Source organism: Salarias fasciatus, chromosome 12 (assembly GCF_902148845.1).
Source record: "Salarias fasciatus chromosome 12, fSalaFa1.1, whole genome shotgun sequence".
NCBI lineage: Eukaryota > Metazoa > Chordata > Actinopteri > Blenniiformes > Blenniidae > Salarias > Salarias fasciatus.
The window spans coordinates 3,508,677-3,650,670 of NC_043756.1; the positions used below are offsets into that span (position 1 = coordinate 3,508,677).

General features: G+C 46.9%; 6 protein-coding genes across 15 annotated transcripts in view; all 6 read right to left on the reverse strand.

Moving 5' to 3' along the window:
• Positions 1-10,614: 10,614 nt before the first annotated feature.
• tet3 (tet methylcytosine dioxygenase 3) lies at positions 10,615-45,947 on the reverse strand. Its single transcript, XM_030103880.1, is given in 12 exon segments — positions 10,615-17,409; positions 17,552-17,906; positions 18,034-18,171; positions 18,436-18,525; positions 18,824-18,974; positions 19,572-19,780; positions 21,368-21,461; positions 24,012-24,102; positions 26,234-29,174; positions 44,793-44,852; positions 45,675-45,812; positions 45,814-45,947. Coding segments are annotated over 12 exon segments (6,093 nt in total). The 5' UTR covers positions 45,865-45,947; the 3' UTR covers positions 10,615-15,634.
• Positions 45,948-55,266: 9,319 nt separating this feature from the next.
• Positions 55,267-57,142, reverse strand: LOC115397694 (myb-related transcription factor, partner of profilin-like). Its single transcript, XM_030104136.1, has 4 exons — positions 57,023-57,142; positions 55,993-56,217; positions 55,696-55,906; positions 55,267-55,553 (listed from the first exon to the last, which is right to left on the reverse strand). Exons 2-4 carry the CDS (start codon positions 56,191-56,193, stop codon positions 55,267-55,269), a joined length of 699 nt encoding a protein of 232 aa, XP_029959996.1. The 5' UTR covers positions 56,194-56,217; positions 57,023-57,142.
• Positions 57,143-58,496: 1,354 nt separating this feature from the next.
• On the reverse strand, positions 58,497-63,765 carry ap3m2 (adaptor related protein complex 3 subunit mu 2). The gene is made up of 9 exons (XM_030103889.1): positions 63,669-63,765; positions 62,105-62,389; positions 61,848-62,019; positions 61,438-61,575; positions 61,224-61,309; positions 60,906-61,039; positions 60,569-60,776; positions 60,336-60,480; positions 58,497-59,672 (listed from the first exon to the last, which is right to left on the reverse strand). Exons 2-9 carry the CDS (start codon positions 62,375-62,377, stop codon positions 59,572-59,574), a joined length of 1,257 nt encoding a protein of 418 aa, XP_029959749.1. The 5' UTR covers positions 62,378-62,389; positions 63,669-63,765; the 3' UTR covers positions 58,497-59,571.
• Positions 63,766-66,365: 2,600 nt separating this feature from the next.
• kat6a (K(lysine) acetyltransferase 6A) lies at positions 66,366-98,763 on the reverse strand. 3 transcript variants are annotated; one of them, XM_030103888.1, is made up of 17 exons: positions 98,600-98,763; positions 95,770-97,265; positions 82,473-82,581; positions 81,058-81,173; positions 80,456-80,537; positions 80,005-80,119; positions 79,378-79,694; positions 78,266-78,378; positions 76,168-76,283; positions 75,874-76,015; positions 74,867-75,028; positions 74,369-74,462; positions 74,002-74,233; positions 73,172-73,373; positions 72,367-73,089; positions 72,017-72,278; positions 66,366-71,935 (listed from the first exon to the last, which is right to left on the reverse strand). In XM_030103888.1, exons 2-17 carry the CDS (start codon positions 96,445-96,447, stop codon positions 68,565-68,567), a joined length of 6,834 nt encoding a protein of 2,277 aa, XP_029959748.1. In that variant the 5' UTR covers positions 96,448-97,265; positions 98,600-98,763; the 3' UTR covers positions 66,366-68,564. The 3 variants fall into 3 exon arrangements, with proteins under 3 accessions (XP_029959748.1, XP_029959747.1, XP_029959745.1); XM_030103887.1 differs by having other exon boundaries at positions 72,017-72,275; positions 79,372-79,694; XM_030103885.1 differs by having other exon boundaries at positions 79,372-79,694.
• Positions 98,764-114,400: 15,637 nt separating this feature from the next.
• cdca2 (cell division cycle associated 2) lies at positions 114,401-129,740 on the reverse strand. 6 transcript variants are annotated; one of them, XM_030103963.1, is made up of 16 exons: positions 129,537-129,740; positions 129,434-129,473; positions 128,955-129,150; positions 127,230-127,366; positions 124,014-124,185; positions 123,462-123,613; positions 122,925-123,071; positions 120,814-120,943; positions 119,306-119,589; positions 119,080-119,131; positions 118,897-118,971; positions 118,515-118,582; positions 118,083-118,175; positions 117,759-117,833; positions 115,802-115,946; positions 114,401-115,689 (listed from the first exon to the last, which is right to left on the reverse strand). In XM_030103963.1, the coding sequence occupies exons 3-16, from the start codon at positions 129,148-129,150 to the stop codon at positions 114,998-115,000; spliced, it is 2,418 nt and encodes an 805-aa protein (XP_029959823.1). In that variant the 5' UTR covers positions 129,434-129,473; positions 129,537-129,740; the 3' UTR covers positions 114,401-114,997. The 6 variants fall into 6 exon arrangements, with proteins under 6 accessions (XP_029959823.1, XP_029959825.1, XP_029959824.1 ...); XM_030103965.1 differs by lacking the exon at positions 129,434-129,473 and having other exon boundaries at positions 118,083-118,145; XM_030103964.1 differs by lacking the exon at positions 129,434-129,473 and having other exon boundaries at positions 117,759-117,830.
• A 4,707-nt stretch (positions 129,741-134,447) lies between these two features.
• The window catches only part of sema4c (sema domain, immunoglobulin domain (Ig), transmembrane domain (TM) and short cytoplasmic domain, (semaphorin) 4C), a 94,286-nt gene continuing 86,739 nt past the window's right edge, over positions 134,448-141,994 (reverse strand). For 2 of the 3 annotated variants that reach the window (XM_030103961.1, XM_030103960.1), the window contains exons 13-16: positions 141,946-141,994; positions 140,182-140,339; positions 139,421-139,512; positions 134,448-139,190 (exon numbers count right to left, since the gene is read on the reverse strand). The exon at positions 141,946-141,994 is cut by the window's right edge and continues 67 nt beyond it. In XM_030103961.1, coding sequence (XP_029959821.1) covers positions 138,289-139,190; positions 139,421-139,512; positions 140,182-140,339; positions 141,946-141,994 — 1,201 coding nt within the window. In that variant the 3' untranslated portion in view covers positions 134,448-138,288. The remainder of the gene's footprint in view (positions 139,191-139,420; positions 139,513-140,181; positions 140,340-141,945) is intronic. The other variant, XR_003932519.1, reaches the window with a different exon arrangement.

Here is a 141,994-nt window from a genome sequence, read left to right on the forward strand (position 1 = left end):
CAGTCGTGTCCTTATTCTGACTTTGGGAAGCTGCTATCAAGTTTAAATTGTCCTTCAACACACCTGATGCAAACAAATATATATATGGATATTTTTATCCAATCTATTCAGAGTGTTTAAATTTGCATTATGGTTTTGTGGTATTGTATATTGTCCATCAAATGTCCACAGTGGATTCTCAGAACAGAGAGCAAATGTTTGCTTTTAGTGAAATTTAATTCACTTTCTGAGGTGAGTTGAGGGTCAAATTGCCTTTGACTGATTGTTTGATATATATTTTTATTACCACTATTGCCAGAATGAAGTAAAAGGAACAACTATATTAATTGCACATCAGGCCGTTGTGACATTTGTCCCTGGGACAAGTGCACTAGAACATACCAACATGTTCCGGAGATACCTGCACTCACACACTGGTGTCTCGTACATCCTTGGTATTGATATCAGCTCTAAGCTGCTTCATCAGAAAGAAGGGAGAGAAAGGAAGGTCTTAACGCACAATTCAGTACTGTTGAATGGTTTGGAATAAAGAACATCTCTATGCACTCGGCTGCCCGCTAAAATTGCTAAAATTGTGGATATAAAGGGATATTGGCATTCCCAGAATAGAAGGGAGCCATTATAAATGCAGTTGTAAATAAGTGTGAAATCTGTGCTGGATGGAATCAAGGAGTAACACAAAGGTGTGCTCCAGTAACATCAACAATGGACTTGGTTGACAGCATCGCCCAGAGTGCTACTTAACATCAGATCTGCAGTCTGCAGATAACACCTGGGGGAGCGACGGACGGGATGAGCAGAGATGAGAACCTGGGACTGACTGACCCACGAGCCTGGGAGTGAGGATGGCATGACTGGGCGAACTATGGAACACTACCGAGAGCCACAGCTTGAGAACCCTGCCTGCGAGCGAGGGATCATAAATACACACATACAGATTAGACATCGTCTTTTGCCTGCTGGACGCTGCAATCGGGTAGATCAGGGACTCAAGGACCAGAATTCGGTGTCAGGGAAACAACATCTTGCTGTAATAAATTCTCACACTAAAAGCCAGAAGCCATGAGGTCCTTATCGTACACCTTGATTTTGGGATCCAAAAAGGCTCTGTGGGATCGAGGCGTGATTGGAGGGGAAGCCACGGGTAGAGCGGCGCCGTGGAGACGGACTGAAGGTCTTCACCTCCACATCCTCCTACACTGAAGCATCACCTGTTCATTGAAAACTATGAAACAAAACATTTTTTGCACGAAGAAGCCAATAATTACATTTTAATGGTTCTGTCCTGTCAGCACCATGGACAGCGCTCTTTCATTTGTGCGTGCATGCCTGCTTGTGTGTGTGTGTGTGTGTGTGTGCGTTCTTGTATTTCTATCCTTGTCGGGGCCAAATGTCCCCACAAGGATAGCAAAACGTGGAACGACGTGCCTTGTGGGGACCTTTTTCCGGTCCTAAGTAGGAGAAACAGTGTTTTCTTGACCATGTTGTTGTTACTGAAAAAAGTAAAAGTGCAAAAACATTTCTTTAGGGTTAGGCTTTGTTGTGGTGTGGGTTAGGGTTAGGGTAAGGGTCAGGGTTAGGGGCTAGACATGAATGGGAGTCAATGGACGGTCCCCACAAGGATAGAAATACAAGACTGAGCGTGTGTGTGTGTGTGTGTGTGTGTGTGTGTGTGTGTGTGTGTACCACTATCAATGAAATTTGAATAATTTCTTTGTGCCAAGTTGTTAACACGCTCTTTCAGATTGGCATATAACATTAAAAAAAACATTTTGGGAACTGATCTTTTAAGTTAAGCTACAGCTAAGCTCTGTTGGTCTTTGGAAATCTTGCACTATCAGTTTTGTAATGTTCATTGTTTTTGTGTCCGTCAAATCAAAAACCCTTGTGTGGGGAACAGTCAGCAGTCAGAGATCAGAATTTATTGGAGAATATTGATTTTTTTTTTCTTCCTTTTTTTAATGTTTGTGCAACTTTTTTGGGAGAAAGCATTTTCCACTGACCCTTCAGCTTCACTGTGCTTTGGAAAGTGAAGTGAAACTGAAAATTAATTCAACTCATCAACGTCCCACTGCACAGCTCTCAGCTTCAACTTGCAATTTATTCTTAAATCCTGCCAAATATTCAACTTAACTCTCAGCTCTTCATTTGGTTTAAGTAGGGCCCTGCATACTGATAATGATAATGACAGCATTTTGTTATGTCCTGTGTTAAAAGACCATAACAAATGAAAACAGACTAATGAATGACTTGAAAGGGAGTTTTTATGAAGTATACAAGCAAAGAAATTATACCAGGAAACAGAGACCCCGCTGGTCTTGAACGGATAGATTCAGGTCATGTTTAAATCACAACGGTGCTCAGGTCGGTCAACAGACAATGAAATGCTGTGGCGTAAAAGCAAAACTTTTGTGAAACAAAAATGCAAAATCGATGCATTTTCCCTTGAAACATAGCGTAAACGTAGCCTGTTAGAGGATATACGTGTTGACCAGCTGCCTCCAGTTGCCTGATAAGCTCATTTTTTACTGTCAATGATGCAGTAACCACCATGATAGTGTGAAAAGAGGCTTTTTATTCCCTGAGGGAACATCCAACAAACTGTATGAAATCAAAGCTGGGATCTTCGGTACTGACATAGTACCTATAATTATATCAAAGCTTGATGTGTGAGTGTGACTTGAAGCTGATGTGAGGAGAGAAAGTAATTCAAGTATTTAATTTCAAGTTATAGTTTTCAAAAGAACACCAGCGCAGTCAGTTTCGTTCTTGTAATCAAACATTTTGTTCTCTGAACTCTGTCGGAAATAATAGACATGCCAGTGAAATACATATTCAAACACTGCAGTGAAGTGCGTGGAAGGCATACACGGCTACACTCCAATTAAAAGATTAAACTCATGAAAAAAACAACTATTTCAGCAAACATGACTGGGTTCTCACAGGCCTTGACAGAGGCTTTTTTTTTCGACATCGCTTCATTTTGGATTTTAATGGATCAATAGCAACAATATATCAGTAGTTGTTGAAAGCTAACCTGTCTCATGATGATCTGATCCCAACTCATGTTCGCTATTATTGAGTGAATGCTCCAACGCTTGGTGAGAAGACGACACTAATTAAATTCTTCTTAATTTGATTCGCGGGTGTATTTGTTTTGTTGAGTTTGAATAAGTTTATGTCCAGATTTTCATCTTTTTCTTTGAAGTCACACAAGTGAATAGCGAGCTAGCGTACATGAATTGTTTCAGCCTTGAGCTCTGAATGGAGCATCAAGACGTTCTAATTGATTCACACAATTCCACATCCAGTGCGGTGGATTTCGGTTCAAGGAGAAATCATCCATGATGGGACTGATGATTCCACCTCTCAGCATCAAAGGACTCACTCCTCCCTGCTCCCAAACCTCTGATGTTCTGCTCGGTGATTTGTAACCATCCACTGTCTCTGCTGCTTCCTGAGCTGGAGGCGCTGTGTCTGCGCTCACACATTATCTTAACACTCCTTAGTTTGTCACAGGAAGACACTGCAACATCGTAGATTACATCTGAGAGACATTAGTCATCAACGTTTTTGGCAGGCAAGAGGAAACAGCTTCCAGTGAGGAAAATTGACTCCGTCCATCTTTTCCATCACCTCTGAGCCTGTCCCGATTGAAGAAAAGCATCCCCGCAGCATGATGCTGCCTCCGCCGTGTTTCACAGTCTCCTCTGACCACAGAGCCTTCCTCCAGTGTTGGCTGAGTCTTCAGCATGGCTTTCTTCTTGGTGCTCTTCCATGAAGGCTCGGTTTGTGTCTAGTGCAGACTGATTGTTGTCTAGTGGACAGCTTGTCCCACCTGAGCTGTGGATTTCTGCAGCTCCTCCTGAGTTCCCATGATCCTCTGGGCTGCTTCTCTCATCATTGCTCTCTTTGTCCGGTTTTCAGTTTAGGTGCACGGCCATGTCTCGGTAGGTTAGTAGTTGTTTCCATTATCAGATGATGGATTGCCCAGCACTCTGTGAGATGATTTGATAAGTTAACCCTGCATTTAACTTCTCCGCAGCCCCGTCCCTGACCTGTCTGCTCGGCTCTTCTGTCTCCGTGACGTTTATTCACAAACGTTCTCTAATGAGCGTTTCAGGCCTTCAGTGAAAAGCTGTAATTTGCACAGTGTTGGATGAATGAATGTCTCCACTGAATTTTAAAGGTTACTGTGAGCTCCAGACACACAGGCAGAAGCATTTTTAGACGGAGATTCGTGAAAATGTAATTCATCGTCGGATTTTTTAAAAGCATGGGAGAGAAAATGGGAGGAAGTAAAGGATTCAGAGTTCACACTGAACCTACCTATTGAACTTACAATTGATCAGAAAAGCTATTTGATGCCAGACTTGAGTCCTTTATTCAAAAATATAATATATTAGCCGACGGCCAATACGGTTTTAGGAAAAACTGGTCAACATCCATGGCAATAATTGATACAACTGAAGAAATAACAAACGCTATTGACAATAAAAAATACACGGCTGGAATATTCATTGACTTCAAAAAAGCTTTTGATACCATTGACCACAATATTTTAACAATCAAACTGGAAAGATATGGTATTAGAGGAGTTACTTTGAATTGGGTCAAAAGTTACCTCAGCAACAGACAGCAGTTTGTGAAGATGGGCAACTTCAAATCTTCATGCTTGAACATTTCTCACGGAGTCCCCCAGGGGTCAGTATTGGGCCCGAAATTGTTTAACCTTTATATTAATGATCTGTGCAAAGTTTCAAGGCTTTTAAAAATAGTATTTTTTGCTGATGACACAAATATGTTTTGCTCAGGGGAAAACCTGGAGGACTTGTTACATTTAATGAATACGGAAATGAAAAAAATTAAATTCTGGTTTGACTCTAATAAATTGACACTTAATCTGAGTAAAACCAAACTTATGATTTTTGGTAAGCATAAGAAACAAACTAATGTCCAAGTACAAATAGACGGAATTTTAATTGAAAGAATACACAAAACAAAATTTCTGGGTGTAATTATTGATCAGCAGATAAGTTGGAAAGAGCGTATTAAATATATTGAAAATAAACTTGCAAAAAATATCTCAATTATGTATAAAGTAAAGTATCTTCTCGACCACAAATCGTTCCATATATTGTATTGTTCCTTGGTGTTACCATATCTGAGCTATTGCGCTGAGATATGGGGAAGCAACTATAAAAGCTCAACATTGCAAATCTCGCTTTTGCAAAAGAAGGCCATCAGAATAATTCATAAAGCTGGTTATTTTGACCATACAAATATATTGTTTTTTGAATCCAAAACACTAAAGTTCAAGGACATTGTAGAATCTCAAATAGCTCAACTCATGTATAGAGCACAGCAAAACTCCTTGCCAGAAAACATTCAAAAGCACTTTCATCATCCATATAATGTTTATCATCTCAGAGACATTGGTTGCAAATTTCTTATTCCCAAACACAGATCAACAATGAAAAGCTTTTGTGTCTCCGTTTCAGGTGTAAAACTTTGGAACAACTTAAGTCCAGATCTGAAAAAACGTTCAAGCATGAGGATATTTAAGAAAAAAATAAAAGAATCGATACTAAAGAATTACGATCTTAATGAAATCAACTAATTTGAAGATGTTTTCTTTGTCTTTGGAATTTATGATATGTTACTGATCTGACACAGGAAACTGATAATGATAAGTTTCAATTGGGAGAGGGGGTGGGATTAAATAAGCTCTGCTTCTTCCCACTCCTTTTCAGACATGTAGGATGGCATCTGTGTTCTCTATGTTTGGTATATTTTGTTTGGATTGATGTCTGTTTTGATTGATGTCTGCTTTACAAAGTCGCTATTGAGATGACTTTTCAATTTTGAATTATGGTTTGCATGTTTGAAACAAATAAATTCATTCATTCATTCATTCATCATAAAAGCAACGAAGATAACCATCTTTCAAACGTTCTGAAAATTGACATTTATGCTAAAAGTTTTGACGTGCACGGCACCTTTTGACTTCCATTCATCTTCTATACTGTTTTCTTCAGCTCTTGGCAAACATGCTCCGAAGCTAGTAAAAAAAAAAAAAGTGTTAATAAGAAAGCTGCTGTCCCTTGGTAATGATTCAAAATTGCAAAACTTCATCAATATCTCATTATTGAACAAAGCGTTTGAGCTTTGAGCTTCGATCTCGATCGTCACAAGAGAAGAAGTGAATAGAACTGAAAAATGCAGTTTTCCCTTCACTACCCAGCCGGGCCTCTGCAAGCGGCGCTGATTTGATGATCCCGGGAAGTCGCTGCCTCCAGGCTGCCATGAATGTAGAGAGAATCTAAAGTGAGATGGATGAGTCTGTGATAGATATGCGGCTGACGGCTGCAAATGATGTGACTGATGTGGCGTCATTACACACGTTAAATGATTCGATTGTGATGCATTTAAATGCAGTCCATGCTGTTCTGTCTCCATGTTCACGATGAAGGCGATAGGTTTAAACAACACAAGCGTGGGTTGAGTTTCACGTCTTTGCCTTTGCAGGAGTCTGCAGAACTGTGTTATGGAGTATGCTGTTGAAGATTATACTTTCACTGATATAAACCTTCTCAGCTATTGTTTGAATGTCTCAATTTAATCTAAAAATGTTTCATAGAAGCTGCACAGTATTGTCCTGGTTAGAGAAGGCTCCGTTTCTGAGATTAATCTCTGCTCTGTGGATTTTCTTTTTGCAGTTTAACACAGCAGTGGTGGAGATTTCTCGACAGGAATACAACCACATTCTGTGGTCGTCGTTTAAGTTTTTTCCCAAAAGAAGTTGCATAACCAGCCAAATATTATATTGGTTTATCTATTTTCAAGTGTGACGCACCGTCCAGAGAGTACAGTATGAGTGTTTTTATCACTGTTCATGTCGTGAGTCCGGCTGCAAGTTTTATGTGGCGTTCTTGAAGTTCAGTTTTCCTTTACTTCCTGTTGCATCATTGTACCATATCACTTCTATTATCATGAAATTACACCACATCTCCCCTTTCTAGAATCAGCTGGGCAGACTACCAAGCATTTCATCAGATTTTAGAGGATTATTCCTCCCCTTTGACTGGAAGGTTCAAACAGTAATGTTTCTATTAAATAAACTTCAAAATGACATTCAAAGTAATCAGAGAATAAACAAAAATCTGGTCAACAGTGGTTTTCTTCTTCATTCAACAGTGTCCACCATTCAGTGTGTGCATTTCAAATCCAGATTCTTTGGCTTCACCACGACTCTCCTTAGACCGTGTTCTCAGAGGCGATGGCGTCTGTCTGTCTGGCAGAGCAGGATCTGAGGATCTGTCGGTTTTAACCATACCTCCTGCTTCACCGTTGCTTAATGGACACATTGGACATTGGCCTGTGGTGAAAGCCTTATAAATCTGTAAAGGCTGGAGCAGCGATCCCTGAGAATTGTCACCGGGCTCTTGGGATTCCCACGGCGAGCAAGTAAAGGCGTCAAATGAATAATAGCATCGGCCCCTCTCGAAGGGTGAGCTGTGCAATCTCCACATCCCTGGTTGCATAATCCACCACAAGCAGGTGGGTCTTATTCCCCAGCATGAAAAGATCAGCTCCTAACTTTTGCCATGGTCCCTCTGGGTACTCTGGGATATCTGCCTCTCTTTGCTGCATGTTGCACAGTTCAGAACCATCTCAGGGAGCTGCTGGCTCCTGGAATGTCAAGCGTCCTCCTTTTCAGCTGCAGTCTCTTCCCCACTAGAGAGAACACACGTTGAGTTCGATGTGCCTTCAGTTGAGGTTCTCTGACTGATACATCTGCTTCACACACACACACACACACACACACACACACACACACACACACACACAGTCTTGTATTTCTATCCTTGTGGGGACCGTCCATTGACTCCCATTCATGTCTAGCCCCTAACCCTGACCCTTACCCTAACCCTAACCCACACCACAACAAAGCCTAACCCTAAAGAAATGTTTTTGAACTTTTACTTTTTTCAGTAACAACAACATGGTCAAGAAAACACTGTTTCTCCTACTTAGGACCGGAAAAAGGTCCCCACAAGGCACGTCGTTCCACGTTTTGCTATCCTTGTGGGGACATTTGGCCCCAACAAGGATAGAAATACAAGAACACACACACACACACACACACACACTGCTCAGCTATGTGTGTGAGATTCTTTCTCACGTTGCGCTTGACGGGAGCTCTCTGGTTCAGTCCCACGGGAATATCGCATCCGCCGCATGTGGAACAGGACCCTGAGGGATTCAGCAGTGGCTCCAGATCAGTTTCAAGCCAACACCAAGGGCATGCCAAGAAGGAGATTTCCAAACCTCACAGGTCCCAGGTCAATCCCAGCACCCCCCGCGCTTATCAGTTGGTTGACCATATCCAGAAAACTCATCACCGTGCTCACATTCCCATCACCAACTCCGTTTTCACTGAATCTGGCCTGATGCTTCTGCTGGAAATTACACCGCCAGTAAAAGTCGCCTCTTGCCTTGACGGATCGCCGCTGTCAACATCTAAAGGGGTCTCTGCCTTTGGGTCCTCTCACAGCATGCGGTCGGCTGTCGTGTTGCCATCATGACTGCACACGAGGACGTCGTCCATGAAGACCACGGATGACCTCTGCAGCCCTGCTGGACGTGCTCCAGGACTGATGCTACACCAAAAGCCCAGAAGGTGTTACAAACATGCTGTACTTTGCAGACTTTCCAGTAATATTTATCTTTTTCCTCTTGTTGAATCGGCAGGGTGAAAATCAGAATCTCCATCTTGTAAATGGACTTCATATTTGATGTGTTGAAGCAGCTTCAGGGCGGGTGGATCCTGCTGCAGCCAACATTTGGTTATTGCTTTTTGAGAAGTCCCAGTGCGATACGCAGCGCAGGCTGTGTGAGATTAATGTCTGCACCTCCTTGCAGAAAGTTTTCATACTTGGGCAGGATCAAAACACATGTGAGAAGTCTACAGAATCTGCTCCACACTCCCTCCAGTAAGGCTCCTGTGAACCGCTCCGTCTTGATTTCTGGGTCAATAAAGAAAATCTAATCAGACTCTTCCAGGAAAAAGATCACAGTAGTGACACATTTTGTGGATATGGATTTCACTGTAGCCATACCTCTTCAGAAATGACTATATTGGCTTTTTTTTCCATGTTGAAGTGTCTCGGGGAGGTTCTTAATCCCAGATTATCATTATTATTATTATTATTATTATTATTATTATTCTCATTATTATTATTATTATTATTATTAGATGGATCCAGCTGGTATAGGAGTGTGTGTATGAAAGACTGAAAGCGTGTTGCCTGTGTGGAGTGTTTTGGGGACGACTAAAACAGCGCAAAAGGACTATATATGCTGTAAGTGACATTCATTTACCATTTCCGAGGGAAATAATTATTTCCACTGTGTAGAGGTCAGGCCAATGCTCTAAAGCCCTGAGATGATCGTAATCGATGTGCTGCGCTTTGTGGTCCTTATTTTCACTGAATCCACTTTTTCCTTTGTTAACATTCAAACTTTCAGTTTCCATTTAAATTCAGGCTCATATTTCCAATACATCCAGACATGTACCTGCTCCAGCACTCCAGCACATGCACTTTCATCCAATATGTCACCTACCCGCTGTCTCCAATCACCAATGTCAGTATTTTCATGAAATGAAAAGAAAATAGTAAAAAAAAAACCAAAAAGAATAAATAAATGAAAAAATACAGGCCTTCACTGGCTGGTGTGTGTCTGTGTCTGTGTGTGTGTGTGTGTGTGTGTGTGTGTGTGTGTGTGTGTGTGTGTGTGTGTGTGTGTGTGTCTTTTCATTAGTGTGATAAATAGATGGCTATAAAATGCTTTCTGTCTATTATCAGCTGGGACACCTTTCAAATCAATGCAGCATTAACATGGTTGAAGTAGTTCATAGAAAATGGATGCACAGAACTCATACACTCAAATGCAAATGAGGAAAGGTCCTTGATCTCCCTTTTCATCACACTTTTCAAAACCTCCATCGGGACACTAGATGGACTTCACTCAGCAGCGAGCCTTCATGTTCGCCTGACATGCGTAGGTGCAATTTGAGAGCACTTAAGAAAATATTCACCTGGCCATAAAACTCAGAGAAGAGAAGGGTTTTCGCAGATCAGCCGACCTCGGTTCTGGATGAAAGGAAGGCTATTAGATCACAGAGGAGGTTTATCAGAGAACAGAAATAAGCAAATGGATTGAACTTTCTGTCTCTGCCTCGTTCTCTCTGTTGCGTTCGTACAGTTTCTTCAGACGAGTGCCACAGAAGTGGGTGGAAATGTAATGTACACTCAGCACTTACAGTAATTGGGCAGCACCTCCGCTGGGTGTTCTTGGCCTGCCTCTAATTAGATCCGCCTGATGAATTCAACCGGAGGTTACTCGTCAAAGTGGTGACTTCAATCATTCGAATTGAGCTTCCAGCGCTCCGAAGCGTTTGCCTTTCCACCATCACACCTCTCTAATTAAAATCAAAATCAATTACAGCATGACAGGAAAAATTAAAACACTTGACCAAGTAAGTTGCACTTCAATGTTTTTATTTATCGCTCAACATAAAACAATATTGTGGGTTTTTTTTTTTTTTATCCACATACACTATGTATTCACATAATACACCATACAGCTACAAAGAGAGAGAGAGACTGAACAAAAACACTTTTTTTTTTTGTTTTTACATACTGCATCCTTGACATGAAAAATAAAGAACCAAGAACAATCCTAAAAATTAAAAAGGAATGTAGCTGCCAGTTGTGTGGGTTCATTTTCTGTCTTTTTATTTCTTTTTTTCACCGTTTTTGTTGTTTTTCTTTTTTTTTTTTTTTTCTTTTTCTTTTTCCTGTTTGTTTGTACGGGCCAGGATCCAAGTCTCTATCACAAATTTGGAGGATTTTAATTAAATTAGATATTTATATATTTTTTAAAAGAGGGCCAGACAGAGTGAGATGCATATGTATATCTATATTTTTGTGTTAAAAAAAGTCAAAATATACAAGGAAAGCGTGGTGGTGGTGTTTGGGGGGGGTAAAGGAAGTGCATGACTCACGTGAGGAAGAGGTGGGGGTGGGGGGGGGGGGGGGGTACACAAATCTGATATTGTTCAAATATCTTAGCATTCAATTAACATGAACATGTACAACAAATGAAATCTTTAATAGCCTCCGGTACTGTCGCTGTACCCAGTGTGAAAACCCAGATAACAGTCTTCATTTAATATGATTCTATGTCTCATCCTAAATGAATTGGAGCACAATGTGGAATGAACTGTTGTCGGAGAATGTGGCGGGATGTTTCCGTAAGTGCCCTCCTGACATCGAGCAGAGATGCAAATTTGTAGCGTTTTTGTAACAAAAGACTTTCAGTAAAGTCAGCACCAGGGCAGCTTCCCATCCCGCGAAGCCGCTTTCGTCAAAAGTTTACGTCTCCTGACATTCGAAGAGCTCAGAAAAATATTTGTGGTAATCATTTATCCCTCACATTTTTTTTTCTTAGTTTTTTTTTTTGTTTGTTTACACAGTGAACTATAATGTGTAGCGCCATAGCACCAGCTGACTCGCACACGCGCCACACGCTCGGGGGGGCGGAGCCTCGTCTGAGGAACATCCACCAAACTCGTGAGAATTTTACAAAGGTAATAAGATATCATGTACATAGTATATTCAGCACCTTTTCTTAGGCAAGTGTGTGTGTGTACTGTAGGTCATATGCAATCTACTGAGAAGAGTAAAGCGGGCCCTGTTGTGGCTGCATTCCTCACAGCTCCCATCATAGAATTATCTGTCATTATAAACTAAACATCTTCGGGTCGTTCATCGGGGCAACGTGTATTTTTCTGCATATGTAACTATTATAAAAGCTAGAGCGGATAATAATGATACATCTAAACAAGCAGGGAGGCAGTATCTTACCTGATAGTCTAACACAACTGACAAAGATTGCTGGGCTATCACTCACTAGAACATCACCCACTGATTCACCTCGGACCAGCTCTGCAGCTACGAATCGTTTCCTAGACATCCCCTCTCAGGTACCGTTTCACACAACATCTGTGGTAAACTTCTCAAGAGTAACCTGTTTAATACATAAAATATTTCAATGCGTGGGTAATACACCTGTCTGCCTTCTTCCCAGACCTTGAAGAGAAGATTCGCACCACTTAAGATTGCGAGCGCAAAAAAAAAGAAAAAGAAAAAAGATATTTTGGAGCACTTCGTGTGGTGGAGAATTTGTTCTTGTAATCTTTACTGTTTACTTGGAGGAATAAACATCAGCCGTGAACCTCTATAATGAGCTGAAAAAGATTAAATAAGCAGGAGATTTTGCACCCGTTTGCATGATCTTCTCATCTAGCTCTGGGAAAGTAGGCGAGAAGCAGATTACCAACATTTAAAACAACACACTTTACATATTGCCTTCTCAGCTACTAAGTTAGAATTTTGGTATTTTTCAGGCTTGAATATAAATTTGATAACTGTAATATTTGGGATGAGAGTCAAAGGGGGAGTGTTGAAAATGATCTACTTGACCATGAAATTCAATTGTTCTACTTTTTGGACATTTCTGAACCGAGAACTGCCGTCAGTGAGCGAGCTGAGTGTGGTTTCATGTTACATAACTGGACACGTGATTTCCTCCTCAGAGAGTGACGGGGGTACAGTACTTAAGAAAGCAAGAACAGCAGTGTTACCGAGCACACGTTGACGTGCAGCACAGTGGGACCGAGTGTTGTTTTCACTGTTGTTATTAAGGGCTGTCAGGGAATTCAAAATACCCCCATGTCATCCATGGTTTAGTTACTTTCCTCACCAGTTAAATAATCTTACCTAAATAGTTTAATATTTACATTTTTATCTCTCTCTTGAGAAAATTGAAAAATAACCCCCCCCCAAAAAAAAAAAAAAAATCAAAAAACAAAACTAAGCTTCAAGTTGTCAATAATCGGCTCTTTCTTTTTGTCATTAAAATCAAGATTAAAAGTGCTTTTATAAATCTTTTCTTCTCTATGTACAATTTGTATTAGCTATATAAAAAAAAATGAAAGAAACCATAACATCAAAGACAATCATCATCATCATCATCATCATCATCATGTAGTAATAAATAAGAGTAAAAAAAGAAGAAAAACAATAATAATAAAAGCCGGTTAAAATGAGTGTGGAGATCTAGAGCACACAAAAGGACATGCATGATTCTCTGCCCTCAGTAGCAAGTTGTGATTGTGACCAGTGTCTCTACAGCATGAGGTAGAGCGCTGGAGACCCTCCCCGGAGGTAAAAGGGTCTTTCACAGATGACCCGGGGCTTTGACCCAAACAACCACTTGTAGCAGCTGGGAGTCGGCGCGCATCCACTTCTGTCAATCACTCCTTTTCCTCTCGGACGCATGTTTCCAGTAAACATATGAACGGGGAGAAGAAAGGGAAACGCCGGGTGACACTTCGGGCAGGCCATCAAGTAGCCTCTCTCTTTGGTTCTTCTCGTTCATACGGCCATGCATCGGTGCTGTTTACAGACACTCGCGCACGCATACAAAGCGAGAGATTCGTCGATTTGATGCCCGTGCGCCGACTCCTGGAAGCTACAGCGTATCTCTCTAAGGTTCCCCCTTCATCTCTCAGTGCTGCTTCCTCTGGGAAAAGCACGGGTTACCGAGACATGTGGGACGGCTGTGCTCTCTCCTGCCCCGTACAGTGCACTTTGTTTGAGACAAAACCACTTTATGCCACCGTTAACTCTGAAAACGACTCGTGACGAACCGGCCGTGACTTGGCTGCGATCGCAGCCGGCGCTGTGGTGCCTGCAGAAGGACGCCCCGCGCTCTGCTGCGAGATGACAGCACCATGCAGAGGAAGGACTGGGCCCCTCACAGTACAATCAAGTGTAATAGGAGAGCACCAGAGTGTGTGTATGTGTGTGTTTGTGGGTGTGTGTGTTTGTGTGTGGGAGCACCAAAAGCACTTCTGTCTCAAAACTTTCAGTCTGCTCCGACCCAAGATTCACATTTTGTGCCAATTTGGGACAAACTTCACTTCGAGCTGCTTCAGGGAGTCCAAACAGGGTGTGAGAGCGCTCTCTGCTGGCCCTGTTTGGCTAAAGCAGCAAAGCTAAGCTTCCCCCGGCTTCTCAATGGATCTCAAGCGCCTGTAGGTTTGTTTGAAAGAGCAGTCAACTGCTGCCCTCTGCAGTTTACACTGGGAAGTGCTCACCCCCACTTGAATGTGATAGGAAGATACAGCGTGGTCGAGCACATGTGGGTTAAAAAATGGCATTTGCAAACAGTATCACTTGCCTTAGTGACAGTGGAGTTCCAGATAGCAAAACCTCAGAAGAAAGGGGAAAAAATCAAACATGCTGAGCAAAGGAAAGTCTCTGTAAGATGACTCCTTTTGCACGACATGTTTTCTATGTCCCAGAATAATCAAAAGGACAAATTGCTCGGGTCCCCCACCTTAGACAAAGCAAAAAATATTGATTTGCAAATACTATGTGAGCCAAATTTGAGTTAGAGCACCTAAATACAGCACCGAATGCCATGAAGAGTTGTGGAATGAAAATCGATCAGAGCCGGAAGCTGAGCACCAGTCAAAAGCTAGAGGGGTACAGAAGAGGAGCGCATCGTCCGATGGAAAGGCCAGCAAGCTATTGCAGTTATATCTTGTCGTTCATTTGTTTAACTTTTTGCATTATGTTAAAACTGGCTATTTGCTGAGAGCTGGGTCGTTGCTCCCGCATACTCTGTCATCATCCAGGTTTTAATTTGAAAGCATTTTTCACTTAGAAACATTAAAAAAAAAGTTAGGGTCGATTGTTTTAGTGCAATACAACTGTCAATTTTCACATACGACTACAAGGATAGCTGGTTTTGATGGCTTTTACACAAATCATCCTCATTTCTCAGTGAATCTCCAGAGATTAGCTAAAAGTTACAATTTTTGCTGATTGCCACTAATAAAGTTGATTTTTTTTTTCTTGTCATTTGATTCCTGATAGCAATCATATTGATTTGCTGTCCTTTCAAACAGATGATGGCTCCTCCTCAGAGTACAGCTTTAAGATTGAGAAGAACTAAAAGAAATTAAAAAACAAAAAAAACAAAAAGAAAAAAGAAGGGCACACAATTTCCAAACATGGAAAAAGCAACTGTCTGAGGCAGTCAGACTGATTGATTTAAAAAAATATATAACCCAAAACAATCACCTCATTAATAATAACATTAATGAAAACAGCAATAATAAAAAAAAACTTGTCTTCATTATAATAATACCTGTAATAACAACATTGACAGTAACCATAGCAATCATAATAATATTGATAATAATAGCAATAATTAGAATCATTAAAATTCTATAAACAAGAAAAAGCAATGGAGTTCCTCTCCAGGGAAGAGAGAGGAAGAGCACCACAGGCAGTGTGTCTGAAGCCCAAACCACTGCCTGACATGAGGTAAAAAACAATAAAAATGTCCCCTCCTCCAGATGGACTGTGGAGGGAGCAGGATGGAGAGATGCCATACTGCGGGACGGCTGAGTGACATTCATCCTGCTCTTTGCCCTCTCCAGCCCTCTGCCACGTCACTCTGTAGTAATCAGTCTGCTTGTGTCCGTCTGGCCTCAGACAAAGTGGCTGTAGGGCCCAGTGAGGCGGGTGAAGGCATAGGGAGACACAGTAACCATAGAGGTGGTGTAGAACGAGGGGGAAAACCGCGTCACTGGCCCCTCCTTCTTGTCTTTAGATTGTCCAGGTCCTGGACTAGCACCTGCCACCGTAGCCCCCCACTTGCGTTTCTTCCCGAGTGTCTTGATGTCTTCCTGGGAGAGGCCGAGGAGAGCTGCTTCCTGCTGCCTCTGCAGCGCCCGCTCTGCCAGCAGCTTCATCTTGGCCTCCCATAGAGCCAGGCCATGCATGGGCTGGTTGAGGTTCTTGTGCTGGTAGAAGACCAGGGAGATGCGTGTGGGATGGGAGCGATCCGGCTTTTTCAGTGGAGTAGTAGCATGCAGCTCCCGACGGGCACATTCGATCAGAATGGAGCCGTGGGCCGGTGCTACCGCCACGCCACCGATGTGGGGATCCAAAAAGTTGTGCTCGCTGTCGGACCACACCTCGTCCTCGTCATGTGTGGTGCTCTCAATGTCACTCTCAGCTCGGCTGGGGTCATAGCACGCCTGGCCTGACTGCTGCAGGGCATCGGGGAAGAGGCGGCCCTCAGGGGCCGGGGAAGGGGTGCTGCCCGCCACTGATCCTCCACAAGACTTCCAAGCTTTTTCTTGGAGTCCGAGTGGGGTTGAACACCGACTCTCCCCTGTCTTGGACCACATCTTGTCTGGGTAGGCTCCTGCAGGATTGCTGTGCTTCAAACCAGGGCTATACGCTGCAGGGCCCATGGCCCATGGATTTGGTTGCGGGCTAGGAGCAGGACTGACCCAGTGCCTTGGGGTGCCTGGACCAAGGGTGCCTGGCTGCGGAGTCACTGAGCGTGAGTGAGGGGTACTTGGCCGTGGGGTGGGAGGACGCGGTGAACCCTGGTGCATGTTAGCCTGAAGTGCTGTGCCTAGGTGAGGGGACGGAGACGGAGAAAGAGGTACCTGGACCGATGGCGACGGGGCAGGGGAAGCCAGTGGGGTGTTTGAACCGGGGTGGGACGTCCATTGCTGGGGGTAAGGAGAGGGCTGCTGCCGCTGCTGAGGGTGCTGGTGAAACTGCTGCTTGTCAGGTGTCACTGAGGGGGCTTCATTACTTTGTTTACGGTTTAGATGCGCATCCCAGGAGGTGGGGGTAATGCTTCCGTTTGGCCTGTGCCCAGGCCAGGCTGCAGGCTGGGGTAGGGTTCTCACTGTAGTAGCACCAGGCTGGTTCGGCAAAGCACCTTCATAGACTGGCACATCCATTGGTTCCTGCTTGATCAGAGGTGTTCCTCTGTTGGAGGACTCAGAGGAGACAGATGAAGGACGGGACTGGCTGTAATCCGCCGGCTGGCTGTAAGCGCTGTGGTTTGGTTGGTGGGTTTGCTCTGGATGGCTGGGACATGACTGAGCCAGTTTGGCCTGAAGACTCTGAATGTCAGGCTTTGTATCGACCTGGACAGCTCTGCCTCCTGGTTTGGCCAAAGAGGCATTTCGACCTTCATAGGTCCTCAGTTTTGGGGGGAAAAGTGCATTGGGTGGGTAGTTGTAGTAGCCATAGGGCATTGCAGGCAGACTGGGATGGTAACCATTGACCGCGTCGGGTGCAGAGGGCTGGCCAGTTGGGGGGAGGCCTCCCCTTGCATAGTAGGCAGGTTGTGGGTACATGTTATTCAGCGGGTCTGCTGCCTGCACGGGGTATCCATCCAGCGATCCATTGAAGGGCTCTTTCTTGATGTTGGGCTTCACTTCTTGTTTTACAATTGCTGGTAGTTTGAAAAAAAGAAAAGGTGATTACAAACAGAACTTAAGCACATATCTTTTTCAACACAATAGATTTTTCAAATCTTTTCTGTTTTTTTCCAACATCAGGACCGAGCGACACAAAAACACCAAACATTAACTGACCTTTATTGCCTTGGAGTTGAGGGGAATTGGTGACGCAGACCTCCATCTTGACCTCCGTTTTCTCTGGCGTCTCCCCTGACTGCTGCATGAGTTTATTTTTCTTCTTCTCGGAGGCGGCCTTCTTGGCCTCCAGTCGGCGCTGTCGGCAGGACTTGGCCGGTTCGGGCAGCTTGCGTACCTCACGGCGGAAAGCCTGAAGCACTTGAATGGCTCCTGTCTTTATCTTCTGCCGCTGAGCCTCCTCATTGCCAAACTCATCGGACAGGGATACGGTGTAAAGTGGCAACACATGGAGCTGCTCATCCTCAGGGATCTCACCCACCGTGCGGTTGTCCTCTTTAGTTAAAGTACACACCTAACAGAGGGGGAGGGAGGAGGAGGTTGAATGGAAATTACTCTACTTATCTAAAGCATCAACATATCTTGTATTTCTCTGACCAAAAAAAAAAAAATGCACTGAACATAAAAAGAAGTGTTCTTACCACTGTGCAACCATTGTAGAGGTTGTGCTGGTCCTTATGAGCATGAGCACAGAAGTCCATGCATGCGGTGACTCCAGAAAATGGACGGCCTTCCTTCAAGCCCAGTCTGCACTCAGGAGCTTTGAACTCCGACTGACACTGAAGTAGAGGACAGAGAAAACTGTAAGAACCTTGATTTGCTCTTCATGCATGTCATATATAACACTGTTGAAGCGCTGAGTTCAGTGGATCCATGTGAGTCCACTATTATCCGTTTCAATGTGTGCTACCAAACAATTCCTCATGGTGAGATGACATCTGTGGTCTTAGCTGTAAGACGTTTAATGCTACTCCCTGTGTGTGATTTAAGGAAGGCAAATAAAACCAGTGGGATAAAGTTACTACTGTGTACACATAACAAACCTGGTTGCTGTAGGCCTGTGGAGCCAGTCGCTTGTACAACGGAGCAACCTCAGTTGCCAGATTCTGGAAGTTATCCCTGAGTTTATCCTCCTGGAAAGCAAAAAAATATGAATCGCAAATTAGAAACAAGAGCTAGTTTATTTTTTAATGGACTGGCAAATGAACTTTCAGTCATGTTGGACATTTTAAAGCTTCTGGAGTCACATTCACGGACAAAAATGGATGTACCATGGGGTTCAGTTTCCAAAGGATGCTTTAATGTAATGGAGGATTTAACCCTAATATTGGGATTGGAAGGCAGCCTGCTCTACTAACTGAGTCACCACTACCACAAACTGGCGTGTTTCACATCGTGCAGCATCAGGCATATCCAGCACATGATCAGTACCTCTTCAGGGTGATCTCCTTGCAGTCTGAACTTGCGCGGCATTTTGCTTCGGGCGTACTTGCAGCCGTTGAAGTACATACTCCAGGAGCAGCCAAAGGAGAAGGAAGCACCACAACTTTCAGGGTCCTTGCCTTGACAGGCACAAGTACGACTGCAGGGGGAGACAGTGAGCAAACCCAGAGTCATTCCAAAGTGGACGGCTTGTGCACAGAAAAGTCTTAGCTATTCAATTCAAAGCTTATCATCTTAAAATGTGCTTTATACATCTTAATATTTGAAATATATCAATGTGTAATTCATGTAAACTAGGTCAGTGAGCTCTACTTTTGTACAGTGAGCGTTCAGAGGGTCTTTTTCCAGGTTCTTTTTTATCCAAACCACCACCAAAAGCACAGTTTTAATATTCATCCGAGGGTAATTACGTGAGTGGTTTCCATGTGAAAAGTGTGCACACATCTGGAATGTGAATGTAGCACTTTTTTCCTTCTCGAGTGGAAAACTGGCCGTCGGAAAGTTGAGCTTTACATCTCCTCCTGTGTGTCCGTCACTCACATATAGAAAGGCATGTGACCCTGTCTTGCTCAGCCATTTTTAGCCCACTTGTAGCCTTCTTCAGACGGACGGCTTGAGATAAGTGCTTCAAATATATCTCGTCTCTTGACTAAAACAGCAGGCGTCCATGCGGTGCAGTGTACCGTTCGCATATCCACAGAAAATCTGTGTCAGAAACTCCCCGTCAGCTACTCACTCATCATTGAGGCCACAGCGCCGGCTGGTGGGGTTGCCATATTTGGGGAGGGTGTTACTGAGCTCGCGATACAGCTTGTCAGCCAGGGGCCTGGGGACACCTTCCCAGGCCATAATGAGGATGATGATGACGGCGTTGGCACAGTGGTGGCCTGCGCGGTGACGCACCAGACACAGCAGCTTCTCTTTTTCGCTGCCTCGACGGATCACCTGATGGGAAAAAAGATCCAGGTGACCTTAGCTTTTATTTGCAATTCAAATTGAGTTCACCACAGAGTGACCTACTACTAAAGACTGCATGCTGCAGAGTTCTGCAGTTACCACCTTTGTCCAGCAGATGTCTGACACAGAGAGGCATTTTGTGTGCATGCTTAGTAGTTACACTGTATTATGCAATCATGTAGGATTTAATAGTAGCATGATCCGCATTATTGAACAAAGGCAAATCGATTCTCATGATGTAGTTAATTGATCAAGAATGGGGATCTTAAACATAAGGCCCGTGATCCAAAACCGGCCTGCAAGAGGCTCCAAATTGGCCGAACAATCCACCAAGCAAATTAGAAAAATAATTCAAATAAAGCACTGATTTAAAAATAGAAACATTTCCTACCACGCTGAGATATCGCCATGACAGCTAGTTACCTGCTAAAAGCCACGCCAACGGGGTGAGTTTGTAAAAACATCCATAATGCAACAGCTGCAGGTGAAGTTTTTTTAACTGTAGTTTCAAATAGAAGGTTTTGTTAAAATTGGCTTCATGTTGAGATTGTAGTCATTTTCCATAGTAGTTGTTTGTTTTTAGTGAAAATAAAGGCATTTTCATCACTTATACTATACTCTGCGCCTCAACAAAGAAAAACATTGCAGGCTATTATGGCAGTTTTACGCCGGTTAGGCCACACAAGATGAAACTGGGCTATATGCGGCCGCTGAACTAAGATGTGTTTGACACTCCTGATCAAGACAATCTGGGTGAGTTGTAAATAAAGTTCCACAGACAAACAGTGTGCATGTAATAGTTTCCTGACAATAAGCACAGCATAGGCGGGATACTGTATTCTATGTATATATTTTAGCGGATTATGCCAGTCTGCTGTCTACACTGCCCCCTGTCCCTGTCCCTGTCCCTGTCTGCACTGGGAACCCCCGTCCACAGACCCCTCCCTCAGCAGGACGGTTGTTTTGAATCCATAAAGTCATTAGCAGGATGTGTCAGGACTGTCACAGGACAGGAGGTCTGGCAGTTGTTACAGAGTGAGACCTCCTACTGATCTGCTCAGTGTGGATGACAAACTCCCCTGTGTGGCTCCCCAGGACTCCTCATTACACACACACACACACACACACACACACACACACACACTGGCAACCCTTGAAATGCCATCTCCAGCCTTTTACTTTAACCTTGTACTTGATCATTTAAAGCCAGAGCTAATTACAACCTCAGCCCCGAAACCACATTGGTTAAACAAAAATACATTCTTGCCAACAAAAGCAGCGACTGCACAAGTCTGAGACCCCACAGATGGAGTAAAAACAAGGACACAAACACACACATGACGTAAATCTGCCTGTGACAGTTGTCAGGTGGGCAAAGACACACAAACAACAACTCTTCCACATTTTGTCACGCTTTCACTTTCAGACAGACACTGACTGAGGAGGGTTTCAATTAAGTTTCAATTAACTCGCAGCCAAAAAAAAAAAGAGAAACGTACCACATCTGCAAGCTCATCCATATGCAGTTGGTTTGAAAGCCTCTAAAACATTAGCCATGCGGTGAACACCACTTACCCACTTAGCAATCGGACATCCATGTGAGCTCTTTCCCTCCTTGCCTGTGTACACGACCTTCTCAATCCGGATGGCGTCGCCTTTCTCTCCGTACCTACACAGAGGAAGAGGTTGTTCATTCAATGTGTATACAGAAAGAGAAAGTAATAAAATACTTCATGATCACACATAAGTAAGCATGATATTCAAACTCTATTACGTTCAGTTTGAAATGCAGCATTGCATGTTTTTACTAGAAAAATCAAGACTTTCTCTGTTTTTAGAGTTTTTACTGCAACTTATACCACTGACCATATATACTGGGTGCACTTTCTTCATGCATACAACATTGTATTCTTTCGTATGTTAATCACTGTATTTCATTTAAGACTCTGATGTAGCTAGATGGTGCAGACTAAAAACCTTTACCAAAGAGAAAAGATGCTGTCAGATGTAATATTTATGAACCTGTAGCCTCATGGCTGACAGTGAACCAGACAGCACTGATAAAAACAGCAGATCCACTCCAGCAACACATTCACGAAAAAATATTTCCACTTTTAACCTTTTCCTTCCACCTCAGGCAGGGAGAGCGCAATTATGTTCTTTCATGGGGCCACATGAAGGTCGAGCTTTAAGCTGCTTTCAGCTCTTTCTCACACTGTTAACATTAACAACGGAGAACACAGACATTCGCACGGACAGGCGATCAAGCTGGATTGTTATTTTGGAGGCTGTCATGTGCTACCGAGTCCAGGAGAATATGGACCAGGACCAGGACCAGGACCAGGGGGATACAGACTGGGAGTCAAGGAAGGCATTGTTCATCTACTGCACATGTGCAAACATGGTGTGCATGCAAAGTAGCAGCATTTCAGAAAAGTTACGTTTTCCCCCGTTTACATGGGAACGAGCTCTGTATCCAGCAAAGCATTTGTTTTGCAAGCATCATGTACAGAAATGTAAATGCAGGCTGTGCAGCACTCAGGTCTGTCCTGAGTGAATTTCGCATGTACTTCTTCCACCTCTGCCTCTGCTCCTTGATGTTTTTTGCTTGAGTGATTTCCAGTTCTGCTGTCTGACTTTAACACTTTCAAGCTGACAGTCGAACGTCCTGCATTCAAACAAGCCGCAGTGTTTTTCAGCGTGTCAGCACCCGAAGGGGGGGGGGGGGGGGGGGGGGGGGGGGGGGCACAGCTAACCTCAAAAATACAAACTGGGGCAGACAAAAGCTGACAGCAGTTCTTCACGGTCTCACATGTTCTCTTAAAAGTTGTACTTGAACTGGGGACAAAGACGACAGCTGCGTGTTGACCGGCAGCGTGTCAGCTGAACTGCACGCTGTTTATCCACCCAGACTGCCTCAAAACAAAGGGGAAAAGCCCAAATGTTAATTTCCTTTGAACAAATCTGGCGGCGGTGATTAAACACATGCTTCCAGACTTAAATACCACATCATCGATTCATTTTGTCACGACTGAACCCACTGGGTTTCATGCCTGCTCTTTTGTTCCGACGGCGGTCAGAGAAAGGAGGCAGAATGTCAAAAATTAACTTTAGAGCAGTTTATATTTTTACACGGCGCTGCTGAGATTCACACGAGCATGGCAGATTGAACCAGAGCCCGCCAGACTGTGCAGATTGAGAGCCACGGGGCTTTCTCGTGGAGGCATTTCCACGCTGGTGTTCGTGACATTTGAACGCATTAGCTTTCTCGCACACACAATTCTATTTGTTTTTGTGCATTTGTGTTTGTCCCCGTCCTAATGGTGTGTGCTGCTAGGTGCAGGAGAAGGAGGGAGGGGGTCAGAGGTTGAGCTGGGGCATGGGCAGGTCATCGGGACTTGTCAGATGTCTGCTCACGGCTCATATCTGATCCCACCGCTCGCTAGATACCTGCCATTGTGCAAACTTCAGCCCTGAGTAGATTTGGCGTGACAGTGAACGCGAGGAGCTCCCGCTGAATGGGAATCACCCTGAGGTGGATGAGAAAGTGGGAGTGGGGGATGGGCTCAGGCACCACAGGGGTGGCCTGCTTAGGTCGGAGGTGGGTCAAAGGTCAGGCTGGGACTATAGGGTCTTAACATCTTGCGTCATCTCTCAAACAACAAAAAGTGGCCAAACATCCCCCCTCGCTCGCTCACCCTCTGCTCTCCAATAACTAATGACTCACCGGGCCCACTGAAGCGCAGACTTCACACTTTCAGGTAGAGTTAACAGGACAAATCTCCTTACAGGAAAACAGTGTGTTTACATGCTTATGCAACAAACTTAGCGTTGTTTAGTGAGATAACCCAAAAGCTGATGCACTGCAGGCAAAGCAACAAGACTGATTCATCACTTGAGTTCTTCACAACAATGTGATTGAAATCTGTAAGGACGTTATTTTCAGGCAATTCATCTTCATCTGTTATCCTCCTTTTATTGCCCCTCTGTAATTTGATATCTGTCTTCCTTCCTTATTCCTTTCTGCCTCAGCTGTCATCTGCTGCTCGCTCTGCCTCTGATATGCTGATGATGCTTATATTTCCTGTTCCTCCTAGTGGATTCTGGGTCATAGATTCCCTGAGGACACAACGTGAGGAGGAGCAGAGAAGGTGGAGAGACAGGAGGAGGAGGAGGGAACTGCAAAGAAAGTAAAAGAAGAAGGGGAGAAATGTCACACCTCGTCTCCATCAGGCTTCGGATGGAGGCCACAGTCGGTCCGGCGCCCAGGTGATTGTAGTACGGCCCTTCATCTTTCTCCAGGATTTGTTCTTGGAAAAAAGACAACAGAGAGTGAGAATACTGCTCAACTCACACAAAAAGCATAAAAACTGAAACATCAGCACACACAGGAAAACAAAAGCAGCTAGAAATACCATTTCTATTCATTTAACCTCTCCTAAATTCTCCTAAAACCTATTTTCCACTGTTTAAAGCTGTACTTAATGTGGGTTCAAGGTGCGGTGGGAAGTAATCCGGACTCTGAACTGAGTGGCTGAAGTTCAAATCTTGATTGAAGCCGGTTTTGTGAAGAGAACGACTGACCGCGCAAAACAGGAGTCTGAGTGCTGAAAACAGCTCACTTTGACTTACTGATATTTCACCAGAGGAACAGGTTTTAAGATGAATAAATGGAGGGAGATCTCTTGTGGTACAGAGGTCATCTTTAATCAATAGTTATATTATCACATTATTCCAAACATCTTATACCCTTTGCTCCTCAAACTATCGAGTGTTTCACTGAAAGGAGAGATGTATCTGTTTACTAGCTCCACTTTGCAAATGATGCCATCCCACTGTTTCAGAATTTTCTGAAAACATTAAAAAAAACAAGAATTTTCCTCACTGAAACTGAGTCGTCTATAAAAGTGAACTGCTTCCAACATGCAGTTCACACACGTGAACACACATATCCCTCCTGAACAGACTGTGGCTGCAGGGTGTGGCCTGCTGGCAGACACTGTGAAGCCCGGGCTATCTCAGGTCTTCATGAATGGTTCGGTATGTGGAGCAGTTGAGAGCGAGTAAAGGGTGTGTCTGTGTTTATGTTGTTGTGTGAGAGTGCTTCTGACCACTCGCTGACACATGCCTATGGCTGTAAACCGCATTCTCTGACTCCGGTGCTAATGTTTGCATGGCATTATTGTGAAGCTGGATGAAAGCTGCATTAAACTGATTGAGCCCTAATGGACTTTGATTTCCTCTGACATGTGCCTGGACTGGTATTATCCATGCTTCAGCACAAACTCCGGATTACATCAAGCGCTGAATGCTATCAAAGGTAAATGATCAACGCTATCAGCTGACTGGAAAGATTTATGTGACTTTGCTTGAGAGGTGATATGAGGTGACAATCTGCTAGATTCCAGGAGGTGACGAGGCGTGGCTCTTTGCAGGAAGTGTACTAAATTCTTCTGTGCATATTATGCCTGAGTACTGTATTAGTTTGCATTGGGAGAAGTTTCTTTCCAGTGTTATCAACAGTGCTGTGTTGATAATCTATGTAATCAGGTTTTACTCTGAAAGCTTGATGTCTGGCAGGTTTAGAAAGCGTTTCTCTCAAGTTGCTGACCCTCTTAGATACACTACTCTCTCACAGTGTTTCGGGTCAGTACAGACAGTCTTAATTCCTCACAAATCTACCATTAAAAACCATTAACTGCAAGGAAATTAATGCAATTTCCCAAAAGCTTCTATGAAAATCAATCTTTTATTATTCAGTTACTGCACAAAATCAATGGACAGCAGCTCTCGTAGCACTATCCTAATTTACTGACTCTTTAATTAATGGCTTGATATATACTCCAACAGTGTTACAACAAAGGCCACTTTATCTAGTTGTTGAGAGAAATTTATTATAATCTCATCTATTATTTTATACTTTTTCAGAGTAGGGCCACCCACTGTGTTGCAACAAAATAATCTGAGCATGGTGGTGCCCAAACTGTGGGACTGACCCTTTTCTGTTTGACAAAGATTGTGTTCTGCTTGCCTGCCAGACCCAAACCCACACAAAAGGCTCCTTCTGCCACCAGCGCTATTGTCCATGCCTGCTGCCTTCACCGCCTCACACTGTCACAGTCGGGATGGCCGTAGCTGCACATCCTGGCAACAAACACATTTTCAGACGCACTCCGCCAGCAACTAGACAGGAGCCGGGAGCAGGAGGGAACTGGAAAATAAACCGTGGATCTGTGTGGCTCAATCGGTGGAGTGAAGCAGTGTTTAATTCACAAAACTACATCGCTTTATGATTTTGGAAAGTCTGTTCTGTGTTTTTTGTATTTCTCCATTCAGAAATTAAAGTGTAATGTTGAAGTGGTGCGCTTTTTTTCCCTGTGGTGTCTGAATGGACAAGCTGCAAGCACACAAACATAGGCTGACACTGATGCCCACACTTACCTACACAGGTACAGGTAGGGAACTCTGCCTGTAGATCTTTAGAGGGAGTGTCCAGCAAGCTCTTAGTGGGTGTGTCCAGGTAGCGTAAAGGAGACTCCAGAAACCCTCTGAGAGATGGCGAGGAAGGCAGACTGTCCTTAGTTGGTGTGTCCTCTTCTGAATAGCATGTAGTGGATAGTACTGCTATGTCACCCGAGGCTTCAATCTTCATGCGTTTAGGCAGAGGAGAGCAGGGCATGCTGAATGTGTCCTCCAGTGCTCTAGGCTGGAGCTGCTGCTTGTCCTGAACTACCTCGGGATTCAGAGGGGCATTAAATGGCCCCTCCTGATGTCTTTCAAGGGGACTTTCTGTAGATTCCTGTTGCATGGTGTTTTGACTTTGGGTCCCTGACTCATCCTTATTCACTTCCATCTCATGATCATCTGAGTGAGGCGTGGAATTAGCAACTAAGGGAACCGACTGGGATGCAGATGATGTGGGACTGGGGCCTTGAGGACTGCTCAAGGGCTGACTACCTGGCTTAAGGCCAGGAGCAGTTTCCTCCATGGGCTGATTGGCAGATGCGTCTGGGATCGAGTCTCCAAATTCAGCCTCGAATTGGCGAATCAGCTCTTCGTATTTGGGGTCAATATTAATCAGACTCTGTAATTTTGAGGTGCTGGATGGAGATGTGGAGGTCACGGGTGTGCTGGTGCTGGTGTCACTTGAGGCCAGGCTGACCACTGCTTCTGGCCTTACGTGGGCTGCAGGAGTCAAAGACTGGGGAAGAGGACCAATGACAGCTGGAGTGTTTTCTGAGGAAACTGAAGCAGTGGAACAGGAAGTCATTGAGGAGTTGGGAATGAATACCTGAGTTTGGGCTGGGGCTGGGAGGCCTGCAGCAGCAGCAGCCTGAGTGGAGTTACTATGGAGGGGCAACGAAGGGAAAGAACCTGTGTGTAGACTGCTTAGGGTGGAGGCTCTGTCTATCACGTGGACTGGTGGTTTCTGAATGGAGATCTGAGTTTGAGGCAGGAAGGTTGGCAAGGAGGCTTTCTGCTTGGTCTTTTTGATGATTATCTGTTTGGGTTTGGGGAGGGGGGGGACTCCAAGCATCCCACTCATCGCTTTGATGACAGGAGATCCCTGGCTGCTTTTTTTCTTCTTGGGTTCCTTGGGTTCCTGTTTGATGGCCAGATGTGGCAAGCCCTCTGCCTCCATCTGTGGCCACCATTTTTTCAAGTTTTGACAAGAAAGAGGTGCACGTGGGCCTGGAGCTCCGAAGCCAGAGGAGTGGTTAGAGAAGAGGTTCCTCTTGTAGTGAAGGTGCTGTTGCAGAGCTGCCTGAGTGGAGTGGCTGATGGCTGCTTGGCCAGGAGAGAGGGGAGTGCCGGGGTAGTGCTGCCCCTGCTGTTGACCATTAGCCATGCCATAATGTCCCATGGAGGCAGTTTGATGGTAGTGCTCACCCGCGTCTGACTCTTGCTTTATCCTGGCCAAAGCTGGGCTGTCCTGGCTCTGGACACCCCCATTCTGGTTTGAGCTATGCTGCTGTGCGACTGGAAGCTTGAAAGGAGCATTGCTGAACTTGCCACTGGTGTTGCCAAGCAACTGCTTGAGCTCTGACATGGGATCTGAACTACTGTGAGGGGCAGTGGCAAATTTAGACTGGGGCTCAGACTTTATACACATCCATGGATTCCTTGGATCAGAGCTTCTGCCTGAGCCTTGTTGCCACTGCTGGGGATTAGGACTAAAGCCTGGAGGTTTTCCCTGACCTGGGAAGGGAGAGGTAGAGGATGGGAGAGGGGTAGCATTGGGTGGATGGCCCTGGGACTGAGGCCTGTGGTGGTCGCATAATGCTGCCGGGTGCTGCTGGCTGTTATGTAGTCCTGGGGGGACGGACTGAGAGCGTGAGGAGGATAAGTGCATGCCAGGAGAGGACGGGATCAAGCCAGTGCCATTCAGAGGCTGAGATGTGGTGTTCTGGACATGGTGGTGATGAAGGTTGCTTTTGTGAAGCGTCTGACCCGGTGGACCGGCAGTTTGTGGACTGGTACTAGATAACTGGGTCAGGGCATCGATGGCGATGGCCGTCTGAAGACTGATGTTCTTTTCCTTGGCTATGGAGAGCACCTGGGGAGAGCAAGGAATTGGGGGTTTGGGGCAGGGAGCATGGTCTGGGCGAGGACCTTGAGCAACCTGTTGCTGATGAGAGCATGAAGTGGGAAGATTGTGACCACCATTCGCCTGTTGGTAGGACTGAGGATGCAAATGAGGTTGCTGGAGGTGAGGCTGTGTGTTTGGGGATACATCGGTCGTTTTGCGTGAGCCTTGCTCCTCATTAGTTGCTAACTTAATTTTCTTTTCCAGCCACTCAAGGTAGTCTGGACAGTCAGGCCCATCACAGTTGCAGTTCGGGGGCTTATGTCCATGTTTGGCTTGGCTCAGTGCTGTCTTCAGGGTGTTAAGGTCTTCTGCAGGTTGGCAGCTTCCCTCAAGAGCCCCTGCAGAGAGTCTGGCATGAGATCCGCCAGCACCCGTCTCCTGGGTAAACTTCTCGTATAGCTGAGCTGTGTTAGGCTGCACGAGAAGGCAGGAGGAGGAGGAGGAAGGGGGCAAGGAGCCAGCTATAGCAGAAAAAGCCACCAAATTATGGGCATCCTCCACGTTTGCATGGTGAACAGGTTCGCTTGGGGTTGCTCCATTGCCGCTCCAACTCGGTGGCTGTTGTTGGGTGCCACTGACCTTGCCGTGCCCCGACACCCAGTTTTGCCTCGGGGGCAGCCTTCCTGCTCTCTGCTGATCTGTTTCCATTGAGGCCTCATCTTCAGTAGGGTAGCGATTCACCCCATTGGCCAGTTCCAGGCTCAGCGCGCCTTCCTGGAGGCGGTCATGTGACCCAATTTCCATCTGGCCTCCACTTCTGGGGCCATCCACTGAAGTGACTTTGTGAACAGTCTGAAAGACAAACGTAGATGAAAGTTAGTGGGATTGTTAAAAAAGCCAATGAACACCAAGATGCAGCTCAATCCTGGAAATGATCACACAGTTACGGTCTGAAGTTGCCCCATGTGTGTTTTATCATTATTTGAGATAAAATAGATTAATATAATTCTCTTTTATTCAGACATTCAATGAAGAATCTCATAATATTTTCTTTCCCAGAATCTCAATCCCAATGTTCACACCCATCGTCCTGCGAAGTCAGATAAACAAGGCTGGAAAAAAAAAATCATATTAACAATTCCAATTTTTGGTTATTTCAGCGCATGCAAGTGTTCTATCAGGCAAGCCACAGGTCAAATGACACGCTTTCACTGGGCTACGCAAAACCGGCAGATGTAGTTAAAGCGTATCAGTCCGTGGCATGAAATTAGCACGGACGAATGAAGGCAACAAGATGTTCTATTTTCATGAACTCTTGAATTTTTTTAATACTTTGATAAAAATATATGCTACTGCATCAGTGAGCTGAATGTGGGAGTAAAGTCAAGAGGATGAAACAATTTCAAGAACTGAGAATAGTCAGTGAAACTAAGTAAATGTTTGAGAATGTAGTGTTCCCTGAGCAGAATCAAAATATGTGCAACATCTTCACAAAAGTCAGATTCAATTGAAAAGCTGGACATTTTTGTCAAACGTCTCATTGACCTGTCTTTTTCTTTTTTTATGGGGGGGTTCATTAAGTTCATTATAGTTAAGTAAAGTTAAGTTCATTACAACAATCTATCAGGGTAAGGAGGAGACTTGGTCTTCCATTTCACTGTTTTCTGTATTTTCTGTGCATGCAGATAAAAATCTCAACAAACTGAGTCTGTCAAATGTGTTAATTTAGAAATCCTATCAGCATAGATAGCTTCAACATAACAGGATCACAATTTCCATAATCTTAGTCTGGATATAACAAAAGCTTACCAAAGCCTATCGGACTCACAGTGTGGGAAGGACTCACAGTTTTTAATTTGAGCTCTATTGTCGTTGTCTTTGAATGATTTTGATTCAGAAAATGATTTTGACAATAGAAGACTGTGAATGTCTGCTGTGCAACTTTCCTCTGCTGCCATAAATAGAAACCCAACAAAACTGTTGCTTGAACTCTTAACTTCAGGTTTAAACATTGCAGTTATGCAGTGGCAGATGAATGAATGAGTATTCATTATTTGGCACTTTGAGTCTTGATGTTCAGATTCGATCAGGGCAGTCTGGGCAGATCAGGTGTTAACTTGACCTGCATGACCTCAACTACGTAATAAAAACTCCTCAACCTGACAGGACTTCTTTGAGAGAGTTTGAAGAGCAAGAACCATCCGGGGCCAACTTCTGAGGTAGACGTTATTGTAGGATTATAGAATTATTGTTTCATACTGTGATGTATTATTCATAATGTGTCATAAATCACACTCTTTATAGCATTAGAGTTTGTCGTTTGGCAGCAGAAACCTTTCACGAGGACAGCAAGTATGGAGAGGGATGAACTTGAAGACGTGAGGTGATTACAAACAGCTTGAAAGACGCCAACCCGGCCAGATGAAACAGAAAAAAGTCAGTACTTCAGTTACACAGACGTATTTTGAAAACTATGCAACTGACTGCTCTCTGTCATAAAGACAAATACCATGAGCTTCTTTCCCATCGATTATCAGGCCAAACAAGATGAGGAAAGTCTGTGTGCAAAAAAATTCCAGAGGAAGCAAAAGCCCACACCAGAAAATAGAAGAAGAAAGCCTCCACTGTCGTAACTTTGCACAGAAACTCCAATAAAAGGAGGAAAGTAATCAAAAGTGACAAAATATAACATGTTGACCATATAATACATCTTAAGAAACAAACAAACTGCACAGTCTGTGTAGAAAATGCTCTGCATTGTAACCTGCACATAAACTGACCTATATAGATAAGTAGATATGAAATCTTGCTCATACTGCTCAGACCTACTCTGAGATGTCTTCAGTGTTGGACTCTTTGCACAGTTTTGTAAAACTGTTGGTAGAAAGCAGGCTGTTAATGAACGTGGGCTGGAGTGCATTGATTCTCATGAAATATTGATTCTTTAAACCCAACTATTGACAGAACGGGACTCCAGCAGAGACCATGGGCTGCTTTCTCTGCACAGATGTGCTATTATGAGTACAGTAATCCCAACAATCTAAAGCTAAGGGATTTTTTCCTCCTCTTATTGGTGTTGAGCCAGAAGAGTTTACTGAGAAACTTTTATTCTTTCCATTTCATGAATCGCACTATGCAGCAAAGCAGATGTAATGTTATTGCTTGTTTATTTAGTAGGAGTAAACCAGTGAAAGAGAGAGGGGTTTTTTTTTGGTGCTGTTTTGTCATTTCAGCAGGTTTTAAAAGCCTTTTCAGGAACTCGTGCTGATCAGAAGCTGATCGGTTCAGCTGCGTATCTCACTTCCTCTCTTGGTCAGAATTGGGACAGGTACACACAATGTTACTTCAACTGAAACCTGCAAACACATCACATGGTCCTGTCTCCAGCAACACTCTGAAAGACTTCATTTCCATCTACCTGAAGCAACAGGAGAGGAGGTTTTGAACAGAAATGCCTGAATAACAAATCCAAACGTAAAAAAAAAAAAAAAAAAAACGTTCAAATGTAATATGGTGTTCTTTTTCTTGCCCACTAAAAGATTACTTTAAGGCAATATTCAACCAAGGGCTGACTCCTCTGGGGTTATAATTAAACGAGGCTAGAGAGCAAACAAAAATAATTCAAGGGCAGGTTCAGAAATCATTGACAGAGTTCTTGTTGTGACTAGCAGTGTGTAGTAACACACTCAGTGACTCCTTGAAAGAAAAAACTATGAGAGACCATGGATATTTTCTGTGTTATCTCAAGACGCAGCATTAATCTCACACTCCTCAGTTTATTTACTAAAGTCAGTGATAAATAAGTATATAATAATATGTATATATATATATATATATATATATATATATATATATATATATATATATATATATAGATATATAGATATAGATATATATAGATATAGATATAGATAGATATATATATATATAGATATAGATAGATAGATAGATAGATAGATATAATTTTTTTTTTTTTTTTAATTTCAGAATTAAACTTCAATGCATGAAAACGCTGCTGAGGAGTGAAAAAAGCTCTCAGAGGATGAAACCAAAAGGACAAAGTAACCCCCAAAACAGGATAATGTCTCACACACCAACATCAATTTGAAGAATTTTTGAATTCGGAGAGATGAGAGCCTCCCAGTTCTCTATCATCTCCATCCAGGTTGAAAGAAAGAAGATGCCGTCTGTTTGGAGACCCGTCACTGCACCACAGCAGAGGCGGACCTGACGTCCAGCTTCCCCATCATTTGAATATTATTGAAATGAGCCTTTGAAGTCGCTAATTACTGGACAGGCAGTATGCTGGGGTCTTTTGAATTCACCTTCTGTGCTGTGTGTCTGGTGGGGGTCCCGGGGGGGCCGGCACTATTGCTGAGGGGTGGCGGTATTGGGGTTGGAGGTAGGGTGGGGGTGGCGGCGGCAGTGAACAGCCGGCATGCAATACGTGAGAGGTCCCATGTCTGTGCTATCATCAGTGGCATCAGACGGGAAAGAGGAAGGCGGGGAGGGGGGGGGGGGGGGAGTAGCTGTTTGCGGCAGTTATGAGAACTGCAGTGTGTTGAAACAAGAGCAACTGCAACGCAGCTCGACCAAACATCCCACAATCACATACTGTCAGTCACAGCAACACTCGCTCGCTATTCCTCTTTTCTCACGGTTGCAGTCTGACGCAGAAGGAAGTCACGTGTTTAAAGCGCCGAGAGCTTTAAACGCTCGAACCAACCGGACTCGGTTCGGCTTTGGAGGCGCAGAAAACAAACCGTCCACCTCCACGAAATAAAAACGTCTGTTTGAATCCCTCATTAATCGTTGCTCTCATCCACCATTTGTGAGTTCACACAGCGGTCCAGGGTGGAAATGGTGCGCTGACACCTGCAGCGCCACACACACTCTTTCCTGACCATGTGGTTTACAGAAATATTTACACCATGACGGAGCCGCGGATCTTTTCCTTCTCACAATCTGTGGAGCTCTTATTTCACGCACACGAGCACAGACACCTTTGTCCAAGCTTGACACACACACACACACACGAGTGCGTGCGCACGCACACACACACACACACACACACACACACATACAGTAAATCTATAAACATGAACACGCCTAACCGGATGGCATCCTGCAGAACCTGGCAGACCAGACACAGAGCCCTTTAAACGAGATAAGCCGAAACCAAGTGCCTTTAACACTGACACTGCACTAAAACCAAAAACAAAAAAAAGAAGAAGAAGAAGAAGCTGGAGGGAGGAGACAAAGCATGTGAGGGTAGTAGTGGCGGCGGTGGCGAGGGGGTTAAGTGCAGCTTGTGAGTAGACAGCTGAACCTAAATCCCAGATACACAACACCCCCCCCCATCCTCCCTCCGGCCCTCCCCCTCCGTCCCCCCACCCCTTCTCCCCTCGCTGCCGTGCCGAGCAGCAACATGAAGCAGAGACCCTGACAATATGACGCCGGCTCCGGGCGCCGGCGACCGCGGCGAGTACTCACACCGTCCTAGACGTCCAGACAGAGCTGCCGGTCGGAGAGCAGAGAGCAGAAGAGGCGGCAGAGAGGAGCATGAGCCTCGCTGGCCGGCACAGCGGTCCTCCAGCAAGCCCGGCCTGTTGGGGTCGTATTCCTTTTTTATGTCTCCCAGCCTGTGCCGTGCACAGACAGAGCGAGCGGCGAAATGCACATGCATGCAGTCACACAGGCGTACGCAGCCAGCCGCACGCACACCGCACACCTCCCCCCGGCGCAGAGCACACGTTTCTCATTCTCTCGCCTCTTCTTACGGCTGACGCTTTCTGTTCTCTCCTTTTTCCTCTCTCATTATCTCTGTCTGCTCCTCCCTTCCCTTTTTCAATATCCTCTTTCTTTCTCTTGACTACACATGCAGTCGGCTTCTCTTCGCAGCCCCCACCTTCCCCTCTGCCTCTCTCCCTCCCTCCCTCCATTCCCCTCCCTCTCGTGCAGCCTCTCCCTCCATCTCCTCTGCCTCTCTCTCTCTCTCTCTCTCTCTCTCTCTCTCTCTCTCTCTCCCTCCAGTGTGTGCAGAGCGAGAGGCCATTATCTGAGCCACAGCGGGCACGTACGATGGAATGGAGTGTGCAGTGAGCAGAAACAGAGAGAGCAGTGGGGGATAGTCGCTAGCAGCAGAAGCCTAGGAAACAGCGCAGCAGAGCTCTTACCAATGAGAAAACCTCTCTCTGTCTTACTCCACGCCCTTCAGCACCGCCTCGGTGACAGTACATATTAGGCTATGTATCTGTGTTTGATTTGTTTATCCACAAAATCCCCATATTGGCAATTCTGTGACCAAGAAAAACAGCGGCTGCGACGCGAACGCAACTCGAAATGGCACCATTAGGAATAACGAGCAGCGAAAGGCGGCGTTACATCGCTTGTTTATGCCTTCTGCAGACGGAATCCGTTTATTCCTTTGCGACGACTTTGCTGCATTTTGAAGCAAACAGACTGAACTCAGCAGCCGTTGCCCAAAGGAGAAGCCACCGATAATGGTTCTTCAGCGTCCGTTCTCCCTCTCGACCGCGTCGATATCGGTTTCCTATTCTCACTCGACACAAACAGACACGGGTTTTACACCTGCGGCTGATAAGAGAATCTCCTGCACGGCTGCAGAGGACAGTGAAATGAAGAGGTAGCCGGCTCGCTGGAAGTCTCTCTGGAGCTTCTTTCAACATTCAGCGTCTGACAGAGAGAGGACGAGGGTCACCTGATATCAACTCATTCAACAAAAATACAGCTAAGAAGAAGAAAGGTTAATGGAGGAGAAACGGCGGCGAACGACACGTCGGCGTCAACAAGCCGGCGGAACAGGATGAGAGCGAGAGATCGGATGAAGACGCTCGAGAAGAGGGAGCGCAACCAGAGGGAAATCCTGGAGAGGAAACTGCTAGGAGGGAGAAAGAGTTACTCGCTTCATGTGACTGACTGCGATGGGAGGGAAGGCGATGACGAAGAGGAATGAAGAAGAAAGAGGGTCGTTCAACTGTTGTCAAACAGCATCCAGCGCAATCAACCTACTGCACCTCACAAGGACGCGAGGTTTCCGCGCTGCCGTCGCCACCAGCCTACAGTCCTGCTCCCTCCTCACCATCGCTCTGCCTTGGTGCCACGGCCATTGCGGCCATCAGCGGCGTCATCGCTGCTGGATGCCTCCTCTCGCCCAGAGCCGGCTGACCGGCCTTGTGGTCGTCTCGTCTCTGCTACGTAGCTGGAGTTTTGGAGCAGATTTAACTGAGAGGAGAAGGAGAAGGAGGGGGGAAGAAAACATGGCGTTCTCCCCCCATGCAGATCGCTAGCAGCTCCTGCGTAGTATTACTCTCTTACATTACTAAGCATGAGTCGGCGATACGGCGCACGACGGCCGGATTAACTTCCGAAGCCTCTCCCTGCATCACTTAATTTGTCTCTCCCTATCCCTCTTTCTTGATCTCTCGTTTTCTTTTTTTTTTTTCAATCCACCCCTGCGTCCTCCCTCGATTTGCCTCTCTGTTTTGTTTTTCTGAGTCTTTCCTCCGTCCAGCATAGCCTATTGCTCTACGGTTCCAACGCTTTCTGCCGCGCTCGCTCTCTGGCCCTGTAAATTGTGCGCTGTCTCGCTCGCCGTTGCCGCACATATTCGAATATACACACACACAGATGAGCGTCAATCCCAAAGAGAAACAGCGCAGCCGACGCTGTCTAAGGGAAGGAGAGAAGAAGTAGAGCATTAGGTCACATGACCAGGGAGTGCCAATGAGCGAGAGAGAGCGCGCAGCGAGCGAGAGAGGTAGGAAACACATGTGGCGATGACGTAGCTGCACCGTCACCGTCGTCATCGCCAGTGTCTCCCACCAGGACGCGCGCCTCCGCCGCTGCGTGGAGGCGAGCGTGGGCACATGTGTCACCTCGCTGGCGTGCCCACTCTCCACTATCACCACCACCGCACACACCAACGGACACTGAAAAGCGCACCCTTTCATTCGCCCCGGCGGCTCGGGCCACGCTCGCTCCCCCGGCTGCAGTGACGCAGCATTTCTCGCTCGGGACTTGGCTTAACCCCTGAATCACATGCTCTCTCCACACAGATCCTCATTTGAAAAGGCTGACCAATCGCAACGGGATTTTCCTCCGCTCTCCCTCAGGGCGCTCTCTCTGAAGTTCACCTCTGGAGATGGTATCGACTTTATGACACTTGAACCACAAAAACATTCACAGCTAAGGTCGTCAGCTGGATAAGGAAAAAACCAAAAGGCAGCAGCAGATCTCGCATAATTTTCTATAAATAAAACAGGGTTTAAAACTCTCAAGGTTTTAGGAGGACATGGAGGGAACGAGGGAGACGAGGAGACTCTCTCACGTGGTTGAAAGGAAAACTCTGAGTCCGTCATGTACACGTCTGAATGAAGCACTGAGGGAGAAGCCTCAACCGCAACTCCAGAAACGCTCACGTAAGAAATACACCGAGTAATTTTATCTCACAAAGGTGAGTAAAACTTACTGAAATCAAGGCTTGATTCAAACAAATGTGCTCTTTGATGACTCATAACCTTTATCATGAGGCAGACGTCACTTCACAGAAGTGCTGCTGACACTTTATTTCTGACCAAAGCTTTAGAAACTATAAAATAAAATAAAAAAATCAAACTGACAGAATCACATAGCCTTGGTTTAAGACGGTCCAGTGTAATAAAAATCACTCACAGAAGTAAAACAATGCAGCCATTCAGGATGTCTCCACGGGGTTGTCCTAAAATCACCTCCTGAAGCACAACAAGTCCTTTCAACTCGACGATCTGACCACAGTTTGGCTGCCGGGAAAAGCTTTTTCCTCCAGCTGCCATCGCCTCACATGACACCAAGAGCTAAAATCACAACAGCGATCTGAGTATGAAAATGAAATCACACTTACGGAAAACCTGCTGTAACCCGGCATCGTGACAGAGAGAGTATAACGGTTCACCAGATACTCCGAATGTCTAATCGATCACTTCATCTCACACGGTAGTCAAATTATCATCCCGACAAGATGCCTCACGCCCTCGCCGCTCTCTTTCTCTCTCCATTTCTCTGTCATCCTCCATCTCTCTCTCTCTCTCTCTCTCTCTCTCTCTCTCTCTTGCTCAGTGGTTCTCAGCAGCGTGCTGGAAAGGTCTTGGTTGTAGGAGGGATGACTGACAACAAAACTCTGTCCTCAGCAGTGTGTGTTGGATCGGCTTGCATATGACTAAGCCTGACTCATCTTTCTCTTTTCTTCTCAACAAAGTCCTGACATACACACTGAAACAAGCTTTTCTTTTTTTTTTCTTTTCTTTTTTTTTTTTTTTTTAATTCCACCAGCACATCGATCGTGGGAGGTCTGTGTGTATGAAACAAATAAAAACCTTCAAAAGTTTAGGAGGGAAACGTGTTTCTGCTTTCATTATTGCTCACGAATGGGTTCCTGCTAGCTGTCACCAACCAGCACATGAGCGTAACGGTCATGACATGAGGGTCGTTTTCCCCTCCTCCCATCTCCGTCTGTCAGCTGACTCCACCTCCCACCACCGCTGCCCCCATTCACCTCCACACACACACACACACACACACACACACCCATCCCCGGCCCACATTGTCCTACAGTCTAATGGCATCAAGGTCATCTGATGTGACACGCTGTGCTCTCTCTCCCCCCGCTCTTCGAGCGCCACGCCGCTCCAGCTCCCACTTTGCCTCTTCCTGTTCCACATGCACACAGAGGTGGAAAAGCTCCAGCAGATCCACACAGCAGCAACAAATGCAGAGGCGCTCTGCAACAACGCCCCCTACACACATACAGTGCACGCCAGTGTGCACATAGGAATGGATTGTTCACTGAGGGTCACTGGGTTTATTAGTGGGAGGGACGTACCAGGCTGCAGGGCACGTTGTGTTTAACATGGCAGAAGCAACACAAACTGTTTCAACCTGGCTGAACAAATAAGAAAAACCCTTTCCGGTAAATGTGCATTTCTTCTATCTCTTTTTATTTATAAATATTTTTGCAAGTTCAATATAATTCATTGGAATATTTGCAGAACGAGTTTGGTTTACGTGTCTGTAGAGACCTAATATGTCTCCACACATGCCTGTCTATAGTGAGCAACATATTGTTGATATTTTCGGCGCCGTGCTGTAATTTCATCCTTGCACCTGTCTGTTTGGCTCTGCCTTTGTCCCGGCCTCCTCCCAGCTTCGCCCCCCCGGCCGCGGCCCGGTCCCACGCAGGCGGCACGGTGTTGGGTTCAGGGCGTGTTTGGGTGTGGATCATACTACCGAGTGTAGAGTATCCAGTCTGAGTCATACCTCCTGACATTCGGCACGTGCAAGTCAGCACGAATCACCCAGCTGGGGAAGGCCTACCCCCTCCTCTTCCTCTCCCAACCCCCTCACCAGTCCTCACAAAGAGAAAGGGAGGAGGAGGAGGAGGAGTGGTTTAGGAGAGGAGAGGAGAGGGAAAAATGGAAAGGTGGTGATGGGTGTTGGAGACGGTGCAAGGGGGGGCTGTTTTAGGCAGGGTGGAGCCACCAAATATAATGAGGAGGAAAAGGAAGGGGGGGCGCGCTATTTTTAAGAGGCAGCTCTTTGTGCAGAAGGTTTGAGACATGAAAAGGAGGCACAGATTGTAATCGGAACAGAGGACGGTCTGCGTTAGAAAACGCTGGATGTGAGACAAAGAGCAGCAGAACAGAAAGAAGCGAAGAGATACAAGTCAGTTTAAAATGTCTGAAAACCATGAAGGTACACCGAGTACCTGCCAGGATAGTGTCTGCCAAGTCACGCAAAAGAGCGGAGCGGTGAGATCTGATTGGACAATGAAGCAATCATTGACAGGACACAGTCAAGAACTGTTTGGCATGTTTTCTTTTCACAGGTTAAGCACATCAGCACGAGATACAGCAGGATGATAGTATCCTAGAAGTAGATCAGGAATTTCACAGACTTGAATGAGGAAAAACCCAGAGAACGCGAGAGAAAGCTTCCTCAGCTCTGCTCAGTGGCTGGCTGCCAGCCTTGTCTCTCTCTCAGGACGTGGGCTAAGATTAGCTTCCCATATGTTCAAGTCAGGCGTAGCCGGACTTAAAGGGCCAGCACACTACCCCGGCAAAACACGGAAACCCTCACCTGTGCCTCGCAACACTTTAAACATTCATGTACATGTAGGGGTGGAAGCAAAATGTGTGAATACAGTCTAAAAAAAGCGAGAGAGAAAGGTAAAGATTGAAAGCAGATGCAGCTGAACACATGCAGAGCATTCCTGATCCAATGTAAATATACAGACATACCAGCCTCCACTGAAGCCACTTAATTATACTAAAGAAACCAGCTCTTTCCTGAGCGTGCTTTAATGGTACGTGATGAGAACTCCAACAGCTGTTGCGCCGTGTTACATAAAACCTGGCGCTGCCTGGCAGCGGCGGGATTCGGGACTGTGTGAAGTGCGCGCCCGATGGGAGCAGCAGCGGAGCCGCCAGGAGAGGTGAGAGTTAAAGCGCTCCGGCAACAGCTGAGGGCTCCTCCCCCTTCTCTTTCCATTCATTTTTTATTAACTGCGGCACCAGGCGGCTGACAGCCTCCCTCCAACATCAAACACGGATACCACCAACGACGCCAACCGGCCGCCGACCGCAGACCCGCCGCGCCGCGCCGCGCAGGACGTCGATCCAGCCAAGGACCCGGCGAATGGTCACTCGTGCACAACAGAGCTGAGGGGCAGACCGTGCACGGATGAGTGTCTGCTAAGTGTCATGAATTAGATATGAAACAGAGCTCAGTAAGTTCTCAGATATTAATGATCGCATGCGAGTGAGGCAATTATTGGCGACTGCACTCTCTCACGAATTCCCGTGAGGACAAATAGGAGGAGCTGTTTGGGAATCCTCGGGGTGTGCTTGATGAAACAGTCTCTTTACAACCGTAAAAGGAAACTTGGATGAAAAACCGTTCGCACTCCGACAAGATTCACTGTACGTTCAGAAGGATTCTGAGGCCAGCAGCTGCTGAGTCTTCCCACACGCAGGGTTGAAGTCAAGGTTAAACTCAATGCACACAGTCAATACATTCCTTGAAAGCAGACTTTAGTAAGAATGATTTCATTGTGTGATCTATGTTGAATCTGGAGAACAGAGATCTTCCATATGCAATACATTCCATTTCTATCTCTCAAGGTACAATTAAACAAACATACCCTTCCTCAGGGTAAAGGGCATGCTGTGTAGAGTGTATCTGCAGTGTCTGAAGGACTAATGTGTAAAAGAAAATTGGAATTGTTTTCATTTTTATCTTTATATTTAACCATTTATATGACCTTCTTTATAATGGCACCCAAGAGTAATATCGAGAGAAATGTACATTCTATTAAATCAGTGTGAAACACCCTTTATGTGCCAGGGACCACAAGCAGCAAAATTTCACCCGGAGCAGCCCGGACTGGTGAAATAATACCATAAAACCTTCAGATTTAAACTTTAAAGTTTTTCCTTATTTTGATGCAGACTATGTCTGATGAAAATGTCTATTTTTTTGGTTTGGTGGGCCAGATTGGACCCTCTTGTTGGCCGGTTTCAGCCCGCGGGCCTTATGTTTGACACCCCTGCATGTCAGGGTCCTGGACCCGTGATGATTCACTGCAGCCTCAAGACGTCACTGTTTGGGAGGGAAAACTATTACTTAATTTTATTTATACACAACCACAATTACAACGTCAACCTGTTCTAAGAAGTCTTGTGAGACTGAAGATAACCGCTGACTCGCTGGCGGTAAAGTCCACTGTGCGTGCTGCGCCACGTGGGTAGAAAAGAAAATGAAAAAAAAAAAGCTCCGAAGCGGCTGAGTAGAACATTTACCGAGCAGTAAACACATGAGAAAGTGGCTCTGAATGGAAGAGGTGATGTCAAACCCTCCACTTCCTGAGTCTGTACTATATAACCACACACACACACACACACACACGCACACACACGTGGGGCGCCGGCTCGCAGATCACATGACCAACCTTGGATGCCGGACTCCAGAGCTAAAATTAAAGCAATGATGTCATCAGACATTCAGTGTTGCCACGGAAACTAGGTCAGCGTTAACCCTTTGTGGACGAGGCCGGGGATTCCACGACGCAAGGCTACGACGTAACGATTAAGAAAAACTTCCATCTGCCGGCGGGCGGGCGGAGGGGGTTTCTGCTCTGAATCGTCCCCACTCGCGCGGCGAGCGCGGCGCGCTGAGTTCAGCTCGCGTGCGAGCGCGCTAACACAATTACCCCAGCGCAGCCTGTCAGCGGCGGCTTGTTGTGGTAACCTCAGATCAGTCTTCCTTCCTGAGCTGCGAAGAAAACTGCAGCTCTCTCTCAGAAAAAGCGAGATTCAGAGACTCTCTGGGTTCACGGCGATCGGATGTGTTCGCGCTGAAGACGGCGCGCTGCGGGGTGAACGTGTTTCTGAGCTCAGTGATCGACGCTCTGACAACAGAACCATTCAGGCCTCTCAGCACGCACCGATTTCATGTCTTTATTCTGTAGACACACGACGGCTCCTGCTTGTCTAAAAGTTCCCTTCACACCATGTGGCTAAATACAACACTTTAATATCCAAACTTTTTGTAGCCACTAAGTTTCAAATACATTTCTTTTTAGCAGACAGGCTGCCATGATGTCTGTCTGAAAAAATATTCTTTGAAAATCTATGTTTTCATGATTTACTAAGATCATTTAAATCGTGTTAAATTGCATTAAGTGAATAGTTAAAGAATAGGTTTCCAGGCAGTCCCCATGACTGACCTTATCTTCCACAAGCGTCATTCAAACCAGGGTTTCAGATGCATTGCACCCTGTTCACCTGAGAGTTATTTGCTGGAACCAGTCATCACTCTGCTTGTTTGCTTGCATGAAATGACTGGGTTTTTTTTTTCTCTGAGGCCCCAGAAGCAACTGAGATTCCATAGAGTTCGACGGTGGAGGAAGTCATCAAACATGTCAAGGAGAGACAAAACACAATATGGGAAATGATCTGGGACAAAAATAAAGCTAAAGAAGCAATGGAGGGCACTCAGAAAAGGTAGTGAGACGGAGGAAGAGCGGTAAATGAAAGTTTTGAGGAGCCAGCTGAGGAATTGTCATTCACCACGATAACAGCAGCATCTCTGAGGAGGACAGTCTCTCCCTGCTCGGACACAAACAACACAGAGTATCAGATGTAGGTCTGTTCACGCGACAGTTTTCCAGTGAAAACAGAAAACCTGTTTTGTGTTTTGAGTGTCTGTTTGCACAACAGTGGTGCTCGGGGCCGCGGAAAACACAACTTTTTGAAAACGCCGCGACTCTGTGGGAAAACGCCACTTTTCTGGAATGCGGCTGCTGCTCGTGCAAATCTACAACCATGGAGAACAGTTCTCCTACACATGTTCAGGAGACGGACAAGAACAACATTTTCCTCCAGAGGGTCACGACTCCCAGTCCAGATTCTCCTGGATTTGGCACTTTTAGAGTTCCAACTCAGTAAGTCCGTGTTCTCCCATTGTTATTGCTCTGTTCATATAAATGGGCCTCATTTTTTAAAATGTTTCTGTGTAAATGTGGAACATTTCTGATATAAAAACACAAAAACAAGGTGTTCTCACTTATAAATGGGACCGTAGTAAATCACACTGTGCAATAACCAATCAGCATGAAGTCCTCCATGTCCTGCGGGATCCGGAGCGTTCATCTGCACCTCAGAAATTCCCTGCAACTTGCACCGAAGACTTGATCGGTTTTCTCAGCAGATGCTCCTCCTGCTACACTCGTGATCCGAACCCCAGTTGTCCTGACCTCAAGGTCAAAACTCATCTTGATGCAACACCGATGCAATAATCTTGACGAGGCACCAATATTTTCAACAGAGTAACTGAATAAGAAAGCTGTCAGAAAAACAACAATCACTTTTATTCATATTGTGGTTGAGTACAAATGTTCTCTTTGCATTTATTTTTTGTGTACATACTTTATATGTGTTCCTGTTCTCGTCCTTAATAAGTCAATAAGTAACGGACCGCCAGAGGTGATTGCATTGCTGTAAAAGAATAAACGGGGACTCAAAGTGCTGCTTGACTCACTTGTATTCTGCAACATAATTTTTGTCGTCGTGGGCGTGAAAAGAATTAGTTCATGATACTGTGGAGCCTCCCATTGAAGCTGTCAGAAATAGCACCGTCAGCTGTTGCGTGAAGGCCGCCTTTGTGCGACCGGGGAAATGTTTGACAGGGAAACAGATCTTGACGAGATAAACACTCCACCCAGGACTTGCACGGCAACGGCGACCCTCTGCAAACAGGATCGCCAAAGGCAAAGAGCACAAACTAGTTAAACACAGGAAAGGACTTTTCAGTGTTTTTTTTTTTCTTCTTCTTCCCTCAAACCAGATGGTCGAGTTCACCTTTTAGATAAAGAGACTGTCCACATATGGACGGGGATTAGAGCAGGCTTAGAGGTAAGCTGGAGTAGGTTGTAGAACGGAGCTAAACCCGTTTAAACCAACCAACGCTTCAAACTGGATGAATGAATTTACCACCGAGTGTCGTCTTGTGACTGAGACGTGTCCGTAAGCATGTGACGGAACGCCGCGCCTTCCTTCTCCCAGCTACGGGGACCGGACATCACCGGATTGGTCTGATCCGAGAGGAAAAGCTGGTTTGACGTCCAGCAAATCCCTCCTCCCCGACGCCTCGCCTCCTCTTTCCTCGCTCGCTCCCACATAAACACAGGAGCGTGCCTCGACTCGGCGGGCCGCGGAGCGGCAGACGCCACAGGTTACTACGCCCGACAGTCCCGCGCGTGCGCATGCGTGACCCACTAACTTTTACTCCCTTTACCTCATTTGACTCCAGAACCGAGAGGAAGCGGGACGGCCCCCTGGCTCCAGAGCCGGCGTGCGCCGTCCCTCCTCCTCCTCCGCCCCCTCCCTCCCTCCCTCCCTCCCTCCCTCTTTCCCCGGCCTCTCGTATCTACACATGCCTGGCTCTGGCGCCAATCAGCGGGCAGCGTGGGACGCTTTAAACCGAGGACGCCGCCGCTCCGTCAGCGCGGCGCTCGGCTTGGAGACGAAGCCGAGGGAACTTGATTTAATGCCGTCAGCTGCCGAGCGGTGAGACCTGGGCGTGAGCGCTGACGCCTGGAGGGATGTAAGGCACCTGTACTCCATTCCTGAGATGACTTCGCCGAGAAAGCAGTCGAAGAGTCAAGCGGTGTCACGGTATTACGGGACGAACGGTCAGGGATTTCGCCGTGTGCGAGTCTTCAGGCGTTAACCTCATTCACACAAATTACACTCCCGGAGGTAGCGGCTAACATGGTGGAGTCACCTTTTCAAATATGCAGCTCTGAAATGGCACACTTAGAGAGCCGACTGATCATTCATGACATTTACAGACAATCTCAAGGCTTAATGGAAGACAAACCCAAAAACCCCAAACAAACCCGGCGCCCTCTCTTACCTCGGCCGCCAGTTCAGGGTTTCCCACCGGGCTTCGAGCGTTGTCCTCAAAATATTCCACCTTTACAGCCATTCACAGGAACAACAGAGAGGGAGAGAGGGAGAGGGAGAGAGAGGGCGGGAGGGGGTGAGAATAACAATCAATAGAATAATGCGACAAGGGCCTGTTCACAGAAACACTCGTCATTAAGGACAGCGGAGAAACGCTGCGGCTTCAGAGCCGCACAACATGTCTGTCGAGCCGCCCGTCGTCCCTGTCCTCCTCTGGAAGCGCTCTGAAGCAGCGGCCGTGCTCGGAAATGTCTTTTTCTTTGATTTGAGCTCAGAGAGCGAGCCGGCACTTCCCTCTGCTGCCGGGACGGAGGAGGAACGAGAGACGGCAAAAACCCAGATTCAATTTCAGTTATGGAATTATGTAATGTCTGTATCCTGACCTGGTGCAGCCTTCCTGAAGCGTGCACACACACACACACACACACACATACACACACACACACACACACACACATCTACAGTCTGCATCGTTTTAAAGGGGGAACCGGTGAAACGAGTGTCAGCTGACTGGTGAGCTGGTGTGGGGATGGATGGATGGACGGGAATCGGTGATGGTTGGAAAACAATAGCATCTTCTTATTTAGTACAGCATGTCCCCCCCCCCCCCCCCCGCCCCCCCTGTCTACATGGCCCAGGCTGTCTCGATGTTAAGTGATGTGTTTTGTCTCGAGCTGCGCACCCCCGCCACCCCCCCCCCAAATGAATCCCCGGTCCCGCCAACCTCCGATCCCCTCTCCTCTAAGCTCCCTCCACCCCCCCCCCCCCCCCCCCCCCCCCTCCGACGCACCACCGATCAGTCCTGAAACAGTGTGCTGTGATGAATATTTACCCTGCGAGCCTCTGAGCTGCCTCGGTTTGTACTCCTCCGTCTGCCGGCCGAATCCCCATCAGAAGACTCCGGCTCCCTCTCGTCCTCCACCCCCTCGCCCCTCCGTCCCTTTCTTCTTCCTTCTGCCTCTCTGTCTCGTCCACGCTTCTTCTTTCTCAGTCTCTCTCTCGTCTGTGATCCAGCAGCCCATTCAGGAAGCCATCTTGTGTTTTTAATCTGGTTTTACATGAGCTCTCGTACGCACGTTCTCTCTCTCTCCCCTCTCTCTCTCTCTCTCTCTCTCTCTCAACACACTCCCCCCTCCCCTGCTCGTATGCCAATAGGTCTACCGCACACACTCACTCACACACATACACACACATGCACGCATAAGGGCTTTTTTTCTATGCGATTGCTATCACTTCTTCCTCCCACTCCTTCATTTTTTTCTCTCCTCCTTCTGCATGCATGATGTAAATGTCCCCTCGAACCACCCCTTCCCCCTCTCTCAACCATATACACTCATGAGCAAATGTACACACATGCTCAAATACACACACTCACACACACACACACACACACGCACGCACACACACACAAGCAAAGCTCGCCGGAGAGACGTCACGCTAGAGGTAGCACACAAAGGCGGTGTGTCCACCAATCAGAGGCCGGCCTGGGCTCTGCTGCTAGGGTGAAACCGAAGGAGAGCGAGAGAGGGTGGCGAGAAAGAGAGAAGGAAAAGAGAGACGCAGAGAGAGAAATAGGAGCTAGTAAAAAGAGGAGGTTAAAAAAAAAGGGTCTGCAAGTGTGTGTGTGTGTGTGTGTGTGTGTGTGTGTGTGTGTGTGTGTGAGTGTGAGTGTGTGTGTGTGAGAGAGTGTGCGGCAGCAAAAGAAAAAGGGCTGACATAAAGAGACAAAGTGAAGGTGGGTGGGAGGTTTTGTGTGTGTGTGTGTGTGTGTGTGTGTGTGTGTGTGTGTGTGTGTGTGTGTGTGTGTGTGTGTGTGTGTGTGTGTGTGTGCGGTGGGGGTTATGGGTCTTCTCTATGCCTGTCAATTATCTCCTCCAACTCGCCTTCCCTAAACAATGCCTCTGGTATGTGGTATCACTGAGCACCATCTGTGTCAAGGCTGCCTGCAATAACTGGACTGGACTGGACTGCACACACACACACGCACGCACGCACGCACGCACGCACGCACACACACACACATGCACAGAGCTGCACAGACCCTCTCAAACAGACACACACGCCCCCACTCTGACGGGCAAGAAATGCACAGTTACACAGCAGAGCAGCGTGCTGACTCAAAGCGAGCGCAGACACGTGAAATGAGCAGAGTGACACAACGCCGCCGGGTTAAAGCTCCCTCTGCAAACTTCTCAGAACGTCACCAAACACCGGGAACGGACGTGCAACGCTGGCCTGGACGTTCGGACGGCAGCTGCCAGCGATTCACCGATCCCGCTGTTTACAGTCTGAGTTCATGTTTTGGTGTTTGTGCTGTTGACTCGGAGGGATTTGAAAGCAGCCGTCACGAACCCACGTCACCACACACGTTGGTCCGAATATGCAGTTAACCTCGACGCATTGCTTGTTTTTTTGTTTTCTTCTGAAGAACCCGACGAGGGTTTAAAATGAGAAGCGATGTGGAAAAACGGCGTCGACGCGCCACAGAGACGCGGGGAACGGCGCGGAGGGACGCCGTAAAGTCAGCGAAAGTTCAGGCGGGCTGGCGAAGACGCGGCGGGTCGAGGCGAGAGGGGCAGGCAGCGAGCGGCAGGATGGAGCGCGGGAGCCGGCGAGCGGCGCGCTGAGGCGAGGCGAGGCGAGGCGAGGCAGCCTCACAGTGACACAGCGTTTGTGGTGTGAGTCTGACTCTCGTATGGCACGGGAAATCCCCTCCGCTGACGTCACGCGGGGCCACGTGTGTGTGTGTGAGTGTGTGTGTGTGTGTGTGTGTGTGTGTGTTTACGTCTGAGCAGAGGCGTGTTTGCGGTAAGCTGGACAGCGAGAGCGGCCGCTCGGATTCAGGTGAGCTGCGTCGGCCGCGGCGGCGGCGAAGGATCGCGCGCTGCAGGCGGATTCGTAAAAGCGGCGGTGACGAGGAGAGGAACTGTCGTCACGTCTGCGCTCTACTGGACCGGACCGAGCAAATGGACCACAATTTTTAAAAAAAAAAAGCAAAAAACAAGCTCATCTGAAGCACAACTTCTCCCGTCTTCAGACACCTGGCAAACGGTGAATGAGCGTGATCGCCGTCCCGCACGGCGCCGTAATCCAGACAGACACGTGGTTCCATTCAGCCGCGCTTCATTCACACACATCCCGACTCTTCCTGCTACCTACTCACACCTCACCGCAGATTAGAGGCTCCTCGGCCCAGCAGAAGCCCCCACAAAAATAAACCTTCTGCTCAGCCCCCCAGCAGAGGGAGGGGGCAGATAAGAGCCCTGGATTAGAGGCAGAACTAACCGCATGACGACACTCATCTGCAATGAAGCAAAGTCCAATTATTAATATTTATTGGCCCGACTATCACAATCTTTCTCTCTTTTTGCTGTTTACAAGGTTGAAGACCTGTGTTTGTATCTGTAGCTCCTGTTACACATTAGTTATTAGCTATTATATCACAGATTAATTAAAAATTAATCTACAGATTACAAGCCAGATACTGGAGTCCAAAGTTCAAACACAACATCCCGAAGAAACATTTATGATTGTAACATACTGTTCTCCATGTCCGTGTGGTTTTATTACAAAAACAATCAGCAGCACCCACCAGTGGTCCAACGTAATAATTACATAATTTTCAGCTTTTCTCTCATTTCCGTGTAAACACATAATGTTTTCAAAACGTGCAAAGGTGAAAAATTTCAGGAATGAAAACGCAAAAACGCCGCCTCGAGCATTTTACCGACTTTGAAGAGATTCAGTCTTAGCATCAGCTGTGAAAAGAGACGTTTGATATGTGTTTGTGTAAATAAAAATGGCTCCTGGCTCAGCAGGCTGCTTGTACAGCAGCGAGCTGCCTGCAGATGTGATGGGAAGATGGAGGACGTGGCCAGCAGCCAATCAGAGCCTCAGCTGGTGCATCCATGCAGAGGTCAGAGGGCAGAGACGGCGGGGAGAGCGGGGGAGGGGAGGGATATTGATGAATGGGTGGACAAGCAGTGAAGAGGCTTTTGAATAAAAGGCTGCAGATCCTGAACGCTTGGTCCTCCGACTCAGAGCATCAGGATGGAAACTGGAGTTACATCAATGAGAAATGGTTTTAACTGGGAATATCTACTGAAACACTGCCTTTAGGTTTCCTTTTAAATGTGATTATATTCACATTTTCATCCTAAAAATGAAGAATGAAGAATTTAGCTGTAATAAATAAAATATTTCTGTGCATTTTGCAGTGCACAAATAGCTGAACTCAGGTTTCTGCACATGACCAGACTGCTCCTGTAGTCTACATTAAACCTGTTCTCTGGTCTCAAAATCAAAACCAAACATGCAGAAGCTGCTTTTAGTTTTCATGCAACAAATAAAAATGCCGTTATATCTGTTATGTTCAAAACCAGACTGAGGACCTCTCTGGTGGCCGTTGCTTTTCAGTAAGAGAATAATTAGCTTCATACTGTGTGAGGAAGAGCTCTAATAGGTTCACATTTTATCCACAACAGCCCAACATGCAGCCAACATGTATGTTTTTCATCAACCCAGCAGTCTCTGAACTGTCGGGCAGATGTTTTGGTGGAGGATGTTGTTGTAACACGTTGAACATCTGCATGTTTCCTGCAGTCTATATGCGACTGCACGGCTGAGCGCTCCCAGCTGCTCGTGGTCAGGTGACCATCATATCAGCTGTGCCATCCGTACCACCACACCTCCAGAGCCGCTGATAAAACAGCCTCATGCCTGTGTGATAGTGTGCAAACTGGTGGAAAAGTGTTGCATTTAACAGAAACCAGGAGTCTGGAAATATAAAGAATGTTGATTTCAGAAAACTCTTCAGCAGATCTGAAGGTTTCTGAGTGGATTTCACTAAATGTGCTCAGCAACTCGGCCAATGGGACTGTGTTTGATGGTTTTGGAGGCTAAAGCAACTCCAGGTGCTCATAGGCTGCGCACCGTAGTGGAGGATCGGGGCACTTTGACTCATGGACGGGGTGAACCTTCAGACCAACAAGCCACTGTGCCAAAGCAGCCACAGCCTCCAGACAGGCCAATAACAAGCATGAAACCAAACTGAGAACCTTAGAGTTAGGTCTGTGTCGACCAGGAAGGTAATATTGGACAATAACAAGATAACTTCAGTCATTATAAATGGAATGAAGCCAATAATGTAAAAAAAAATCTAAAAACATAACTGTTCCGGTTACTTGCAACGCTGCTCGAAGCCGCTGAAACCACCACGCTCTGATTCCGTTTGGGTGAAAATGCAACTTTTCTGAAACGCTGCTACTTCCCATGCACACCACGGCCGTTGGAAATAGTTCTGCGCATGTGCGAGTAAACGGACAATAACAACAATTCTCTGCGTGCATTGTGGGCGTGGCTTCATTACAAAAACAACCAACAACACCCGCGAGTGGCCCAACATGAGAACAACACGGTTTTCAGCATTTCTGCCGTTTCTGTGTAAATGAACAAAATGTTGCCGGAGCAGAAACACAAAAACACATTTTCACTTGAAACGTCGCCGTGTAAACAAGGCCTTAGAGAAAATGCTGCATGGTAGTTTACATTATTGACTGCATTCGTCATCTTTTTAAAATTCTACTTAATCAATAGAATAACTAAGTTATTGGTGAAATGTTATAATATTGGAAAATGTGTTTTTCTTTCACATTATTGGTCATTATTATGTATCGGTTTTTTCAAACCTTCGCAAAGCGGCTCGAATGTCTGAACTCGCCTTTAAGTCAAACCAACACAACCTAAGTGATGACTTGGACCTGTTGAGGACTGATGTGGAGTTTCTGGTTGTCTGCGGTGACTTCTTTATGCACACAGAGGTGCTGCTGCGTTTGTTTTGGTCTTTGTTTATTTTTTGGTTGGGCTGTTTGCTGGAAGGAGCAGCACCTGGCATTTTTCAACTGAACTCTTTGTTTTCTACTTTTCGTTGCACCGAGATGCTTTTTGAAACGGACAACTTTTTAAAATTCAGGTTGACTTGAAAAGGACTCGATAAGAAGACACGATGCTGAGAATTAAAGCAGATTTTCAGAGTGTGATCCAGTGTGATTGCATAAACATTCTTTTAGAATATCATACTAATTAGGTATAATCTGTCCTGTTGACCATTTAGAATCAAAACTAAGACTGAATATGCCTGAAGACTGATGAAGAATCTGCTTTTCTGTTTACATGTGAAAGTTTCTTTGAACAATTCTATTCTAACAAGTGACCTCTGTGGATATCTTAAAACCTCATTGATCTGAACCTCTCCTGGGTATTTATTATTTCTGCACTGACGTTAAAGACGATACTTTCTCCCCCTCACATTCCTCAAACTGGATTTTCTGTTCAGGCAGCAACGTTTCCAGTGAAAACGCATCACTGTGCAACGTTTTGAAAACCGTGTCTGTTTACATGGAAACAGCAGAAACGTTGGTGTTGGTGGAATTTCCCCTTTTCCCTTTTTCTTTACATTTTTTTTCTTTTTTGAGTTTGCGAATACTTTCACTAACTGTCATCTTGATCCGTAATGCAATATTATCCTCCAAACACTACGAATACAATCTGATCAGTACTCCATCAATATTGGAAACAACAGAAGAGGCCTTTGAGTATTTTCCGATGAGAAGTAATCCATGGATTCCTGGAGCTCCTTTCTTCTGTCAGCCTTTCTCTGTGTTCAGGTTTTTCCGGCTCCTTTCCCTCCAACCCTGCTGACCATTTACTGCATCTTCCCGTCCTCCGTCGCCCATCCCCCCGCCCGGCCCTATTTAAGACGCCGGTGCACGTACAAAGACACGCAGCCATGCACGCGCACATAAGTGAACACTTTAAGGAGCCGCACTCTCTCTCTCTCTCTCTCTCTCTCTTTCCACACCCACACTCACACAAATACAAAGTGGCCTAAGGTTAACCCCCCACCCTGATCCAAAATCTCAAAGGTCAAAGGACAAAGCACAGCCAACTGAAGGAATTCTGCTCTGCTGCTGGTTGGTAGCCCTCGCAGCCCTCAGTCCTCTCACTCGTGCAAACACTGTCCACTCAAAGGTTTTTTTATTTAAACAGACTAAAAGCATCACTCTGCCTCACCTTCAGGATAAAACCCAACTCTAACCTTTACAGACACAAAATGCCTCTAAAATGTAACTTCAAAATGTGACGAAAACCATGATTTCCAAATCAGCATAAAATTGTTTCTTCAATTATTTGCAAGAAACCTGCGAGATAAGAGTTGGATTACTGAGTGTTTGTTTGTTTTAAGAGTTAAGATTCAACCAGTAGTTGTCTGAAAAGCACACAGAGCTTCATCACAGAATGAGTCGTGCTCTAAGAATGCATGTAAGTTTTCAGGATGGTCACTTCCTGTGTCTTCTGCGTCCAGCTGACGTTCAGGATCCTGAGCTGATTCAATGTGGAGGCAGTCAGACACTAAGCCTTGCATACAAGTAAATACAGAGGGTTTCTGCATGCAGATGTGAGAAATCTGTCTGGATGAATCCGCTCCTCTCTTCAATAATGAGACAGTAATGAAATGAGAACAAATTAACGTTCAGCTAGAAATCTGAGGAACAACATGACGGATAAATAATAAATAAAGAGATGCTTCCCTCGCCGGTCAACTTGGATGAGTGGCGAAAACTAGTGTTTCAACTTTAACCCCTTCAAACCCAGCCCCCGGACAGAGTGTGTGTTTAACCGTACAAGCAAACACTCAGCGCTCCGATCAATCAGGCACCACAAACTTTCCTATCTTCACATCGTTGTGCCGCGACTGCACCGATGAAGCAGCAACAGGCGAAATGAGAGGATTGACGGTACACTGTCTTTCTTTCGATCTCGTTATTTTGGCCGGTGTCAGAATACAGGTACGTGCTGAGTGTGTGTCGCTCACCTCCCACTTGTCCCGTCTCTTCTTCAGCTGCTCACATTTGCGCAGCTTGCAGATCTGCTTGCCCGTCTTGCGGTTCAGGCAGTTTGCGCAGCTCCTGCAGTTCTCCCTGCGCAGGCAGGGCGTGCAGACGCCGCATTTCTTCCTCTTCTTCTTCTGGAGGTCCAGGGCGGCGTCCAGGGAGGCATCGATCTGCGGCAGCGCGAACAGGCCGGCCTGCTGGTGCTCCACCTCGATGTATTTGCTCAGAGGGGACGTCTTCTCCACGCTCTTCCTCTGAGCCTCCTCCACGTCCTCCGAGGACTCCCAGATGTCCTCGTGGGGGGGGGCCGGAGCCGGAGCCCGGCCTCGGCCTCGGCATGCTGGCTACCCTGCTCTACGCTGATCAGCTACGCAGACTGGCACAACATGGATGGAGACAGCTCAGCTAAAAAAAAAAAAATGTTTGAAATCGCCACCAAGGATATTTGGCTGGTCCGAAGCAGATTGAGGCAGATGGAGAACTTATCTTGGATCAGTCTCTGCAGTGAAAAAATCTGCTCATCAAGACATTAAACCATCTGGAGAAAACCTTCTTAGCATGATTTACCCCAAAGACTCTGCTTAAATGTTCATATTCTGAGTGAAGGCAATGTTTGTACTGTCTTCTTGTCGGCCAGGCGGCGTGGCAGAGGAGTCGACGTGGCCCGGCTATCCCGACGGATGGTTGGTGGCCCGCCGCTTCCTTCGGGGGAGACCCGGAGCTCGTGGAGTCATGGCTTCCACCCGGCCTGGGGACTGTCTGGATGCATGAGCAGATAAAAACAACAAGAGGACAGCACAAGGTCATTTCAGCTGACAGCAAGTGAAAACTTCCAAACTTCCATCCCTCCATTCAGAGGGATTCCCACTTCTTCCTCCCTGAGCTCACAATAGGCGCTGGGAGTGTGTTTGCCTCGGCCCTTTGTGTGTTCGGCGCAACAGGTTTGGCCCCGTGTGAGAGCTGGGTCTGACTCTCCGGACCGCTGTCTGGATGCTGTCTGGTTTCCAAACACAGCTGTCAGCGCCGTGCATGCCGTTGGCCCGCCGCCACGCATCCCTACGTGAGCGGTTTACGAAGATGCTGCAGTTTAAAGGCGGAGGCGGGGGGGGGGGGCTTTACGTCTCCCTGAATGAAGGCTGGGGGGAAAAGTTGAAGGCTGGGACAGTCCTCTTTGTCTCGCGGTCGCACGCTCCAGTCAAGCGTCAGTAAAGTGAACCCAGCTTAAAAACCAGCGTTTTCTTCGGCCCCGCCTGGTTTCTCAGCTCACATGGCTTCTTAACTTGGACTGAAGTTTCACATGGATGGAATCACAGAGCAGATGAAGCTCCATCAGAGCTACAATAACTTAGAAAATCCAATGAATTCAGGGGCCACACACACAACCTGAGCTCAATCCAGCCAGACCAGTAAAATACTGATATAAACCGATAAACTATCACAACTGAAAAAAAATCCCTTTCAATTACTAAATGTTGTGAAAAATCAGAGAAATGTCCAAATATGAGGGTCTCATGTTTTTTGCCTTTAAATGCAAAAACGTCCTCTAGTTTTGATGCTAATGCTACTTTTGTGAGCATTAAGATCACAAACTGCTGTTTATGTCTGATTGTCTCACTGAAACGGTGCCATCCCCTCTGGGAAAAAAAATCATAAAAACAACAGTTATGATTATCAAGGAATTAAAAATATCAACATAACTTTATACAAGGCTGTGCTGTGGGCTGAATGAGATCGATAGATCGGCTTTGTTTGACTTACAGCAACGAAATTAACTGAAAAAATTGTAACTTGTTTGACTGTTTGTTAGTTCAGAGACGGATTAAAACTGCTCAGTAAAAGGTTGAAACGTGTTTGGGATGAAAACAGGACTGATGTTTCGACAGAATGAATCAAAATGTTGATGAAATTTGTAGAAATAACTATAAAGAAATGCAGGTTTTAATGGCTCTCATTTATCAAATGAACGTACGGCAGAAAACGACCCTTTCCACGCTGGGATCGCCATTTATGAATTTGGATGTGAGCGCACGGTTCGATCAAATCTCACGACATCATGTAGCAAGTCTGAGTCAGAGTGGATTTGCGGTGCAACACAGAAAAACCTGGTGGAGCACAAAAATAATTATTAAGCAAACCTCAAACATGACATGAAGCACAAGCAGCCAGATATTCAGTACAGACTGAAAATAAAAGAAAAAATCAATCATCTAATTGTCTGTTTTGGTGTTTCTGATGGATGCAACACAAGGTGTGTGACGTTGTTTCGGCCGGTGCAGAGTTACTCGATATTGCATTGATCAATGAAGTATCTTTTGATGTGCCGCAACCACGAGACGACCCGATGTCCAGAGGACCGGCAGAGCCTCCGCTGACGGCTGGACGGAGGAGACGAGGCCTGATGAACCGCTACTGAAATATAAAGTTGACTTTAACTTTTAACCTCCAGTTTAATCAGTGATGTGACGCCAGAAAGCCTATTGGCTAAACGGAGATTAAAAACAGACGGTGGACAACATTCAGTCAAACGTTTTATTAAGACTTCTTTAAATTCTGATTGATTTGGATGAGTGTGTCGTTGATTGCCTGAAGCGAGGTCACCACTGCGGTCAGTAAGCGGCAGATTTCTGTTGGACTTTCCGGGATCTCTGCCGGGACGACGGCCGGTCTTGGTCCGGCACGGGGAGCGGGCGGCACGCGGCCACGCTCGGCGGCCCGGCTCGGGCCCGGGCCGGGACCCGGACCCGGACCCGGGTCTGACTCGGTGGGACTGTCAGCGCTCTGGGGAGGAGACGTGGCCGTCGGTCCGCTGGTGCCCGGCTCTAAGACATTATTAAACAGAAGAATGAGCATGAGACCTGTGTAACATGTGTCAGCTGTATTATTATTTGTAATATAAAATCCTATCGGGGCCAAACTGACTGAGAGTTTTTACGGCGAGGTACAAAGAGGGCTGAGGGTTACCGTTCTGCTCCGGCGCCAGTGCGTCGGTGTCTCCACCTGCACAGATGCCGCCGTCGAGCTCTGATCTGATGATGGAGGCGATTTTCTGCTCCGCCGCGGTCAGGATCAGGCTGGCGTCCGGCTGGCCTCGTCCAGCCCGCATGCCGCTGCGCCTCAGGGCAGAAACATGCTTTTTGGTGGCCAGCTTCAGGTCTGACCACTTCTTCTTGACCTAAAGGCGAAGGAAGCTATTAGGCTACGGATCCATGAAACATTCATCATCACTGCTCTACGTATTGACCTAGAATTTACTCGAACCTCAGACGGCGTCCGCTGGTCCACGGCGACGCTGTTCACCGCCGCTGTGATCTTCTTCCAGACAGCTTTTTTATGCGCCGTTTTAATTCCAGTTTTGAGGCTTCCAAAGAGCACTTCCTGATTCACCTCCACCCCGGAAGTGAGGGTGTCGATTTCCAGCTCGGAAAAGTTTCGCTTTTTAGACAGGCTTCTCCTCTCCATGTCTGGCCGCAGTGGGCGTGGCCTCTGAACCGTGAATATTTAAGGGCGTGACATGTTAATAACTGGACCCATCACTGCTTCTGAGATGGTCAGATACCAACATTTAATAATGGATCCTGTCGCTTAGATCTGCACGTGTTTGATAAATGAGGGCCAATATATGAAGATTATATTATTATTATTAATGATAATAATAATAATAATAATAATATAATTATAGGATGCGCAACATGTCCCATTGCGCGCGCAGTGTTACACCTTTAAACATGTGGGTTTATCTCAACTTTTAGGGGCTGGGGGGTTACAGATCCACGCGCTCAGCGCGCGGGTTGGGTCACTGTTGTTGCTGTTACTGTAACATCCACGTGCAGGGGTCACAGTGGGGGGGTCTCGTGCTGATCAGAGGCAGCAGATAAACCGGCACAGTTCCACTGGGATCAGCCTCCTTATCTTGAGGCGGGACGCACGAGGCTCATAGCGGGGCATGAATGGACGCTGCGCCTCGACAATTGCCCCAGGTGACAAACCCCGCACTTTCCCGGGGTGCCAATACACATTTTTGATTTACAGCCACGTGCGCGTGCAGGAGTGTGACAGGAGGGGGTGAGAGGGACCGACACTCATCTGGAACCATCACACACATTCAGCCCACTTTATCCATAAAAGGCACATTTTACACAAATTCCCCATTATTCCATTTAGACACCAAAAGCGGAGACGCGTTTATTAATGATCAAACTTTTTGCGCACTTTTTTTTTTTTTGCAAATTTGCGCACTCAAATAAGCAAAACTGAAATAATTAATGATAATAAAGAAAAGGACGCTTACCACCAAGCTCCTCGGTGAAGTTCTACTTCAGCTTCTCTGAAAGTTTCAATTGTGCGAGTATACTCAAAGAAAATGGAATAATTGGCTGTATGATTAAAAAAAGAAAAAAGTCAAAAGGGGCGAATGTGAAACTCAAAAAAAAAAAAAAGGAAAAAAAGACAAAGTTATGCAAAAAAAGAGGCGCAGCAGGCAAAGTTGGAGCTTAATGGCAAAACTGAGACTTTTAACTGCTCTGTGTCTGGACCGTGGAGAGAGAGAGAGAGAGAGAGAGAGAGAGAGAGAGAGAGAGAGAGAGAGAGAGAGAGAGAGAGAGAGAGAGGAAAGGGTTTTTTTTTTTGGAAAGGGTTAAAGTCATCAGTAAATTATGGAGTGGACTCCTGCCAGAAGGAGGAGGCCAGAGGACGCTGCCTTTTACGCACAGATGGCACGTGACGCACCAAACTGGCTCCTGATGTTTAAAGGTTTGGTCTTCAGATCAATCTTTACAAAAGGGGGGGGAAAAAAAGGTCAATTCTGCCTCAGACTCAGTTTGACCGCTGCTCTGATTGGGATAAAAATTGAAACAGTGGGCTGAAAACAGGCTCTCGTGGTCTCACGAGCCCGTCTGGATCCAGATGTTCGGCTGTGGCGAAGCCGTGGAGGGTCTGGAGGTCTGGAGGGGCTCAGCCTGGGCTCAGCCTGGGGAGAGAGGGCCAGCAGCGGCCCCTGGCGGCGAGGCGCACTCCTCGAGAGGGAAGAAATTTTCTCCATCAATTAACACAACAGGAATCATGAGCATCGTGCATGCGCAACGCGTGTCTGCATCACATGATGAACACAGAGGCAGTTTGCATGAGTGGCTGAAGCGCTGCACGAGTCAAAATACAGTAAAAACAGAGGAAGTCAGACGCACAGACTTTTAGCAGGGTCCCTCTCTTTTGATTGTTTATATATTTGTAGTTTTCTAACGAGTTTTTGCAAAAATACATGAGCTGTGTTGTGAACTTTATTTCAACTCACTATTCATTATTATTATTATTATACAAAATAGTCACGTGTGTGTTGTGAGCATCCCTCACTCATCTGTTTTCTGCCATATAAGAATAAAACCAGGGATTGTTTTGCTGTGCAGTGTGAGTGCCAACCACTACACCACCACAGCAGCACCTAAAAACTTTCTCTATAATCCAAATGGTGCAGAGGAAAGCTACCCAGGCGCAAACTGCTGCTTTAAGCTGCTTTAATGTCCATTCCTTTAACCATGCAAATCACTTTTATGATGCTTTTTATGATGATAGATGTGAATAAAGTTCTTCTAATCTCATTTTTCTAAGATAGTTTTACTTCATTCTGCTACCGATGAAACTCAAAACTCTCCGATGGACATAAACAGATCATAATATTATTCAAGGTTTGAAGTCTTCTGTGGAAAAATGTGTCAATTATGGATTTAAACAGTTTGAACAGAAAACAGGTTGAAACAGCAGAGCTATAATCGCAGTTTTAACACATCAAATCTTTATTTTTTTCTTCTCAAATCATCATAACTCTCCATTGGAGGCCGTTATTAAACAAACAAACAAAAAAAGGTTGTAAACACAAAATGCAAATTGTCCACAGTTCCTCTGAGGTACCTCAGCTTCAGACAGGAGTGAGCTTTGGACTTGAACTACCAACCTCCGAGCCTCAAGGCAGACAGCAGGGTCTCTCCTCTCACCAGATGCATGAAGGCAAACAGTCATTCTCGGGTTTGAACGTCGACAAGAATCCTGCAGAAAGTCGCTTTTTAAACTTTCAATATACAATTTTAATGGTTTTTTTTTTACTTCACTCGGCGGATCTTTCAGTTGAATAAATGGGATAAAGTCACAGATCATGAAGCTGCATTTCTCTCATAATAAATACGTTGAGCGGCTCTGTGTGGATCTGCACAGATATAAACATTCGGACGGTTCCAGTGTCGCATTCGAGTGTGTCAGTGTGTCGACTCCAGAGAAAAACAAAGACACGAAAAAAGAACCGGAAGAAAACAAAAACAAAACAGACAGAAGTCAAAGTAGTGACAACCAATAAAAAGGCTGAGTCTCACTAGCTGCAGATCATTCGGGGCCGCCAACAGCTGAAAAAATGAGAAGGCGGCATTTCCTTTTCACTTTGTGGAGGTTTAACGTGCTACAGCGGACAGGAAACGCTCCAGTCTTTACTCTGGACGTGTTTTCAAATCGTCAGGATTTAAAGTTGGTGTTGACCGACTGGAATCGGTACCGGTTTGATTAAAACTACACGCAGCTGTGTGGACGAGGGGAAAATGTCTATCTACAGGGACGAGTCGGGACGGAGAGGTCTGAGGACGTCTCACTCCGGCCGCGCACCAGCAGAGGTTTCGATGTGTCCTTTCTTACTTAACTGCTACGAGAAGCCTCCAGCTGCTGTGGGTCAACCCTCAAAAGGAAATGCATAAACACAGGGACTGTACCAACTCCCCGTCCCCCCCACCCCACCCCCCAAAAACATCAGTCCGATGGTGGTTTGGTCCGGCGGTCCCGGGGCGGCGGCCGCAGCGGCAGTCTTTATGTTCGGACCTGGAACTTCCCGGCCTTCGTCATGTACTTGATGCCTTTGAAAGGTTTATACTTCTCCCCGTACATGTCCAACCGGTTCACCTTCAGCCCTGCAGGGAGGAGAGTCGGAGTGGAAGAGTCTGATCAGACGCGTCTCTAAACCTTCAGAACTGTATTTTAACCGTGAAAGATGGAGCAAAGTCGAACATTAGCCTAAAGGTAAAGGTGGAAAAAGACAAACGGGGATGTCGAAAGTTGCCGACGCTGTTCTCTGTTCACATCTCGTCACTGCTTCTATGGGTGGACTGAAAACGATGCCGTATTTTATTTAGTTTTCCAGATTTCATCAGATTTTCTTAAAAATCGGCTCTTCACCGGGAATAAAAGAAGCTTTTTCACTTCAAGTGAGTGAAGTTTCATCAGCGTCTGAAGCAGCGGCGCTTCGTTTCACATCATTTTCATCATGAACTTTTGAGGCAGGTCCCTCGTCTATCAAAGAGTTAAATAGTCATTTTGTACACTTTTGCCTTTGGCGCCATCTGGTGGCCGTAACAGGAACTTTTTCTTTTCTTTTTTTCCCTCCCCCACCAGCAGGTCAGGTGGTTGTCAGCTGCTGCAGTGAGTGTGTGGAGTCGGAGTCACGTTACTCCAGTTAGAAAATAAAGAAGGGTGTGATGACGCTTGTTTCATGAAAGGCGTTGTGTGAGTCAGTGAAACAGCCCTGTTGTGGCACGGGAGGCAAACTACAGCGACGTGTGTGTCAGTGTGAGTACCTGAGATGGCCATCTGCTGGATCTTGAACTGGATGTTGATGGTGGGGTTCTCGTCGGGTTTGGAGGCTCCGGCCTGCAGGCTCATGGTGCCTTTCAGACTGGGGAGCTTCTGAGGGTTGATCTTTCCGACGTCCCACGACAACAACTGGAAGGGAACAAAAAAACAAAAACAGAACACACGTCAAACCACGGGAGCGAAGGCTGCTGTGAGCAGCGTCTCTTGGTTCAGGCACCTTGGTGACGGGGTCAAAGGTGTAGGTTCCCTGAGACGGGTTGAGGTTGGCGTTGAGGACTCCTCGAGGCAGCTGGCTGCTGACCAGCACTGACTCCACGGCCTTGCCCATGGTCTGTTTGGGGCCCAGGGTCAAGTCGAAGCGGCCCTGCGAGCTCCCCTCGCGGAAGGTGATGTTGTGTTTGACGTACACCGGGATGGCCACCAGGCTGAGGACAGAGCAGGAAGGCGCATGGCGGGCGTCAGAGGCCGTACAGAGCAGCTCAATCAGGCTCGATAAGCGAAGAACGCTGGTCTAACGGTGGCCGTTGGTCCACAGTCACAGTAAAAACACTCACTTCTGGGAGCTGACGTGATAAGAGAGCAGCCGGAAGTTCCCGTCGGGTGGGATGAACGAGAGGATCCGCTCGGCCTCCCAGCGCTTGAACCGCACGCACGGGTGGAAACTGACGTCGTCCAGCAGCCGGGGATTCTGGGAAAATGGAGGCAGAGAGTGAATCAGATGAAACGTACATTGAAAGATGTGTTCTTTAAGGTTCAAATAATCTCACAGCTCATTAAAAATCCCAAACTCTGACTTATGTGTTCCTGAGAGCTGTCAGTGCACATCTGCCGCATTTACACTAAAAACTCAGAAGTGCAGAAAAAAACCTGACCATAAATGAGAGCGTGAGGTCGGGCATTCCTGTCAGCTTCACACAGGCGTCGATAACTCCCTGGATCTCTGCTGTGATGGTGGAGCCTGAGGAGGAAAGTTCAATACATATACTGGTTTTGGAAAAAACAGGCTCACAGCTGCGGATCTGAGATATTCTCTCCGGCACTTGATCCACGCCGCAGGAGAGCTTCGCCGCCGTAAGAAAGCAGTACCTGATTTATCAATGATGGCATCGATCTCCTCCACCACGTCGAAATAGGCTTCGTTGTTCGTGTATTTGACCCCCGTACGGCGCCACGGCACCACTGACAGCTGGCCGGTGGGGAGCTGTTCGCCCACATTAGTGCTGCCTGGAAGACAAATGTCACCAAACATGGATAATTTACTGTCATTCCAGTGGAACTGAGGGTTTATCGTACGGATGCACTGATACCAAACACCGCTTAGCCACGATTCACAACAAACCGAACCAAACTGTTCAATATGTTCTGAAGAACTGTTGCATCCCGTATTCTGCAAGCACTGCGTTTGAACGGTGAACGTTTCCTGTCTTTACAATTTCAGGCACATTCACACACACACACACACACACGTGTGTGTGTAAAAGGCAGTCCCTTCACACCTGTGATGGTGTTGACCATCGTTCGGAGGATGGTGGGAGGCTTGATCAGCTCCTTCAGGATGTTGGACTCTGTGGCCAGAGGGAAGCCGTTATCCAGCATCTCCTCCAACAGTTCGTACACCACCACCACGTTGTCCTTGATGGCCGCCTCTGTACACACTCCAAAATAGTCCTGAGAACACACACACACACAAGACGAGATATGAATTCCTGAAATCAGAGAATGGAACTAAAAGTGGGCTCAACGGGGAAACAACCTGGAAGGTGTCGACGACTCTGTGCAGGAACTCGATGACGAACAGCGGCGGCACTTCGCTCTGGATCACCGCCACGAAGTAGATGCGGTGTCTGAGCACGCTGATGAGGTAGTGGTGCGGCGTGGGGATCACCGGCGGCACGTTCTCCGGCTCCGTGGCGCGCTCCTGCGCCTCAAAGAAGTAGTCGCAGACGGAGCGGCTCACCACGCTTTTCCAGTGCTTCTCCAGGAAGATATCTCCCGAGGCATTGACGAGGAAGAGGCTGTGGATCATTCTGGCTGGAGGCTGCGAGGGGCAGTCGCAAAAAACACCACACACAAAAAAGCAAAGACATATCACAACCAATGTTAGTTTTGAAAACTAGTTTAAACTAGTTTTCATGTTGGGTTGGTGCAGTTATTTGTTTTTGTAAACAAACACATTCTGCAGGGAACAATAAATATAGGGATATAGGAGTAGGAAGAACATGCAAACTCAAAGAGAGGCCATGTTTCAAGGTGCCATCTACTAACAACAAACCCACTGCGCTTCAGTAAAGCACTGCATTTCCCCTGATGTCTGCATTTTAAGACCAAATGACGTGTAAGAGAAGTATTGGGAAATACAATCTAAATCTGGATGATTCAGGAGGAAATGTTCAACCGTACTGCCTTGAAAGATCTGCAGTGATGTGAAACATACTTAGTTCCTCAAATTAGGAAAAAAAGTTAAAACTGAAAGGTCTGTTTAAGAGCCTGTCCAGTATAAATGACAGACATATAAGCTATGAATACAATTATTTAGCATACACATGCTGCTCGTACTCTGTGAAGCCAAAATACTGACCCCACTTCTTCAATCATAAATTTGATTACTGAACATTTCAAACTGTGGAGATGCATCAGATTGTCTTTTTTTCCCAGGATTTACTGTAAAAACACGCGTTTAGTGGCCACTGGTGAAAGTACAGCCTCCTTGTCCTGATCACATGACTCAACCTGGTGGATGAAAGCAGATTCAGAGCAGGTATAACACTAAATGTGTGTGTTTACTTTATTCATTATTATTAAATTGATCGTGATGCGTTCAATGACAGAGCTTTTAATCGTACAAAAATTAGTGGGCGTACCAATGAAAAGATTCTATTACCAATTAATAAATGTCACGAAACGAAAAGAGTGAACTAACACGTTTGATGTGGGATGTGGTAGGAATACGAATTGCATAATACTGTAAATTGTGGATTTAAGTGTTAGCATCGTCTCAGTGTTGGGAAATCTGACACCGGAATATTCATTAAAAATGCGGCCAAGCTATCGAGTTCGTTCTGCAAACCACTGGTAGCTACAAGACACACGAAGAAGCTGTAGCTACGCTCAGTCACTGCCAAGTTGAAGGGTTTTAAAGAGGAATATGTGACAGAGGCCTTCATGTGTGCTCAGGATGCTACACGGTCCCTCCTCCTGACTCCCAGTCTCATGACAGCGGAGCTCCGTCCGCCGCTACGCTGCAGCGAAATACCGCTAAATGACGCTGAGAAAAAAACTCAGCAGAGCACAGCGTCCCCAAACTGAAAGCCACTCACCGAAGACTGTTATCCCGGTGGTAAAGTCTCGCCGTGAACCTTTTTTTCCTCCCAATGAAAGATTAAGCGGCCGTCGATATTTCAGCTTCCCGTTAGGTGGAGAGAGAGGAGGGACTGAGAGCTGCAGCCAGCCAATCACAAGCCAGCGTTTACATTAAGTCCCGCCCACCTCAAGAGTCACAGTTCGTGACTGCGCTGTGATTGGTCAAAGGGCGGAAGAGTGGCGGTAAACAGCAGAGAAGCTGCGCGCTGATTGGAGGAGAGGTGTACCTGGTCTGACATTTTGTTTCCAGTATCAGATTTCATCTTGTGGAGTTTCATTCATTCAGAGAAACAGATGGAGGAGCAGAAACATGATTATTTTACCCCGTAAAGCAGACACATGGAGGAGCGGAAACATGCAAAAATGTCCATTATATAAATCTCTCAAAACAGATACATGAAGGAGCAGAGATATGTATAATCTCCGCCCCAAAACAAGCAGATGGAGGAGCAGAAACATGCAGCCACTGATCAACATATGCATTTTAAATACAGAAGAAGTAGAGCTCGGATTATGAAACAAAGATTAGGGCGAGAAAAAGGTTTGTAAAGTAAAATTTTAGAGCAAATGGGGGAACTACGTGTTTTTAAGCAATATTGCTTTTGACATCAAACAAATCAAATATGAGTCAAATCACCACTTCTCTCTGGTTCTGGTTCTGATTAGGTTTAAAAGGTTTTTCCTCCACTTGGGGTGAGATTACAGCTAGATTTTCCTCCACACGCTGATGTGATTAGTGCTGTATAAACAAAACTGAATTAAACAGAAGGGATAAGCGAATGGAGCCTGAGAGGCGTCGCAGTGTGTTTCATGTCCAGGTCCACATTCTGCTTCACACACCCCAAGAGCAAAGTTTCAACACTCCTGCAGCGTGTGCTCGACGTTTCCTCACCTCACTGTCAATTGGTTCAATGTCACAGCAAATATTTGTGATCCTCAGGGAGGGCATTAGAAGCCTGCTCTGCCTGTTCACGGGCATTAGGGATGTCAGTGAGGAAATGCTGTGAACAATAGACTGTAATTTTAACCTCCGCCGTGTCTGATGTGCGGCTGTTACTGGTTTAACCAGCCTTCACCTTCTGTCCAGCTTTATCCTCACAACAGGTTGGTGCCGTTTTAATAACCTTACTCAAAGAAAATACCTGCAAAATAATAATTGATGGACAGATTAGTATCGCCTTGTCTGACTCCAGTGGTCAGACTTTAAACTTCTACACTGCACTACTCTGAAAATGTTTTTTTTTTTTATCTTAACTGAGTTTAAAATCGTGAAGAGAAGTCTGTTTGAAGGCTGCTGAGCTGGAGCGGACTACAGTGACATCTAGTGGCTGAAAGTGGTAAACGCCGCAAACATCAGAGCATCAAATCCACACAAATCTCAGACAATCCCACAATTTCAAGAGTTTTCTTCTCTTTTTCAAACAGAAGAGAGCAGCACTCATCGACAGCATCTGCTGCGTATCCAAAGTGATAAATAGCCTGTGATTTTACTCATACAATTTACTTCACATAGTGAGATGTACATTTGGAAAAACTACTGTTAACTGAATTTTATCCTATCTTATTGATAATAAGCCTGTTTTATTTTCAATTTGTTCTAGTTTGTTGAACAATGCTTTAAAAGATTTCCCTCTGATTAAAAATGCATTTTCTATTCCATTATTTACTTAAATATAATTACAAATATTTTATTCCTTTAAATATTTATCCATATCTTCAGTTCCCACAAGCAGCGTCAGAGAAGTGAAGCAATATGTCGAGCTTCGCTTGTTTTCAGTCAATTTTTCTTGATTTTTGATCTTCTAAGTTCATCAACGTGGAATGAAATAATTAGGCTGCCAGTCAATCTGTGAATTGTGACTGATCACACTTTCCTTTCACATTAAAACCCTGCACGGGATTGCACAGTGCATGGAAACTATTGATTGCTGCTCAGTAGAACAATTTTGTGCACGTTGGTTTTCACTCAGTGTGTAAATTTAATAGATTTTTGTCTAGAGCAGTCACTTGAATCATAATAAATATTAAATTGCAAATTATGGGACTCATTTCCAAACTAAGAAATGTTTGAGAGGTCCCTAAAAAATGTTTCTTTTCTACTTTGTGCTTAAGTTGTCAACCTGCGGCTGAACTTCAGATCAGCACAATTTAAAACATTCAGCATTTGAATCAACCGACGTGAGATTCAATTATTGGGAAACTTTTTGTGAATCACTCATATGAACAGGTGAAACAGTGGGGAGAGTCTTCATCCTGTGTGTGTTGGACCCTGGTTCGATTCCCAGTTGCTGTAGAAAGAACATCCGGAGGGCAACACGAGCAGCTGAAAAGATACGAACACTAATAACTGTAAACGTGCATCTCCTCAAACGTGGAATTACACCGAATTAGATTATTTTCAATTTGTTTAAATTTAGATAATGAGGAAATTTCTGGATATAATTAAACTTTTCTTTCCTCTGGGCTTTTTAACAACAATAGAACCTAAAGGAAATGAAATGCTTTGGAAAACCACAGCAGCAAATATTGTACTCCTGTGATGTAATTTTCTAAAACGTTTGTGATTACCCAGATTACTGTTAAAAGGGCAAAACAATTTTCAAAATAAAAGTAGCTTTAAGTGACGAATCAGGTTAAAGTCGACGGAAACGGGAATGGCTCAACATAATTTATTTCCATTTTATGTTAAAATGTACAGAGTTCTTTGAAAGTACTTGCTAAGAAAGAAAACAAAAATATAAAATAAAAACGAATAAATGGAAATACATACAGGGACCGAGTGGAGAGTTGAGGCGGCGGAGCGCGGATCAACCTTCACTGTGTGCCCGGCGGTCGGTCGGTCACCCCTCCTTTATTTCGCGCTCTCTCTTAGCATACAACGCAACATGTACAATTACAAAGGATACAAAAAGGGAAGCAATATAAACAGACAGAAATATACGGAGCTCGTTTGTACATGCCTCTTAAATGTAAGGAAGTCATCCTATACACACACGAGAAGGTAAAAAATAAAAGAAATAAGAAAAACAAAAAGAAGTGACCTTTAGATATTTGTAGTCCTTTTGTTTAAAATAGCATCAATATACTACACAAAGATAGAAAAACTCTAGAGATGAGATGGAATGGAGAGGTTAAAGGCATCTTAAATTCACTAAAAGTGAGTGGTAATTTTTTTAAATTTTGAATTTCTTAGTAATCCATACCCCAAGAGGCCAGCTAAAAAATATGTCGTCTTTTTTTTTTTTTATTATTATTTTTCCGTTTGTTTCCTGAAACAGAAGTGAAAAAAATGACAGTACCAATATCAATGTCAGAATTTCCTTTTATATTATAGAAAAAACATTTTCTCTACAATAGGTTTCTAAAGTCAAAAAGAGTCAGCTTGTGTCATAAAAGAAAGCTGCCCGGTCTGAGAAAATTCAGAAACGAAAGGAGGAAACAGAAAAGAAGAAGTACAGAACGGACGATACACACCGAGAGGAGTATGCATGTCGGGTCTGTGAGAAATGAGAAAACTCCTCTTTTGACTTTCAATACTGGTACAAGGTCAAGCGCTTCCCCCCTCTCCGACCTCCGACCTCCGTCCCAGGGCCGGACCGCGCACTGGATCGGGCGTTCAGGCACAACCTTTCACAAAAGGGCCTGACGGTCTGCTGCCAGCTCTCCAGCCAATGGGAGTGCTGATTTTTTTGTCTTTTTTTGTTTGTTTTTTTTTTTTTTGCAGGAAAACAAAAAAAAAAAACTAAATAAAAAATACAGTTTTAACAAAAATACACCGTTGGAAAGCGGACTGGTCGACCTCTTTGGGCCACTAACACTTGGGTTCGCCGACGGCTCCTTAAAGCAGGTGAATGGAGATCCCACCGCCCGGTCCGACGCCGCGCAGCCTGTCAGTGGAGTGTGGACTCAAACAGCTGGACGCTGGACTTTCCTGAGCCAGCCGCCGTCAGCGGCAGCTAGGCAGAGTGCGTGCGAGTGTGTGTAAGTGTGTATGTGTGTGTGTGTGTGTGTGCTGGATATTGGGAAGTACCAGATATTTACATCGAAACGTTTTGAGAGTGGCGGAAAACTGGAAAATAATGCTACTGGTTTCGTTTATGGATATATAATAGACAGTAACACGTTCGTCTCCGTTGCGTCTTTGCTGTGTTTTTGGTTCAACACTGTCCGTGTGGGAAGACAGAGACTCTGGAAACACTTCAGGGGGGTGTGCGTCACCGCGCCCACCCCCGCTTCTCCAATGCCACACATATAAAGATCAAAGCATATATGAGGTCGGACTGCACACGAGTATTTCAAAAAACAGTCAACAAAAACAACAACAACAAAAATAAGGTTCAACAGTATTCTTTTAACAAAACGAAAACAGCAGTCCGCCTGAAATGTCTTGTTTTTTTTTCTCCAAGGTAAGGCTTCCTATTTCAGTTAGAAGATTGTGTGCATGTTGGATATATTCACTTCACCACTGTTCTTTCGGAGCTCCTGCACCGTCTGTGTTTTCCTCGTCATCCTCGTCCACCGCCGGAGGCGGACGCCCCCCCCCTCCTGGGCCTGCGCCGTCAAGAGGGCCGCGCGGGCCGCCAGGTCCACGCACGCGCCCCCAGAAACCTCCAGACCTAACCCAACGCTCTCGCACCCAGCCGGCCGGGAGGGGGCGGGGGGGACGGGCCCAAATAAAAAGGGACAAAATGACAATGTAGAGAAACAGGAAACCCGACGACTCTCAGCCTCCAGTCAGCGCCGCTCCCGGGCGCTCGCCGAGGCGCCGGAGCGGGTGAGCAGGAGTTATGGACAGTAAGAATACAGCGAGCGTCCGCTCTGGCCCCACGCTACCGTCGACAGTTCTGGGGAGCTCATCTGCTCATGTAAGGGGACTGTTTGGGGACGCCGGCGTAGCTGTGGTGGGAGGGGCCGGTGTACATCATGTTGCCGTGGTGATTGGGCTGCATAGGCTGCTGCGGGTAACCCTGCCCTCCCATCATGCCCATCTGCATCTGCATGGGGTACTGGCCCGGCTGGTTCATGTAGGCGGGGTTGCTGTGGTAGCCGCTGTTCATCATGGGCTGCGGCATGCGGTAGCCGGCCGACATGGCGTTCAGGGGGGTCATGTTCATGGAGTTGTACGGCGCCGGCGTGGGCATGAGGTTGGGCATCATGCCGCGCTGCACGGCCAAGGTGCGCGGCGTGCCCTGCATGGCCACGGCGCCCGAGCTGCGGCCGTACAGCTGCTGCTGGTGCGGCGCCGGCGCCAGCTGCTGCGTGGCTTTGGAGCGGATGGAGATGTGGCCCTTCACCGTGGCCATCTGGCCCTGCAGCCGCTGCGTGTGCGGCGGCGGGCCCAGCCCGATGTTGGTCGTCGGCATGTTGCACTGCAGCTGCAGCGAGCCCAGGTTCATGGAGCCCGAGCTGAGGTTGGGGGGCGGGGTCATGGTGGGCTGGCCCTGAGGGAGGGGCGTGTGGGGCGACGGCGCCAGCCCGGGGTTGGACAGAGACACGCTGGTGGCGTAGGAGGTGACGGAGGCGGAGTGGGAGTAGGGCATGGCGTGGGGGTCCATGATGGTGTTGGTGAGCTGCTGCAGTTTGGCCAGGCTGAAGGTGGCGGACGGCTGCGGATACCCCCCCGTGCTGAAGTCCTGCCCCATGCGCTCGTACAGCGTGCGGCCGCCTCCGCCGCCGCCGCTCTCCGGGATCTCCATGATCATGGGCGTGGAGGCGAAGCCGTTTCCCATGCTGCACTGGGACAGGGCCTGCTGCGGGGGCGGCGGCGGCGCCGAGGGCGGAGGCTGCGGGTTGGGGGCTTGCTGCTGCTGCTGCTGCGGCGGCGGCTGCTGAGGGACCTTCTTCTGCGGCTGCTGCTGCTGCTGGTTGGTGCTGGGGGGCCGCTCGATCACGCCGCAGCTCTGAGGAGACTTGATGCCACAGCTGGGGGTGTTGGACGGAGGCGGGGGCGGCGGGGGCTGAGGCACGGCGCCGCCTACGTTGGCGGCGCCGGGGCCGGTGTTGGGGCCCGGGCCGGTCTGCTGGATGAGGCTGCAGCTGCCCATGGCGAGCTGCGAGCCGGCGTTCCCCGAGGACGACGTGAGGCTGGGGGCGGGGGCGGGGGCGAAGGAGCAGCTGTTGGACTGGGAGGACGACGAAGGCGTGACGGAGCTGGAAGACGAGGACGCCGAGGACGACGAGGCCGTGGTCGCCCCGGTGACCACGGCGGCCGACATCCCCCCGCCGTTGCCCCCGGTGCCCCCGCCGTTGCCCCCGCCGCCCATGGTGGAGTCGTAGCTGCTGGGGTTGTCGTAGTTCTCCGTGGTGCTCTCGATGCTGCCCAGGTCACTGAAGCCGCTGTCCACCACCTGCTGCGAGTGGTCCGACACCGACGGCACGTCCATCATCGGCGACGTCTCCATGTTCTGCTGCGAGGGGGCGGACAGCGAGCTGGGGTGCTCCGGAGTGATCTGGGTGTATCTGCCCCCCGCGCCGCCGCCGGTCCCCGTCGGGCCGGGGGTCCCGCCCCTCTGCCCCGCCGCCGCCGCGTCCACGATGCCCGACGGCAGCCCGGGGCTGTTGACCGAGCGCACCGACTGGCCGGGCAGGGGGGGCACCGGGGGGTTGGGCAGGGGGCTGCTGTGCTGCGACGCCCCGCACTCCTCCACCAAGGTGAGCGCCGCCGCCTCCTCCTCGGCCTCGCCGGCGTGGCTGTAGCTCTGCAGCGTCCGGCAGGCGGCCAGCGTCTCCTCGCAGTCCTGGTACGCCCCGTGGTGCTGCTGAGGCTCCGCCTCCTCGTCCTGGGCCTCCCCCTGCGTCAGGGACTGCACGGCCTGCATGGTCTCCAGGTCCAGCTCGTTGGAGTGGTGGTGCGGGTGGTGGGGGCCGTGCTCCTCCTTGAAGTCCGGGTGCTGGTGGGGGTGGGGGTGGGCGTGCGGGTGCTCGGGCTCCATCAGCAGCGTGACGTCCTTGTCGTCCGGGTGCAGCGGCTGCAGCTCCATGGGCTCCGAGGGAACAGACATGGCCGTCACCGTCTCCACCGCGGCGGCGGCGGCGGCGGACTCCTCCTGCTCCCTCCGCCGCCGCTCCTCCTGCTGGGGGTCGGCCGAAGAGGGCCGGCACTTCGGCTCCTGCGCCGCCGCCGCCTCCTCCTCAGCCGCCTCCTCCTCCTCCTCCTCTTCCTCCTCCTGCTTGCCGACGCACTCCCGGGCCACGCTGTTCTCCATGTCTAAAAAAGCCTCTCCGCCTTGGGGTTCCTCCTTCACCGGAGGGGAGTTCGCACGCGAGGCGGGCTCCTCCTCCTCCTCCTCGTCTTCATCATCGTCTTCCTCTTCTGATTCCTGGCTCTTCCTCTTCTTGCTGCTGCTGTTCTTGTCCTCCAGGTGTCCGTCGCCCTCGTCGTCGGCGTCGTGGTCTTCGCTCCGCCGGCTTCCTGAACCCGGCGCGGCCGCCGTCCGCCTGCTGACGCCTCCGCCGCCGCCGCCCATGCTGCCGAAGTCCTCTTCCTCCCTCTCGTCTTCGTCGTCGTCTTCTTCCCGGTCGCCCATGTCGGCGTCCTGAGGTCGGGACGGCGGCGCCCGGGGCCCCGACGTGGACGAGGAGGAAGACGGGGACAGCAGGGGGCGGGACGGCGGGCGGCTGGGTTTGTCTTCCTCCCAGTTCCTCTCGGCCTCGTCCTCCTCGTCCTCTTCCTCCTCTTCCGGCTCGGAGGTGGGAGGCGGCTTGGGGGCGGGCTGCGGCGGCTGGTGGAGGGGCCGGTTCTTGGGCGGCCTGCCTCGCCGCCGGGGCACCTTCTGCTCCACGGGCTTGGGGAGATAGTCGTCCTCTTCGTCAGAGTCTTTCTGTTTGCCGTCTCTGTCCAGGCTGGTTCGACACAGCCGCTTACTGCTGCGGTCGTCGGACTGGAGCAGCTGAGGGTCTTTGTCCAGCTGCTCCTCCAGGAGCCGCTGTCTCTCCTTCTCCTGCCGCTCCGCCTCCTCCTGGGCGCGCTGCAGGTACCAGCTCCGGGGCTTGCGCCCAGGCTTCATCTTGATTTTGGGGGGTGGAGGATCCCCGTCCGGGATCTGACCGTCTCCTCCTGAGCCCGGGGGTCTCCCGGGTCCACGCTTCTTCCAGTGCAGGGGTTTACGGCTCTTCCCTTTCGGCCAGCCCTTCTTTTTCTTGACCGGGACTTCTGGAGTGGCCGAGAGCGAGTCTGAGGCGGCGGCCGACAGAGCGGCGACGGGCTTCAGCAGCGGCCTCAAATCTGTGGAACGACAAACATCAAGCGGGCTCAGAGGAAGCCGCACAGACACACAACGAATCATCGCAAAGTCCTGCCGCTCACCGTCTTCCTCGGAATCGGTGAGGTTGGAGTGTCGGCCCCTCTTGGGCGCCGGGTCGGACAGTCTCAGGGCGGATCTGGCTGGAGGGTAGCGACGGAGCGGGTGGCCGAGGGGCGTTTCCTCCTCCAGCCGGGGCATGGGCCTCTCCGAGTCCGAGTCCACGAAGGGCTCGTCCAGCACCTCGGTGGTCTCCGATATCGTCTCCGTCACCACGCTGCTGTGAGGGTGGCTGCGCGGACGAAAACGACGCTTCCGCAGGGGCTTCTGGGAGAAAACAGGACGGAGATTTCATATTTAGCCCAAAATGACAAACGCACACCGACGTTAATCTTAGCCTTTCCATCAACAGTACCTTGCATTTGAGGCCCATGGCTGGTTTGGTGAGTATGGGCGGGGAACACGCCCTCCTCTCGTCGTCGTCGTCGTCTTCATCGTCGTCGTCATCCTCTTCATCCTCCTCGTCCTCGCTGCTTTCACTGAAGCAGCTCTTCCTGACGGGCGGGGGCTCGTTCAGCCTGGAAATCACGGGGATCTGCGCGAGGCCGTCCCCGGGCCCCTCGGCCAGCCTGGGCTTCGGGCCTCTCTTTTTCCTGGGGGGCCGGCCTCGCCGGGTGGGGGTTATGGAGGGGTGCCGGGCCATGTCCAGTGAGTGAAAAGCTGTCGAGTCGCTCTGCCTCTCCGGGGAGAAAAGGGAGGGCGGGCTGCTGGTGGAACCTGAGGCTTTCCCCCCCTCCGTTCTGTCCTCGTCGTCGTCGTCGTCGTCGTCGTCCTCCGCCGGACGGATCTTGGGGGGCCGCCCCACCCGGGCGCCGTCTTTTACTTTAGCCCAGTGCCAGTTTTTGGGCGGGCGGCCCCTCGGCCTGCGCTCCCCGTTTGTGGGTGGAGACGGTCTTTGCGGATCTACGACGGGAGGTGGACGGACCGGAGGGGCAATAGGAGTACTCTGGTTGAGGGGAAACCCCAGGAAGCCCTTTCTTTCCTCTTCCTCCTCATCATCTTCATCCTCCTCTTCCTCTCTCGTCTTCCCGTGCCGCATGTGCCAGGACATCGGTGGGACTTTGTGACTCGGCTTGATCTACGCAGAAAAAACAGTAACTTCGTAAAGCTTCAGACAGTTTCCGATCGGCGTGTTATCTCCACACATCCAACACATTTACCTCCTTGCGAGCGTCTTCGTCTCGTTCGTCGTCTTCATCGTCGTCGTCGTCGTCATCCTCGTCGGCGTCGGACACCACAGTGTTGGTCACAATGACAGGCGTCCAGCGGAGGCACTCGGGGTCGACCTCTAGCTGCCGGGGGCGGGCTTTGAGTCGGGCCATGTGGCTGGACACCAGCTTCTCTCGCCGGACCAGAACCATCCTGACAGGAAAACAACAGAACAGCATTACGGTGACGGACTCTCATGCCTGCACCTGCCTGTAGACGTGTGGACTTTTCCGCTACTGTGAATCTGATTGTAACATTAAGTGAGCCGCCGCTGTGGACCTGCAGTTGTATTCTGTGAAACTTTTTGTCCGCTTGGACAGAAATCAGGAATCAAACTGTTCACCGAGTGTTGACGGGGTTTTGCAGTGACGATAAATCGTCTGTGTCGAAACAAAATGTGGCAGGAATTAATAAGGAATCACTTCATTAAAGAGGTAAGATGGCAGTTAACAGATACCGATGGCTCGTGGGATTTAAATACATCACACTTCATCCCTGTATTATGGGGACTATATGAGCATTGATCCTGAGACACTTCAAAGACTGGCTTCCTTTGCATGCGGGCTGTAAACTGGCTGCTGGCCATGTTCTGTTTCTTTTGAGCCTTTAAGACCTGGCTGTGCATTGCTTGCCAAGCAGCTCTCACTCCCGTCTCTTACTGTGAAGCAGTATGCTACAGAAGAGGAAGAAATGGAATATTATCCTGAATACATACAAATCTGCATTTTGACACGGATGTAAATGATATCATCTGCGAGTGTGTGTCGAGTGTGTGTCTGACCTGTCGCCTCGCTGCTCCAGCATGTTCAGGCTGTGCAGGGCGGTGGTTATGTCCTGCGGGCAGATTCCCGTGTCTTTGCTCAGCTGCCGTATGGTGATCTGCTGGTCCCGGACCTTATGGAGACACTCCAGCACGACGCTGCGCCAGTACGCCATGTACGAGAGCCGGCCCAGGTCTGACAGAGGCTTCTCCGGAGAGCCCGGCTGCCCCTCCTGCTTGGACAGCAAGTAGCCTGCGGGGAAGGAGAGACAGATGTGGCACGTGATCCGTTTTTCAATTCGGCCCATCAACCGCCGAGAGATTCAGCAGATTAATTCCTCGGCTATCGGTGTCATATCTGCGCTTTGATCGCGGCTCGTGTTCTTACTGAAGTCGATGAGGAAGCGTCCGTAGCCCTGGCGCTGGTACTGTGGAAGAATCATGATGCATGATACGTTGTATTTCTGTTGACAGTGTTTCTCCTGGAGGGGAGGAAGAGACACATGGAACCATTAGAGGGAGGAAAAACAAAACCAAACAAAAAACACGGCTGCACATTGCAGAGCGGGTTTGTGTGGGCGAGCAGCAGCGGCCGCTCGCTAACCGCCGTGCTTTGGCAGCGAGGTGGCGTGTTAATGGAAGCACCTGCGACTGCAGCCTCCACTGAGGGACAGTGGGGCTCCAGGCAACCCTCCGTCTATCTGGGGTACAACACCAGCATTTTTTGGGGAATGGATCAGTGTGCAGTGATGTAAATGTACTTCACTCTCACTTTCATTTGAATAATTTTCCCCCCCCCTCTCCGCTCGACACAGCTGCTCCATGAGCATTTGTTAAAATGTATGAACATAAAAATGCATCAAGACCGGAGTGAATCCCACGCTACCTTGGAGAAGTAGCCGACGAGGTGGCAGCCCTTGCTGTCGTTCTGGGTCAGCACGTAGAAAAGAAAGGGCTCCACGTCGTAGTAGAGCGTCTTGTGGTCCAGGAACAGTTTGGCCAGCAGACACAGATTCTGACAGTAGATTGTGCTCACGTTCCCGTCAACCTGTCGTAAAAAAAACAAACAAACAAAAAAAAACCCGTTCGATAAGCTTCTTAAACATCCAACTCCCCCAAAACACTACAGCTTCCAAAAATCCCATCTGAAAGCTTCTGCTGGAGTGCTGCAGAGTGAAGGTGACTGAAGTAGAAGTTAGTGTGAGGCTGTGAACTCTGCTGTGTCTCTGGAGGCAGGAATAGACGAGCGAGGGTGGAGGAGAGAAACAATGAAGGAGAGAGTCTGGGGCTGGCAGAGCGCCAGCTTTCTCCGCTCGTCTCCGCGCGATGCGAGGACGGACTGCGGAGCCGAGTGAAGCAGACGCTGCAGTGGTCGCAGCCTGCAGCCAGCGAGCCGCCGGATTTATCGGCCTGGATGCTACGGGGCCCAGACGGACAGCTCAACTTTAAATCGGTCATTAGGAGTTTCACTAATAACAGCAGAGGCTTTGCTTGATGATTTAAACAGGAGGAACGCTGCTTTAGCTGGGATGGAGGAAAGTAACTCATCGTAGGAAACCAGAGTGTTTAAGGCGTTGGGGTGTTGTTGCATCAGGTCGAGCAGACACTGAAACTAAATAATTATAAGTCAGGTCCTGAAAAAGCATCAATTACATGTGCTGAGGGGCAGCAGTGTAGCCGTTAGCTCTCTGGCCTCATCGCAAAAATGCCCTTCAATCAAGTCCGGTTGGGCTGATAAGACCCGTCCAGGAAACTTGTGTGGAGATAATGCCAGAGGACCGAGAGCGGGCTGGGAGCAGGAAATCGATGCGACTGAAGCAGCACTCTGCTTTTAGGGGTTCTCGTCTTTTCTCGTCGGTGTGTTGCGAGCTCCTTCGATCGTCACCGTCTCACCTCAAACACAGAGACGTCGTCCTTCCTGTAGATCTCGTTGGCTGGAGGATGGTACCAGCTGCACTTCTTCATGTGCTGGTAGAGGATGCTTCGACTCTTCATGTAGCGCAGGCAGAACTCGCACAGGTAGAGCTTCGGTAGTCTGGACAGGGACAGTCAGGAGACACCGTCAAGAAACACTTCAAGGCTGCTTTAAGCAGCAACTGATTATTTGTCAATATTTTGGCAAATAATCTGTAACATTCTGCTGTATATTCTATCCCAAACTCAGAAAGTGACTGACTGAAAGCTTACCTGCTGTACTCCTGCGGGTACGGAGACGAATACCACGTCTGGATCTCAAACTTCCCAAATTCGATGACTGACGGACAGCGCATCTGAGGATCTGGAGGACCGGTCACCCCGACTTTCTGTTAGCGAGAACAGCAAAGGAGAAGAAGAGGACGGGAGAGGCGTGTGAGGTCGGGTTAAAGTTTACTACCGGAAGGAATTACCAGATAAGCTAAGCTGGCAGATTACAGACTGGGGAACACTTTCCTAAGACCTTAGGTACTGTTTACACTAGAAAGCCGATTCCCATGCAGGAAGCAAACACGGCACTCTCATCCACTGCTGCCGCTTCACGCTTCAGGTTTAAAGTGTGGAGCAGAAAGATGTGAGCAAAACTTCAATGCTGCGGGATTTTGATCCTCAAAATCTCTCAACAGTCGTATCAGGAGGGCCGAGGAAGGGTCTCTACAAACACACTCAGTTTTTAACTGCTAATTCTTGAGGAGAAATCATCAATAGAAATAAATAAAGGGTGAGACTTTTGATTGTTTTGTCCAACAGCACAGTGAATCTAGAGTTGTGGAAATTATGAAACCAATTAAAACCTTAAGTGAGCAACTTACCCTGACTTGAGTTTTACTCAATCAGTAATTATCTCTCGATAAACAGCTGCTTTTTTGTTAACATAATTTTTATGAGCCCTGTTGCTCTGCGCCACTTTCAGAGTCTTTGTCTGGAAATCATGGCCAGTAATGTAAAAAATGTGACCATTTTACATGTAATGAAGCCAAAAATAACAGTCATTTGTTATTTGTCTCAGGGTTGGGGTTAGTGGTTCAATAAGTAACAGATGGCAGCATTCACACTTCTCTAACCACACCTACAAGAAATTCTAACCAAACCCAACGCTCCGAGTGTGAACACACCCTTCAAATTCAAAAGAACACACACGACAGTGGAGCTGGCTGGCAACCAAAAGCAAATCCCATTTGCGCTGGGCTCTGAAAGATCAGGTGAAGGTGGCTCACGTCGGTCTGATGTGAAGTGGATCTGCGACCCGGCACGGCGCCGGGGCTTCAACACATCACCGCCCGCGGTTTACGACCATCATGTCCCGCACTCCGCCGCTTCTCAGCGAAGATAATCGCATTGACCCTTTTTTACAGTTCATTAAGTCCTACTACTCTGCACAGATCACACACTTAAAACACTGGTGTGGATATTTGAGGGATCGGGGATAGTTTTTTTTAATGCGACTCCCACGGCTCTGGCCAAACACCAGCCACTCTCTGGTGAGTTTACTGCAGCACTTATGCCTTTAAAAGAGGCGACTAATGTGGCTAATTTATGTCTGCTCTCTGTAACTGTGGGCTAACCTGTGAGATCACCGTCATTAGAGCCGCCCGGCTCCGTGCTCGTGCCATCAAACATAACAACCGACGCTCGGAGGGCTCACACACTCAGCCACGCTGAACCCTCGGCGTGTGTTTACACAAAGCGGCCCTGCCCTTCCTCCACGGAACAGGATTTTCCATCAACTGCAAGCAGCACATAAAAAGATGGAGTAAATTTTCAATCATCAAAGTAAAGCGTAATTACCCTTTAGTGAAGCTGCAGCACACCAGCCTCTTATTAGAACCACCGAGTGGTCATTTCAAACAAAACCTCTGACCCCTGCGCTGATCTGCATTCATCATCCTGCTCCGCCGCCTTTAAGTTAATGGATGATTTTAATATCCAGGCTGAACCTGCCAGCTGCTCCATGCCAAATTAATTTCTTTTCAGCAGTGAAACTCGACGGTTTCTCGCAGCTCATTGACTTCTCCTCCCACCGAACGCGCCCGTGTCCTACCGACTTTTGTCTGAGCCAGCAACTTCCTCCCTCACTACCTGCCAGCTGTTGACTCTGCTCTTTCTGACCACATTCACATCAGCGCTGAAATTTCAGCTCCTCCTCAACACACACACACACACACACACACACAGACACACACACTCCAGTCCAGCCGCTCCACTTACAGACTCATGCGTCTCCCGAGCCAATACGTTCTCGCGTCTCTCCAGTTTGTCCCTTCTCTATTACTCCAGCACAGTTTAAAGACGCGGACGTTTCCCTGCGTACCTGTAGCGCCAGCTCCTGGATGTGTCTGAACAGCTCGATGTCTTTCTCCGTCAGGTTCTCGTGCCCGGGAAGTTTTTCATCCTCGTCACGCCAGTCGCTGCCGTCCTGATTGTCTGGGGAGGGAAACACGCAGTCGGCATTAACGCAGAGGCATTGACGGGATTCTCAGACCCGAGTACCGCCGAGTCTGCCGATGGCGATTTATGACGGCGCAAATAACTATCGGAGGGCGCAGACAGCACTAAAGCACTTACAGTCAAATCTTCCTCCTCTAAATGCCTATAAATAATATCTTCCTCCTCAGGAGGAGGAATCTTTTGAATTTTAGCTTCAGAAAAGTTTCATGTTTGTGCAACATTTTGAAAACGACGTCCGTCTTCAGATAAACTGCATTTGCTCCCATTAACACAGAGACTGTTTTCAAAAAAGTTGTGCTTTTAAGCGACTTCGAGGACCAACGTCATATAAAACATAAAACTTTTCCATTTTCAAATGAAAAAATGATCCTGTAAGTGTTATTCATTTCACTAAGGTTTTATTATTAGTTTAACTACTATTAGCTGCAAAACACACAATGACCATAAGAACAGTGGCGTCTGAAAGGGTCATTTTCAACTTATTTTGCGCCAAACTTTTGAATTTATACCCTAACAGGTGATGGCTGCTGCAGGAGCTTGAACTGCTCCTCATCAGCTCCATTTATTTTCCACTACTACTCGTTACTGAGGAAAGTGGATTTTTAGTCTCGATGGAAATGAGATGGCAGGTGGCCTCTTCAAATCACAAAGCAACCCACTCACAAACAGAAGAAATTATTTACTACAACTGAAAATAATGAATCAGTTCCACAGGATTTCTACCTCTGCTCTACATTTTCCCGACAGGTAACATCAGGACTGACTCATTCAGAAGAAAAGTGTATGGATCACAATAACGGCTGCTGGCACAGTACGAGTGAAAATATGTCAGGATACTGATCACTTATTACACTTCAACATTACTAGCTTGCTACTTGACTTATTAATTTCACAAAGCAGGTTTCCTTCACGCCAACACACTCGCTCTGCAGTGATATGAGCTGAGAAAGTAAAGGAAAGGTGTCTGACCCTCACCCCCTCGGTCGTCCCCCTCTCCTTTGCGACTGGCTTTCTTCCGGATGCGGCACTGCTGCGAGTAGTCCACCACCTCCTGCCGCGCCTTGCGGCCCTCCGGCGACGGCGTGAAGAACTTGGTGAGTGCGTCGATGAGGCCCTTGGTCTTGTTGTTGAAGCGCAGGCTGCCGTGCGAGAGGTCGTCGTCGTCCCGCATGGAGAAGAGCAGCCGGTCGTCCCCGGGGTAGCCCTCGCAGGACGAGCTGGACGACGAGTGGGCCGAGGCCGAGCGCTTCCGCCGGCCGCGCCCCCCCAGCTTCTTGAAGGGCCGCCCCGGCCTGCGAGGACAGACGGGAGTCCGGTTAGGACGCCGTCTTCAGGTGAGGCAGCGCTGCTGCTTCAACATGCTTCAACTACTAACTGATCGCAGCACGAAATACTCATATTCTATGTTTACTCCGAGTACCGCCAGAAGACAGCTAAGCTTTAAATTACAAAGTGAGGAAGGAGAAAATATCTGTGAGCTGGTTGTGGAGAGTAGGCGGTGTCGCTGTTCGCCCGTCTTGACGGCGGAGGAGCATCTCTCGCGGCTCTCCGCCGGGCTGACACTGCGGATGACGACGTTAGCGCGAGACGGCGCCGTCTCACCTGTTCTTGGGCCGTCCCAGCGGTGCGTTGTAGCGCCGTTTGATTTGTGCTGCCTTTTCGTGTAAAAGCTTCTTTCCCTTTTTCCTGGGTTGGCAGATTTGACAAATCCACATGCCTGAGAGAGAAAGAGAGGGGGGGGAGGAAAAAAAAAATCCTGTGTTCACACAGTCTGAGGTGGATTAGACAAGACAGGCCGCGGCGCAGATAGCGCCATGCGCTGGAAGTAGCTCATACATTAGCACTTAATGGAGAAGCATTAGAGTTGGAAGCAACAACTCGAGAGACGGTTTAATCATTCACTGTCACTACGATGGCCATAAAAGATCGTAATGCAGGAGCCTGGAGGAGCACTCCTTCCAAGTAACGCGTGTGAGCTGAATTCATGCGGGGCTGTAAATAGGTAATGACGAGGGGAAGTTATGAGTTCAAGGAGCAGCTCTTGTTTATTTACCTTTCGGCATCCTAGTGAGGGGAGGATCACAGCACTCCATGTGGAAGCCCCGGTCGCACGAATCGCAGAACAACATGTTATCCTGCACACACACACACACACACACACACACAAGTCCTGATCAGTTTGTGACTCCAACCTGGGGAACTCGCGCCCCCATGGGGGGGCGCCAGAGATCAAGAGGGGGCTCAGACGACTCTGCTTCTCCATGAAAACAAAAGCACAACTGAATTTGTTTTTGAAGAATTCATATGGAAAGGCCTGCAAAGTCCATGTCAAGTAAAACAGCTACATTTCCTGGACCGATATAAGAAAGTAGTGAAGATATATCCACATGCTGAGGCTTCTAAGCAGGTCTGATCACAGAGCACGCTGTCAGCCTGAGCATGTAGTCTCGCTGTTAAAGCCCCCTCACAAACATTTGAATACCAACGCCGTCTCACCTGACAAACTGGAGAAAAGAGTGAAATCACGACTGAAAATAGCTCCATCCCAGAACCACAGACATGTCTATCAGCGTCTCTATCTGGCACTTAAGCAGAGGAAGACGACGAGAGCGCTCTGTCTGGCTGCCAGTCGGCCATATTCGCTCATCCACTCACCGCATTCTTGCCTTGATCCTGACAGCTGCTGCACGTCTTGCATTCGATGCACTGCCACCACAGAGCCTTCACTCGCACCGTGAGCTCCGGGGAGAACTTGAGACAGGACGGGTGGCCTGCAGGTAGACAGGCACACGCATAAAGAGAAGTGCGTCACTCTTTTTTTCCCCCTCCGTCACTGCTGACTGACAGCCCTGACCCACTTGCATCATGTTAGAAAGAAGGGGGGGGGGAAAAAAAAAAAAGGTCCTCTTGGAATTGAAAGCTCTCACTGCTGCAAAAAAAAAAAGGTGTTCAAACATAAATGACAATCTGTCAGAGCAGCGCTTCTATGTTTGAGGAGAAGCAAAACAAGACGGTCTTGTTCCCGAAGAGGAAGGTGTTTCTTTTTCGCTTTCCATGAGGAACGTCAGGCCATTCAGACGATGCTTCATGACGAAACCATTATACCGTCAGAGTTTTACAGACTGGAAAAAAAAACAAACTTTAAAGGTCATTCTGGTACTATTTTAACAGTCAGGCCCACTCAACATGAAACTACAATTGGTTTGACGTCTGTGATTTAAATCCTTTGAAAGAACGACACGAGTTTGAGTGAAAGTTCCAGTAAACATGTGCTGCAAAAATGCAAAAAAAAAAAAAAAAAAAAAAAAAAGGGTAAAGGTGGTATTTATTGTGGAATCAGTTGCGAGTGGAAAGAAAAAAGTGAGTTATTTTGGAAATGGAAGGAAATGCAGTGACCAGAAAGTCATATCAGGAAGAGGAAAAATAAACAGGAACAGAGAAACAGAGAGGAGCTGGAGGTGTGTGCCGCAAACTCAAAAAACCATGAGCGGAGCCGGAATAGCTTTCTGTGTTGTGCATGATTCACAAACAACTTTAGATAACAGCTCATTCAGTTGGAACAACATCATTTCTGCCTTTATATTACAAAAATGGCAAGATTTAAAGCTATTTTAAGAACTGCTAAGAGAAAGCTTTCTGTACATAAACATCTTAAAGTCTCTTTTAAGAAAATTTCCAAGTAAAACTTGACAATACGCAAAGAAAGACATTTCAGGTTAAGTGAACGAGCTGCAAAAAGTTTCTGCGCGCACTCAGTGACTGAAGTTCAAGTGTAAATTTAACTGCTGACGACGGTGAAGTGCATCCAAGAGCGGCAAATTAATGCGAATGCTCAAGCACCGAGGAGAGCAGGACTGGTGGAAGTGAGAGCGGCGGATCTGCAGAGGAGTCGTCAGAGTGAATGAACCGGCGGTGCAACAATAAGCTGGAAGCAGGAGTGGAGTCGTGTGTGGTTGAAGTGTCAACGAGAAGTGAGACAAGGAAAAAAACTTGTCAGATAGTTTAGAGATGGAGAGGGTTTTTTTTTTTTTCTTCTTCTTAAGGGCTTACTGATGCAAACTGGCACTCACCGCTGTTTCCACAGTCGGCACAGGAGATGAGCTCCTCTGGCTTCTTGTCACGATTCTGCTCCTTGGTCCCCAAACAGAAGCTGCAGATGGGGATGGGCTCCGCCACCGGCTGGAGGAGGGACGGGGGAGAGAAAGTGGAGAGTGTCAGTCAATTTAACGGCTTCATTGTACAAATGGAAACAACAGAGTGGCCTTGTGTGTCCTGTCACAGTGAATGACTGCTGCTGTGTGTATTAACAAACCGACGAATCACTGGGAATTACGACGGCACGGCGGAGCGTCCGGGATGATGGAGCGCACGAGAGCCGCTGCGATGAGTGGGCTTGTATAATTTATGTGGCGTGTCACGGCAGGAGCCGCCGCCGCCGCGTGCCGGCGTCTCCGCCGACTCCTGGCCGTTTGATCAGGAGCCGGATCTCGGCTGAGGAGTTCACTTCCTCCGCACGGTGTCCCATTTTGACACTCCTTCTCAAACATGCCCTCAGACGCTCGGTTCTGGGGCTCCATGAATCTTTCAGCGTGGCCTCGACAGCAGGTGCGAGACTCAGACAAACATCTCAGAGGCGCACATGCACAAACCCGAGCCGTGTTTTTGCCCGGGAAAACAAAAGCAGGGATAACACTTAGCATGTTGTTAGACATCAAATGCGACCTGCGTGTCAAATAAAGCCGAAAGATCACGTCCCAACAGCACTGCAGGTGCACTTCACACAGACAGACGCAGGAGGGGAGGGTGGTGGAAGCTTCTGGAGCCTGCGAGCCCTGAGGGGAAGCGCTGGCTTACTTCTATCTCAAAGAACACCGTTCGTCATTTGTAGGCACACATTTTGTTTTCCACACAGACGAATCCGACAGGATGAGAAAGACTAAATTAAAATTTGTCACTTCAGTCATAAAGTTCTTCCTACACTGGCTGGGAAGATGACACAAAGTAAAGTCACTATTCACTACTACCACAGCAAATGGGTAAACAGAGTATCCCTTAACGGATCACCAGTCTCTTACAAGCTAAGACAGATTTTACCAGGAGACACTGCATTATTTGGCTTTTCTGAATGAGAGGCTCAAATAAATAAATATTTATTGATTGATGTGAGCAGAGTCAACAACGCCTTGAGTGAAGCTCATCGTGATTCTGGGTTAATCTCTTCAAAACATAAAACCTTAACAGATTCATCACTTTTTAATTAAGTACCAATAATGAAATCACAGCACGAGAATCATCACGAAGCGTACCGAAAACCCGTAAGCATATCAGAACATTTCCAAGACACCAAGCATAATCTGAAGTACGGTATGTTCATCAGGGGGAGGGAAGAGAAAACAACCCTAAGTGTGGCAGAGCCTGCCTACGGCAAGCTGTCCTCAAAGCCGAGGCTGTTAGAAGTACGCTGCTGATGGACTCTGGAGGAGTGAAGGGCTCCGTGGCCGAGGCCAACGACATCTGTTGCTCGCCTGCTTCCACGTTCTCAGCTTCACGGCAGAACAGCAAAGAGAAAGTCGCTGGTGAGAAAGCGCTCACATGACATCTGGACTGGTGTTTGCCAGCGGCCATGTGGGAGTTTGGAACACAGCGCCGAAGAGGCGGCTTCCAGTCCTCTGCGATCTGATGACGCCAAAGTGGTAAAGCCTTGATCAGCCTAAACTTTTATGTGTTCTCTGAATCACACATGCTGCAGGCATGCTTCTCTGCAGGACTCTGCAAAGGATCTTTAACATGGGAGAAGATGCATACTGACAAACAAAGCCAGAGCTTCACATTAGCATCATTTCACCGCGCCACTACCTGGTATTCACCAACCAATCAGGATACTGCAAAAAAGGAGGGAATACTCAATTTAACACTGTTACAACAACCAAAGACGTTGACAAATTGAAACGTGAAATACAGTCATATTCATGATCAATACTGATTCATTTCTCTGATGTTTCCTGGTTAAACAGTTCTATTACTCAGAATAAAAGACAAACCCACTTTTTTTAGTTTCATTTCCTAAACCCGAATACTGCATTTGGTCCGATGTGGTAGAATAGATTACCATGTGGAATGTGGCTTAACCTAAAATCATCTCTTATGATTGACTGTGACAGAGATGGTTGTGGCTTCTGTAGCTTTTATAATATTTTCATTTGTACTTTTCATCTCTTGCTACCATATTTTGACAGATCATCTCCCAAACTACGGTTTTATCTGATGTGTTTTTAGTCATTTTTTCTTGTTGTTGGATAACCTACACCACCAACACTTCCAACTCCGTCCAATTTTTTCGTGGCAGGTGCAACACTGTTGTTGAAATACTGCCGATCACCTGCAAATTGACACAAACTGAATGCACCATCTGTGTGAGAAAGCAGCGAGGCACATTTTCTTAGAGATCTGTGTAAATCGGCGCTATAGCCTTTTATATTTCTGCCTCATTCAAAGATCTCTGCAGCGATATTTCTCATTTAGCCTCACTTGTCTTTTGTTCTGCACAAAGTCCATTCATCTTACTAATAATGAAAAGTGAAAACACAAGAAAGCACAAAAGGACCGCGGCAGATGAATGTTTCACCAACGCAATAAAGGCAAATCTTGTGGCGATGCGAAAACGACGGCGGCTTGAAAACACATCATAACGAAGCATCTCTGGAGTGAAATCAAAGCGTGCCGTGAGCCTCAGGTATGCCAGTCCACGAGCGTTTCATTGTTCACACTCAATAAAGGCGAGCATGCAATGTTGTGAGGCAACGTAGCGAGCACACACTCATCTTGACAATGCATATATTTACATTAGATAACGCCTCATTCAGGAGGCTGGAGGTCTGGAGTACACTAGTGTGTTTTTGAGGAATCATCCAGCTGCTCAGCCAGCCTTGCAGGACGGGGATCGGACCTTTGATGGCGGGAAACGTTGGCTTCCCTAGAACGCAACTATAAACCTCACAGCAACACATTATTCTAGAGATGTGATCAACTTTTAACACAGCCAAGGCCAGGACATTATTCCAGTAATACGAATCCTTTTGTTCAAGAGGCGAAAAACCAACAACACGACGTCCACTGGAGTCAGTAGAAAAAGATTTTCCACTGCACAATGGCGTAAACGCGCCGAGCGGCAAAGAGCTGGGTCGGTAACGTGTCCTGGCAGGGAGGGAGACAGGGACAAGGGCTTGATTTATTGGGTTCATTTCCTCCTGACTGGGGCTGCTTCCCGCACCCCCTGCTACACCTTACCCACCAAACAGCACAGGGGCCGAGGAAGAGAGAGAAACAAAGAGCAGAGGGCCAGAAGTAAACCGAGAGAGCGAGGGGGGCTCCAGGAAGTTCACCATGAAGAAACGCAGATGGAGACGAGGGACAAGCATGAACGTTTAACTGGACAGTTCGCATTTTCACTGCTGATGATTCAGATGGTAAAGATGTAGTGGCTTTATGTGCTCTGTAGGTTTCCTCAACACCTGGGCATGAGCATCGTCTTCGCCGTCTCCATGGAGACCGATGATTTTTTTACAAAAGTTCTACCTTGGGAGCTGTACATTTTCAGTGGCTCTGAGAGTCGTCGTCGTCTAAATGGATGCCAAAAATGCAACTGAAGTTTTCCATTTTCACTTGACGCATTGTGTAAATGGGGCCCTAAGTTAGAGCCATATGAAATCCGTGTTAACGGAATCACGGACGGAATCGCGGAAATGACCAATAAAAACGGAATTGGAATAAAACGCGGAATATTGCGGAATTCGTCCTAATCTGGTCTGAAATTCAGTTTTCGGGAGAAAATGGAACCTTATAGAGCAAAGCAAACATGCCGGGGGGACCGCCCGAGCTGCTGCAACGTGTACGTCACTTCCACAGCGCGGCTAACATGCTAAAGGTGCGTTCACAACGCCAAATGCTTTCCGCCATTTTGCGTCAAAATACAATTGAAAACAAATGTGAACGCGCGTTCCAGCCACGACGAGACGCAACAACACGATGTCCAAGCGAGCTGCTCCCTCCCCTCTCACACATTCAAGAAAGTTACGAAACTCCACGCTAAGCGCTAAATACAGAGCAGAACAGTACACGGGCTTTTATGCCTCAGGGGAAAAGCTTTTTTGTAAATACTGTCAACGTACTGTGGACTGGACTCGCAAAGACGCATGCGACTAATTGAAAAGTATTTCTTTGTTGCAGGACTTTAAACATTAAATGGACTGTTATATCCTATTAAATTGTGGACATTTATTCATTTCCACTTACCAGACACCTTTTTTTAATGGTAAAAATGAGCATAAAAAAAACAAAATATCAAATTCAGAAATATTAAAATGGAAAAAACGGAATTTGGGAAAAAATAAAACGGAATTGAGGAAAAAATAAAACGGATTTCATATACCTCTACCTAAGTGTCATTTTTGAAAGCTGCTGGGAAGAGCAACATGTCTCCAGGGAGGCGGATCTTGTGTTTTGTTGCTATGCATTATCTTGTGAGACTGGGTGGGATCACAGTGTCTCCAGGTAAATCATATCAAATTGGAATAAGTATGACCAAACTGCTGGGAGAAGCAGTCATTGTTCCATGTTAATACCCAAATGCTTGAGTGGATTGTTACTGAAATTGCTCCAAAGTTTGTTTTTTTTGTTGACATTTTTGCTCAGATGCAGCGTACATGCTCCCTTATTTCCATTTTCCAAATTAAAGTATTTCAAAAATGCAAGAGTACATTTATCCAACAGTAGATAGTGCTTTTTAAAAAACTTTTGCCGAGCTGCGCAGGAATGCAAACCAACTCATATTTCTAATGCAGACAAACTAACAGATTGACTGAATAAAAGGCAGTTCAGCTCAACACCACTGCAAGCTACAAAGTCCAAATGAATTGAAAAGGAGCCAACTTCTCCAATGAGGAAGCTCCTCAAACTAGCGATGTACGATATGAACTTGATAAAAAAAAAAAAGTTTTACCGCAAACACAATTGTAGTTCAAAGTCACTAACACACTGCAACAAGGACACTTTTATTAATCACCAGCAGCACAGAATAAACATGAGAAATCTCCAGAACAATGGTGAAATAAAGAGGAATGAATTAAAAAAAAAAAATCCATATTTTTAGGGTTTAAGTCGTCTGTGTCAAACTCATTTCAGTTCAGAGAGAAACTTGAGGTCAGTCCAGTAAAATGACAAAAATACAAAACGTTTTAGTGCAAACAAATAGAATGCATGCATAAAACTGCAATATCTTCATCATTTTAAACTTTGGATTCTGGTGAAAAATACAGTGAAATGTCTTTTTCAATCCTACTGCAACCAAACGTGCAACAATGGCTCAAACATACACAGTCTTCTCACAGGTTGGACCCTCTGGAGTCCCCGGATTGGTCCACAGACCCTACGTTTGATAGAGAAAACTCCCACACATTTGTAAACTATCAAATAGGGCTGGGGAACATGGGAAAAAAGCCCTATTGCAATCAGTTTTTTCACATCAGTTTATAATACAAAATATATATATATATATTTGTCAATTTCTGAAAGTTCCCTGTTATTTTGAGATTTTAAGATATCAGAGGGTTAATTCTTATGTAATTATTTATTTTCAGTCAATGTTAAACATAAAATGTAACACTGTACAACTGTTCCAGATAAAAAAGCCACACTTCTCATCATCAATGGCGATTTGTATCGTCTGTCTAATCACAGATGAACACAATCTATTGAAAAGCCTATCGACCGTGTTTAACATGTCTATCAAGAAGAAGTTATTCCAAGACATAAACCGTTGTTGTTTTATCACCCAGTCCCAGTAGAGAGAGAGAGAGAGAGAAAAAAGACAGCATCAGGACAAAAATAACAATCCAGAGGGCAAAAAAAGGGAAGGAAATGGGAAGCGTAGAGAAGGAGAAAATCTGCAGCAGCAGTCGTCTGAGCAGCCTGCGTGAGACCAACACCTCAATCATTCCTGACGCTTAACCCCTTTGCCGCTGGAGGAGGTCAACTGCTGCCGCTCCAGTAAACACCAGCGCAGAGCCAGAGTGCAAACTGCCTTCCACACCGGGCGCCCGCTACAGTGAGGCTTCAGTTACTCCCTGCCACTGTAAATTAATCCCCAGCAGATACTAAAAAATGAAAAGCTAATCCTCCCTTCATGACAGGGATATTGGAGCTGCGGAACACAATCCTCACATTTCTCCTGAGAGCCGTTTTTCCTCCACGTTTCAGCCTTTTCTAACTCAGCCAGCGCGGGTTGCCAGGACCACTCTGACACCACAGCGGCGCTCTAGAAATTTCTCACATCGACTCACTGTTTGACTCGAGTGTCATAGCCAGTGTGTGTGTGTGTGTGTGTCTATTTTAACACTCTGGATTCGTGTTTTGGCAGAGACTTCTTTTTCTTCGACGTGGGGCGAATATTGAGGAACGAAATGTTGCTCGGAGCCAAAACGACACGCCTCGCAGTAGCTGTTGGAAAACTAACAGGATTGAGGAGGTGTTGTTAAAGCGTCACCTTCACACTATAGAAACCTGTCATACAAGTAACAGGTTTCTCTTTTCACACACACCTGAACACAAACGGACAAGTGGAAACGCAGTGTCCTGACCCAGGAGACACACCCACCAAAGTTTTCTGGATCACTAAGCCACAGTAGTATCAAACGTGCTCCTTATCATGTCTCATTGTGCTTTAGTGTTTGCTCGTTCTTTGTTTTGCTTTCAAACGGCAGAATGAACACTTAACACGACGCACTGTATTATCCGACACTTTATACCAAGAGATAATAGAAAACAACTGGTGGTGGCCTCATTTCCCCTTTATATACTCACTTCTCTTATCCAAAGAGAGGAGAAGAGAGTGAGGCAGGAAAGAGAGAACAATAGAGGAAGGACGAAAGGAGGAATGGGGAAGGAGGGGGTAGAAGGAATCAAAGGCAGTGGGAGAGAAGAGCAAAGCAAAGCAAAGCAAGGCGATGCTGTTGTCCTTGTCTCGTCTCAAGTCAAGGATCTCATTAACATGGGCGCCCAAACTCGGCCGCCCCCCCATCACACTTCCCTTATGGCCGCCCCCACCTCCAACCCAAACCCATTGATCACCGGTACAGGACGTGTCGTGCAGGCACAGACACCACACAAACACAATGGCACTTTTCTCACCCAAAAATCATTAGATGATGTCAGTGCTAACACACACACGCACGCACGCACACACACACCTCCTGTATCCTCCTGTTAGCACACATGGATCCATCAAATGGAAGGTAATAAGAGTAAATATTGCATCTGCAACCTGAAATCTCTGTGGACCCACTAGCAAGGCAATCACTGCAAAACAATCGGTGCACACTCCGGTGTGACACCCCTAACAGCGAGAGGGGGGACCCTGCGCTGTGCCAACCAAGCATCGCCCCCCCCCCTCCCATTAAAATCCGAGGTTAGCGAGGGAGCACAAAGCTAAATCACAGCATCAAACGGAGTGTGGCTGGCCGGGCTCCAGCTGTCACTTCCACAGCTGCTCAGCACATTGGCTGTGTTTGTGGAGTGGCGGGGTTGGCCGTACGCGAGGCCTCGCACTGCTGCACTTCCCGTGCCAAATGCCACCGGCGTCACGGCCACCGGTGAGCTGGAGGTAGCTGCTCCCCATGGGTGCCCACACCGCCGATGCCGATGCACTTTCTGTGAACACACAGCTGTGTGTGTCTGCTCCCGGTGGAACTTCGGCTGCTCGGAGTCGCAGGGGGAAGACCTTCAACGGAAACCTCAACCGTGGCCAAAGCTAACGCTAAATACTGGGAGAAGGAAAAACAAAAAAGAAGCAGCAGCAGCTCAGTACATACTTAACATGTGGCAAAGATGACATAAACCGTTTGAGTGAGTTCACCGCCAAGAATTTCATAAATGAAGCAGTCAGCATCGACTTCTGTGGCTTATCTTGTGTATATGAAATAAAGTAATTATTGGTGTGAAGCTCACAGCAGCCTCCCAGGGGGAAGCTCAGTGCAGGTGTGTTTGTTTGGGATCTGCTAAAACATGGAGCTCTAAAAGGAAAATTAAACTTCGCCTTTAATTTGATTTCTAAAACCCCGTGAGCCCACCTGAAGTAAGAAGAGGCATCACTACTGTAATAATCTTAGTTTTACCAGAAACAGAACACACTCTACTTTTATGGCACATTTTTTTTCACTTCTGTCTTGAAGTGATTTGCACAGTTTCATTCACCAAATCACAATGAAATGATGACAGCCACCATTAAAAGGCTTTCAAGCACCACTGGGAGCAACTGAGGGTTCAGCGCTTTGCTCAAAGACCCTTCAACATATTGAACACACAAGCTTTCATCTGAAGGGGGGATCCACTTCACCAACTGAGCGATAACTGGTAATGTACGATGACAAGAACAGGTGCTGATCATTTTACACAGCAACTTTTCAAAAGGAAACATATAGCTTCTGTTTAAGAAAAGCTTCCCTTTTCCATGGGAATGATTTGAAAATGATTTCCGTTTACACGTCAACAGCAGAAACGCTGTGGTTAACATGCTGGGCCACGACAGGACGCTGTCATTAAGTTGGATTGTTATCAGAGGCGACTCAACTATAAAACTACCAAGTAGGAGGAGGAGGACGGGGGATCGCGCCACTCTGGAGGAGTGTTATTACGGTTTGATCGTTGTGCACATGCACAGAAACAGTGTTTCAGAGAGGTTGTGTTTTTCTCTGTTTTTAAGCAGACTGTGTTTTTCCTGTTGTCGAAACGGCTTCTTAGTGCCTTCAGGTGCAATTCGCCTGAAGTCTTAAGACAACAAAGATCTCGTAACAAACCAAACTTGAGACACAATGAGCTTCAGATGCACCACATCCTTGCAGCTCACCGGCGAGCACGTGCAAGGCAGTTATGACACTTTTCAGACAATCAAAATGCTGCCAGTGTATTCTTAGCATGTACAAAATATCTAAGAATTCAAAGTGCATTGCAACACATTGATCGCAGCATTATTGATCAGTCTGTGCTACACAAATAAGTACAAATAAAGAACTTTAACACATAAACTGGTTACTAAACTTGTTTCCTTGGAGGCTGATTTGCTGAAACATGATCGTGAAACTAATCCCTGGTGGATACACACACACACACACTCGCCTACATACAAGCGCAATGTGCTGCTCCAAATTCTCATCCTTTGCTGCAGAATGTACATCGATGCAGCATGTGTTTTGTTTACGTCTAGCAGCCTGATGGGAGAAATCCCAGAGCCAACACAAACTTCTACATTTAGCTTTAACTTGGATAAGATAGTTACAATAGAAGTGTGTACACTGCCTAAGTAGGTGCAACAATGTAGAATGAAAACCTTGTGCCAATACAGCACTCACGCTAGTGAAGGAGCCTCATCAAGCTCACTTAGCTAATAGTTCCACACTTTGCCTTCGCTTTTGTGTAAAGAAACACAAATCAGCTGAAAGACTTGAAACATGCAGACTGTTACGGTGTTTCTCTTCAGACCAATGCTGGTGACAACCTGTCGCTTCTCAGATCGCATGGTCCCCCCCCAGCCTGAAGCACGTAAAGAAAGAAAAGAGAGAACTACGCTCATTCTGGTCAGGATAAATGTAGAATGATATTTTCCATTACAATTCCAGAAGTAGCACCTTTGTTGTACTTTGTGTGAACTGACCCTTTTAATAGGCTAAAGCTCAACGGTTTTTCCATTTCTCTGCCGGCTGTGCACTGCTAAGTGTCAAACAAGAAATGGAGTTGTGGTGGCAGTGAAGCACGAGGTGAAAGCTGGCTCCATCAGAAAGTGGAACTTCAGACACTAATAACAGGTCAACTGGGGCCAGAGCTCTGGCAAAATGGAATCAAGTCAAGGAAATAGAAACCAGAAACAAAGAATTTCTACAAGTCCTGCTCCTTGAAGGGATTGATCAGGCTCAAAACATGAAATTCTAGAGAAGCCGACAACAGGCCAACGGGAGACCATTTCATAGCACCAAACTTAGTCATTTCAGGAGCATTCCTGCGGTGCAGGGCTAACCCGGGGAATGCTTTCATCCCTCCATACAGCATAATCCTCTCCTGTGACTCAATGACATGATACAGCAGCAGCAGGGGAAGGGGAATGAGAAGGAAAGAGACCAAAACGCAGGCTGTACCCGAGACATATAATCAATGTCTGGGGGCATTTTGTATTTGCTGAGTAACAATATGTGGCGTCTTCGCCTTGAGCAAACACAAGCAGGGTTAATGCGTGTGAAGTTAGAGAGAGCCAGAGGTGAGGGGTCGATTCGATGTGGGTAAAGTGGATAAATCTATTCATTATAGTTCATTATTAGCAACATCTAATTATGTAGCTCGACCACCGCTAACGACAACCATTAGCTGGAGGATGCTAATGTTAGCCACTCCGATTACGGGTCAGTGGGACATTCTACAGTGGAATCAAAACACCACAGTGTGCGAGTATCAAAGATGTGTGTGTGAGAGAGTGTGTGTGTGTGTTGTTCACAAGTCCCTTTTTCACACGTCCTCGCCGTGACACGGCGCGACGAAATCGAGAACTCTGGTTCACCCCGCTCCAGCTGTTGGGGAAAGGGCAACTACAGGGCAGGAAGATTGCTCTTGCCTATTATGATGGGATGAGCATCACACGCATGCACACACAACTATACACACACACACATACAGATATACACACAAAGGCTCAGCGTCAGGCCCATCCCACCTAATGGCCGTAGCCTCATACTGCTAACGGGCGCTCGGGGAGGCAATGAGGTTTGCCATCTATATATCCATGACCCTTGGATGACTTCTCTCCCCCATTCAACTCCCCCCTCCTGACCTGGCAATGGCACCCTATTAGGGTGAGAGGGGGGAGACACAGGGACCAAAATAGGGTCTGGGATCCCGTTTCAATGGAACGCCCTGATGCAAACACCGGCATGTTGAGTATACAAATCTCCCCACAAATGGGGTCAAAGCTAGTGCTTAGCCATTTGTTTTGATTTTCCTGCTCCACCCCCCCGGCTCGCACTCACACTCCCTCTCACCCTTCCCTTTAGGAAATCATAACTGTTAGCAATCACACAGGGCAGCATGGCAATGATGCGCGGTGGAAAAGTAGCGAGAGGTAGGACAGTGATCATTGCTGCGCCGTTCTCCATCTTTCGTGCACAATCTTTATCTCTTTGAGGCATGTGCCGCTCGCGCAGACCCACAAGAACAGATGCATCAAAAACACACCGACAGCCACAAACACACATGACTGAGCAGCAGCAACGTCGTCGTGCAGGAGTGTATATCAAAGCATCATCACAAGAAAAAAAAAAAAAAGAAGAAGAAGGTAGGACCGGTAAACAGGACTGTGTGAATGCCTGGCACAAATGTCAACTTCCTGACTGCTGCTGCTGCTGCTGCTGTGGCTTCTCAATGTCTAGCCCGAGGAGAAGGCGAAAAAAGAAACGGCAAAACAATCCAAACCAAGCCATTATTAATACTCCAAAATGCATTAAGCTCTGATCGCCGTGATGTTTCCAGCTCAATCAGCGGCAGGTGTCCTGCCAATATTTACACTGTGTTGTGGGATTAAAAAATAAAGACCTACAGTGCAATATAAAGCAATGTAAGAGAAATAAGTATCAACAACATGTTCACGCTGAGACGTTCTTGACTTTGTTGTATTTGTCTCTGAGGCAGAGGAGCAGGTCAACCAGCAGCTGAGTCAGGGAGGAGGAGGTTGATCTCCGTTTGTCTTAAGAGGTGGACCATCTGCAGCCAAGCAGGTCACTGTGTTAGGCAGGCAGACCCCATGTGACTGCAGCCTGCTCTCTAGGCTAATCCTGCTCTGTGTGTGTGTGTGTGTGTGTGTGTGTGTGTGTGTGTGTGTGTGTGTCCTGAGCACAAGCCCCTGTGGCTGCATGCACACGCACACACACATCCAGAAAGGGGCCAGACGACACCAGAAGCTAGTCAAAACAGTAGCTGGGACCAGTCTGACACATTCGGCTGCACGATGCGCTGCTCGTTAGTCCTGTTGAGTTTCATTTGTACGCTGTTGTAGTAAGTTGTACGTTTGTGTCTGTTGTGTTTACATCTCTTTGGCTTTCTTTGTACATGTGTCTGGCCCTTCCAACTGGAGGTTAGCAGTCGGCTGCTCTCTCTGATCAGGTTACAGAAGTGGGTGTGTTCCCTCTCTCCTCTGTCGCCTGCATGTCTGCCTCTCCCTCCCTCCCTGTCTTACTCCAACTCATTCTGTCTCCCTCACTTTCTTCTCCTGCTACGTCTCTGCCTCTCTCCCCCTTTCTGGTTCGAGAGGCCTGAAGCTTGCGTCATGCAGGGCCTCTCCCTCTGGCACCACTACAGACCACCTCTCTCTCTCTCTCCAGCTTGTCTACGTGCTTCAGCTTCCCTCGCTTCCTTTCTTTCTTCCTCCCATCTCCTGACAGTTCCTGACAGGGAGCAGCCCTGCAGCTGGTCCACACTCCCTGCAGGAGGTTGGGAGCCCTGAGACTCTCCCTCCTGACCTCTCACTCCTTGTCAGCTACTCAAAACTGGGCCCAGCATCACTGCATCACACACCTGAGACCGTCATCCACCACGTAAAGCATCATCAAACCCCAAACTTCCCAACAACACAAACTGCCGCTGTCTGGAAACCGCTGGAGCTGCATCCCAGTTTGAAGTGCGATGCTGGCATCTGTCTGACTACACAAGTGTCGCCCTGCTGTTTTTAGACATTTCTAAAATAACCCTGCAAAGTGCTTCACCATATGCTGGATGAGAACTCACAACCGACATTCACACTGTGAGACACCTCACTATGCAGTAGTAAATTGCAACCTTGAAGAGTACGCCCAATTTGAACAGGCAGTGATCATGCTCTTCCAGAGTCTCAGAGCTGCCTGCTGAAAGATGCCAACCTTTCCACAAGAACAGCTGCTATGATGCAAGTCTAATATATGTAACAAGGATTGTTAAAAAAAAAAGAATCGGAGGACGTTTTCTTCTGCTTTCATGCTCACTTTCTCTCTGAACCAAGATGCCAGATACACTTGATTTCTTGTCCAACAGCATTCGACAGGATGTCTGCGATTTTATCAGATCCATTAGACGCCAGCAGACAACAGAGCTTTACACCCATTAATCATCTCACATAATTTGATCTCGATCTCAAACTCAGCTCAGTGATTTACAATAGTTCCAGTTTGATCATCAACAACAGATTTTAAGCACCATATTCAAAAATTCCACCTATGTGACACGAAAACATCCATAGAGTACTGTATCAGTGTGCTCATGTTTGAGGTAATGGCCCATAGTTTTACATGTACGCAGGACCCTTACCTTGTCTTTCTCGTGTGGCAGCAAACGGACAGGCGGCAGTGATTCCAGAGATACCGTCCCGGTCCCGTCGTCGTGGGAGCTGCTGCGGCTGATGAGCTGGAACAGTGGACCCTGCTTAACCACACGTCCGTGAGCCACGGCCCTCTTCAGGGCCACCCTCAGCTGCTGGTGGAAGAGGCCGGGCCCCATGGAGCCGCTGCCCGACAGGTAGGCCGCCACATCAGCCTGGCACTTGAGGAAACGCTCGACGTTCTTTAAGGTGGAGCCGCCGGGTTCGTGGAGACCCTCCAGTGCCCGCTTGATCAGCTTGTTCCAGTCGAGTCCCGGCTTCTTCCCCGAATGGGAGTGGGAACTCCCAATGCCGACGCCACTGCTGCCGCCGCCGCCCCCTCCTCCGCCTCCTCCAGAGCTGCCACCTCCTTTAGGCTTTGGCAGAGCCAAGCGCCCGGGGTTATCGGGATCCTTGTAGGAGTTCAGACCTTTGTTGGTGACCTTCAGTATGGTTCCATCCTTGACACTGAGCTCCAGCTGTTCCAGAATCGTTTTGCGGTCCAGACCATGGGACATGGACACCGCATTGCAAATGCGTTCCTCTGACGGTCGCTGCTTCTGCTTCTTCACTTTCTTGATCGCCTCTAGGATCCATTGGGTGTACATTGGGTTTGCCAGTTTGACCATGGCTGCGTTCTGGGTGGGTGCAGGGGCCGTAGGGCCTCACTGCAAGAACCACTCAGAAAAATAAAAATTTAAAAAAGAGGGGGGGACTTTATGCCAAGGAAATGCCTGGCCTGCGCCGTAGCGCCGCCGCCTCCTCCTTTTTACCCGTTATCTGCTTACTATCCCTTGTCCTGGGGTCGAACAGAGAGTCCCTCAGAAGCTGAGTATGAGCAGCGCGGAAAAGAGCAGCTGATCATAGCACAATCCCCCAGAGCCAACCCTGCACCCAGTAAAATCTGACCCACCCACCACCCACTCCCAGCCAGGTGAAGGTCCCTGGCCAAAAGCAGGGGGTAGTGAGGGAGCTTTCAGGCCGATTAACACCTTAAACTCCAACAGTACACAATAAAGGAGACAGCAGATCTCGATGGTGAGAGAGTCTGTACACAAAAAAAAAAAATTAAAAATAAAGGACCTCTCCCACTTTTGCAAAATTCAAAACAGAAAAAAAAAAAAACAAAAACAAAAATCCTTGTTCCTCAGTTGGCTTCCTACTGCAGGGGAACTAGCCAATTCTCAGAGTGACTTGTGGGAGACGAGCATGGTCTCCTGGACACGAGTTAACAGTTTCATTCATAAAAACAAGGGCACCACAGCAAGTGTCCCGTTGTTTTTTCACATCCCAGAAGACGATTTCTGTCTGCGTTCACGATTCCTCGTCTTCTCCCCGTTTCTCCTTTGAAACCTGTCACACGCCAGGGATTCACAGCAGAGATGTCACCCCAGGGAGCAGCCAACACTGACCACCTTCATGCCGACTGAACTTGGACTGAAAACGACTGTGGAAGAGAAGAAACACAGAGGAGAAGAAACAGAGAAGTTAATGAAACTTTGCAGAAAACCCCAAAACAGATCACTGATGCAAGGGGAAAAAAAATGTAAACAGGTAAAGCATGAGCGAACTTAAGGAGATGCTACAGCTTGAAATGCATGCAGACACAAACAAAACAAAAGCATGCTTTACTTGACACACATGTCCCTCAACTTCTATAAACAGAGTGTAAAGCACACCAAAATTGCAAAATATTTTTTAAAACAAATGAATGGCACTGGCATATACTACAGCTAACAAATTATTAAAACCATAAGGTGTATGACCAGTAAAGATATTACAATCACGCACAGAAGTCTGAGTTATAAGGGCAGTAAACACAAAAGTGCACTTGTGAGTTGTGAACTTGGCTAGTTGTGTTGCTAACGTAAACATGATGCAGTCAAAGCTCAGCCTGTTAGCAAACATTAGCAGGGGGCTAACGAAAAATCAAAGCCGTGTAAAGTGTCGCATTGCCAGAAAGCTTCCGACTCCGCCGTTTGCTCTCCCTGATAATACCGGAGGCAGCCTCGAGTCTGACAACAAGCCTTCCCGCTTACTGCTGTTGTTTAGCAGGCTCGCGTCGGAGGCTAACCAGCGGCGCTAACGTTACGATTGTGTTACTAATGTTACTCGCTGAGCCCCGAAACGTAAACAGCAGCAAACGGCAGGTTACAGCCTCGACATTCCCCCATCGGGCGGATGTTTCCGCCGGTACGGACCGTCAGACCGCAGAAATCACAGCGAATAATCTCCATCCGAGTGTCATTCACATATTCACGTAAGACCGCGGCCTTCTTAAAAAAAAAAAAAAAAAAAAAAAAAGGCACAATGCAAGTTGCAGACGGCCATCTCGGCTAGCGGGCAAGTGCAAAATTGAAGAAATCTCCGCGGCGGATTCTGCAGCGCTCCGTGATCCGCGGCCTAGTGCTCAGCCTTCGGCATGGGCGAGGAGCGTCTGCCCGCTCGGAGAGATGCGTCCCCCGCCTCGCTGACTTCCTCCCTCCGCCAGCCGCCCTCCCACGTATCGCTCCAGCCTGCGGTGCGGCGAAGACAAGGCCGCTGGAGCGGAGTAGCTAGGCCTCGGCTGCCCCCCTCCTCCCTCTCCGTGCTCCCCCCTCCACCCTCCTCCGTGATCACCATCCCTCCGTACCCCTCTCTCCCTCTCTGCCTCTCGCGGTTCCCCCCAGAATGCTAGCGCTGGTCCGGTTCTGCTTTCCGAGGGAAGCTCGGGGAAAGCGGACCGGAGGTGGTAAAAAAAAAAATCCCACATCCTTTCATCCGGCTTCCGCTGCTACTCACCGGGATTCGGTGTCGAGCCGCCGAGGAGAAGGTGCCGAAACGGTGCGAAACGAAGACAACAACAAGCCTGAAAATGCAGCCAGAGACTAGGGGCTCCAGAGCCGACGCCATCTTTGAGTGAAACAGGAGCACGGCTGGTGGGGGAGGGGGGAACAGGCAGGGCCAAGGGACCGTCTGCATGGTGCGAGGCGCAGATCCAGGGGAAGAAAAATCCACTGCAAGGCGCGGGGGCGGCGGCGGCGGCGGCGGCGTGCTGTTGCTATGAGAGGGGTGTGGATATTGCTGGAGCACATGAAATGGAAGAAAGGGACAGATGGTGGCGGCGGTGGAGGAGGAGGGAAGAAGAGGGGGGAGAAAATAAAAAGAGAGAGGATAGGTGTTCTCGCATTCTCTGCCGTACTACGGATGCAAGGGAGGAGGTTTAAGGGAGCGTCTGCATTTTGCCCCATTAGTTGCACGAAAAAAAGAGAAAGAAAATCAAAGCCAATGAGCGTGCCTTAACGTTAGAGGGTATTTAAAGATCAAACACCCCTCCACACTGCAGTCTATTGTAAAAAAAAAAAAAAAAGAAAAAAGATGTGTGTTTATTAACGTGGAGCCACACAGATGCAGTCCCCCCAGAGATGATCAGATGTTGCTGTGTGTGTATGCGTGCGTGTGTGTGAAGCTATCTGGAGTCTACATGATAAAGCCTGTTATTATCCGCCTATGCAGAGCAGTCCACTGATGCAGTTGCCAGAGAGTTATCTCTCCTGCAAAGAAAATGATTATGTAAACTGTCTGCAGCCGATCCACTTTGTTTCATTTCATTAAATGACAGCCGAGTCTAACACCTTGTTGTAATTTATGTTTGGGAAAAGGGGGGGGATCTTTTTTTTTACAGCTCTCAGAGCAACATCAATAACAGCATCTGGTGGCAGATGGAAGTAACATAATGTAAAGATATCATCATCTGTGTGTTTGAATCTGCACGCTGCTCTTTATAAAAGTGATGTGCCCACAAAACGCAAGTTATAGACACTGCAAGCCCTCCTCTGTTTCACAAAAACAAATCTACTCCATTCATAATGAGTGACACTTAATCGTGGGAGAAGTCACACATATTTGTGTGTAATTTATGAGTCTACCAGGGGGAATTCTGCACAGTGCCATGATAGTCCTCTCCTTATTCATAAGAAAAACAATCAATAAAGAAAAGCTGATTTCGCTCCTTCAATTTCATGATCATCATGATACAGGGGCACTTGTGTTGGGAATCTGGCAGCAATCTTCCTTTTCTATTACGGGCTAATGCCGAAAGCTCCCTGGGTGGAAATTAAATTATCTGCAGCTTTGTGTAAAATGATGTGTACGGCAGTCCTCAGAGACGAATTACGGAGTGTCTTATAGGGAGCAATTAGACCTGATGTTTTCCCATGTTAGAGGTGTCTTGTGAGAGGGTGAACTGCCATCAGCACAGTGGTGATCAAATAAACCCGGTAAGGTCACACTGTTTATCTTGCACTTCTTCTGGGACAGATAAATCACATTCCAACGACGGGGCACTAATTATAATTAACGGCGGAGTTATTACACAGATAAATAGTGTGAAGCGTTAACACATGAACGGCTATTAGCACGCCTCCTGAGGACTCATGTTACATTAGTGCGTACAGTAGGCCAGCTAACAGATGGACAATGCACTAGAGAAGCTCGCACCGGCCATCTATCGTTTACGGGCATGAATAAATAATGTTGTGTACCGTGATCCACAGCAGAGGCCATGTTCACCAATACACAGCCACAGAAACAAACTGAGAGGGCGAGACGCGGGGGCGGAGGAGCGAAGAGCCATTTCACTCCAACTTTGATAAGACCGTATTGATTTTCAGTCAGATAAATGGAGGCAGCAGCCCAACCTGAAGAGTTTCACTTATTCTAAGTGACTATTGTTGACTTTACAGCACCTGGAGGCATTTGAGTTGAATTGGAAACTGCATAAATATTAATGTACAACTTGTTTTCTTGGAGTTTATGGTACTTTTTAAGTTTTAATCATCTAATGATTATATCTGCACACAGCTGTGCACAAAAAAGCAATACCCTATATGAGTGAGGCGTTTTCATGCAGAAGAATCGTACTTGAGCGTAAATTAAGATTTTAATGAGGAGAACAACTTGAACAATGAATTCAAATGAATAATTTCACATTTGGGGAAGTGCCAGCCTCATTGATCAGAGTAACATGAAATTAATAATCCTACTTTAATAGCTGCCTTTCAGTGGACTAGTGTTTAAGATGGTCCGACTCTCTTATAAAACACAAAGTGCCTTTTAGCCTCAAATAATGATGTTAGGTTGGAAAGGAAAACTGAAAGTTGTGGCATTTCATTTTTCAAAAACTATATTGCACAAAATAGTGAATAATTGAAAAAAAATGAATGTATTGTTTACAGTCTCTAAATGCTAAATCCATTCCTCATACACACACAAACTTCACACAGAAAAGCGGTGTCAAACACAATTTGGTTCAGGAGCAACGTTCAACCCGATTTCCTCCTGAGTGGGAAGGACTGGTATAATACCAGTTGGTGTTGGCGTTGTGGTGCAGAGTCGGCATAATGAAAATGTCTGAATTTTCACAAAACTAAAACAATTATAATGGAAAAAAACTTCCTATGTGCAACAGTATCCCTCCACTACTTAACAAAGTTGTAAAAAAAGAAAAAAAACATCAATGTTTTCTTTGAAATGTTTCCAGTCGTTACAGGCTTTTTTTACAGGCTTTATGTTTGTCATCCTGTTTTTATGCTCTGCAAACTTTATAGTTGCAGGACCTTTACTCATTACTTTAACCCTGCATACAATAAAATCCATCTATGAAAAAAAGCACCAGTTATTTTTTTTTTTTCCAAACATGAATTTCCAAAATATGAATCACATCAGATCATCTCCAAATTTTGCTTCCAAGATGCAATGGGATGCTGAGTTGGAAGACCCTTGGCTTGTTTTCTATCTCTGGTGAAGAAAAGAAGACAAGTAATCCCCGGCTTTCTTTCATCCCCCTAATCCCTCCTTTTTAGAAATTTCTATTCTCTGAGCATCCACCTGCTCGGGGCCCTGAGCCCCCAGCATGTCGCACCAGTGTCCACCTGCCCCCCTGCAACACACACACACGCACGCACGCACACACACACACACACTCACTACACCGTGTCCACCTGATGCACGGCGCCTCCCGCTCTCCAGCCCTGCTGCTGGCTGTTGGGCCTGCTGGTTCTTGTGTTGCTTCACTTCTTCCTGCCTTTGGTTTAACAGCTGGATATTTGCCAAGGCAAACAAACCAGCGGCATCCCTTTGGTTTGGGAAAAAAATAACCCAAAAAAACCCCCAAAACAAAATAATCAGGCTACAAGCACACTGCTAATTTGGTTTATGTTTTGTCAGCAGATTATGAATTGTACGCTGGCTGTTCAATATATAAATAGATTAGTTTATATTTGGATCTATTTCTGGATCACGTCCCTCCCTCGATTGTGCAATGCACTTAAAATAAGACCTGACTGATTGCTTGTTTAGGTTCAGTCAGCGCGGATGTTTCCATATTGAGTTTCGGATCGCACTGATCAGGTTTTGTCACCGTTGTTGTGCGAGGTGTGTGAAGCATGATTTGACGAGGAGACGAAAACGGGACGTGATCACGTGGACGTGACTCAGCGTGAACAGGAAGCTGCCTCATCTCTGCCACCTCTTACTTTTTACTTTATCAACCTAAGATGAGGAAACACAAGAGGAAGGGGAAATGAGTCCGTGCCGCTGCTTTTTCTGAGATCCAGAGTTTCTTTGGGTGATGACTGGAGCTCAGTCGGCCAGCCACCGTCCACCACTACTTCTCTCTCCATGTGAAACTAGTAAAAGCTTCCTGCAGTGGCTGGCTGCTTTCCAAGTCCCCAGACCCCAATCTAAACCAGCGCACCCCTCCGCCCTCCCACCCAAACCCCTCCCTATCCCGAAAAGAACTCAAACCTTACAACGGAAATTTCCAGGGCCTGCACGCCCAGGAGCGTGCCCCCACCCAGACCCCTCCTCCTGCCTCCCTGCCCCCCTGCTCCCTGCCTCGCTTTCCCTCTCCTGCCTTGAATCCAGAGGGACGGAGAGCAGCTGGAAGGTGAAGTGCAGCTTGCACAAAGTCGGGCCGGACACCTTTTTGTGCTCCCTGCAGCTCCTCCCATGTGAAATCTGGGCTGAAAACAGCAGCCCCTTCACTCGGGCCCAGAAGTGCTGAGGAGTACCTCAGAGTACACTTGTATCCCCAAACATGTGGCGTGGAGCGACGAGGAGGGAGAATGTAGAGGACCACTCTGTCTGACAGATCATTTGTCCTTCAGAGGGAACAGTCATTTTGAGTGTGGGTATAGTCTTAATCAGGGGCTTTTGACGAGGACATGAGCCGTGACTTTAACACCGATACAGCAGAGGAGGAACTCCGGAAACCAGAACATGAAGCAGAGGCTGAGACACAAGGATGGAAGGAAATGAGTACAAATAGAATTTGACTTTGTGGTCAAACCTTCTGTGACCCAAAAAGCTTATTGGTTGGCTCGCCGACTGAGTAAATAAGCTCTTATCAATAAATGCGCTGGTTCCGATTCCACTGCAAAACCTTCAGCCGCCCCAAACTGCTCAGGTTGCGTCAGGAATGACATCCGGCATAAAACCCCTGCCAAATCAAACATGTGGATCAAATGATCCACTGAGGCGGGTCCGGAAGGGAGCAGCCAAAACTGTAGTGTGTGTGTGTGTGTGTGTGTGTGTGTGTGTGTGTGTGTGTGTGTGTGTGTGTGTGTGTGTGTGTGTGTGTGTGTGTGTTGTCTGCCAGAGAACTGTGCTTTAAACAGATATTTTACACTGTTGAATTGAAACAAATTCCCGCTGTCGACCGTGTAACTGAACACAGTTAAAGAGTAGTCAATCCTTTCAGTTGTTTTACAACTATATGTGCAAAGACAACAAAACCCTACAAACATGAACAACTTTGGATTATTATTACAGTGACTGCCAACTCTAAAACCACCAAGTCCCAGGAGAATCCGGACTGGGAGTCCCGACTCTCTGGAGGAAAGCACTGTTGTTACTGTCCATCTACTCACACATGTGCAGAAGAAGTATTTACTGCAACCGCAGTGCACATGACAAGGAGCAACACCTCAGAAAGGCTTCCACAGAGACAGTTCGAACAAAAAATGTTTTGCATTTTCCTCTGTTTAGAAGGAAACTGTTTTCAAAAAGTTTCACTTGAGGAGATGTTTTCAGAAAGTTGCGTTTCAGTTGCTCCGAGCACCGACTGACTTGTAAACAAACTCCTCCAGTAATGACAGGATGATGATCAAACGAACCAGGCACAGTGAGAAATCATTCCTGCATGACTAACTTTATTTTAGAGCAAACACATCCAGATTTCTTCCAAAAGTTCCAAAATTATCTTAAAACCTTATGAGAGCTTAATAACAATTTGGCCCTCTGGTAGAGAGAATCAGATCTTTGTGGTGTTTCCGATGTACCAGGTTGAAAATCTGTACACGACACCATCAACCTGGTGCTCTTTTCATCTTTGCAGATGTTGTGGGATAACTTCATTTAGTTTTTCCCTTAAATAAACACTAAAAGGAAGGTCTTTTTAAAGGGAGTTCTTGCTTTCCACGGTCTCTTATGCTTGCTCATGTGGATCTGTTGGGTTTTATCTGTAAAAGTGTCGAGAAATGACTGTGTTGTAGTTGACGCTATATGAATAAAGCTGAATTGAATCGAATAGTGAGTTGTGTTATATGTATTACAACGTCATAATCATTTAAATGAAAGTGCACAGTGTGAAATAATGACAGTATTTACATTAAATATGAGGCACTTTATTGTGTTTTGTTAAAAAAAATTCTTGATTTAAAAATGATACATTGTTGCCAAATCTTCTAAATGATGTCATCATCTAATTTGCATAGCTGCTCATTTGCATATCTAGGTCAAATTAGATGATGACATCATTCAAAACTGATACATTGTTGCAACTCCTCCATCAGGACAGTTCTAAATGATCATTTGATTGGTGTCTTGTCTTATATATCACACAGTAACACTTTTATACATTTGGATCAATGTAATGTTTCTTGTTTGTAATTTATTCTGTCAGGTATCCATTTATTTCATTAATAATAATAAAAAATTAACATGCATCTCAAAGTTCCATTTGGGAGAGATACAATTTTTTTGACATAACATAATACTTTGCCTGACAATCAGTTACTTTAAAAAAATAACACAGCTACTAACTCAGTTACTTTTTTGAAGAAGTAGCTAGTAACTATAACTAATCACTTTTTTAAAGTAACTTCTTCAACACTTCTTGTTTCTGAGGCTAGTTTGCACGCTTTTCTTTTGACTATGTTGGCTTTAGCCACAAACTGATACAATCCTAAAACACTCCTCTTATTCATGATGCTAAAACTGCCTACAGATACAAGTGTGTTTGTGTGTTTGTGTGTGTGTGTGTGTGTGTGTGTGTGTGTGTGTGTGTGTGTGTGTGTGTGTGTGTGTGTGTTTGAGCCAGGCTCATCTCCCACTCACTCAAAGTTCACTCAGATCAGATCAAATCTCTGTGACCCCAAGTTGGATAAAGTGCATATGAAAGATGGACTAATAAACGGAGCACCTGAAGGAAATGCTAAATTTGCGCGCTCATACAGAATATGCAAGATTAAGTAGGTAATAAAAAGGTGAACGGAAGAGGAAAATTACGAAGAGGAATAGGAAAGTGATATTTATAGGTTTCATAGAAAACCACTTTAAATTAATAAGTATGTCCAATATCATCTACATGAAATTGCATTTAAGGAGATATTAAACAGATTTATGTTTTCATATGTACTATAATGTAATGAGAAATTGATCAAGTATGAATTTGCTGCTGCTATATTGATGGCACAAGTGCTTTAAAAAGTCAGTCCTCAGTCCATCATGGAGAATTATTATTGTCAAGTGTCAAATCAATCATTAGAAAACCAAAAAATGCTGGCATAGCACCGCTTCTGTAGTGTAGTCTGCATGCATTTTTTCACTAATCTTACCAGTATGAAAGGTGAGGTGATAGCTGTATCTGCACAGCTCTTTGAGATAACTATCTGTTGGTTCTTTTTGGATATTATTCTCTCTGCGCATGATTCAGAGTTACAGTGAAAGGATGAAAGCAGCTGATGGTAACCGTCATCCACACTGCAGCTGCAGAAAGTCATGAATTAAACAGACAACAAACTACATCAATGATGTTGGCATATCAAGACTTCTCATTTCTATTTGAAAAATGAAAATCCTTCCAAAAAGAGGTGTCTTGGTGATGTTTTATATTAAGGACAGCCGGGTTTAGCTGAATCATGATCTGTGTTTCCATAAATGATCAAGCTGATGTAAGCAAGCTAAAAAAAAAAACTACAACAACAAAAGTAATAATACTGACCAACCAACAAAAAGATTCAAAACGTGCTTTTAAGCATTTGAGTACATTTCTGTTTATTTCCATAAGTAAAGATTGTGAGTCCTCACTACCAGGAGCAAAAGACAAACAAAAGACAAGTTTGAGCAAACAGTTGGAGAATATCCTTAGGAACAATCAAAACACGGTTCCTGACGCAATACGATGGAAAGATGGGAAAGAAATGAGTGAAGGTATACGTATGAGCTTTCTGAATCTGTTTGTTCTGGAGATTTGTTTGGTTTAACGTCGTTAAATATGATCAAAACGCTCTCCCCCTCCGAAGGAGAGCGACTTCATCCCTGACTAAACAACTTCACCACAAAGGGTTTCTGAGCTTTCACACAATGGAAAGAGCAACTCCATCACATGATTCCCCGTTCCAGAATGCTGCTATCCAGACCTCCCACATCACACAGCTCCTTCCCAGCTAGGAGCTCCAGAGTCCCGGGAGCGGAGCAGCTCGGCTGTTTGCAGAGCAGGATGCACCACAGACAACAATACAGCCTCCAGGACTCTCTCGCAAGCGCACACACACACACACACACACACGCACACACATGCACGCACGTGCATTCCTGTGGGCCTGGTGGTGGTGGAGGTGGAGGTGGTGGGTGGGGGCTAACCTCTGGAGCTCGGCAGGCTTTGTCTGCTTCTCCCCCACCTCCATGTTGCCCCCCCCCCCACCTTTTTGTTCATTTACTTACACAACAAGCCTTCTCTCTCTCTCTCTCTCTCTCTCTCTCTCTCTCTCTCTCTCTCCACCAGAACACGAAGAACCTCCTCAATCAATTCCATTAGGAAGCGGCAACGAGATTTATGTCAAAAAGGATATGTTGGCTAATGGGTGGATGATCTTAAATGATGTGTGATTCCCTGCAGATATATATGAAAAGCCATTCACCTCACAGTCATTTATATTAATGATGGCACTTTAAGATTACTGCAGGGTAATGGGAGTAAAATGTATACATTCCCATGAATGATGAGCCCTCAGTGGCGGCACTAAATTTTATTACAGAGGCAGTAATAATCTGTGTTGTTATTATGTAAACGGCAGTGAATCAGTTTCCATTCAATATGGCCTCTAATTGAATAATTAGATTCTTGTCTGTGTAAAGATATGCATGTTTGTCTCCCCCCTGTGCAAGCAAGAGGCAACAGATGGAGCGCGTTACGCAATCATATTGATGCAAATGAAAATCAGCGATTATCCTGAGAGGCGTGTAATGATGTGACACGCTCACACGTATACATCATGCTGCAGGTGATAAATACCGGCCCTTCTCGGGGATAACGGTATCTGGTGCAGGTGGCACTGACGGAGGGCATGCTGGGATTTCTCACACGGAGAAAGAGAAGAGGAGCTGCAGCTGAGAGTGACGATAATATCATGTCTCATCCATCCAGGTTCTGCACGTCCACATTTCCTGCCTGGAAGCCGCGTCTGCAGCGACGGAGCGCTCGCTGAAGACATGTTGAATCGCTTTCGCAGCCTTTTCATATGCAAACGACCCTGTAGTTTCAGGGCATTTAATTATAGCAGTTTGCTTTCCTTATGGAGATTAGCTCGTGGCTGTGACACATGAACAATTTACATTTTCAAATATAGAAGCAGGGCATACATGGATGCAGCATTGAGTCTAAAATGAAAGACTTGCTGAAGGAAACACCAGATGAGTCATCTCGAACCTGAGGAATCCTCTCATGGAGTCACTGGTAAACAGACTTCACCATAAAGGTTCAGCAGCCCCGTGATCGGTCAAACAGTAACGTGCAACACATTTGGGATCAATATCTTTGCCAAAAGACGTTGCGACAGTTTGCGATGGAGGAATAATGTACTGAAATTTCCCCCAAAGAAAACACACCTAATTCAGTTTTCAGCTCCCATCACATGGAACTCACACACAGTGACTGCTGCAGAGGAGCCAACGTGCCAATGAACTTCCTCGCTGGAGGTCAGCAGTCGGAGCCACTCAGCTTCACCCCGCCGCGGCAGACAGAGCATCCCGGCCCGAGGCTGCGAGTCCTTCCCTGACCCGCGTCGCCCAGACACAAGACCCCCGCTTCACCGCGGCCGGGGCCTGGAAGTCATCACCCACACTGGCAACGCGCTGGGAGCTCCGGGGTCATCAATAATGACTCCATTTACTTAACACCGACCCAAACACCTGCTCATTCATCACGGCTGACACGTGTCGGCCGGGCCCATTCCTCACACAGGAAGCAGCCAGCCATCGCTGATCGTGATCGGGTCACCTCCGGCACACGGGGTAAATTAATACACAGGAAACACACAGCTCAGTGTTTGGTTTAATTCTCCACAGAATCGCGAATGGTGGCAAAGTATTTGAATGACAGTTAAAAAAAAAAAATAATATTACAAGGCAGACTCGACTGTTTCAACATTACAAAGACGATGTCCCTAAAAGACATCGGTATGTGCGGTAGGTGTAAAAATGTCACGCTCCACTAAATACATTATACCAAGCTGAAGTGAAACGCTGAATAATTGAGCAGAAGAATGCCACAAATACGGATGCTTCCCCAGAGGGCATGGGGGGCTCGCTGAACGGCTTGACGGGTATAAAAATGATGCATTACATGCTTCACAGCGGCGTCTTCACAGACAGCAGCACGACCTCTTCCAGGAGCTCCCATAATGGCTTTCCACTAATGTGCAGCAACTGTTCTGCTGATGTTTCTTTTCCTCTCCTCTCTGCTTCCAGGATAAGCTCCTGTAAATGACGGCGCATTCGCGCAGGTAATAATTTCAGGAAGTTACCAGTTGGGAAATTCCCACTGCAGATTCTAAGAGGATTTACGAGACAACAGGAGCCGGCGATCAAGTCACCCCCCCAATATAATCCACAGACGAACGACAGCGCTGCCATCTTCCTCGCTGATCTTCATGCAGATGTGTTTTTTAAAACTTGGATGTGAGAAATGTCCTGTTTAAACTTCAGCTCCGCTCAATAAGTGATGGCAGTTCAAACTTTCATCATGTCACAACAATAAAAACTGCGGATTTTAAAATCTACTTCTCGCGACAGTTGCTGAAACACTGAGATCAAAGCAGCAGAGTAACAGCAGTTTGCATGTAAAGTTAGGATTCTATTCATATGTTTCAACATAATATTTTTGTGCGTTCAGATGTCAAGATTTCCTGCTTTGAATTCAAAATACCTGCTCCTGAATCCAGTCTGGGCTTTCCTATGTACAGTTTGCATGTTCTTCCTCCCACAGTCCAAAAACATGCATGTGAGGTTAATGGATGACCCCAAAATAGAGACGGATGCGAGTGTGGATGGCCGGCTGTCTCTCACTGTTAGCAGGCTGGCGTTTGTGAATTACTGCTAAATGTTTAGCAGATTTTAACAAGTTCGTGTGGAAGCAGCTTCAGCATCAATATCAAAGCAGCCAAATCCACGAACAGTAAAGAGGGAAAATGTTCCAGGATCTCTGGAGCCTCTAAAAATGACATTAAATTCCATCCAGCAGTTCGGATTGTCTTGCGAATCTCAGGACTGCATCTTCTGTTTTTTAGTCAAGAGGAAAAAAAAAAAAAAAAAACTTAAGTTGAATCTCTGCGGCGCCTTTTCCAGAACAAGTATGAGCTGCGTTCAGCGCCCTTCAGGCGGATGCTCACAGAGTTGAAGATAGAGCGCCTCTTCAGGGACTTCTCTGAGAAAAGTTGCCATGGCAGAATGCCTCCTTCCTCCGGAGACTCCCTGCTCGGCTGCTCCAGGATTACCACATCTCAGACGGACATTCTGGTATCACGGTGCATTTATGATGCAGATCTTTGTCGTTTCTGTCTTGATTTTCCATTACCTGCCTCTTCTGAGCACACAGGATGAATGAGACGTGGTGCAGTTCCCAGTTTGCCAGAGGCAGAGACCAGAGAAAAGCAACCGGTCCTCCACACTGCAATACAACAAAGGGATAACTCACACGGCGCCCCGGGGGGGGGGGGGCCTGGTGCTGGAATGTGCAGGGAACTGATGTGAGCGCCGAGAGAAAGTGATATCAGGCCGTAAAGACCGAATTCAAACCCAGCAGGATGTCTTTAATTTGAGGGAGAAGTGCTCATCACGCACCGCACAAATTCGTCATTATGGTTTATGCAGCTTCAGCAAGTCTTTGAGAGTGTAAAACCGGTAATAACAGATCATTAATTTAACGATTTTCCCAGATACTCCTGGGGTTTCTCTGAAAATTTAACCAAAAAACACAAATCAGCACATTCTCTCCAGATATAGCTTTCATCTAACACTGAAGGTGACGGTCATTAAAAAGAAATACATCTTAAAACTCCCGTCAAGCGTCTTCGCGAAAGGCCTGGGCAGACTGGACGTAAATCCCGCTCGCTCCAGAGGCTCGCTTCGACGCCGCTGGATGTGTTAAAGTGGAGAAGTTAGCGCTTCAGCCAGGGCTGCTTCACTCCGACGTGTGCAGACATGCGTCGGTATGTCAGAGCGTCATCTGTTCACATCCAGCGAACGCAGCGAGCCGCTTCGCTCCTGAAACCACGCCGGGCGGCCCGGCTCGCCATGGACTCACAACTGCTGAAACGCACAGGGGAGGCTGCACTGAAGCCGCAGCCTAGAAACGTTCATCATCTGCTTTTGAAGCCACAAACAGTTTATTCACACGTAAACAGACTTTCAAGTGTGAAATTGCAGAAGTTCCCCTTTCAGCACGAGAGAGAGAGAGCGAGAAGTGTAAAGTGAGCAAGGGTTAAACGGAAACTCACTTTCAACCGAGAGCTGAAGATCAGCCTGGAGTTTAGGGTTCTGATTCAGCCTCATTTAAAAAAAAAAAGGGTCATGTTTGCAGTCTTCTTTGAAAACTGGGAGAACATCCCTAAATCTGAGCTTCTCTCAACAGCGCACTTAGCAGCCAAACAAACAGCACTTTGACAAAGGCGAGGCCTTCAGGGGCCGATCTGTGGTCACATCAAAGGAGCGGCACTTCGCACGCAGATGCAGAAAACAGCGAGTGCTGCAGTTATTATTAGACAGCCGAGCCGCAGCGAGGAAGCTCGTCTCTACATACACTTTAAGAAGTTATTAGGGCTCCGTTTCGAGAACGATGTCTGTTTACGGGGAAACAGCAGAAATGCTAAAACAGGAAAATGAATGTTGGGATGTTAGTGGTTGTTTTAGAAATGAAACCACACACACGCATGCCAAGAACAATACACTCGAAACATGAACAATGAGAGAACAGCACGAAAACACTATGAAACTATCAAGTCCCAACAGGATCTGGACTGGGAGCCATGACACTCTGGAGGAAAACATTAGTATGATCGCTCTACTGAGAATGTGCAGAACAACTATTTACTGCGGCCGTGGCGCTCATGCACCGTAGCAACATTTCAGAAAAGTTTAGTTGTTTCCATGGAGATGGAGCGTTTTCAGTGAACATTTACTTTTTGACTTGAAAATGTTCATTCGGACGCAATGAGGAGGTGCAGCAGCAGTTTAGAAAGTCTTGTTTGGTGTTTTCTAGAAGCTGCGCCTATTGAAGGATTTGGACTCAACTTCCAGACCTTCAGCTGTCGCGTCAGTCGAGTCCGGGTGAGACTGGGCTGGCCTGGACCATCTTGGGACCAGTTCATTCCTGCGAGCCACATGTTTGACACCGCTGCTCACTGTAGTGATGGAAACAACCTTGCTCATTAGAAGACTCTTAAACACACCCAGTCATGTTTGAAATATTAAATAGTGACAGCAGTCACCTTAAATCACAGTGAACATCCAACAAATCCAGACAAAGCTGATAACTCAGGTATGAACGTCTCACTGAACTGATACTGACATTTCTTTCTACCTTTAAACACTGAGGTATCGTCCTCCATGACAGTTTTTCTGTCAAACCCCAGACTGAAATACCTGGCAAAGAAATGAGATTGAGACTTTCAGTCCTGGAAGAAAGTTTGTTTTTCCAAAATGCTTGATGCTGGTTTTTCCACTCGAAGGCCTCTGAAGCTGCTCCCATCAGACCTCACTTCAAGATCAAATCCAACATGGTGGACTTCTGTCCTCCTCCCATCACCGGAGACAGCATCCATGTGCCCTCCTCCCTCTGCCTCTTCAAAAATCTGTAAAACCTCAAGAAACTGGCCCTATTTATGATTTTAGAACTCATGGCCATTTTGACCAGACCTTGACTGTAAAGGATGAAGCAACTGCCTGGTAAAATAACATCTCCTCAACATGTATCAGCAGCTTATTGATGAGAAGGAAGCGTGAAACAAATGAAGTGTTTTTGCTAAGAAGACTGTCCATCCGTCCTCCAGCAGATCCCAGCTAACTCAGAGCAAAACTAATTTCTAATTATTTGTGGAATAAACTTCACAGAGAGAAGAAAAACTACAGCAATCATTTCTCGGTTGAGTCCCTGGTTTCCAACAATGACTCTGTGCTAGAGCCTATTAGAAGCTACAAGATAAGATTTCTTCCCCGGTGAAGTATGAAGCCCTTTCGAAGCTGAATACTATCAGTCTGCTGTTTGTGTGTGTGTGTGTGTGTGTGTGGAGTGGGGAGGCAGCTGTCTGCAGCAGGTTGGAGGCAGCCACAGCCACAGCTGCAGCATGCAGACACCCTGGGACAGAAGAGCGGTGCCGCTGTTGTCCTGCCTTTTGTTTCGCCTCCCTCCTCCTGCCGCCTGCAGCTCCGCCGGAGCAGCGCGGGGCTTAGAGATCCTGCCGCCGAGCATCAATAATGGGAGGCTCACGGCGCCCGGCGCAGAAAGGACCCAGGCAGCAGGACAACTTAATACCATTCAGCTACTAATTAACTAATTGAAAGACCAAGGTCTGTAAATCTGGAAGTACAAATAACCGACTGTGCCCTCTTTGTGTCGGCCCAGAAAGTGCTCATCCGATTTAAAATGAGGCGTAAAATCAAGTGTACAGTGAGTGTGAAATCATGTGGCTTAGGCCCGCTTTTTTTTTTTTTTTTTTTTGTGTCAACGCTCTCTTATTTCTGACGGCAGCAAGGAGCCCATAAAGGCCTGATTTATTGTTGCCTCTGGTTCTTCTTTCTTCCTGATCTTGTCTGGGGGAGTCGCGGGAGGTGAGCCGGCCCCATAAGGTCAATCACATGAAGCCGTAAAGTGAGATGTAACCACATCCATAAGCGGCCGCAGCGCCCAGGAGGACAGGCGCAAGAGGGAAGAGATATGGAGCCGGGGGAGCTTCAGTGGAAAGAAATGGACTCCATTTTTGTCAGTCCTCCTCTCCAGCTGTCACCTCGCTCTGTCCCATGGGGGGTTGCCACGGTGACAGGAGGCCACATGTCTTGGGGGCGTCGTTTTGGTCAAAGGACCCCATTGTTCTTGTGTTAAGCCGTCTTCACTATGCCCGTCTGCCAGGGACAGGGGCTTCACACCCCTCACACACACACACACACTCTCCCGCGCTCTCACTCCCACAGACAACACACCCAACACCCACTCTGTGTAGAGGTGAAGGAGTTTGGCAGCAGAGTCGAACAATAAAACGAGTTTTAAGGAGGATCTGCACGAAGAACTCGTCCTCCGACCAAATCATCTCCACAGCAGGGAAACAGGTTTCTCACCGGGTTCAAATCCCGGCCTTTCTGTGAGGAGCTTGCATGTTCTCCCTGTGTGTGTGTGTGTGGTTGCTCTCTGTCCAGGGAGCTGGATTCAGCTCGTGACCCTGCACAGGAAGATGGACGGATGGGTGCAGCTCCTGATAAGCGCCACCAGAGGGCAGTGCGCTCCCACCGTACGATCCAGTCCATGCCTCTTCCAGCAGGGGTGGGGTGGGGTGGGGTGGGGGTGGGGGTGGGGGTGGGGGGGTGGGGGGGCACAGAACGAGCCCCTGGCACAGAGTGGGGGAGTCAGACAGCCCGTGGCGTCCTTCAGTGACTGGATGTAAAGGGAGGGAGTCATTTGGCCGTGATGGATAGATCACAGCGGCGCTTCGTTCTGGGAGCCAATTCTCCTATGTGGAGTGAATTTGAAACTCAATTTGTTAGTGCTGTCTGCCGTCGCTCCCTGACAGATGGATGAAGTCGGTAACAAGCAGCTGATTTGAATCTGCAGGTTGGAGGTCAATTTACTTCCAGGCATTTGGCCGCGTTCAAAATGCAGATGAGACGGGTAATTTACCCGGCGTTTCGCAGGGACGCGGCGGAAAGGTCCTCCGTTTGCACGAGGACACCGACACTGCCGCCGCACTTGAACCGGAGTCGGCACACAGCTGGAACATCACTTTGACACCGACAGTAAGCGTTTTATTATTTAGATGAATTCGGTCTTAAATGAGTCTAAATGGACACATTTTGCTCTAATGTGTTGTCTTCACAGGGAGCCAAAGCTTTTAATCAGAACTAGAGCACATTTTGACAAGTTAACTCACTCACTCTTTTAAAAACACACAAAAACTGCTTTTATGAAGGAAGAAAGAAAAAAAAAGGTAGTAAGTAATAGAATTATTTCATTATATGAATCTGATTTCAGTTTTGTCCCGCTGCCACGTCCAGTTTGGTGCTGACTGATGGGAAATGTAATCCGGCCATCTTCGTCTCTCCACCAGAGGAGATACTGGCTTGGAAATGCTCCATCTAATGACTTTAAAGAAGGGGACTGGAGATGCAGTGTGACTACCAGCTGAGTGCTGGGATATTGATCCAGCAGAGATGATTCGACTCTCGCCGTATTGACCCACTCGCTTACTGGAGGGAAACCGGTTACAAATTACCATCGAGCTCCGAGGATTCGCACAGAACAAAAGCATCAACTCCGCACATCAACCAGCATCGTCCCTGAAAGTTTTTTCTTCTCATTTTATTTTGATAAGACAGAGTAGTGAGGGGTGAAGGTGTGATAACACCCGGGTCCATTATGAGCGGCGGGCCGTCTCACGGGGCGTCCTGCGTCTCCTCGGGGAGCGCGGCGCTGAGCCGCCGGCCCCGGGTCTTCCTGCGCTCGTCCGGGGAGTTCCGGGGTATCCAGGCGAGCCCGGCGCCGTGTTCGGGGTCGGCGGAGCTCAGCCTCAGGCTGCGGCGCACGGAGCGCTGCCCTCTGGTGGCCACCGGCTTGAAAACGTCCTCGAAGTTAAAATCGTCCTGCCAGGGGGCCAGGGCCTTGCTGGACGGACTCTGCTCCTCCTGGCTGGACTGGAGGCTTCCCTGCTGGCGCTCTGCCGCCTCCCCTGTGAGGTTCTGCTGCTCCTGCAGGACCGGGACGATCCTGGAGCTCCTCCTGCCTCTTTTCCTCAGAACCGGCTCGCTGTCTGCAGCGAGGGCAGAGTCTGGGTCTCCCTCCCAGCTGGAGCAGGGTGTCGGTTCAGAGGTGACGGCGCTCGGCTCTTCGGCGTCTCCCCGGCGAGGCGCGTCGGGTTCTGGCTGCGTTCCCGGCGCTGCGTCCACGTCCGCCGCAGTTTGGTCCTCGCAGTTTTCTTTCTCCTCGCTCAGCGGGCTTTCTTCAGGAATAGTTACCTTCCTCTTCCTCTGAGCTCTTCCTCGAGCCTTCAGCCCCAGCGGCGTCCTGCTCTTCCCCGCCGCTGAGCTGGGATCAGCCTCAGGGTTCTGCAGAGCGTCGTGGTTTGTGGCTGTGGTGAGGGGAACATAAAAAATGAATTTCATATGAGATGTCGTTCTCACATTTCCCAATCATCGACTAGACTTTTGTGAGGTCGCAGGAGCCAGTGCTTCATATTGTACCTGTCTGCGCCGCCGCTTGAGACTGGCTCCTCCGCGCCAGCTCTTTGATGGGACTCAGGTCGGGGTTTTTGGAGGCGTACGCGCGCGAGCCGTACAGCGAGCGGTCCACGTCCTTGCTCCACTGCCGAGCTCGTCCCGAGGTCGTCTGTAAGAAATGATGTGGAGAGTTTTTACTGACGGGTCACAAATTCAATCTGTCAGCTCGCTTGTTTCCTCTAATGATGGAATACGGAGAGCAATTAGTCCTCAAATCGATATCAGCTGATTACCTCGCAAGCTGAAAATCCTCCATTGATCCATCGCTACTTTTGCTGTAGGTAAACATTCTGAGTCGAGAGCTTTGATATTTGATTGGATAAACTGGGCGTCAAACATCAGGCCCGTCAGTCCAAACTGGAAAACTTGAACACATTTTTTTCAGAGTAGCAGAATAAACACTGAGATCCAAACTGAGAATCTCTGCTGCAATATTCAAGTTTTTGACAAAAACTTAAAGTGAAAGTCAGAAAATTCTCCATTTCTGGATGACGTAACGTCAGCGACCAGCGACACGCTCGGCAGGAATGAAAACCGTCCTTCACAGGAGAAAGACGCCCAAATTCCTCCAGGAATCCCTTCTTTAGAGAAGTTTGAAGTTGTGGCTTTAAAAGAAGTCGCCGTGCCCTGTGCACCGCGCCGGCGACGCAGCACCAGCATCAGGTCTCGATCGCCACAAGCTTCTTGGTTTTGAGATATGAACCAAGAGCTCAGTGCTCCCACCTCGAGGCCACCGCGACTCCAGGAAGTATTTTCATCAAGATTTAAATCACTTCCGAGGCTCAAAGTCTGGATTTGTTTTTCATGATCCTAACAAACCCGTTCACTTAAAGCTGATTTTAAAGAAGAGGAAGGAAAAACTCAACGACAATGCCACTGGAAGTGCTCCAAAAACTGATTGTAGTAATGTGATATGAGTGTGTGCCTAACTGACAGCAGAAAACAAGAGTTTCCTACACACACACACACACACACCAGAATGCCATCCAGTTGCTTGGGATGGAGCACGGCTCTTGTGATTCATTAGCTGTACTTCTCTGGATTATCCCATTTATTAATGAATCATGACTGAATGGGCTTAAAGGATATGTTGTGTGCGGCGATGCTCTTTATTTTGCTCGCTGTCAACAGATCTGCCGGTGAAAACACCTCGCGCTAAGTGGATGCAGCATTTCTCTTGTTTGACTAATGTTCACTAAAGAACTGCGCTCTGCTTTCAAGGGAAATTATTCCGCCTTGAAAGCACAACAAAGGAGAAGGTATATGTGTTTGTGACCTTCTTCAAATGCAGCTTTACCTTCTCTGTAGGGAGAAGTGCAAAAGAAGACCAAAACCTGGCTGATGAGTTCTTCCATTGTCAATGAATCGTATCACAAACAGCCTCAGTCATGAGCACGTGCTTTGGTTTCAGTATAGCAGAAAAACTCAAATCCTCCTATTGCAAAAAACTATTTGTGTTTCAGAGATGCAAATTTTCAAATTTAAGATTAATAACCTGTAATGAAACTCTAACTACTGGTAGAGAAACAACACTGAAATCTCAAACTGAGAGCAGGGTCCTCTTATCTGAGCCAGATTCACTTCATTTCTACTCTTCAGGTTCAAAACACATCAGCATAAAATGATATAAGCCTCACGGATGTTAGAAAAGGAGCGTCAAACATGTTTGAGTTCAGGAGCCACAAACAGCCTGATTTCATCCTGAGAGGACCAGGGGGCTAAAATAGTAACATAATAACCTCGAAAGTTAAAACCTAAGCAGGGATGCGTTGTTGTGCTGTGCTCCTACACACTGGGGAAAACGAAGACAAACATCGATCTGTCCTGTGGTTGGACAGAAGAGAGCCGGAGCTAGCCTGAGCAGAGCCGTCGGCGACGTGACGTGAGGAGGGATCAAACGAGCCGGACTCGGACGGCTCACCTTCATCTTGGTCGAGGCCGACTTGGCAGCGGAGCGCGTCGACCTCTTCACAGGTTGGCTTTCCTCCTCTGGCTGCTGGGAGAACAGAGAGCTGGCCTGAGGATACGCTGCACACACTGCCTCGCTGCCACGCTCACTTGCACACATCAAGCAGAAATCTTTGGATGCCATTAAGTTCAGATCCAGAGGAATTAAACAGTGCATCAGAGAGGAGCATGTTATGACCCCTACATCATTCTTTTTTTTAAGGAAAAAGACTTGTCATGTTAATGGAGATTTGTAGAAGTGAGATCCAGCTGAGAGAAGTTTGTGGTGATAGCAGACCTTCCTCTTTCTGCCTCCTGGTCGGGACGAAGCGGCAGCAGCCGGCTCCTGATCTGGTCCCGTCTGGACGGAAACACGGCAGGTCAGTGAGTCCTATAAGAAACGAAACACCACCTGAACTTCTCCCTCACTGCGCCTCATTTGTGGGATGAGCAGCACTTTTGACACTTTCATGCTTGTTAAAATCTCAATCTGCTCTCCACTGCAATCATTTGATCCACCAGATGTGAACAAAAGTGAAGAGCAGAGAAAAGCTTTAATCCACACACTCAGCTCCGCTGCTCATCCCACAAAAACAAATGTGGCACACCTTGAAAAAGTAACGAATAAGCTTCGCAGTCGTATCAGGTTTACTGCTAGGAAGCAATAAACTGGAAAACAAAAATTTCCTTCTTCTTTGTTTCAATCAAAAGAGAAGAAGTTGTGCCTGACCTTTGTTCTTTTGTTGGATTTTGCTGAAGGTGAATCTTCAACAGCTGCTTCAGGTTTTTCACTCGTCTCTGCTCAAGATTGACATGGAATGAAAAATGTTTGAATATACAAAAAAAGAAAAGAAAAAGTTAAGCATCTGACAACAAATGACAATATTTAAAAACTTATTTATAATGTTGATCGCCTAAATCATCATCACATGCTTTGAAAATCCCTTTTACACGTCAATTCGGCTTTTATCTTTAAATATCCATGGAAAGAAATCCCTAGTTTCTATAAACGTAAACTCGATGACCTTGGATATTGTTCATTCTATACTAAAAATGAGCGTCTTGAACTGTACACAGCTCCATGGAGCGAAGAGATGAGGACGGCGCTTCACCTGTCTCGGTCTGGGAGAGACTCTCCTCCTGGAAGGCGCTGTTTAAATTCACAGGCAGGGCGTCCCACACACACTCTGAAAGGCAATAAACGGAGGGAGCCGTTACGAGTCGCACGGCTTCCCAACAAAGGCAATAAACAATTTCTCACAGGGTCAGTGACTGTATTCAAAGTAATATTCAACCTGGATCGCTCGTCGATGGAGAGCTGCTCTCCTCGGCTGAAGGGAAAACAATCTGAGGAGAAAGAATTTTAAAAACATTGTTTAGTGATATTTACAAGCTGGACCAGGGTGTGGGTCATGTCCTTCTTCCCGTGAGTAAAAGACGCCACACTAACATACTAACCAAACAAACAAGAGGATGTGTCTCTCATAAACAACACCTATCATCTCTCTCCGTGCTCCTCACCTCCGATCCCTGCCGGTGGCTGCAGGGAATAGAAAATGTAGGCGAAGCGCCGAAGTCGGGGCTGCCGAGGCTCGGCTGGGACTGCGGCGTGCGGGAGGCGCTCCTCTGAGGCGTCTTCAGCGCCGAGCGCAGCTGGAGGCTCCCTCCGGGCGTGGCGGGCCGGGCCGGCGTGCTGCCTTTCCGCAGCGGCGTGTCGGGAGGAAGGTTCTTATCAAACACCTCGGGGGAGAGGGGGGCTCCGAAGCGGACCTTCTTCCTCCTGGCCTCCATCGTCCCATCCTCGTCTGCAAACACGGCAAAACTTTAAATGTACAACAGACGCACACCTTCTGCTGCTCTCAGCCACTGACACCGAGGACACAAACCTAAATAAACACACTGTTTTTTGTTTCAATTTTCACTGTATCCATGGTAACAACTGTGGGCGTTACAAAACAAGATGTTGAGTTAAACACTGACAGGCAGCTGAACCCCCATTTGACACCCGATGCATTGTGGCTCTGTTGCACTTTAAGATCAAGCCTAAAATTTCGAAAATCTTACTCCTGGATCGCATCACCGAATCCTTTTGTTGGTAAGCTGGGAAACATTTCTACAGTCTTTCTCTCTCTTTGTGAATCACTGACCTCCGGTCTCTGCACCTTCTCGTTGGATGTTTGAAAGTTGAAGGGAACGTTTGTGATCTCTCTGCTCTGTCCCCATCAAACCTGCTGAAAGGCTTACTGTCTGATCCCTGCCCTGCCTTCTCCCTTTGACCTTCCTCTAAATCAGGGGCGTTAATCACACTTTAGTTCAGCCCAGTTTCATCTTGAGTGGGTTAAAACGGCATCATAATAAAAGGGGAGTGAAAACATAATGAAATGTCAATACATCATGAAACTCAACAGCCTGCTGTAATATTGATTTTCAGTTCCTCACATTGATTTCTACTGAAAATAAAGATTCGTCCTTCAGACATGCTGTGAATACAGCAGGGTTTCTGCACCTTAGGTTAGCCCGCGGCTAAGCTAACGGCTCACTGAAACAAGTGGCTCGGCTAAACTGTTCGCTTAGTGACCGGCAAATCTTCACTGAGTGGACAGAATTTCTTTTACAATTTGCTTCGTGGTTTGGTGGGCCAGAGTGAGTGACCTGTGGCCCAGTTTTGGCCCACAAGCCTTATGTTTGACACACCTGCTTTAAACGGTTTGGCAGAGCAAGAAGTTATCACCTCTGAGTCTGGTACACTGTAAAAATATGTTGTTGTTGTTGTTTTTTTTTTGCAAAAGAAAAAAGAAAAAGAACTGAAAACTATTAGAAAAACTAAAAATCCTGAATTTTCAGATACAGAAAACGGACCTGTAGTTTAATAAAAAAAAAATCTTCTCTGAAATGACAACAATGCAGCCAAGCAGACGCGACTACAGAGGAACAAAACGCGGCGCTGTGCACAGAGCCTCAAAGCCGAGGCAAAGCCAGAGATAAAAGAGCAGTTACTGCGGCAGGGCGGCAGAAAGCAGCGTGTTTACCTGTGGGCTTCATCTCCAGCAGCGAAGGGAACGGGGGGATGTGGAAGGGGGAGGACGGCTGGGGCGGCGTGGCGGCTGCAGGAGCAACAGGTGGTGGGCGGCTGGGGCTTTGGACTTCAAACACGCCGTCCTGTGAAGAGAGAAAATGTGAGATCCGTCCTTCTGCTGGACTGTGGCTCGATGCAGCTTCAGAGACCATGTTGGAAAGGAGACATTAGCATTTCATCCAGAACCAGAACACAGTTTTGCAAGAAAAACACCGGAGTGGAAAATAATGTGGAATCATTCCATCTAATCAACTCACTGCAGGTGTTCTTTACATTACTCTCCTTGCAATCTGTAAAATGGGCTGGTCTTGATCAGCAGAGCAGTAAATACTCAGCAGACAGTGATGTGGCAGAGCACTGCAGCTCCAGAGTGGACAGAAAAAACAACAACAACTCCAGACCAGTATTTCACTCAAACTAAGAACGGGAATCTTGGAAGCGGAGGGAAAGAAGAAGCAGCAGCTTCCACCCAGACTGACACTAACATCTCTAAATACGGGGTATTATTCCTAGATGCCAGCATGACAACACATGCTGAGGACTCCGAGGCACTTGGCTGAGTTAGGGAGGAAGTGGTGCCTCGGCGCGGCTCGTGGGCAACGCTATCATAGGTCTGCCTTGTTACTGCCTGCTGTGTGGCCGCAGACGAGACGTCTGATTACTGCTCTGAGCCCGGCTGCAGCGGATGTGCGCTGCGCTGGGCCTGCGGGCGAGCACGGAAGGGGACCTCGGTTAGCCCACGCCACAGCCATCACTTCACTTTCAGACGCTGTTAATTTAACAGCTGCTGTAACCACGTACAGTGAGAATTTGTGTCATGTCAGAATCTTGTTAAAGTCATTCTGATCCTGTAATTATTTTTCATCACAGTGGGAGGTTCGTGGAAGAGTCTACAAAGCTTTAGACATCAGCCCTTCGGAGACAGACGAGTTGAAAGGGATCAAGTTATAATTAGATGGTTCATCTATTCATCACTACATAGCTTTATCTAACTTGTGATCATGGGACACTGGAGCTGATCCCAGCTGACTAAACACTGGACAGGTCGCCACCCTGCACTATGTATCTGGAGAAAACCCCTGCATGCACAGGGAGAACATGAAAACTCCACCCAGAAGCAGGGACACTCATGAGGTGGGAGTGCTAATCACTACATCTCAGACTTGGGGGGCCTGGCTGTCTGCAGTTTGCATGTTCTTTGTCTGCTGTGAACTGGCGACCTGTTCAGGGAGTACACTACCTACACCCGAAGCCAGCTGGAAATGTCTCCAGCAACCTGCGACATGAGCTGGACCAGTGATTCCCAGATTCTCTGCTGAGGGACCCAACTCCCCGTCACAATCTGGAATATTACAAAAAAGCTGAAGGAACCTAATAATACACTACATGACCAACACAGTCTCTTTGCTTTGTTCTGTAAGAATGACTTCCTCTCCTCCGAGGACAAACTTTAGGCTTACACTCCGTCTCAGGGTGTTGGGTGGGTTGGTACTGCTACGGAATGCAAGGTTTCAAATCTGCTCTAATTTTCTGTATTTCTTGAATGAAGTCCTCTTCTATGTAAAATTCTAATCGAAGCTAGTTTTGTCATACATTCCTGTAAAAACACGATGCATACATGACATTTTGTTTTTAAGTACTCATTACAAGAAACATGACAACATTTCTGGGTTTGCTGACAAAGATCTTCTAAACAAACACTTGACACTTCAGCTCAGATTCTGTCTACTGCTTCAAAGCTGCCACGCTCTACGTAACTCTCTTGGTTCACTCGCTTCTTTTTCAAAGATTCGTTTCTCCCTTCAGCCTGGCACTCCGCCATCTTTTCACTTACACTCTTTAAAAGTGCTTAAACAGAGTAGTTTGGTGACATAAATGAGTTAAATGCAGACTCAACTGTTTTTAAGACATAAATTATTAAATGTTTGCTTTGAGACTTTCATGGAGACCGTGTCTAGAAACAGCTCCAGCTGATCCGCCTGTCGTTGGCCACCACTGCTCTAAAGGTTTCTAATAAACACCTCTTTTAAGCTCCTAAACGAATGCGTGTGTGTTTGGCCGAACCTGATGCTTCCTTGAAGGCGAGTAGGGAGTGAAATCAAAGTTAGCGTCCAGGGTTTGAGGAATAAGCGCAGCGGGGGTTTCCTCCACAGCCCCACTGGACGGCAGCGGTCCTTCTGTCACATCCTGCGTCGCCCGGGCTTCAGTCACCTGTGGACACGATGGAGGAATCTGCTGTCAAAGCGCTGTAATATAAAAATAACAGCTTCAAGCATTAATACTCACGCAAACAAGGATAAAAAATATAACAAGCACACAAAACAAAATACCAAAAACCATGTCCAGGTTTTAAAAGTTCAAACCAAATAATATGCAGTGATAAATAAATTATTATGAGATGTTTGCAGAAAGCAGCAAAAATCTGTTTTGCTTGAGAGGATTTGTTTGGTTTCCCTCCTTTTACTTGCTCGCAGTTCAAATTCCTGAGCTTTTCATTCACGGAGGAGATAAAAATACTGTGCGGAGTCAATGGACGGCAAGTACAGAGTGGTAAAACCTTTCAGTTAAATTATTTACAGCAGCCAAGTTGAGTGAGCGTACCTCCTGCTCCTTCAGACTGGAGTGCAGGATAGGAGCGCCGGCCTCCCTAATCTCCTCGCCGCAGCCTTCCAGGGGGCCCAGACGCCTCCTCTTGCTGGGTGTGGGTGTCGCTGGTGGGTTGTTCTCTTTGCCTGCATCATGGCTGCTCCCATCTGAGTGGAAACAGAATAAATAAATACCATCAGTCATAAAGGCACGTTACATAAACATACAAAAACAAATGGGACTTGGGGACACCTCGGCTAAATAGAAATTAAATTTCCCCACATAAAAATAAACATAAAAAGCAAACAGAGCTGAGGAAAGAAAAGATTGATTAAAGAAAGACAGATAAAGTCACACTTCAGCAACAAACTGCTGGGAAACATTTAAGAGGCTGACCGAGACGACCTGACTGCTGTGAGATGTGGAGAGAGAGTCAGGCTTATGCAGCGCCGTGCATTAATCCACTGCTCTTAAACGCTGCCTCCAGACATCATAAAGAAATCCTGCTGGCATAGATCCTCATTGAGGAGCGAAACTATTAATCCTGCGGCAATGAGGCGGCCTCACCAGACAGATAATCTCTTGTCCTGATGCATCCTCCAGTGTCGCCGTCCTGCGCCGCCGCCGCCGCCAGATCACAGGCGTCACTCTCTGCCACATCCATCAGCATCTGGAAGGAGGCCATCTTCTGCCTCAGAGTGGAGGCCACCCGGGGAAGGAAGGGGCTACTTCTGACAAGCTGCAGGTCCAGACAGCAGCAAAAGAGAAACATCTAAGCAGCGATTCAGCTTGACAGGTCATACACTCCAAAAAAACATCAATAAAGCGATATAACGGAGAGGCAGCACATCAATACATCACAGTATAGCTTACTTGGTCCAACGTCATCTAGCGAGCAACCCGCCATTTGTCATAATTCTCCGGTTCTTATTATTATAATTCTATGGAAAATCGCTCGCAATATGAAACTCACCCCAAAGAAACCCGAGAACTGGAAGTTTTCAAGGTGGAACAATGTCCACAAAAACTTCTTCATCCACTTTTGCAACATACTGAACAGCTCTGTTAATTTTATGATCAGTGTGTTTTTTTTAAATTCACCACACTTTCCATCCTGGACACATCAGACACAGCCACGTCATTGGCTCAGAGTTTTTAGCGCCCGCCCCTTGTGCCCCACTGGCTCTTTCACTATCAGGCTCCAGTAAGCAAGAGAAGGTTTTAAATGGTGTCACATTTAATAAGGGACATGCATTTGTGGGATGAGCCGCAGCGATGACGATACTTCAATCTATTAATTCCACAATAAGGAGTCTCGGAGTGTGTGCGGAACAAACACAGCCCCAAAAACAGAGAAATACTCTGTCAAAACACAGACTTCCTTACCTTTCATTCGACTGCTGCCGACATTTGCACAGATGAGATGTTAACCGCTAATATCAACCCCTGTGACCTCCACGGTGCGAGTGTTTGATAATTAAATATTGAGTTATGTGTCCCTGTAATGACTTCTTCATTGGCTCTTACTATACTCTGATAAAAAGAGCAGCGATGCGCTGGACTATGTTAATGGCCATTTAACATGGCAGCCGGAAGAAGACAAGAAAAAAAAAAAAAAAGATTTAAGCATCATTACACTTTCACACAGTTTGACCTTTTTCTCCACATTGATCTTTCAAAGCCTGTTTTGTGAGTACAATTCACGCCTCGTCATTTATTCAACAGGACTCGACGCTTTCCCCAAATGAAAGTAGTCACATCTTTATGAATAGTTTAAACAAATAGCGACACATTTCACAAGCAGGAAAAGAATCCTGATTGTTTTGGATTTTATGGGGGAGTAATAACACAAGTTGGATAATTATACAGGAGATCAGACGGGCTGCTCCCTCGTTGCGCCAAAGACAAGATAACCAGGCGGCTTAACAGCTTAACATACATTACATGCAACTTCGTGTACTGCGATGCACCGAGCGCTGGATGCCAAAACTGCCTGAGAATATCTGAAGATACTCAAAAGAGACGTCGATGCAAAAGTCACCTGCGATTAAATGACAAAAACCTCACTTCAAACTGCTTAACAAAGCGGAAACGTTAAATATTGCATGTCTGAAAAGAGATCATGCTGTGTGCTTTTCATTAGCGAGAAGTCACAAAGAGTCAAGCCGTGTCAAAAGAAAGGCATCCTTAACAATTTTACCACCGGATTAACGAGAATTATTCTGATTTTATGGCTGTCGAATTGTCAAAAATGTGCAATGAGCGAGTTTTCAGAAATGACTAAATTGTGCCTGCGATTGGAGTCAAACTGAGAAAGTCGTCAGGGGAATTGTAATGAGTATCATATGGGAACAAATCTCCGTTTCTCTGCTTTTTTTGGTAGTTTTTCCAATTCTGCAGACCTCAAAGCTGGGTTACATTAAGAGAATTACACATGACAAATCCTGTCAGTAGTGACATGATAATAAAAGAGGGTTAATAATAAATATCATCAAACCCCTGATTTAGACTTTTCAAATTGGCCTGCAAGAAGCTCCAATCCAGCCCAGCAAATTGCAAAAAAATTAAAAGAAAACATCATTTTTAACAAATTTCTTCAGAGTAGCGAACACAACATGACACTGAGACCTGAGCTGAGATATCAGTGATGCGATCAAAGCGAGCTCCTCTCTGCTATCAAACTAGCCTCAAAGTCATGCTGTCAGATTAAGTTTGCAAAAACATGCATAATATGTGGAGTTCTATTTGAAATTTTACTGGTTAAACAGTTTGGCTTTGTGAAAATCCCTTCATTCTCATCACCAATACTCTGCACCACCTCAAAGGAAAACTTTAAAGTTTGAATTCAAAGGTTGTCACGGCACTGTTTGACCGGACTGAATCCATAAATACAACCATCCTTCAGTAAGTACGTTTCTGATGAAGTAATTTCTCACCACACCATTCACGGATGAAGATGAGAGAAGCTGAGCTGATGGCTGTCTGTACACTTAAATTATTTCCCCTCACATAATAGATGGTACCTAGCGCAGGCTAATACTTTGACACATGAGTTGGAGTGTGTTTTAATGTAGTGTTCCTGCTTTAATCAGTCACATGTGGCCGACTGCCAAGCTCTTCAGTGCCACAGTAATCCCTCGTACAAAACACAGCTGTATTTAACACCATTCGCCACTGAGGAAGTCCTTCTGTCACTCAAACGGCTCTGCTGCAGGAGGAGCTCCGGCACTGTGTGTTCAGCTCGCCTCCGATGCTGCATTAAGCTAATGTTGATGCATTAGGCCGCTGCTGATATTAACACTTCTTGAGTGTGCTACTCAGCCTGATTGCAGCTGCACGGCGCTCAACAATTTAGCTGTGATGGCAATTGTGCACTACACGTGTTGTACGAGCCGGATATGATGGCCGGCCCGCCCTCAGGTCACGGGTTACTGGGGGCACGGTTAACACGAGGCAAATTACAGCTTTGGGATGAATATTACAAAACAGTCCAACTCAACATTATTTCTTTCTTATTTAAATAGATTTCAAATGCTCTAAAAACTTCATTTTAACTGAGACTTCAGACACACTGTGTGTAATTCCAGGAGATCTCAGAAGAGCAGTAGAATGACAGTGTAGCTGATAAATACAGGCAGAGGCATCATGCTGTACAGTCACACACCAAACCTGAGATGTGTGCCAGCCTGGCTTCTCATCACAAAGACCAAAGCAAAAGGGCAAAGTGAGCACAGCCTGGTGCTCCGATGCGATGTGACAGGGATGCCACGGGGAGCTGCTCACCTCTGGAGTCCGGGAAGCTGGGGGAGTCTTCATCCTCTGTTGTGCCATGAACCGGATGAGAGAGTTTGTCTCTGGGGAGCCCCGGGCTCCGATGTTGGATCTCCTCCTTGCTTTAATTTGTGCTAGAAGAGACTTATCTTGAGGAATAGAGAGAGAGAGAGAGAGGAATTCTGCCTCAGTCACACCGGAGGAGCAAAATATTACAATTAGCATCTCTGTTCAGCGTAGAAAATTTGAATTGAAAAAAAAAAAGTTAAGCAATTTAAGACATGAAAAGGTGCAAATGGAAACATGAATCCTTTGGAAAATGTCACCCGTACATGGATTGGATGTGTTTTTCCTGCAAAAATTTAGATTGCAAGTGGTTTCAGATTGTAGAAAAACACCGCCACTGATCATGCTGAACCCTCGAGGCGAGGCCATGGGCAGAACCACTAAGTGCCTTCAGAAGGGAAAAATACAAGAGCAACAGCCTGGCATCCATGATGGCATAATTCAGCTAAGCGAGCTATGACTGAGTACATTTCTAAATCAGGCTTTTTATGAAGGCATATTAATCTCAAATAGATTCATCAGGCACTTATCCGCACCACACACTGCCAACATTTCTCAGTCATAAAAATAAATGTATATTGAACTGATGGCATGAATGCATTTGACATTTTTCTGTGACACTGTTACACTAGTAATTAATTACACTTGTTTACAGGAGAAAAGCTGAATAATGACAATAATCCTCCTTCTTACCACTACATCGAGCATGGAGGTATAACCTTTTTCATAACTGTTATTAAATCACAAGATTAAATTCAACAAGTCTGCCGTCATGTTCCCTTCACACAGCTCATAAGAGAGGTTTTAGTTTGACTATATGTTCATTTCTGAGGTTGGAGTTCACAAAGTGAGGGAGTGATTAGCAACCACATCACAGCAAGAACATTCCCAGATCAACACAATGTTGAAATGTTCTCCCTGTGTATGTGTGTGTGTGTGTGTGTATGTAGGATCTTCTACAGTACAGAAAGAATTAAGCTGTCACTTCTTTAAGAACTGACAGGCAAGCCAAATTCATTTCTTGTATTTGCAGGTGAGCTGATAGTGAGTAACAGAGCTGTATCTTCATTATAACTTTACGTCCACAGTGTGGAACCTAAAATACCTCCACACATCCCTTCTCTGTTTTGATATCTGTCTGCTCATTACAGCTGTGCTCACCTCTGTCCTCCATTTTCGTAGTAAAACACCACATGACACGTGACTTCTGTTTGGTGATTTAGGTGAATAGGGCACCCTGTTCCAGTGAATATTCAAAACTTGGAGGGAAAAAGAAAAGGAGACAGCCCTCATCCAAAAGCATGCATGTGTTTGCCTGCGAAAGTAACCTCTACTACCCTGCAGTCTTCAGTGACATGAAGCTGAAACCTTATTTACACCTACTGCTGATGTGTTGCTAGTCCTGCTGGGAGCAAAATCAGACACTTGTGAGTTTATGACTAAAAGCCTCGAAGTCAGGCTCACCTACATGTAATAATACCGCAGTGCAGCACTGTATGAATATGCATAAGCGAGTTTAATACTAAGTATCACTGTGCAGAGAACACTTAAAATCTCATTCATGCTCGTTCTGCTTCACGTCTCATCCGATCCACCTCGAGTGACTGAGCAGGTAAATACTTTTTCTGAAGGTGTTTTGAGGCAGCAGATAATATTCTGTCTTCTTCTCACCTTTGCAGTTTGAAGATAACTTCGGGGAGAAACTCTGCACAGAGATGCCAAACTGAAGAGGTGTGAGCTCGGAGAAATCCAGGGGGGCTGAAGGTTCATCTGAGACGAGGGGGGTGTCCTCCTCCTCCGAGGGGGGGAGCGTTTTCTCCTGTTGATCCACATCAGGGCCAACGAGGTCCAGCTTTTCTGCTGCCATCTGCATCCAGAGAAGCACGAGAAGCAAAGTGTTTACATAACTGGAGACAGAAAACAACTCAGGCGCATGTACTGTATGCTTTTATGCTTTAACATAACGTAGCAATAACAAGCGTGTATGTAACAGGATCCCACGTTTCTATTCAGTCTGTAATGCCACGAAAAGCTTGTATTACATGTGTTAATTTAATAAAGGCTAACCACAAGCTGCCCGTTACTGTTAACCTGCCCGTCAGCAGGTTAACAGTAAGGCCGGAGTCTAGCTAGTTAGCACTACTACTAACCAGTATGTGGTGACCCCCACTTCCTCACACGGGACGTCTGCTGTAACGGCAGTAAACAGTCAATATTTATAAAAGCACTGTGACAATAAGTTGAAACACTTACCGTGTGGAAATAAAATAAATAATAAAAACGCGTCTATCGCTGACACATGTGCAAAACACGGAAGATTATCAACGCTCAAAAGAACAACACTTTCAAATCTCCCTCCGCTCCAAGAACCGTCGAGCGGCGTGTGGATCCCTCCGCGACAAACTCCGACAAGTCCGTTAGGAACAGTTACAAAACAACCACAAACGATCTGCTACATGCAACACTTTTCAAAATATCACGATCGAAATGATCGCCTGATTTAAAGTTGCGGTTAATAAAACCACATAGCTGGTTCACCGCGAGTAACTAACTTCCGTGTGTGTATGCGCGTGGGGCGACCGGATCTCATTTAATATAAATTGGCCAATAGAATTGTCAGACGTCATATCACATGACCGCGCGCGCACACGCACTAAGAAGAAACTAAAACCATTGATATATTTAAAATGTACATTTATTGGCTTAAATAAATGAAATCAATCAATTTAAGTGTTCCCTGGGAAGCTTTAAGTTCCTCTTTTCCCCAAAAAAATTTAGTGTACTGCGTCCATTTTTTTCAGTGCTACAAAAAATATTTATTTTAAGGCATATTTATTATTGATTATCTATTTATGATACTATACCTCCCGAGGACATGTTTTCAAGAAGCTTTGCACTTGATGCATATTATCCCTTCAAAAAATTCACAAGATAATGTAATGAATGGGAGTGTGCCTATTGTTTATATGCTCCTGTTTAGATATTACATCTGAGGTCTATGTGGTTGTTTTTATTCTTCTTCAGAGGAAATGTGCTTTATATAACATATAAGTCCCTGAAATCAATATCATGAAAAATATTTTGAAGATTAGCCAGGATAAGAACTTTATATATTTTAGAATAAAACCTTAGGTGTGCTTGAATGTTTTAGTATTTTGTGTCATGCTATTTAACCTTTTTTCAATGTGCACTTTGCCATGGCACACTCACAATATTAAGCTGTCACTCAATTAAAGAATCCCCCTCTGGGATTAATAAAGTATTTCTATTCAATTCAGTGTTATAAAGTTTGTGCTCAAGCGCTGCTGTTAAATAGTTTAAGCTGTTCTCGTCACATTTGCATTCAGGAGAACAAAGCACTCAAAACGAGTTTCACTTTCTTTCAACCACATGTGATCGCGTCATGAAATGCAGGCATTCATTTTATTTTACTTTAAATACAGTAAGGCGTCTACATTCAAAGCACTATTCTTTGACAGCCATTGACAGATGTGGGAACACCCTGTACAGACTGCCAGTCCATCACAAGGCAAACAAGGGAAAAACCTGCAATTTATGGGCATCAATCAGCCTCACATGAATGTTTTTGGCGTGTAGGAAGTAACCCAGATTTAAATATATGGCATTCTCACTATATGAGCTCCAACCACTACTGTGCACTGCCCACTTTGCCTGCTTTTGAAATATGCACGGGAATACAAATAGCCCATATTGCACACTTCAGGGGTACATTACACATTTCAGTGTTTTAACTTCTATTTTAAAATCTCTTTCTCTGCCTATATTCTTTAATTCCTTATTTTTATTCAATACTGGGTGATATATTTTGTCGATATCCTGTATTTTTTTATTCTTACTGATATTTATCTACGCTGTGGCAGATCAAACAAGACAAAATTCCAATTCCACTGTGTGTCTTGTACAGCAGAATTGACAACAAAGCTCACTTTGACTTTGACTTAAGTGAAAAAGTAATACGTTTTCACTTCTACCTACTTCTTTTGGAACATTTCTGTAGTTGTTTTGTCTTCTCATATAACATTTTGTTTAAACTTCAGTTCAAAATGAAGTAATTATAGTCTTGTTGTGGGAAGCACTCTATATCAACACAGAAGGAAGGGGGAAGAAATCCCTTGTTTGGGTCTGAGTGCATGTTTTCCCCGTGCATCCGTCCAGGGTGTACCCTCCCTTTGCCCCGGGTGAACTGGAATTGGCTGGACGGTTGATTAGAAGCTGAAAGCTCAAATCAATCCGACCATCATAAAGGCAACAATAAAAATGCATTCAACCATAAATTACCATAATTCAAAGTGCATTAAAATGATTTTCAGGGAGGTTCTGTTAGCTCAAACAAAACTTTAAGCCTGAACAGGTGGGTCAACTGTGGTCTGAAAAGCTCAGTAAACCCTTCCCACTCACTGGCAGTCTCAAACACACACACACACACACACACACACACACACACACACACACACACACACACACACACACACACACACACACACACACACACAGGTCCTCCTTCTGTGAGGTTTGGGGAGTCTGCGGTGCAGCTGAGTACACTGAGATCAGATGCAGCCGCGATCCGCTCTCCACAGCTGGGACTGCCAACCACATGAAGCATGTGCCTTCCCTCTGTCGACACCAGGCGAGGCGCTGCACGCCTCTGCTGCTGCTGCCGCTGCCGCCGCCGTACCGGCTGAGAGCGTGAAACTCCTCCACACAATCAAAAGGTGAAACAGCCACATGAGTGCATGAACTCCACTCCAAAATGTAACCTTGTTTTCCAGAGAGAAAAATCTTCAGTTTCCTTTAGTTTAGTCACATTAAATCAATATACAGACGATTCTGCTGTCGAATGCTGTTTTAATGGATATTTTAATCACATTGCATCGAAGGTCGCAGGTAACATCTCTCCTGCCTTTGTTGCTAGATTTTTAAATATTGATGTTTGATTATTCATGACTGTTTAGATTTCCTCCTCACATTTTTAATAATGTCTCATTTATCCAGAGTGAAGCTGCAGAAGGTGATGAATGACAGAGGAATCAATTAGACTTCCTGCTTGTGTGTCATTAAAAAACACAATTTAAATGAAATTCTAAATGATTCATGTTAAGTGCATCAAGGCTATTTATTAGTAGAAAAGCAAAAATCCTCACTTTAAACTTGAATAGAAGTTGAATCTTGAGCCGTGCCGTTGCTCACGTTTAAGCTGCTCTATCCATGCAGGAGAGCATCTTTAGTTCCAACTCAAATCTTTTTCGTGGAAAACAAATTTTTCACGGCTTCACGTTAAACTAGCCTTAAAGACGGTTCATGCGCTGCTCATCGGTTCATAAACCAGTACTGTCCTCTTTCATTTCCTGTTTTTTCCCAGTCATTGCTCTTGGGCCGTGTGCTACCTTTAGATTTATTCTACCATCTTTAGCCACTGATCTTTTGTTGATGGTGTTCTTGTGTGCCCACACAACCACAAAATAAGATTTACAATGCCCTAAAAAAAGCCATCGTGTATCAATAACATGAGGGATTATTTGAGCGTATTTGTCTTCCAGAATCTTCATTTTTACTACTTCAACAAAGAAGCTGAGTTGTTGCTTTTACCAGTTCATCTTTTCTCTGCCACAAGGTCTTTACACTCCTACTAAGGGAAGGAATATAAGTACTTTGCTTTTAGGAGTTGTTAACACAACAGTGAGACCAGAAATGTGCAGCAGATGACAGAAATACCCACAGAGTGAAACAGCATAAGCAACAACATAACGCCCCAGTGAGTTTCTTAAAACACGCATGATAAAGGAGTGAGAGGAAAGACTGGACAGGTTTGTGCCAAAATTAGAGAGGATTTTCTGAAGAAACCTCACTTCTCCATATCAGATTTGGTCCAAAGAGTTCAATAAATGGAACATTTTCCAAATGTGCTTCTTCGCACAAAAGCTGACAGGGCTGTACGAGGCGCCTGAACAGAAAGTCTGGCACCATTTCTCCAGAGACCCTCCAATTCCCAGCATGCAACCAATCACAGAATCTCTCTTTCGCTGTTAAAATCTGTCTTTCAAGTCTTTTTCCCCGTTTTTGCAAACTCAGATAATGGACACCGTCGTAGTTGCATTCATGCATTCATGTACAGAAAATGAACACGTTAAACGATGTTTGCGTGTCACTTTTGTGTGCAAATCTCACTCAAACAAACTCACACAACTCAAGTATATTTCTATTTTTATTTGTGTATATATACACATATAAAAAATAAGGACATATGTACAATGATAATAAATATCAACATGTTTGTACAAGTGAAATAAGTTACTTAACATACTTTAAAAACAAACATATTAAGACCAGTAACAGACAGGCAAAAAATGGGGCAAAAAAAAAAAACACAACAAAACCAAAAAACAACAAAAACAGGGGCGATTATCAAAATAATACAAATAATAAAAGAACAGAACTGAAAGCATCGTGTGAAAAGAAAGAAAACACTAAGAAAACCGAAGAAATGCACAAAAAGTACAATAAACATGCACTTCTTCAAAGTTGAGGCCTGCCCTGTAATTCTTAATGGTTTTTAGTTTTTGCAACATGTTACAGTGAAACAAAAGGCCAATTATAAGAGAGAAAGCATTAAGACATAACCAAGTACCAGTGTAAAGAGCTGATGTGGTTTCTGCTTCAGGAGAGTCGGCGTTAACACACCGACACATTCTTCTCATTGACCTGCTGGAAGCAGGGGGGGGGTTTGGTTTTTCTTGGTGTGCTAACCTTTAAAGAAGTCTTTTGGTTCATGATTCAATCATTCATGTTGAGGAGAGAAAGAAGTGGGTTCAGGAAACCAGCGGGAGCTCAATCAGCCTCCACTTTTCATTTCACTGTTTTGGCTTGAGGGAAGAATTTAACATATGCGGAAAGTTTGCAGACATCAGCTCGACGCGGCAAAGTGGACGGACTGCCGGGACTCAAATATCGATCCTGAATCAAACGAAATTAATTTTGGGTATTTCAAGAAGAACAAAAGCAACTGCAGTCTGCTTTGGCTTGTCCGAAACGGTGGAGAGGCACAGAAAAAGTAAACATGTTGAAGATGCAGCCATGAATTCCTGTACAACTCTGGAGCCGTAAAGTCAGACACATTTAGTGTAATTTATTTACTTTTTTTTTTTTTTTTCTCAAAGAGATCATCAGTGTTGCACAATGTCAGCGTCTGTAAAAGTCCAAAAGTGACGGATCAAAACGATGCACTTGTTACGAGGATGATCATATCAAAGATGAACACTCCACTTGCAGAGGATCATGCAACACTGGGATGGAGCGCCGGCGGCTGACTCTACTTCCTCAAGCCCGGGAACTTTTTGATATTCTACATCTCTCTCGGCACTCTGTACACAGTGGGGGAGAAAAAAACAAAGTATTTTTGTCCTCTCCCTTCCTTCTCGCTGTGCTCCTCTGCTCCCCGACAGACTCGTCCCAAAAATAAAAGCCACCCCTGATGGACGAAGCACAGAAAGAGGACAAACGTTACGTAAAGTTAGCAGAAGTTTTTTCCACAGCATGACTTTCCCGCTCTCTCACACAGCGCAAAGTTGGGCTGAAACCGGATCAGAAAGTGGGTTATGTTTTTCAGGACGTGGTTGCATCACCGTTAAACATCACAGTTTAGGCAGATTGACCTGTTTAAGAACCGAGTGTCTCCGTCTTGATGCTTCTCAGTCTATTTGGATGAAAGGAGCACGATGTAAATAATAGATGAGGACGTATGAGCGCGAGCAGGAAGCGTATTTATTTTGTGGTTATATCTGTCAGAGCAGGGGAGGAGACCGATATGAGCAGAGCCGGTGTTCTCTAAATCTTCCTGGCAGAGCGCTGTTATTAAACAGATGTTTCAGTCCGACGGAGGTCTTTCTGGGGTCGACTCATTTCGACGCTCGTCACACCGAAACATTTTCTTTTTAATAAAACGCTGGCGTCCGGAGCTCGGGGCTGTGTGCGGACTCTTTTCTTATCTTCCGCCAGGAAAGTAGCTTTTTATGCGAGATGCACCTGCCCCCCTCAAGAGTTTCATAAAAGAGTGCACAAGGACAGCTTTGATGAGGGAGCCGTGCGCCGCCGCGGAATACTCATTACCATATAATAGGGCCGCGAGTCCACACTCACAGCCACGTTCGCATGGAAACGCGCCTGTGCAGGGTCGCAGTCACAATGCTAATGTGACACGGGGATGCTCGGCTGATTTGTTACAGGATATTTACCATGTTTAGCATCCGCGGCGGCTGACGGGGCTTCTGTGAAATATATTGCTGGAGAACCAAGGTAAAGAGAAAATTAACATCTGAACTAAATGTCATGGTGACTTGATTGTCTGGTTAGAAGGCAGGACTACATTAGCTTCCAGTGCCGAGGCTTGATAACGCAATGTTTTCTATTTATGATGCGATGAGCGCTACGCTATGCTAATGCTCTCTCCTCCTATACGTCTTCACGTGAAATCTGCACACATGGTGATGCAAGAATGATGATGTGAAATAAAACTGATCTGCATTTTCAAATAAGACTGAAAGCATCGTCCGAAGTCTGCGTAATAAATATGAAGCTGGCGCCTTGGTATAGTTTGTGTTGACGCATCAAGATGAGCAAAGAGAGAAGGAAGAAACGGCGGTCTTTGAAAAGAAATGTCACGAGAGCAGCGCCGGGTCTTGTGCCGCTTTTAACTCAGACTGAGGGAGCAGCAGGAAGCCACTCTGTCTGGCTTTAGGTGCTCACAGTGGAGGGGATCAGGATCGGGACAAGCGGCGGCTTTTACTTTCACCAACAAAACCTCCTGCCGGTCCATAAACAGGCGACTGTCTGGATACAGACAGCAGGGCCACCGCGCCACAAGAGCAACAAATCAAAGTCCTGCTTGGGTCTTTTTTTGTTATTTCTATAATCTCAGGGCAGGAGAAAGTCAGCTGTACCCCCGATTTTGATCTTGATGCTGAACCACTGGTTCGATCCCCAAACCAGTCCAAATCCAGCTATCAACACCGAGCATAACACTGTGAGCGCTCTGTACTGAGCATTACTGTGTGTTAATCTAGTTGATGGAACTGAAGATACCATTAACCCCACACACACACACACACGTCTATGTTATTAATGGTATCAATCATCTCATCTATTTTAACACGAAAAGTAAACAAGTCGATTCCCTAAAACGTTGAGTTGTTCCTTTTTAAGTAATTTGCACAGCAAAGCCAGTGCCAGAGGAGCTGAATAAATACACAAAATAATTCGCACCACTACGCCTGAGCGGCACTAAGAGCCAGAAATCTAAATTGGAAATCGTTTTAAGGTTAGGAGTTTGCTTAAATCTGTTTGCATGAATTTAATTAGGTGGAACAATACCTTTTCACTGGTTCTCGGCTGCCTCTCGCCTGAAGCCAGAAGTTTTGTCAGCGCAGCAGTAATCACCCGGTCTGCCTTCAACACTGTGTGTGGCGTGGTCGTTGCTTTACAGTGATCTTCCTCTGGAGTAAGTCCACAGTAGCCCGGGGTCAGTCTCTGGGCATCGGTAAAAGGGAGGGCTGTTTGGGGGTGGGGAGGGGGGGGGGGGGGGGGGGGTTCCTGGGGATCACAAACACACTGCAGTCCGGGACTGTTGGGATTCAGAGGACCTGGTGTGTACGTGTGAGGGTCAGTTTCCACTTGGCAGTAAAAAGTCACCACCCTCACCAAACACATGAAATATAAAGCACTTATTGAGACATCCACGGCGGTCGCAACAGTGACGGTTCGACTACATTCTCCATGCCTAATGTCTTCATGTCAACTTCGATTTGGGAATCGAGTGTGCAATTACTGTCCGGCCGCGCGGGGCTGAATGCAACATGGCCTGAAAAAATGTCCAACCCAAAAAGCACGTCTCTGTTCCACCCTGTGGCTGGAAACGCTGTCCTGCGGAGAGCAGGTGTAGTGCGCCGGTCCTGAAGGTCGCCGAGCGAACGGCGCCGCTCATCGTCATTCACAGAGAGGAGACATTAGTCCGCCGGCGGCGACTTGAACACTGCTGTAGTCCGTGAGACGGGAAAAGAACAACAAGAAAATGTCTTAATTCAAAGCAACCGTCACATCAGAATGAAAGCGGAGGGGATGGAAGGCTTTCTCCAGGGGTAAATACAACACGGGGGCCAAAAAATACAAACTGAGCACAGAAAGTCTTGAGAGATTGTCCTTCATTCAAAAGCCCCCCCTTTGCGTTTTTCACTCCAGTTCACTTCATTTTCCATTTAATTTCCTCTCTCTCTTTGTCTCTCTCTCTCTCTCTCTCTCTCTCTCTCCGTCCCGCACAGAACGCTCCTGCTATGGGGACATGATTGTCGTCGTGCGTGGAGATTAATTAGTCTTTTTATACCGCTCTCACACTCTTGGCTCACAAGTAGAAAATTAAAAAAAAAAGAAGAAAAAAAAAAAGGGAAGACGGGCTCCCAGTTTTTAAGTGCAGTAAGCTGAAAAAGTCTCAAAGGAACAGAGAGGACAAAGAATCAGTTCAATATTTCCAGTTAGTTGCCCTTGTCGTGTGTCAACTCGTTTCAGCGCAGACGCTAAAAGCCTCACTTGGTCCACTCCGGAAAAAAAAAGAAATGTGCCCTTCTGAAAATATATAACACCATTTGTGTGATTTTTCCGTTCCGTTCGTCCGTTTTAAATACACAATTTACACAAGTGGCCATTGCACAGTGGAAGCAAAGAAAGTCACAATCATGACTGCATGTTGCCCAAACACAATAATTACAGGAGTGCACGGTGTGTGTGTGTGTGTGTGTGTGTGTGTGTGTGTGTTTAACATGCTGTGTGCTATAGATGTCTACAGTGAGCCAAACAGGCATTGGCAGAATGAGAGAGAGAGAGAGAGAGAGAGAGAGGGAGGGAGAGAGGGAGAGAGAGCAGAGGCGTCCTCAAAAGGAGGGAGGTAGGTTGGTTGTTTTGTTTTTTCCAACTCGGGGAATCGAGGCGGGGGCGGGGCCGGCTACACCGACGACTCCTCGGGGTTGGCGTCGGGCAGGACGCTCCGCTGCTGCAGGGTGCGTCTCAGCTCCTCCTTGAAGGGGCTGGAGTAGTCGTTCCCGCCCACGCCCATGCCGAGGCCCCCCAGCCCGCCGCCCCCAGCGCCGGCCCCGCTAGCCCTCTCCTCCCCGGCCGAGCTCAGGTTGAGGCGGATGTAGCCGTTGCTACCGGAGCCGCGGATGTTGGTGAGGCTGAGCCGGCTGGGGGAGTGGATGGGCTGGCCGGGGATGGCGCTGGGCGACGCCGTGCTGCTGACGCTGCTGGGCCCCAGGGCGTGGCCGGGAACGATCTTCAGCGAGCCGTCCGAGTAGTAGTAGTTGGCGCCTGTCTCCCAGAAGCGGTCCTCGTCGCTGGGCATCTTGCTGGGCACGAAGGTGGGCGGCTCCTTGGGGAGGGTGATGGGGTAGACCAGCGTGCTCTCCAGAGGCTTCATGTCGGCTCCCTTCCCCAGCGCCAGCTTCAGCCGCCGGCGCAGGTAGAGCGCCGCCACGAGGAGCAGCAGGCAGGCGGCCCCCAGGGTGATGACCAGCACCCAGAACAGCCCCATGCTGCTGTCGGGGGCCCGGGCCTCCATGAAGACCGGCGCGCTCGCCACCACCGCCACCTGGTAGCGCTCCGTCTGGAACTTCACGCCTTGCTCCTCGGAGTAGCAGACGTAGCGGCCCGCCTGCATCTGGCCGGCCTCGGGGATGACGAGGGCTTTGAGGGTGCGGTCGAAGCGCGGCCCCCCCGCCTCCGGGTCCCCCAGCTGGAGCTCGCGGTCGTTGAGGACCCAGCAGGGCTGAGCCAGGTTGGAGACGAGCTGGCAGGGCAGCACCATGTCGGAGCCCACCACCACGGTTATGTTCCTCAAACGGGAGTGCTCTGCAGAGGAAGAGCAGGAGGCGGGGGGGTTGAATGTCACCCGTAATAAATCCCATTCACATTCTGCCCTCGCTGCCTCGCTTCTGCTTAATTCAATTTATTCAGCTCATTCCAAATATATTCACCAAGTCCAGCAAGTCCATTCCCCTCACCCTGTCACTGCCTTCCTCCTGCACTGTCAGTCACTTCCCACAAGGGGCCACTAGTGAGGCGTGCCCCCCCATACTCACCGGGGCTGGGGATGGACACCGGTTTGTCAAACTTGGCTTTTCCCCGGCTGAACCTCTCCAGCATGAGGTCCTGTGAGAGCGAGGCGGTGGACCTGGAGAGGAGAGGCAGGAGACACGGTGAGCTCAGAGCAGAGACGCATCTCCACCCACCAGGTCTGGATGCAGCAGCTAACTCTCACAAAGATCAGCTGAACCGCCACAAAACATGAAAACAACTGATTATAGAGGATTAATTTTAACAGTGCAGTGACAAAAAAAAAAAGCCTGTCTGTGCAGAAAAGGTCAATCAAACATCCTTTTGCTCTGAGCTTTAGCATCAGAGCAGCTGCCGGGCGTCAAGTTTAATTTGTCTTTTAACAAAAGGACACAAGTTAACAGTTTATTCTTCAAACATGTGTGCTAAATTATGAAGGAAGTATTGAACACAGGGGCGTCAAACATAAGGTTCGTGGGCTGAAACCGGCCCGCAAGAGGCTTATCCTCACATAGGCTCTGTTCCACGACAGAGAAAAACTTTAAAGTTGAAACTTAAAGGTCATTATGTGATTATTTGACCAGCGGAGAGGTCACAAGTGGTGATACGTGCTCGATTTTATCGTTCTCAACCAATCCCATCACGTGAACGGCACGCTGACTTCACAGCTGCGGATTATCTTCGGACGCTTGGATAAACTCAGCATCCTTCATAAAATCAATATCAGGGATCCTGTGCTGAGGTGTGGAGGAATCCCTGAGGGCGGGCGGAGCGGAGCGGCTCTCACCCCCGGTGGAGGTCGATGCGGACGCAGGCCCGGCCCTCGCTGTCCCAGGCGCAGTAGGGGTCCCGGGCCAGCAGGCAGTCCGGCTGGGACTGATAGCGGCTGCAGTTGGCCAAGGGCAGCTGGAGAACCTCGGAGCGAGAGCCGATGTACAAATACTTCTGCAGAGGGAGAAGGAGCGAGCGGGGTGAGGACGAAGAACAGATCCAGACACAGAGACCAGGCAGAGACGAAACAGAAGACGGAAGATAAACACGGGGAGGGAGAGAGAGAGGGACTCGGTCCGGGGTTAGAGGAGATAATGGGATAATCACTCTCAATTACAATAACATTCACCCCCGACCCCCTTTCCAATCCAATCCAGTTTGCGCTCTTTTCGCAGAAAGCTGTTATAAAACGTCTGGGTGCAGCTAAGCCAGCATTAATGAGATAAGCGCTGGGCTCTGGAGCCGGGGACGCCCCGTCAAAACCGCATCGATCGGCGGACATGCCACTTCAGAGCCACGGGGACGCCACCACCGGCGGCGGCGGCGGCGGCTCGCAGGCTGGGCTGACAGGGCCGAGACGCCGCCAAAACAACGGGGGCACGGGTTCAATTCCCTGCCGCGGTGAAGGATTGTAATTACTGTTATCTTGGGGAGAGTTTAAGATTCATGAGGTGACACTTGATCTCGGAAAAAAAAAAAAAAAAAGGGCAGGGTTGATAAAAACAGCTGCTCCGAGGCAAGACGGCGAGCAAGGCAGCGCGCCGGCCGCCTGTCTTCTGTCAATACGTCTGTGATCGTTAGTGTTTGACAACGAAAAGGAGCATTAACAGATCAACAGAAGACAAGGCATCGCTGCAATTACTGAATACCAACGAAGAAGCGGTATGACGGAAAGGAGAGCGAAATCACTTGGAAACGGCGCTCTGAAGGAACAAAACGAGACGAAGCACGGCGGCGTGTTCGAGGCGCCGGCCAGACAGGAGCGCTTCACAACATCAAAGAAAGTTTTTACACTTTTCCCCATGAGAGGCCATTAAGATTTCTCATCTCTTGAAAAGATTACAAAAAAAGAAAACAACTCATCCTGCAGTCCGCGGTGGTAATATGCATGGCGGGGCCATCATGGGAAAAGCAGGACGCTCCAGCTCCAATAATTAGGTGAAAAGAGAAGAGCTGCTTTCGTCTTATTAAAATCACTTCTGCTTCAGTTCGCCGGATTGAATCTCGTCTGTCGGCGTGTTTCTAACAAAGGTGCAGACAGCAACGACTCCGCTGACGTCCCAGACGTTTAATGCAGCCTTTTTGCGCTAAATCAAATCCTGCTTAGAGCCAGATTGGAGTGAAGTGCTCTAAATGGACGCTGGAGTGATTCGACACACCGGTGAGCTGAGAGGAGTGCTTCACGGGAGGAAACATCACCTGATGGCCAACTTTTCTCTCTCAAAGTGAAAACAGAACGGCGGCTGTGTGAAGTGCGAAGCAAGCCAGCGTACTGCTTTTAACGATGCACTTCCTTAAAAGTGATGGATATTGAAGGGAAGTGGTGGCAGTGGACCTTCCTTTGATTCCAGGATGACAGAACATGTGTTTTGTTCAGAGTGCTCACATTTTCTACATGCATGTGCTGGAGATCTTAAATAGGCCAAGCCGCAAGAAACAAGGGTTTATAACTTATAATTTTTCATTGAGACAAACTTTAGTGCCCAAAAATAACAGGAATCCTGACGGCTGATTTAACAAACCCCTCCCAGCTGGACATGCCTGTACTGAGTGTTCTTACCTTGGCGTGGGAGATGGTGAGACTGTCCACCGGCTGCGGCGTGTCAAAC

Bases quoted from the DNA above. Each gene is read 5' to 3' on its own strand.
- kat6a (XM_030103885.1), bottom strand. From the start codon at position 96,447: ATGGTCAAACTGGCAAACCCAATGTACACCCAATGGATCCTAGAGGCG. The intron at 82,582-95,769 runs GTAAGGGTCCTG...TCCCTCCTCCAG, and splicing joins TGCCACACGAGAAAGACAAG to CCGGTGGCGGAGCCCATCCC. The intron at 71,936-72,016 runs GTGAGCGGCAGG...GTCGTTCCACAG, and splicing joins CACCGATTCCGAGGAAGACG to ATTTGAGGCCGCTGCTGAAG.
- cdca2 (XM_030103962.1), bottom strand. From the start codon at position 129,150: ATGGCAGCAGAAAAGCTGGACCTCGTTGGCCCTGATGTGGATCAACAG. The intron at 123,072-123,461 runs GTACGCTCACTC...TCGTGTCCACAG, and splicing joins CCAGTCTGAAGGAGCAGGAG to GTGACTGAAGCCCGGGCGAC. The intron at 118,176-118,514 runs GTCAGGCACAAC...CGTTTCTTATAG, and splicing joins AATCCAACAAAAGAACAAAG to GACTCACTGACCTGCCGTGT.
- ap3m2 (XM_030103889.1), bottom strand. From the start codon at position 62,377: ATGATCCACAGCCTCTTCCTCGTCAATGCCTCGGGAGATATCTTCCTG. The intron at 61,310-61,437 runs GTACTGCTTTCT...TTTCCTCCTCAG, and splicing joins TGCCATCATTGATAAATCAG to GCTCCACCATCACAGCAGAG. The intron at 60,777-60,905 runs GTGAGTGTTTTT...CTCTGTCCTCAG, and splicing joins TATCACGTCAGCTCCCAGAA to CCTGGTGGCCATCCCGGTGT.
- LOC115397694 (XM_030104136.1), bottom strand. From the start codon at position 56,193: ATGGAGAGGAGAAGCCTGTCTAAAAAGCGAAACTTTTCCGAGCTGGAA. The intron at 55,907-55,992 runs GTTCGAGTAAAT...CTTCGCCTTTAG, and splicing joins ACCAGCGGACGCCGTCTGAG to GTCAAGAAGAAGTGGTCAGA. The intron at 55,554-55,695 runs GTAACCCTCAGC...ATAATGTCTTAG, and splicing joins ACTGGCGCCGGAGCAGAACG to AGCCGGGCACCAGCGGACCG.